The following is a 144179-nucleotide window of genomic DNA, read 5'->3' as shown; positions in this document are numbered from 1 at the left end:
CTTTCACCAAAATAAAACTCATGTCCTTTAATCCTTCCTTATACAGAAAACACATTCTATTCTTTTTTTTTCCTGGTCCCTTTATCTGCTTTTCATATACATTTTCAATTTTTCTATCATAATTTATAATCCTTAATTCCCAATACAAGTTGAAAAGTCATGAGAAAATTCCTAACAGTTTGAATTTTAAAAGACTCCATTTTGATTTTTTCCCCCTTCATTCTCTATGAACACTATTTTGGGTTTTCCCTGGTATTTTTACATTCGAATAACTGAGTAAAGTCAACTTCAAAAAAAAAAAAACCCAGAGGAGAAAAATAATGCAAGCTTTCCTTAGAGTTTTAGGGTATTTTCATTATCAGAAGTTTAATGCAGTTGCTCTTTGAAAATGTTCCTTTTCCCAGGGACTTTATTTCTTTCAAGGCCCCTTTTTCCCTTGGTTTTAATTCATACAAGGCCAGGCAGTGTTACACTAAAAGACCAATTTTTTCTTTGTCATGGTCTCATAGCTATAAAGGTTCAATTTGTTAGAACATGCCCAAGTGGTCTATTTAGTTGAATGAAACTGGAGTCCTGCAGGGTAAGGAAAAATGTCAGGCTTTCCTGCCCTCCTACCATCAGGATAGATGATGGATCCTTGTGGTCCTGAATGCATGCCTGATGGCGGACACCTGGAGTAGGGTATGGGCATAGGTCAATGAGATTCACCTGGGCAGAGACTGGGCTATTAAGGGCGGCGTCACGGGGACGCCAGCAGAAGCCAAAAGAGAAGCCGAGAGAGAAGCAAAGCAGCAGAAGCAGAGATCACCGAAGAGCCCAGATAGAGTGAGGACTTGCTGGGGACTGGGAGGCCTGTCAGCCTCCTGGCCCCCCAGTACCCTTGCCTGCTGTATACCCGGTAAATCCCAATGAAAGTCCTGCAAAAACCACTGAGGACTCTGACTCCTCCTTTACCCCATCTGAGGCATCAGAAAACCTGCACTGTGTCCATTCCTGCCTCTACAAGTCCATATGACTTGTTTTTAGTATAATATTCAAAATAGAAACAGATTACAGAAGTGCATACACAGACACAGACACCCAAGGCTGAATTGTTTACCTTGTACCCTTCTAGTTAGTACTGAAATGCACATAAGACACAAAACAGACCCAGATGGCTGCCAAAGCAATCCAGATTGTTCCTGAACAGTCAGTTGTTACCAGTAACTAGATGACAGATGACAAAGGACCTGGAGTGAACTTCTGGGAATACTTACCCAGGAGTTGGAATCCATCAGTTCCCTGCCAGAAAATATTGCCTTCCATCAACAGTGTTTGTAGGCAGCTAATATGATGTCAGCTGGGCAGAAAAAAGGGTATGAACAGGAGAAAGGGAGTCCCTAAAAAATGGTTTCTTGGGAGCTGCAGGGAAGTTTCAAAACTCCCAGTTGTGAGGGTAGTTTGCCACAAGCAGCTGGCTCTCACAAGCAACAACTGCTCTTCCCAGTACTATGAATGTATCAACCCTGGTGTGCCAATTGCTCCATCAATTGTAAAACAAGAGAACTGCATAACTTAGAGTGAATAAGCCCCATGTTAGTTACCAGTTTGTTAGCAGAGTTTGGGTCTGGCTACTAACCACTCATAGTCCCAAACCTTGAGAGATGAGAGTTAATGAGAGTAAATCAGCTTCCTTTGCCTTTGAGTTAATGATTTATCAGGTTGTTAGCACCTGATGAAACCTGACTTCCTTCCACCAACTCTCTTCTCTCAAATTTTGGCTTATGAGTAGAGAAAAGCCAGACCCAATTCCAGTAACAATTTTAGCAATGTTTCTTCTTCCAATCCATTAACACAGGATATCCTCCATTTCTTTGTTTCTTTTGTTTACTTTAACCTTCTTTTAGTTTTCAGTGTGTAGATCCTTCATCTCATTTGCAAATAGTGATAGGTTCATATGTCATTTGCAAATAATGATAGCTTTACTACTTTCTAATTTGGATTCCACTTATGCCTCCTCCCCCTCCCCGATTGCTCTGGCTTGGACTTCCAATACTATGTTCAACAATAGTAATACTTTCCTAGTTAATCTTGCAGGAAACACTTTCAGATTTTCACCACTGGGTAGGATGCTAGTTGTGGGTTTATCATAAATGATCTTTATTATGTTGAGATTATTTTACATTTATTCCCATTTAATTGAGTTTTTATCATAGAAATGTGTTGAATGTTATCAAATGTTTTTTTCAGCATCTATTGTTATGACCATATGATTTTTGTCTTTCTTTTGGTACATGTGGTGCATGGACACTGATTGACTTGCATATGTTGAACCATTCCTGCATTCCTAGAATGAATCCCACTTGGTCATGCTGGATGATTCTCTTAAGATTTACCATAATTTTGTTGAGGCTTTCTGCATCTATATTCATCAGAGATACTGTTTTCTAATCACCATTTTTGTGTGCTATTCTCATCTAGTTTGGGGATCAGGGTGATACTGACCTCATCAATTATGTTTGGGAGCTTTCCCCCTCTTCAATTTTTTGGAAGAGCTTAAGAAGCATAGATATTAGATCATCTCTGAAAGTTTAGCAGAATTTACTCTGAGGCCATCTAGTCATAGGCCTTCACTTTTAGGGAGAATGTTTTACTGTTCTTTTGATTTCAGTGCTTGTGGTTGGTCTTTTCAAATTGTCTATTTCATTGTAGTTCTATCTTGAAAGTTATGATTCTCAAAAGTTGTCCTTTCTTCTAGATTTTCTAATTTGTTTGTATATGATTATTCATAGTAGTCTCTTATAATCCTTTGTATTATAATCCTTTGCATCTGTTGTAAGTTTGCATCTTTCATTTATGACTCCTTTTATGAGGGTTTTCTTTTTATTTCCTTAGTGAGCCTGTTAGCAGGAAAGGATGTCTTGAGCAAACTCCATACAGGCTTTGTGGATGCCACCCCCACTCCATCAAGACACTGGGAACTACAAATCCCATGACCCCAAAGGGAAGTTGCAAGGACCTAAGGGCAGAGTTACGCAGCCATTTTCTCTGTTTGTAAATAAAAACCAGCCATATTAGTGGGGTCTGGGACACTTGGCTTATGCTCTTGGCCAGGCAGGTTTGGTCTCCATGGGTGTAAAGCAACCAACCCATTCTGAGCAGGTTTATGAATGGTTCTAGCAGCCACATGCTCTTCGCCGTGGTTTGCAGTCGCTCCAACACTCCTCCGTACACTCCACTCCTCCACCGTTAACACCGCACGACCACCACACCGCACTCTGCTGCATCACCCTTATAAATCAGTCTCTTAGCTCAGGTGGACCCACTTCAGGTGCCCGCCATCAGGCATGCACCCAGGATCACAGGGCTCCCTCATCTATCCTGATGGCGGAAGGGCAGAAAAGCCTGATACCTTGTACCTTACCCTACAGTCCACCCCCTCAGGGTTTTCTGCCATATAGTCCACGTATATACAATTTTTTAAGCAAACATAAACAGTGCAGCCATGGACCACAAAAGCAAATACATCACAAAATGACTAAACTTAATTTTCCTAGGGGTGGAAAGACAGAGAAGTTACCGGTACCAGCAATGGGAGATCCCTCCCATCGGGCAATATACATGCCAATTTGGCATCCAAAGACAATATTGTCGCTGGCATCAGTGGCCTTCCAGGGCGTGAATACCACACTCGCTTTGCCAGTGAAGAGGCATCAGTGGGTTCTACATGCAGCAGGAGTGGAGAGCTCATAATGGGTCATAGAGTTATTACAAATGTCCCCTTGAGGATTGCCCGCTGATCTGCCACTCCAGGGTGGGTAACACGCACCCGTGGCGGCCACTGAGCACTCACCCATGGTTTTATCTGTAAATCGGCCTCCAGGCCACGACCCCAAGGGGCTATCAGAGCCACCCACAGCATGTGGGGAGCCTTCACTGTCCAGGGCCATTCCCAGTCCACAGTCTGCCCTGGGTCCACTCCAGTTGGGGCTGGCAATAGGATGTTGCCCTGCTGTCCAAGTCCCGGTTTTAATAAGACATCTGACGTCTTTATTTGTAATTGGATGGGAGCAGCGGCACGATGTAGCAATGCCTCCACTGGAGCCAGGCCGCCTCTCCTGCTCCTCTCATTCAATGTCTGCAACACCTCCCATAGACATCGGCTCCACCCGGCCAGCGTCTTAGTGGGGGCAGTGGCTCTTAGTCCTTGCTTCAGTAGGCCATTATACCTCTCTATAATCCCTGCAGCTTTGGGATTATAGGGAGTGTGAAACTTCCATTCAACACCCATGTTCTTGGCCCACTGCTGCACCTGGGCTCCTGTAAAATGAGTCCCTTGATCGCTCTCCACTACCAGCGGACGTCCATATGCAGCACATAGGCGTGCCAGTGCTGCCAAAACTGCCTTTTGGTCCGCATGTGGAGCAGGGTAAGCTGCCAATAACCCGGTAGCAGTGTCCACACAGGTGACAGCATATTGTTGTCCATCGGAGCGAGGTAGTGGTCCAATGATGTCAATCTGCCAGCGTGTCAGGGGTACCTGCCCCCGCAACACCTGGCCTGTAGATGCAAAAGGTCTCCGGGGGTAAGTTCTAGAACATACTACACATGTTTCACATGCAGTCTGGATTTCCTTTAAAGTTACAGGTAGACCCCAGGCACGCACAGTCGCCCACATTGTCTTCTGCCCTGCGTGGAGCAAGCGTCTGTATAGCCACTGCACAACATCCCGCCCTGGAGCAGTTTCAAGCCATCGAACCCGGGCTAGGGTATCTGCCTCATCGTTGCCTGGTGAGGCTAATGGAGCATGTCCTGTGACATGATAAACAGTCACCTGCTTCTGATGCCCCAGATCCCATAGATCTTTCCATAGGGCCTGGCCCCACAATGACCGATGCATAACTGTCCAGTCATTTAAATTCCATGTGGAAATCCACAGTGTCAGACCCCTGTTCACAGCCCAACTGTCAGTACAGATTACTAGAGGGGAAGGCTCACGGGCCACCACCATCCATACTGCTCACAGTTCAGCCCATTGGCTGCTCTGTCCCGTCCCGGTTTCGAACCAGATAGTGTCTGTTTCTGGGTGTACAGCCACCGCTGTCCAAGAGGCTGGCTGGCCCCGGCTGGAGCCATCTGTATACCAGGCCTCTGCTGGAATCGGTGCTCGACCCTCCTTGTAGGGACTAGCTTCAGGTTCGGCTTCTATACAGGTTTCTGAATTTGGTTCCATACTAGTATATGTCACAGGACCAAGAACCTCCTGCAACTCCACCCTTAAGGGGCTAGTTGACAGGGTGCAGCGCTGTTCTAAGTATGCCCCCCACTTCGCCAAAGTGGGCATTTGAGCAGTGCCACTATGGGGCTTTGTTGTCCAGTCCCATACCCATCCAGCTATTGGGTAAGTGGTTCTCACTGAGACAGGGGCTGTGGCAGTTATACTTTCTGTGGCTAGTAAGGCTGCATATACCGCAGCTAACTGTTTCTCAATTAAAGAATACCTAACCTCAGCCCCCTTCCAGAGTTGGGACCAGAACCCAATAGGCTGTCGTAGCCTCTCTGATTTCTGCCAGAGTCCCCACCCGAACCCTTCCTGAGTAACATGTACATCGAGCTCACAGGGTCGGGCTGGGTCAAAAACCTGCAAGGCCTGAGCAGTCTTTATAGTTCGTTTGGCCGTGGCAAATGCTGTGTCTGCCTCAGCTGACCAATCCCACCTGGCTCCCTTACATATTAACATATACAAGGGTCGTAAGAGCTGGGCCATGTGAGGTATAAATGCCCTCCAGTAACCCAGCAGACCCAGAAAGGCTTGCAGCTGCTTCACTGTGGTTGGAGTGGGGTAAGCTTGAACTTTATCTATCACAGCTTCAGGGATAACCTTTGTCTTACCCGACCAAACAACTCCCAGGAACTTAACTGACAGTCCAGGCCCCTGCAGTTTGCTTTCGTTGATTGCCCAGCCGCATGTTTTCAGGTGTGTTAATAAGAGAGGTACTGCCTTTTCCAGATCTGTAAGAGAGTCACTTGTCAATAAAATATCATCAATATAATGGTATAAACGCACTGAAGATGGCCTTTCCCACCGGGCCAAATCTGCTGCCACCAGCCCGTGACACAGAGTCGGGCTGTGCAGGTATCCCTGTGGCAGCACAGTGAATGTCCACTGCCGGCCTTCCCAGGTGAAGACGAATTGGCCTTGACTTCCTGGGGCTATATCTATCGAAAAAAAAGCATTTGCCAGATCGGCTACAAAATGGTACATTCCCAGCTCGTGGCTCAGACGATCCATCAAATCTGCCACTGAAGGCACTGCAGCATGCAAGGGGGGAACTACCTTATTCAATTCACGATAATCTACTGTCATGCGCCAAGAGCCATCAGGCTTCTTCACCGGCCACACTGGCAAATTGTAGGGGCTGCGGGCAGTACGCACAATGCCCACTTTCTCCAGCTCTGATATTGTGCCTGTAATTTCTTTGTAGCCTCCGGGCAACCGATATTGCTTGGTATTAGCCACTCGCCTAGGGACTGGCAGTTGTAGGGGCGGATGCTTAGCGTGTCCTCTCACCACTGCCTTTACCACACGCACTCTAAGGCGAAACTCTCCGACTGTGTTTTCTAGCCATAAGCCACGTAGCACATCCACCCCCAGGATGTACTCCAGGATGGGCGATACATACACTTTATACTCTTTCGGGGGTAATCGCCCAATCCCCAGAGATAGTTTTACTGCTGTCACCTTGACACTCTGGCCTCCATAGCCATCAATATAACAAGTAGACCCATGAAATCTTTCTGGATTTCCATAGAGCAGAGTACATTCTGCTCCTGTGTCTACTAGCACTAAAACCCTTTGTACGTTAGTCGGGGACCAGTGGATGGCAAGCTCCACATGTGGCCTCCGGTCCCCGCCCATCCCCTGTGAATGGGTTCCTTGGCCCTCACCCTATTCAAAGGATATCAGGCCATCACCCGAGGACGGGGCTGGCAGCAAGTGGTCTTCCAGCCGCAGGGCGCGCGCCTGAGGCCTGGGGCTTCCAGGCTCCCCCTGAGCAGCAGTCCTTCTCATGGGTGTGAACCTCTGGTCTTCTCGCAGCTGCTGCCATAATTCCAATAAATATGCATTGGGCTGCGCGTCTATTTTAGTGCCATCTACCCCTGCTCTTATTTAATCCGTCCACATTTGTTTACGGGTGACTTTTATAGGTTCTGTGATGCCAAGAAGCCTCCTTGCCCTCCTTGTGTCTCCAGCACGTCTCCCGCATCTGCCCATACTGTCCGTATGGCAGCCATTATCCACTCCAGGAGGGTGTGGTCGCCCTGGCCATACCGCCAGCTGTTCTGCAGCCTCTGTCGCAAGGATGGGTGTGAAGTCACGGAGGCCAGTCTCCCCATCACTTGAGCCGTGCAAATAATCCCATCCACCCCCAGGTCCCATAAACGTAGCAGCCAGGCTGCCAAGGGTTCCCCTGGTTTCTGGCAGAACTGTTTGCCCAAGTCCACCAGTTCCGCCTGGGTGTAAGGTCGGTAGGTAGTAAATTCCGTCATCTGTGGTGGTCCCGCAGCCAGACCCCCTGGGGCCATGGGTCGCTGCCGCTTCATTTTCTGAGTCACCACCAGGCGGGCCCTGAGCATGGGCCCAGCCTCCTCCTCCTCTCCAGAGGAGTCCGGCATCTCCGGGGTGGCGGGTTGGTTTACCACCGCCGGTTGGGACTCAGGCAAAGGTTTAGCCTCCCTCTCCTCCTCTCCTGAGCAGGGGTCTGGCATCCCTGGAGTCGCAGGCTGGTTTGCCACCACCAGCTGCGATTCGGGCAAAGGGCCAGCCTCCCTCTCCTTCCTTCCTGAGACGGAGTCTGGCATCTCCGGAGGGGTGGGTCGGTTTCTCCGAACTTCTTCCTCCAGAATCCTCAAATGTTGTTGCTGTATCCGCACCTCTTCTCGCATCTCTTCTCGCATCTCATCCAGTACTTGCTGGATCCTAGATTGCTCTTTCTGCCTGGACTCTCGCAGAGCCGTGAGAAACACCCATCCCACGGCTCCTGCCGCCTCGCGGGCACTGCATCCACTCAGGGTTTCTTCTATTTCATACAGGGCCTGTTCCAACTGCTCCGGGGATCCATCTACCTCTGGCCATTCCTGGGGAGGTGCCCACTGGGCGAGGAGGTCGGCCACTGGGTACCATCTGCTCATGGCCGGCCATCCAGGTATCCCTCTCCAGATTTCAAAGGGTTTCATCTGCGTAGAGCTGTCCTGCCTCGAGCCATCCTGCCGACTACGCCAGTTGTAAAGCAACCAACCCATTCTGAGCAGGTTTATGAACAGTTCTAGCAGCCACATGCTCTTCGCCGTGGTTTGCAGTCGCTTCAACACTCCTCCGTACACTCCACTCCTCCACCATTAACACCGCACTACCACCACACCACACTCTGCTGCACCACCCTTATAAATCAGTCTCTTAGCTCAGGTGGACCCACTTCAGGTGCCCGCCATCAGGCATGCACCCAGGATCACAGGGCTCCCTCATCTATACTGATGGCAGAAGGGCAGAAAAGCCTGATACCTTGTACCTTACCCTACAATGGGTCATTTGGGATTCCCGGTCAATGGAACAGGTAGGACGCATTTAAGAATTTATTTCCCTCTTTTCTCCCTGAGTTGCACATTTCCTCATTTCCCTTTCCCTTGTAAATAAACCTTTGTTAACTTTTAGTGTGTGCCTGCAGTTTAAGTCCCCTTTAAGCACACAGGTGAAGACCCACAGTCATGCAACCCATTTTAGAGCGGGGTTGCCCTGTAACAAGCCTAGCTAAAGTTTATCAATTTTGTGTATTCTTTTAAAGAACCTGGTCTTGGTTTCATTTATCATTTGTATTATCTTTTTAGTTTCTTTTTCACTAAGTTCCACTCTAATTTTTCATTATTTTCATCCTTCTACTGATTTTTTGTTTCTTTGATCTTCTTTTTCTAGTTCCTTTGTTGTAGAAAATCTGACCTTTTACCCAGGCAGAGGAAGAACAAGTGGTACTTCGGAATGGTGCTGTCAGGAGCAATTTTATTACTCATGCATGAGGACCCAGACCTGGGTATCCACTTAAGGTCTGAGCACTGTTTTAAAGACAAAGCGTTCCTTTTATACATAACTGTCTTCATATTTGTTACATGATAGCATTGTTTTTCAGCAGGCACAACTATTTGCTGCAAAGTCCCCAGACAAGAAGGCAGGAGAGGACAGGTAAAAGGGGAAAGAGGCAGACAACCAGGATGGCCTTGGAGCGATAGACCAGCTTTGAATGACTATCCCACCCTTCTAAAATGCAACTTTGTTTAGATAGGAGCTGAGGCCCTGGCCATGAATCTTTAAAAGGAAAGAGGTGTAAGTAAGCAAATTTGTTGATTATGTCTGCATTTGAGTATTCATTGTACCTGGGCTGGAAGTTCTACTGGAATCTTTATTATATTCATTTGCTCAATAATATATTTTCTCATCACCTTCAGATGTAAAGTTTAATTATTTATTTGATACCTGTCTCATTTATTGATGTGGGCTTACTTCATAACACTGCTTTTGCTGGATCCCACAGAATCTGGTAATTTGTCGCTTTATTTTGGCTAGTGTCCGATAATTTTTAATTTCTCCTTTGATTTATTCATTGACCTAGTATTGCCCTAAAGAATTTTGTTTAGTTTCCACATTTTGGATTTTGTCCAGGTTTCTTTAATGTGGTTGACTTCTGGTTTCATACCATTGTGATCAGAAAACATGCTTGATATAATTTCAATCTGAGGGCCTCCCCGGTGGCGCAGCAGTTGAGCGCTGGGTTGCGAAGCTGCCCGCGGCCTCTGCGGCGCTGGTTCGATCCCCGGCTGCTCCCCGGCCACCAGAGGAGGGTCCCACATGGCGCGCAGACCTCTCCTGCTGCCCTCTGCTCCCCTCAGTGGTGTACTTCGGTCCTTCTGCCTGCTCTGCTCCCCGCTCTGGCTCTGGTGAATTCTCTCACCCTCCCGCACTTCTGACTGTACCCACTGCATGTATAAACAAAACGAACAAACAAACAAATAAATAAATAAAACATGCCTCTATAAAAAAAAAAAGTTAAAAAAAATAATTTCAATCTGAATATAATTATGAGACTTGTTTCATGTACTAGCAAATGATCTATCCTTGAGAATGTTCTATGTGCACTTGAGAAGAATGTGTTTTCATTTATTTTGATATTGACTAATCTATATATAACTATTAAGTCCATCTGACCTATTATTGCATTTAAGTTCAGTATTTCCCTGTTGATTTTGTTTTGATGCATTATCAATTGATATATGTAGTATGTTGATATTCCATTATTATTGTGTTGCCATCAATGTGTTGCTTTAGATCTGTTAATAGTTTTATATATTTAGATGCACCTGTGTTGGGTGCATAAATATTGATGACAGTTATATCTTGCTGATGAATTGTCTCCTTGATCGTTATATATTGCCAATCTATCACTAATTAGCCTTCTTGACTGAAAGTCAAATTCAACAGATTTGAGAATAGCAGTTCCTGCTTTTCCCTCCATGTTTTTAGCATGAAATCCCTTACCTTTCACTCAAGTCTTTGGTTGTTTTTAGATGTGATGTGAGGCTCCCACATACAATATAGATGGATCATGCTTTTTTTTATATTTTTATATTCCCCATACAATTGCAACCCCATGATTTTGTCCCCAATCCCTCCTTTCCCTGCCCCCCCATGTGTGTCTCTGGTTCATAGTTTTTTTTTTATTTTGATTTTTTTTCTTTCTTATAGTTATTCTTTTTCCTGGTCCCTTATTCAGGTTTTCTAGATTCCTGTTATGAGTGAGACCATCCAGTATTTTTCTTTTTCTTTCTGGCTTATTTCACTGAGCATGACCCCTTCCAGCTCCATCCATATTGCTGCAAATTGCATGTGTTTATCTTTTTTGAATGCTGAGTAATATTCCATGGTGTATATGTACCACATCTTCTTGATCCAGTCATCTATTTTTGGGCATTTGGGTTGTTTCCAAAGCTTAGCTATTGTAAATAGTGCTGCTATAAACATAGGGGTGCAGGTGCTCTTTGTAATTAATGTTTCTGTGTCCTTTGGGTAAATACCTAGGAGTGGAATTGCTGGATCATAAGGAAGCTCTATGTTTAGTAGGTTGAGGAATCTCCACACAGCTCTCCATAGTGGTTGGACCATTTTGCACTCCCACCAGCTGTGCAGGAGAGTTCCTTTTTCTCCACAGCCCGGCCAACATTTGTTGTCGCTAGTTTTTTTAATATGTGCCATTCTCACTGGTGTGAGATGGTATCTCATTATAGTTTTGATTTGCATTTCTCTGATTACAAGTGATGTTGAACATTTGTTTATATGCCTGTTGGCCATTTGTATTTCCTCTTCGGAGAAGTTTCTTTTTAGCTCTTCTGCCCATTTTTTGACTGGATTATTTACTTTGTTTTTGTTGAGTCTCATCAGCTCTTTGTAGATTTTTGTCATCAGTCCTTTATCATTAGTGTTGGGTGCAAAAATTTTCTCCCAGTCGGTGGGGTTCCTCTTTGTTTTTGTTATTGTCTCTTTTGCTATGCAGCTCTTTAATTTGATGTAGTCCCACCTGTTTATCTTTGCCTTCACTATCACTGCTTTGGGTGATACATCTGTAAAGATGTCTTTGAGGTGCATGGATCATGCTTTTTTAATCTAAGCTGGTACTCTGTGTCTTTTGATTGGTGAGCTCAAATCATATATTGATAGATAGTGTTTATTTGCTGCTACTCTGTATTTTGTTGGTTGATTGTTTTATTTTTGTGTTGCTTCTTTTTTTAATTCTTTCTATTTGGTTTATTCCATGGTGTTTCTAACAGCTTCATCATTTCTCCTGCGTGTCTCTTTTTCCATTTTTGTTTAGTGGTTACCACGAGGATTGTATTGAAATGTCTACATCCAGAATAGTCTTGTTTTGGTGTGCTGCGATCAATTCATCATCATTTGACTATACAGGTTGTATCCTTTTCTTCCTCACCTTTCATGTTTTGTTGTTGTCTCATTTATGTTTCTTATTCTGTTTCTATTCATCACCTCGCTTAAGGTTTTGTTTTGCTTCATGTTTTCTTTTCATGTAGGAGAGTGTCTTTTAGAATTTCTTGTTGGGCTGGGCTGGTGGCAGTAAACTCCATTAACTTTTATTTTTCTGGGAAAGTATTTTCCCATCACATTTGAGTAATCTTTTTGTAGCATATAGTATCATTGGCTGTCAATTGGCTGTCAGTTTTTATTTTTCAGAATTGTGAAAATGTCATTCTGCTCTCTTCTAGCCTTCAGAGTTTCCACTGAGAGGTCTGATGAAAGCCTGATTAGGGTGCTTTTGTATGTTACCTGCTTTTTTATTCTTTGCAAACTTTAAAAATTTTTCTTCATATCTGGCTTTTGATAATTTAACAATGATACTTCATGGTGTAGGTCATTTCATATTTAGAAATTGGGGTGTTCTGTCTGCTTCCTGGACATCTACATGTAGTTCTATTCTTTGGTTTAGGAAGACCTCCGCTATTACTTCTTTGAATAAGAGCTCTGTTTCCTTCTCTATTTCTTCACCTTCCAGGATATTATGTTTCCTCTTCTTGTGCAGTTTGATAGTTTGCATAGTTTCTTCATATTTCTTAAATATTAGTTCTTACTCTCCTCTTACAGTGACTTGTATATTTTTGTCTTCTAATTCCAAAGTGTGCTATTTTGCAAGATTAAACGAATTTACTGCTTTCTATGACTATATTCAGTTCTTTCATCTTATTCCTTACATCTCTCATTCTGCTTGGGTGTTTTTTTGTTTGTTATTTATGTTTAATAAAGAATTCCTTTTGATCCTGGCTATCTTTTCTGATATCCTGGACCGGCTTTTCTGTGCTTAAGCGAGTCTAGAATTTTATTGTTTCATTAAGATTGTTCTTCTAAGCTCTTTGTCTATTCCTTCAATACAATGTCATAATACTTGACATTTGTTGCTTTGTCTTTCTCATTCAACATTTCTATCCCTTGTTTCCTTCACATGAGCAGTTGCCTTTTTCCCCAGTAGGTGGCACTGTGGCTCTAGTTTTGGGCTCTTGTTTTCTAGGCATTAGGAGAAGTATGGGGAAGAGGAAGACTACACTAAGTGCTCAGAGTCTTGGATTGGAGGGGGAATGCTCTGAGGTTAGGAAGCCTATGCTACTACTTCACTCTCTGAAACCAGTCTAAACTCCACTCCCAAAGACAATTTCCCATGTCTCTATTTCAGTATCATAGGCTTCTTAGTTCCCAGCTGATTTCTCTCCAGTCTCACAAGAATTAACTTCCCAAGAAGTAATGGAATGGTACTCTGCAAACTGTCATGACATAGATTCAGGAGAAGCAGCTACCCTCAAGGGGACTTAGGTGACCTGCACAAACAAAAGTCTCAGAAGCTTGCAAATTGATATGCAAATGTGTCAATCTTTAAATACTCAAGTAGGGAAAGTCAGAGTGGAAGGGTTGGGGGAGGGAGGACAAGCAGAAGTGTTCAGATAGAGAATTCAGCATGTACCAGATCTGTATGTGGTCAGCGCCACAGGAAGTTCAGCATGGAGCCGGAAGTTCAAGTCCCTCCATTTACTCAAGTATCAACACAAACAAAATCAACCTTGAGGCTGGTGTGAGTACTGTTCAATAGAGAGGAGCAATATTTGCACTTCATAAACAGAAAAATATATTTATATAATTTCATTTCTGAAGCCAACCTAACTCCAGGGTGCCCACCACTGAAGAACCAGCTTTGGTCTGTGCCTCATTCTACACTTATTATTGCCTTTGAGGAGATACTTTTTATTTTAAACAGCTTTATTAAGATTTAATTAACATATATATCTAATTGACCCATTTAAAATGTACAATTTAATGGTTTTTAATATATTCACAGATATGTGTAGCTATCATTTCACCTCCAAATGAAACCCTGAACCACTTGGTTATCACTTCACTATTGCTGATCCATCCTACTCTTCTCTAAGCAAATACTCTTCCACTTTCTAGACAATTTCTGTCACTGTAGATGTCTCTGTTCTGAACATTTCATATGAATGAAATCATAATATAGTCTTTTGTGACTGACTTATTTCATTTAGTGTCATAGTTTCAAAATTTATCCAGGTTGAAGTGTGTTTCAGTACTGTGTTACTTTTTGTTCTATTAGTGTCCTGTCTTATTCTTGAAATTGATGTAACATGGGTTTATAACATTACATAATTTTCAGATGCAGAACTTATACTTCAATATATATCTTAGATACTACATTATGACTGCTACCCAAAAATCCCATTTCCATCCACTATCATAGGCTGACTCCATTGTACCCAACTCCCCAACCCTTTTCCCTTTGGTAATCACCGTTCTGTTGTCAGGATCCAAAAGTTGGCTTTTGTTTTGTTTTTGTTCATTTGCTCTATTTCTGTATTTTCCACATGAGAGAAATCATGTGATATTGGTCTTTCTCCAGCTGACTTATTTTACTTGGCATCATGCCCACTAGGTCCATCTATGTTGCCACAAAGGCAAGATTTCATCTCTTTTTGTAACTGAGTAGTATTCAGTTGTGTAGCAATACCATACCTTCTTTGACTTATTCTTTGACTAGATACCTAGAAGTGGAACAACTAGATCACGTAGTATTTCTGTTCTTAATTTTTAAGGAGTCCCCGCACTGTTTTCTGTAGTGGTTGCATTAGTTTACATTGCCACCAAACAGTGTATGAATATTCCTTTTCTTCACATCCTCATCAACAGTTGTTTCTTATCTCTTGGATAATAGCCATTCTCATAGGTTTAAGGTGATATTTCACTGTGGTTTTGATTTGTATTTCCCTAATGATAGAAGATGAAGAACATTTTTTCAATTGTTGGCCAGCTATATTTTTTTTCTTTTGATAAAATACCCATTTAGTTTCTCTGTCCATTTTTTAATTGGGTTGTTTGTTTTTTGTCATTAAATTGTATAAATTGTTTATGAATTTTGGATATTAATCCCTTGTTGAATATATAATTTACAATTACTTTCTCCCATTTAGTAGGTTACCTTTTCATTTCACTTGATACAGTCCATTTGCTTTGCCTTCTGAGGGGATTCTTAACTTTCCATATTCTGTTTCTCTTCCCTGCTTCCCAAGGAATGACTATATTTTCTGAACGTCTTTATATATGTATCACTTGGTCTTTCACACAGTGGGTGGAAGCGTTTCTGAAGCCACTGTTGATACTGGACACAATGTCAAAGTACAGGGCACACAAATGGCACCAGGAGCCATAACCTGTTCATAAACCCTATGCTCACTTTATTCATAGGTTGTTGGCACAGAGCAGGACAGCCCTAGTTTCATCCAAATTCTTTAGGTTCAGGAGGTCCCATCTCACTCTGGCAACCAATTTTCTCACACACACACACACACACACACACACATACAACCTCTGAACTCCAAGCAATGAATAATATAGCTATGGCAGGAAGCCCATCTAGGTACCAACTGATAATCATGGGGAATGAAGTAATTTTTTCAGGACAAAAAGTTACATTATTGCCTGGTATTTTGTGAGGTTAAACATGTCTTATCTGTGGTTCATGGGTATTGGAAAGTAAGTTCCAGCCTTTTTGTTTGGTTTTCCCTGTCCAGGTTTAGCATGGTGCTTAGTGTATGATAGATATTTATTTATATTTAGCAGTTATTTGGTAGGAAAAAATTAAGCAAATATTTAGGAGAAATTTCTAACTTTCAAATTTCAAATGTACCAATAAAAGCTTAATTATAACTTCATCATTTTGTTATGTAGCATCACTCAAACCACTTCCTCTCAGTACTATTTGTATTAAAATGCAAATGAAATTTGTAAATGGAAATTTTAAATATAAATATCCTAAGACTATGACTTTGAAGGACTGTTTCTTATAATCAAGCAGTCTTATCTGAGTACCTATAGGGCTGATGGAAGGAGACCAAGCTCCAACCCCATGCTCCCTGCCATCCTTTTCTGTGCCCACAGAGGCACAAGACAAATATTTAAGAATGATTTCCAGAGCAGGGAAGAGAAGGGTATATTTTGAAGGAAATCCACCAAAGTAGTGCCTATAGCAACCATTATTTGTCCCCTTTTTCATCTAAAGTATTAAGAGCCAAACCCAATGAAACATCTTAATGTTTATGGATTATTCTTCTAGCTTGAAATGGAACATTGAGTTCCTCCCCAAAAAAGCAGAAGAATGGATTTCCTTCAGTGTAAGTGCAGTAGAAGCCAGGTCACCTCTGGGTAGGGTACAGGAATGTGACGTACCCACTTAGAGGCTAAGGCCCCTCTAATGGGTTGAGTGGGAGAGAGAGACTTCCTGAAGAGAGAGGGCTGCAAGTCACTGTAACAGTGTGTTCAATGAGGCAAGGTAGACAAGGACTCACTGGGTGAAAGCCTTGTATTCAGGGGAGTTAAGGCAGAAATCCCACCTTCTCATGAACCTGAGGAGAACAGAGACCAACACATTTTTATCTTCACAGCCACTGTGGTTTCTGAAGCACTTCAGTCTCAGTAGCAATAAATGGAGCCTCCATAAGGCGATGCACATGGTAGTGAGTAGGCAGATGAGCACGTAAACAGAAGATGGATTGGTAAGTGAATAAACTTCTCTTGATGTCAAGGGAGAGTTTAGAACTTTCTACTGTGATCCTACAAATTTCTCTCTCCTTCAAAGCCATCCTGACTGTTTCATTTGCAAGTGTCAAAAATATGATTTCCCCAGACAAGCAAGCGTGTCCTATCTTTCATCATGGAAGCCTGTCTGCAGCAGCTCTGGTCTACTTGCCATGTGTCTTCCTGTGTGTTCTGGATGCTTTCCAGGGGAACACTCAGGCTGAGAGGATCAATGGGGACAGGGAAGGATATCCTGACAAGGAGGGCAAACAGGAGACAGCCTCCAGATAAGTAACATTGGGAAAGGCGTCCCAGAGCAGCCCCAGAGACTCTGAGGTAGCTATACTGGCCCTCAGCAATGCCAGGCCAACTCCTTGATCTCCTTGCTGTTCCCACTCATCTGTCATGCCAGCTCACCCATCCTCTCTCTTATCATCTCCACCTCGTGGATGTCTGACTAGGGTTTTTACTGCCTCTTTATGTCTCTGGGTATTTCTTCCATTTATATCATCTCATTGCCAATTATTTTCACTTAAGTTTCAGATGCCAAGGTCTCGAAAGCAAGAACTTGGGTTCCCGCTGCTCCCTTCAGCAGTGTATTTCGTCAGTCTGCCTGTTCTGTTCCCCGCTCTGTCTCTGGTGAATACTCTCACCCTCCCACGCTTCTGACTGTACCCCGGTTCTTGTATAAATAAATAAATAAAAATCTTTAAAAAAAATGCAGGAATGCCCAGACCTGGCTTTAAAAAAAAAAAAAAGAAAAGAAAAGAAAAAAAGAAAATGTCTTGTTTTAAAATGATTTGTGACATCCCATCCAAATTAAAACTTCAGGTTTAGAATAATTTCTCCAGACAATTCCAATGGATGTCAAGGCTGCTTGGGAAGGAGATCATGGCCACATCAACTGATTAACACATCACAGGACATATACCTCCCTTCAATTTTCTATGTCAAAATGTGATCTAAACTGTTTAGCATTCAAATAGAAGCATTTTGAGTGATAACAATTAAGATTTTTTCTTTAAAAATAAACCGTTTAAAAGAAAGTAGACTGTTAAGACTTATTTAGTGATATTCTGAAGATCAAATTTGGCCCTAATTACTGGAAACTATTACTGGCTCAATGCAAAAAAAAAAAACAAACAAACAAAAAAAAACATTCTAACTAGAGCTATTTGCAATAAAACAGGTTGCAAGTCACTGCTATAAATCAGAAAGAGACAGGATATTCATCATGCTATCTAACAATCACATATAATAGTTTGATCTGATTTTTACCCCTTACACATACTAATTTCAATTCTCTAAACTCCAAATGTTAAGCAGTTAGAATAGACAGCATCTAAAATCCTTCCAATTTTGAGTCTAGTTCTCTGGCACATCTTGCCTCCTTACTCCCAAACTTAATCTAGGTTTATTCTAATATGAAACTTAAATATCATCTTTGCTTAAAAACACACCTTTGGGGTTTTAAGTGAATTAAACATACACATTTACTCTGCCTCCTCCCTAACCCCACTCCAAAGGCTACAGAGGAGAGGGAAGGAAGGAGGGAGGGAGGGAGGGAGGGAAGGAGGGAAGGAAGGACCCCACAGGACAAATAACAAAAGAAGTGATGGCAAATGACATCCAGGAAATTTTGGAATCTGCAGAGTTGATGAACAAATGGTAACTAATTTTAGGTTTCTATTTTTCCACTTTTTTAACAGCCTATATGAGGCAGATGAGGAACAATGATGAAATCGAACCTCAGCATTTCTATTTGGGAACTGGAAGCAATGGGTTTTCCAGAGGTGGTGGCACTGAGCCATTAAAATTCTAGATGTACGATCTGAAGAGAAACCAGAAAGCACAAAAAGTAGCCACTGCACAGAGAATTGGAGCCAAGCATAGTCCTGCCACTGGCTCAGGCTTCTTTATTCCAACAACTTGTTAAAACATGGTGGAGTATGAAGTTCTAATGCCTCAGCCAAGGCTATTAAAATGGCACCCAGATAAAAATTCTGAGACTAAAGAAGCAAAAAATTCATACAACTTACTGAGGCTTGTGAGATGCTATCAGATGCTAAAAATTGGTGCATCTATGACAAAAATAAAAACATAGGATTAAATGGCAGACTTGGAAGCTATTTTGACAGTGCACTTGAGTTTGAGTCTATAACCCAGATGATGTATTCAACATTGAAGACTCATTTGAGTATATTTTGGGTTGTCTGCAGAGGAGCTGCCAATTTGCCATTGGTGGCTTTGACTTGGACCAAGGTTTCTGCTCAGTGGACACCACCTAGGCTAGAACAGGATATCTAGTGAGGTGGCAGGCTGTAAATATTTCCTTTCTTAGTGCTCGCTTTTCTTAATCCCTGTGTATTACCCCATTGTTGTTTTCCCATGCACCTGCTTTTGGCTCATATCCTGTGTTCTTAAGCATGTGGTGAGGACCCAGCAAATAAGTCATCCCCGGTTTCCCAAAATGTTTATTCCATTACAAGACCATATTTTTTTGCCTTTAACATTTTTTTGCAAATCTCTGCATGAACTTTGCTTTTTAATCAAACATAATCCAAAGTGACCATGACTTTCGTACACTAACACCAGAACAGACCTGGCTTTTCATTGTTTGAAATGTGAGCCAAGTGGTGTCAGCCTGCTGCAAACATTGCCAGGATGAATCTTCCACAAAAGTAATTTTTCTTCAACATTTAATAAATATATTATTAACACGTTAATGGCAATAAGTTTCTGGTTTAATACAAATTGAGGATGCTTTCTGGTTGTGTAGTAATGCTGGCAACTTAGCTATTTTTGACAATTATTTAATTATGTAATGTTGACATTAGGTTTAAAAACTTGGTAAACTGGGCTTTTTGTTATTTGCTTCAAAAATGTGAATGTTTGGAGCATTCTTTCTTGTGTGAGAAACAAGAAATTCTGGAAGCATAATAGTGGGAATTCCAGGCCCCTCCCATAAATGTAATTATTGTTAAGTCTGTTTCTTGCTATTTATATGTATACATTCATTTGTTCCTTTTCTTTTGACCCCTTTTGGATTAATCAAGTATTCTGAGCATTCCATTTTACATTTACTAATGGCTCTTTGGCTGTAGCAGGTTTAGTAATTGTTCTAGGAGAATAAATATGCATTCCCAATTTATCAGTCCACTTAATATTAATGTTATACCACTCCATGTATAATGTAAGAAACTTAAAAAATGTGATTCTTTGTTCTCCTCCTTTAACTTTTGTGCTACTGTTGCAAATATTTTATTTTTTACCTGTTACATTCTTCAAAAATTTATATATATATATCAATTTATACAACCAAATTCCCTCTTTTTTTCCTTTGAGGGTAGGGTAAAACAAAGCATAGATAGTTACTGGAGGAGAAAGCATCTAGAACCAGTATTCCTTCAATAGAAGTGTTCTTTTACTTTTATTTTTGGAAAATAATCCACTCTTTCTGTTTTAAGAACTAAAAGAGAATGTGAACTCAGTGTCAGATTTGCATAAATGTTAAAATAACATAACATTATTATTCTCAGCTCACTTTTCTTTCCAGGTGACTTTTCTACTGGAAACGAGAAAGTTACAAGAGCCCCATCTCTTAGCTAGAACAGAACATTTTGTACAGAAGAAAAAAAAAAAATTCAAGCTAAAACAATTTTATCACAGGGTTCAGATATAGAAAGTAACATTAACACCTACTAACTTTAAACTTGAAAAATTTAGTCTCTAATATTCTCATTTTCAGAAGCAAAGATTGAGATCTGGAAACTTCTTAAGCAATTACTAAATAATCCCAAAGCATCAAAACCTAGTTATGTGCTTTCCAAGATCTGACAGCTAGAAGCTATAAAATTACTTAAATTTTAATTATGTGAAAATTAAGCTCAACTACTGTGATGTAGATAAATAAAATGGAGGGGTTTTAAAATTGTATTTGCTCTATAAAACAGCTATTTGTGACTGGTCAGATACAGTGTGTGGGAATAAGCTTCACCTGCCAATGAGAGGTCCATTTCATACATCTTTTAGAACACAATCATTAGCAAGACCACAAAAAGCTTTCTAAAAACAGCAAGATATGATTTCATTCTCTCTTTAATGTGAATGTCTCTGTATTTCTCAAGATTAAAAGCTGGAAGTTCAAGACTAATTAATACAAAGTAAAAATCAAAATCAACAAGCAACCAGAGACACACCATGGGGGGCAGAGAGGAAGGGGAGAAGAAGGACTAGGGTCAAAATAAGGGGGGGGGTGCAATTGTATGGGGAATACAACCAAAATGACAATGCATACATTGTGCAAAAATGAAAAATGATGTAAGAATTATATAAAATAAAATATTTATTAAAAAATAAAATCATTTATATTCTTTGGGGAAAAAAATTACCATGTAAACCTATTCAGGTTATTCTACCAAAGATGATTAATGTGTGTATGTGTGTGTGTGTGTGTGTGTTACATCATTGCTCATTTTTGTGCAGTGTTTGAATTCTGCTCTCAGGTGTAGTATTAAATCACCCATGAACTATCATCATAGTCTCCTGTGCTCTTTCCATCCATTTTGGTCTCTCTCCCTGCCCCTGTCCTGCTGAATGTCTCCAATTTATAGTTTGCCCACCGTTTTTGCTTTTTTCTTTACCAATGCCTTGTTTGGTTCCCCTGTATTCCTCTATAAGTGAAACCATCCAGTATTTTTGTTTTCTTTCTGATATATTTCACTGAGCATAATCCCTTCCAGTTCCATCTATATTGCTGCAAATAACAAGAGTTTGTATTTTTGATTGCTGACTAATATTCTATTGCGTATATATACCACATCTTTTGATCCAGTCATCTGGATGCATTTAGGTTGTTTCCATATCATACCTATTGTAACTAGTGCTGCAATAAACATAGGAGCATAGGTTTCCTTTCAGATTAGTGTTTTTGTGTCTTTTGGGTAGATTTGTAGGAGTGGAATTGCTGGGTCATATGGTAGCTCCATTTTTAGTAGTTTGAGGTCCCTCCACATAGATTTCCATAGTGGTTGGGCCAGTGTGCATTCCCACCAGCAGTGTGAGAGGGTTCCTTTTTCTCCACATCCTCCCCAGAATTTGCTGTTGCCAGTCTTTTTAATATGGGCCATTTTCACCTGTGTAAGGTGGTATATATCATTGTGGTTTTCATCTGCATTTCCCTGATTACAAGTGATGTTGAGCATTTTTTCATATACCTGGATTAATGAATATTTTAGAAATTAGTTTTTGTACTTGGATTTCCTGTCAAATTTTGTAGAACCTATTGTGCCTTAAATAAGAAATCCAATAAAACATATCTAAATTCTATACCAAGTTTCTCTAATGTATTTCAGCTTTTAGTGAAATTGCCTTTGACAAGTTGAGAATAGATTGATATGGAATGAGAAACAAAAGTATTTTAAAGGAGAAATGTGTAAGAACAGAGAAAATAAAGAAATTATTTAATTCTGTAACATTTTGTGTAAACTGGATTTATACAGTTATAGTAACACATTTTGTAATCATTGTATTCTTTGTTTAGGCTTTTTAAAGATGCTTAAAAATGTATATCAATTTGTTCTACTAAATGCATGTCTGATAATGTTTATAAGCATTAATTGCTTGGATTTTATAAGCCAACTGTTAGAGATGTTGTAGACTAGAACATGTAAGTGGGGCTGAATTTTCAGGAGGATTTAATCATTAATTGTTATTCAAAAACAGTAAGGAAAAATTGAAAGTGATTATTTTTGTAATTGTTAAGAGTAGCTCTGTAAGTTGAGTTTTTTATGGGATAATAATGAAAACTGGAGGGCATGGGAGGATTGCCTCTCCTGTACAAAAGCACTTCATGGAACCAAAGTTCTAATGACATCCACCAGAATGATTGTCACTGATATCTAAACCACAACATGTGATCTCAAAGAATGGGTTTTTTTTTTTTTTTTTTTTTTTTTTTTTTTGGTGGGACCCTTGCTGGCAGCCCAGGAACGAACCAGTGCTGCAGAGGCTGTGGGCAGCCTTGCAGCCCAGCGCTCAACCGCTGTGCCACCTGGGGAGGCCCTCAGAGAATGTGTTTTTAGGAGATTCAGAAGACCACAGGGTCTCAGGTTACCAGAACTTCTAGACTAAAAATCTATTAACTGTATACACCATTATGTTAATATAATAACATGAAATGTGACCCTTTGCTAATGCTTACTCTGTAATTACCACTGAGAAAAATTCTGCCTAGTATTTTTCCATGTTTTAGGGAAAAACAACCCTAGGTCTAATCAATTTTTAAAGATTTTAAACTTTCTGTCTATAAAAAAAAAATGATGAGACTATTTTTCTTAGCAAACATGAAGTCAACTCTTTAAGAAAAAAATCATTGATTTACATGAACTCACTGACCAAGAAAAATATCCATCACTTTTGGTTCCACTTTTATTTTTTTAAAGATTTATTTATTTTTGTATGTATTTATACAAGCACTGGGTACAGTCAGAAGCGCGGGAGGTTGAGAGAATTCACCAGAGCCAGAGTAGGGAACAGAACAGGCAAACTGACCAAGTACACTGCTGAGGGGCGCAGAGGGCGGCAGGAGAGGTCTGCCCGCCATGTGGCACCCTCCCGGTGGCCAGGGATCCAACCGGCACTGCAGAGGCTGCGGGGTTTCGCAACCCAGCGCTCAACCGCTGCGCCACCCAGGAGGCCCTGGTTTCACTTTTAGGAGGAATGTAGAGGATCCAAATAAGGGATGGGGGGAGTAATTATAATAAAGTAAATATCAAAATCAACAGGCAACTATAAACCAGAGACATTCTGCATCAGGTGAGGAGGGATAGGATCAAAAAAGGGGTGGGAAGAGTACAAGGGACTATGGTGATGGTACATGGGTGAATTGGTGGTGGGAATTTCACAGGGACTACAACAGAGATGAGAAAGCATACAGTGTACAAAAATGAAGAATGATGTAAAAAAAATATAAAATTTAAATCCATCATTTTAACTACCTTTTCTCACAAGATCTGTTGAAAATGAAACAATGTTTGATCATTAAACAGGAGATGGATACAATGTCATTCTATAAAAAAAAAAAAACCTTAACAAAATGGTTTATTAGCCTTACCATATTGATCAACAACTTGACATTTAGATAAATACTAGAAATGAAAAGCAAAAATAAAATGAAAGGATGAAAAATGAGACTTGGAGATTAGCTGGTGAGGCTAAAAAACAAGAGGCTCAGATTTGGAAGAAACCTTTACATCCTGTTGAAAGTTTGCTATTCCTCCATAAAAAGGTTGGCAGGGAGTAGAGAAATAAAATATCTATCGGCAATATTTAAACCAAGAAATTTTTTTTTCTGAATTAAAAAATGGACTTCATTTCTTTAAATATTGAAAATTAAAATATAGCTATATATGCTGTCACATGAGAAGCAGAGCTCCTTGGGAGATGTATTTATTTATTTGTTTGTGTTTGTTTATTTACTTATTTATTTTTACATCAGTCTTTATTTTTATACAATGCATGCCTTATTAATAATTTAGGGTATAGCCCCCATGGAATTCCCACCACCAATTCACCCATGTACCATCACCATAGTCTCTTGTGCTCTTCCCACCCATGTTTTGCGCCAACTCCCTTCTTCCCCCCTGCAGAATGTCTCTATAAACCAAGAAATATTGAAAGACAACAAACTTGAGCTATTAAAGTCCAAGAAAAAAAGTACAGAAAAGCAAATCTCTTATGGTGTGAAGTTACAAATGAATTTAAAATGTTAAAAAAGTTTTCTAAATATTAGCAGAGGAGTGCTGCAATGTGTATGTGTGGATAGAGGGACAGCTGATATAGATATATACATGATTTCAAAATATTTATTTGGGATTCTCTATTCTGCAACAATTCTCCTAATTTGGCTGGGACAATAGGTGAACTTGTTCAAATCCAAGTAAGGAATGAGTAAAAAGAGAAAGAGAATGGGAGTATGAATCCTTTAATAACTATATTAATTTTGAAAGAACAATAAATACAGAATTATAAGCAGAATATGTAACAGTTATATTTTCCTTAGATACAGAAAGCAATTACTTTTATACAACTTAACAGGCAAACACCTTTATCAGAAATAAGCACTGGGAAAAGCTACACAACATATGCAAATTATTAAGCAAAATAAAAAATTATTTGTTCATGACATTAACTACTGAGATTCACACTCCAGGTGTTCCATCAGAGGTAAAGTGGAAAGGTGGGAGATTCCTGGGCTGGAGGGCACAGCTTAGCTTCGGGCAGCAGCAGTCTGGGGTTGCTCAGATTGGAGCTGTTTACCAAGATATTCCCTAAAAATAAAATAAAATAACAAGGCAAGTCAGAATTTAAACAACAAAAACCTCTTTTCAAAATCAAAATACAACAAACCCTGTCAGATATATTTACTTCAGTATCTAGAAATAAAATAGCCCTAGAAAACCAACTTTGTTCCAAACTCCAAGAAACCTGTACTATATGAATTTAAAATACTCTACTTACCATATGTGAACAAGTCATTACACACAGAAACAAGTAATTCTGCACATGATTACCCAGCAATGTAATTACTTCTCAGGAAAAGTCTACTAGTTAGGTAAGTCTTGCTTATCCTTAATCTACAACCTAAGCAGCTCAGAAATCAACTTTATGAGTAAGTGGACTAACACATGAAAGCAAACGTGCTGAAGTTGAAGAATACAAGATATCTACACCTAGAGCAGATGAAAACAAATCACTGAATATAACGTCAGGATCACGACACTTCCAAAATACCAAAAATAATGTAAGCCAATGCTACCGCAACTAAAAAAATTAAAATTTTTTTAAAAAGATCACTACATTATAGGAGTTATGAGTTATACATTTATTTTGCACTAACACAATTTAAACCTTCCATAAAGATGTTTATATGGAAACCACAGACCAACCACAAGAACTGAGAAGTAGTCTCATTTTCTGGATGAGGCAACTGTGACTTAGAGTAGCAATTGCCAAGCTCTTTAAATCACATTCTCCTTCAGAAAATAAATTTGAGTGTGCATCTATAATATGTTTATACTTAGTTCTAATTACACATATGTATCATTGTTAATTCCAGGACAGAAAACAATCTTTTTCCTATTTACTTGAAGGAGCTGTCTAAACTTCTATCTTTGAACTACCTAATTAGGATAAGAAAAAGATATTCTTCAAAGATGACTTAAAAGGTTCCCTCCTATAAAATAAGAGGAATAGAGACCTGGTTGTTCATTCCAGCTCCACATTTCATGGCTGGTCCCCAGAGGTTGCACGCAGGAAGAAGACCCCTCACTCCCTCACAGTGTTAATGGAGGGTTACAAGTATGAAGGTGCCCTTCTTGGAAGGAGCACACAGGTCAACATCATCCTTCCCCCCACTCATCAACTAGCCATTAAACCTTTCCTTATCTGAGCCCCTCCAGATCACATCCTTTGGATACCTACGGTGGCCACTGACGAATGTGATCCTCTGGCCTTTCTCCACAAAGGTACAGAATAAGGGGTGTAGTGACCTAGTGTTTTACTTCCTGCTCTTTCCTCTGCTGGCACAACCCTAGGCCTTAGTTCAACACTATCAATGATATAAAACAAGACTGCGAAAAAAGCATTCAGAATAGGAAAGAGGATTCTGTGAACTAGTGGAGGGGTCAAGGACTCCCTGGAAAGCTTATGAAGGTGAATTATAATTAAAAGTAGTATGAGAATGACTGACACTCTCTATGACATGAGTGTGGTTTATGGCTTTTTTTTGTTCTCCATATAGGAAAGTTCTTATCACTGTCTATTTAGTTATCTTAGTTAAGCCTATAATCTTCTTGTACTAATACTACCTGACATAAATTAAACAATTGGTGATCTTATTTTCAACTAATAGTAAGTAAGCAGTTTGTGTCTATGCAAAGGCTTATCAAAATCACTGACTTCCAAGAGTCAGTTTATTGGCTTCACTCCTTTATCTCCATTGATATCCTGTTGTCAATTTCTTTGATTTTGTATTACTTCTCCTACTTACTTCAGATTTAACTGGCTCTTCTTTCCCCAATTGCATAAACTGGAAACAGATTATTGATTTTTAAACATTCTTCATTTCTAAACTATGCATCCAATGCTATAAATTTCCTGTAAGCAGTGTTTTCACTATATCCCACAAATTTTGATGTTATATTTTCATTTAGTTCAGAATACTTTATTTCTCTTGAGGTTTTTTTTTTTTCTTTTGTCCCAAGTGCTATTTACAAATCTGTTGTCTATTCTCCACATTTTGGGGTATTCTATTATCTTTCTGTTACTGATTTCGAGTTTAATTCCATGTGGTTTGGGAGAAGACTGCAGAATTTCTTTTCAATTTCAAAGGATGGGCCTCCCAGGTGGCGCAGCAGATTGAGCGCCATACTCTGAAGCTGTCCGCAGCCTCTGCAGCATGGGTTCGATTCCCAGCCAGCCAAGGAGAAACCCACATGGCATGGCAGACCTCTCCTGCCTCGCCCGCTGCTCCCCTCAGCAGTGTCTTTGGTCTGTCAGCTGGTTCTGCTCCCCACTCTGTCTCTGGTGAATTCTCTCAACCTCCCGCACCTCTGACCTGTACCCCGGTTCTTGTATAAATAAATAAATCTTTAAAAAAAATAAATTTCAAATGCTGGTTGTTGATCAGCAAGTACTCACAACCAAAAGTAATCTATACATTGCAGACTTTGCCCTAAACAACCAAATTACATAAAAACTAGTTAGACAAGGTGCAGTGTGGGAGAAATTTTAGTCTATTACCAACATTTTAAAGAATAAAATCTATTTTCTATCAGTTACTAAGATGGCATGCAAAGTTCATATGTAAGCAAAATTCACATTCAAGGTTTATTATAGGCTCCTTTTTTGAAATATATTTAGAATGTAAGACTTTGAAGTGCACAAGTGGTGAGTGTGTCTGACTTACCTTCTTTCAGTATTTAGATCAGTGCCTAGCACTATGAGCTTAACAACTACTGAATGAAGTCAGTGAAGAATTCCATAGAAAAGTTAGAACTTGAACAAGGATGCATTTGTCTTTATAAAAAAATGTACTGAAAGACCAGACACCAGCAGTTAAATCTATCAACTACTTCATAACCTACACCAGTCTATTATTAGTGACTGCTCAACAAAGTTTAAAATCTTTCTAAATTAGTCTGCTTGTAGCATACTCTAATGAGCTTAAAGCTCTCTTAAATCCACAGTAAAGGAACAACAATTTACGGTAAGTTCAATGTTTTAATGCTGTACAGGGAAAAATGAATTAAATCACTTTATAACTAAGTTAAAGTATCTCCTAGATAACAAAATTATTCTTTAGAGAATCATTTCACCAAAATACATGAGGCACTTATTTTTGCAATGTGAATTTATAATCACCTGAAAAAAGTCTCAAATCTATTTAAAGAATAATTATGCAAATTTGGAACACATCATTCAAAGAGATAAGAGGTTTTGGCTTGCTCATCTGATTTCATTTGGTAATTAAGAATGGACATTAATTATAAACCATGATAATCACTAGCTGCCTCTTTCTTTTTTGGCCACATCCAGCTTATCTCCAGTTTTCTGTATTACATCCTCGTCAACTTCTGATTCTGCCTATCTAAGTGGACATTCTCATAATCCATGGCCTGGGTTAAATCTGTGCTTTCCTCAGTGGCATTTTTTTCCTCCAGTCTTACCCTACAATTTACTAGCTCTCACTGTCTCTAAATTAGTGTTTCTAAAGTAATAATTTTTATTTCTACTGTCCCTCTGTAGTATCCCATAGTGTTCAGGAAAGAGTTCAAACTTTTCAGCACAGTAAAGATTGTTTTTATGATATTGCCAGTACTTATGCCTCCAACTTTATATTTAGCTTCATAACCAGAAACCAGCTGTCTGGATCTACAGGTTATTCCTCAGGTGCATCAGGACCTCTCTGGCTTCCATATATTTAAACTCACCCTTCAACTCTTTCCCTCTCCCTTTACTGGGTACTTCCTCATGATCTTTTAACAGCTCCTAGAATGCCCCCTTCCCAGAACCTTCCTGGGCTTAGACTAGGTCCACTGTATAACTGGGCACATAGTACTTTCCTAGAGTTACAATTATGAATGTGCTTCTATTTATAACAGGTAAAACCTGGAAAAAGCCCAAAAATAGATGACTGGATTAAGAAGATGTGGCATATATACACAATGGAATACTATTCAGCAATCAAAAAAGAGAAACTCATGCCATTCGCAGCAACATGGATGGAGCTAGAAGGAATTATGCTCAGTGAAATAAGTCAGAAGGAAAAAGAAAAATATCGGATGGTTTCACTTATAGGAGGAATATAGGGAAATCAAATAAGACATTAGGGAAAAAATAATAACAATACAAAACACATCAAAACAAAACAAAAACAGACAATTATAAACCAGAGACATCCTGCAGGGGAGGAGGAGGGAGAAGGATTGGAGGGAGGGAGGAAGGGAGGAGCACAGGGGACTGTGGTGATGGTATACAGGTGCATTGGTGAAGGAAATTTTATGGGGACTACACCTGAGGAGGGTGGCAAAGCAAACACTGTTTAAAAATGAATGATGAAACACTATGGGGGGGTGCGGGGAAAGGAGAGATTGGGGTCAAAATAAGGGGGATGCAATTGTATGGGGAATATAAAAATTTTTAAAAAAATTAAAAATTAATTTAAAAAAATAAAAATAAACCTTTTTTGATGTCCTGAAAAGTGAATGATGATGTAAAAAATATATTAAAAAAATAAAAAACACAAAATGAAAAAAAAAAGTATGCATGTACTTGTTGCACTCCATCCCAGGATGGCAACATGCTTTATATAACACAGGGCTGGCACTGAACACTCATTATTTAAAAATGATTCAACATCCCTTATAATCAGGGAAATGCAAATCAAAACCACAAAGAGACACCACCTTACACCAGTAAGAATGGCACATACCAAAAAAACAGTAACAACAAATGTTGGTGAGGATGTGGTGTGAAATACGAACTCTCCTACATTGCTGGTGGGAGTGCAAACTGGTCCAACCACTATGGAAAACTGTCTGGAGATTCCTCAGTCTACTAAAAAGAGCTACCATATGACCCAGAATTCCACTCCTAGGGATCTACCCAAAGGACACTGATTCAAAATAAAAAGGTGGATAAAAGGAAAAAAAAAAAGAAAGACCACTTGTACCCCCTATGTTTATTGCAGCACTATTTACAATAGGTAAAACCTGGAAACAACCCAAATGTCCAAAAATAGATGACTGGATCAAGAAGATGTGGTATATATATACAATGGAATACTATTCAGCAATCAAAAAAAATAAACTCATGCCATTCGCAGCAACATGGATGGAGCTAGAAGGAATTATGCTCAGTAAAATAAGCCAGAAGGAAAAAGAAAAATATCAGACGGTTTCACTTATCGGAGGAATATAGGGGAAACATGTAAGACATCAGGGGGATAAATAAAAAAACAGAAAACACAACAAAACAAAACAAAAAACAAACCATATAAGACATGGGGGGGGGAGTAAAAAAAATACAAAACAACAAAACAAAACAAAGACAGACAATTTTAAACCAGAGACATCCTGCAGGGGAAGAGGAGGGAGGGGGATCAGATGAATGGAGGGAGGAGCTTAGGGTGCTGTGGTGATGGTGCATGGGTGCATTGATGAAGGAAATTCTATGGGGACTACACCTGGGGGTGGAGGGCAGGCAAACATTGTTTAAAAATGAACAATGACGTAAAAATATATAAATAATAAAAAAGGAATGGTGTTTAAAAGACCATGAACCCTAAACATAATCAAAGCTTCCTCAATCATCTATGCCATTAACATCATCTATGCCAGTTGAGAGATCAGCACATAATTTAAGATTAAGCAAAAAAACAGGAGTGGAAAATTTTTTTAAAGCTGGAAAAAATAAGACTGAAATTAGTGGCTTGCCCTTTTATTATTCTTTGGAAAGAATTCTCTATTTCAAATTAAAAGTTAATGATGTTTACATGCAATTTGCAGCAACATGGATGGCGCTGGAAGGGATCATGCTCAGCGAAATAAGCCAGAAAGAAAAAGAAAAGATGGTCTCACTCATAGCAGGAATCTAGAAAACTTAAATAAGGGACCAGGAAAAAAGAATAACTATAAGAAAGAAAATATCAAAATCAACAAACAACTACGAACAAGAGACATTCTATGGGGGGTGGGGCTGGGGAGGGGAGGGATTAGGGTCAAAATAAGGGGAATGCAATTGTATGGGGAATATAAAAATAAAATTTATTTTTAAAAAAAAGTTAATGATGTTTCTAAAAGCATAATATATGAACAACTAGGCCTGAAGAGCACTGACTACTGACAAGAAATCAATTTAGTGGAGGAAAAAAGTCAAAGCGAAACTTAAAATGTAGAGTAAATCAAAATTTACTATATTAAATATTTTAGATGACAAGTAATACTTAAAACCATATCTAATGCCATTAAAGTAAAGGAATTAATAGCAGTTATTCTAAATGTGATCCTACCCATTTCCATGACATCAACCTCCCCTCTAGTGATTACATCTATCAATACTGCTTATATCTTGCTTCTGAACACCAGCCCTATCTTTTTAGATATGTTTAAATCATACTGTTCATTATCTAGACAACTTGAAGCAATTTTTAAGTATTTCCTCTCAAGAAATAGAAGTTATTTTACATAAAAACATATATTCTGATTTATTAACATTTTTTGGTAAAGTTGAAGTGGTGGTAAAATTTACCCTTAAATAATAATATATAACTGGATATATCACACAGAAAGCAAATTCATTGTGTCCAAAAAAATCAACTCCTCGCTGCAATTGAAATCTGTTCCTCCATCAGGTAAAGGAAAGATAAGTGACCAACGGATAGAAGAGGCAGGAAGCAAGGGAATATCCCAAGCCAAGGGATTTGGAATGTCACACCCAAACAGACCCAGCTAAGTGTGGAAAGCTCAACTAGGAAATCATGAAGACACTGAGGTTCAGCCTGCTGTTGTGGAGGCAATCACAACAGGGTCTTGGGCAGGAAAAGTCTGCAGGAAAGAAGTAGGAGATGCACTATATAAATATGAGAAGCCATGTGGCCAAATGGAAAGGGAGATGGTAAAAGTTGCTGCTACTTCTTGCCAGCTTTCACATTCCCAGTTTTAGCTGCAACTTTGTGACTTGACCTTAGCATTAGAGTCTGTGAGCTGCCCTGACATTTTCATAATATATCTTCTTATATTTAAACTAACTGGAGTCAGATTTTTGTTTTATTCAAACCAACCGTTCCTGGTAAAGATAAAGAACAAGATTTAGACCTTGAGTTTACCAAGGTCTTTGCTCTTTCATCAACTTATTCTTGTTTTGTTCTAGTAGAATCATCTAGTGGCAACTTGAAAATGTTAATAAATCAGAACATATATTTTTACTTAAAATAACATCTATTTCTTGAGAGAAAAAACAGCAAAATTGTTGCAGGTTGTCTAGATGATGACTTGTATGATTTAAACATGCTGGATATACAAAAAAAAAATCTCAGAAAATAGTTATGTGCATGTAATATATGTAAATACACATACATATATACACAATTTTCTTATGGAGCAGAACAAAATGAAAAATGTAGTCTTAAAATTTTGCTAAATATTTTACTAACATTACTAACACACTAACCATGACAGATGCTCACCTAACCAAATAAGACATTTCATTCAATTAAATGCCTAATAACTGAAGAAAACTAATGTCTTATGATTAAATTTCTTAAAATTGTGTTAAAATTGTTGAACAATCATTCTTGGTATGCCAAATAAAACCTCAGGTATTAACTTCTGGTGAAAACCATGGTTAAAAGACTATTAACATCTATCATAAGAACACACTAACAAGATCAAAGACATAATATCATTTTCAGAAACTTATAACTGAGATGGGGAGTTGATATTGAGCCACATTTCTCTCAAAAAATCACTACATTAAATAATACTTAGGTGCTAGAAGGAAAGAGAAATGAAAGTAAGATACAATTCTTGCTGGCTCAGAAGAGCTGAGCCTGGAATGCAAAGTGTGTGACCATTCTTTCCTTCTCTAGCCTCTCCCCAAGCCGGACGAGATTTTACACTGACTATTATTTAGCTCTTAACATTCAGTTTCATACGCAGTCATGAATCTATCTATCAATAGACCATAGACTCAAAAGGCACACACATATATAAAAAGACAAAATTTCAAAAGGCATTTGACAAATTATAATAATTGACTCAGGTAAGAAACACCAATGGATGCTAAAAAAAATAAAATAAAATGAGCAAATGTTTGCTCGGAAAAAAAGTATTTACAATCTCAAAGCACCTCACCTCACCACAAACTATTTATTACAACCAGGAGGATGAAATCTAGATCCTAAGGACAGGGGAGCAGGAAGGTTTATGATTCTTGGTTCCTTTGTGATCTTGTTGAGCTGCTGTACCAGATTTGCCAAAACATACAGTTCACATTACATCAGAAATATTAGTTTCTTATTTATTAAAAAAAGAAAATTCCTAAAGAAATAAAATTAGCATTCAGGTTACTATAATTTTATTATCTCCCTGAAATACTAAGCTAGTGTGCATGACACAGGTGGACTTTTAGCTTTTGTGAGCTCCTGGACTTAACTATTTAACATCTGGTGACACTGCTGTGGCTTCCCACTTACAGCATATCCACAATGAACCTTTGCCTAGAAGTTCTCTCTATACTCTACCACATCTTCACCAACTAACCCCTTGTAGAGTATTAAGATTTACCCAAGCATTGTCTCCTTAAGGCTCACGGTGGTTGAGGCACAGTTCCCAGGTTCTTATGACACTTACCCATGTTTCAATCCTAGCCCCCACAACACTGTGTTGAACCGGTGTGCTCTACCTCTGTTTTATACTTCATATCTTTTTAGCGCATACTGAATTACCTAATAAGTATCCCATGCTTAACTTAGAGACAGAAGGGCAGAGATAAAAGTAACCACTCTATCACATAGGAAACTACACACAAATAGAACCAGTACAGTTTTTGAGGCAAACACAAAAATGTTCTCTCATATGGTATTTCTGAGCCATTTAGGAAAAGCCTGGGGTTTTCAGGCACCAGGTTGCTGTTGTTTGTTTTTGTATTTTTTTTTGGGGGGGGGGCATCTGCAAATACACAACTTTTAGGCACTTGAGGAAAAGAAAGGCAGAAGCTCTGGTGTAAGTAACGGAAAAATTTTAGAGCCTTAATATTGTGTAGGTATAAGAAATTTTATCTTTAAGGAAAACTGGCCCTGATACTGCCACTTTTGTATTTTTTTTTAAAGATTTATTTATTTTTATACAAGAGCTGGGGTATAGGCCAGAGGCGTGGGAGGGTGAGAGGATTCACCAGAGAAAGAGTGGGGAGCAGAACAGGCAGATCTACTGAAATACACTACTGAGGAGAGCAGCGGGCGCGACAGGAGAGGTCTGCCGCACCATGTGGGACCCTTGCCAGGCGGCTGGGAATCAAACCTGTGCTGCAGAGGTTGCGGATAGCTTCACGGGCTGCGCTCAACCTGCTGTGCCACCAGGGAGGTCCACTTTTGTATATTTTTTAAATTATTTTTTTACATTACTTTCTTACATCATTGTTAATTTTTGGACATTTTATTTCTCCCATCAAGTGTATTTCCCATACTTCTCTTGCCACCATAGCTCCCATGACCCATCACCACAAGTCCTTGTGCTCTTCCCCCCCTTGTTTTGACCCCTATCCTCTCCTCTGCTATAACTCTCATCTGTGGTGATCTTGCAAGTTTTGTCTTTCTTCCTGATCCTTTGTTTGGTTTCTCTAGTATTCTTTTACTGAACTAATTTTTAAAATTGTAAGAACTGAAAATAAGCTGCACGTTAATTAAATTTAGGATAGGTTACCTACTGAATGTCTGCATAATTCTATAAATTTAATGAAAATTCAACTACAGAATATTTACATCAAAAGGTATCTCTCTAAAATGACAGCCTTATCATTTTTTAAATTAATTCTTCAAATTTCCAATGGTGTCAAAAATTTAACAAGTCAGTTCAGTTCCCAAAGAAAATGTAACATCTGGATATGGTACACACACAAAAAGGAAACTAATAATTCAAAAACTTAATTCTTTTAAATAAATAACTATAAAATCTGCTTGATCCTATTGAATTATTTTTATCCTATATTTATATTTATTCAATTATTTCAAGGACACACACACACAGAATGAAGTCCATGAAATGAAATATTTATGCCACTACAAATGTTAGTGTCCCACCCATTGAAAGAGATAGAAGAGAAACTATTCCAAAGCAAAGCAAGTTAGTTCATTATTCTCTTCCTATCTTTCTGGACCAGATTTTTCCTTTGTGTTTAATCAGTCCTTTAAAACTCAATTTCAGTATCTATTTGTCTAAGAAGTCAACCCTAATCAAACAAAACCACAACATGAACTTGATCCACAGATACTTACACCTTAATCACAGATAATTTATGTGTGAAATTTGCATTTGACTTTATATTTAGTTATAAAATACAGAGATTCCATTATCCACTAGTAGTTTTATTTTCTTCACTTCCTATCAAAATACTCAGTATCTATCTACCTCTTCCAAATGTTTATGTAGGCTGATATGTTGCATGGAAGCTACTTTAGACTGGGGCCTGTGAGTTGCTCAACTGATATTGAGACAAGAGCAATAAAGAATTCCTGTTTACTGGGATTTGGTTTGCACATTTCAAAAACTCCTGCTATGTTTGTTTTTGAAAAAATACACAATTACATGATAATAAAGACATTCAAAGGATCCTCCACTAAAATTGTCCTGAGAATAATCTAGAAAATTCCAGGCAAAGACAGATAACAATTTTCTAAATTAATTATGGAAAATGTTAAATCTAGAAATGTTTCATGGCAATTAAAAATTGCATTGAATATTTTAGTAACATGATTATCAATGTTAAAAAGATAAAACACATAAAATCTTTTTCTTTCATTCAGTTCATAAGTCACTATTTTAATCACTATATTTATGCCTATGTTATTACAGAATAACAAAAATATCCTAAGCAATTAAAAACATCAGTGAAGAAAGCAGTAACACCCATACCATTATTTGGTGAATTCTGCTATATAACTTATCTACAAACAAAAGCTCTATATGAGGGTAACACTCTTATAACTTACTATTCTGCTTGAAAAAGAAAAAGTTGAAAAAGAATCTAGAAACAAATAGAAAATTCTACATAATATCCTCTACCTACAAAATTCAGTGTTTCTTTCCTGAAGTCCTGAGCTGTCCATATGCACATATTGTTGCTCCTTAATTAGAGGCTGATTACATTTTAAAATCATTCTGTAGGAGAAAAATGATGACATTTTATGATGTTAAATTGTAAAATATAAACTGAAGTTATATACATAAGTTCTCTTGAGTAGGTTGTCATTGTATTTATATTTTGACAAGTTTATGAGTATAAAAATGCAGCACTTCTCAAGACACACCAGGAAGGTTGAGGGGTGGGGGTGGAGACAGGAAAAGCTCCTGTGTCATTTACAGGGAAATGTGAGAGTGACTCTGAATGGGGGGTGAGGGGGTAGGAGTAAGACAGAAGGGGAATCACCAGTGCATGCCAGTTGTCCCCTCCATCCCAACTCTATTTCATCCCACTCCACCCCCACTCCTAATGCACATCAGTTAGGGTTATTTGTAATCCTGTATTCCACATTAAAAGAGATGGCAATGGGATAGGAGAAAAAATGACTATTTGAATGAACAACTGCAATTCATGAAAATAATTTTGAAATCAATCATAAAATCTTGAAAGAGAATTAAATATTTTCACAGGATTTATAACTCTATGCTCCATGTTATCAATATGTAAATGAGATCTATCTCCACATTATCAGAAATTTAGTATTTAACTCCTTAAAACAGAATAAAAATCAAGATAGACAATCCAGTCCTATGGCTTTGTAAGTATCCAATTTATACTAAAAATATACTTTTGAACTAATACTTAAAAAAAAGTACAGTCCCCCAAAATTAAATGTTAATGATACTAGAACCATAGCTATGATTTAGTGTAATCAACAGAAACTTTAGGAATAATGCAATATCAAAAAATCTAAAAATTATTTAAGGTATAAAATCAAAAGTGTGTTTGAAATCTGTGCATGTGACCTAGAGCAAAACAACGACCACAGATAACATGCAAAAATGAAATGAAAAGCTGCACAAAGATGATTTGCTTTCCAGATGGTATTCTATTTGGTCTCATATTACCATACTGAAAAATTGCTATTAATTAAGCAGTTTTTGTTTTCTGGTACAGTCATAGAAATGTGTATGTCATCACAAAATATATAGGTCACATGTGAATTCTAGTCTTTCTTCAAATTTAAATGTTTTATCTTCAATGCACTATCCTTTGAACAATAATCTTCCATCAAAAAATTTTCTCCATGGGCAAAGGTAAAAGGTTCACTACCTATTTTATACCCATCTTTACTATTTTCATATTCAGAAATACACATAAAAAAGGCAAAATGCCACAACAAATTCTTCAAGAGAAAAAACTATTAAAATGAAACTATTTTTATTAATAAAATAAGAGATATTGAGCAACTCTAATTTCAACAAGTAGAGAAAATAAAACTTGATAGAAACTTTAGAAAAATATCTGGCTTACTGGTTGCAAAAGTCTTGAACTTTACTTAAATGCCAATATTCTTTAAATTAATATCACTAAAGAGACATAAACCAAGAGAGATGAAATTAGTAAATAGTTCATTTATGTTAGAAAAGTGAAACAAGGAAAGAAATCCAGGGGACTACTCCATATTTTACTGACAGACTTGAAAATTTCTTCTTCCTGCTACAGAGACAAAAAGCATTTTTCAGCTCACCTCTGATTTGATCTCATTCTTTCTGCACTGAAGATATGAAGAAAGCAAAAATGTGTGTAGTACATTGAGTGTCACCAGCATTGCACTGAAGTCCATCCCAGGTCCATTTTGTCTCAATTGTATGGTGTTAGTTCAGGTGACCTACCATCTCTACTCCACATTACGTGAGAACCTACTAAAATGATATTGCTCACATACCCCAGTACAATCTATTCTTCAGAGAGTAACTCAAGTGATCTTTTTAAACATAAACCAAATCTTGTCATTTCCCTATTTAAAAATCTTACAATGGCTTTCAACTTATCTTATAAAAGTAAGAAACAAATGACAACTTACCAGACACTATGAGTCCGGACCCCACTAATCTCACCTCATCCATCTTTTTCCATGCTAGCCCTCACACTGCCCTTCAAATTAAGAGTATCTCAACCTTAGCACTACTGACACATTGGACAGCACAATTCTTTGTTGAGGAGAATGGCGTGTGCAGTGTTGGGCATTTGGATATAATGGAATCCCTGCCCTCCACTCACTAGGTGACATCAGCACTAGCTCATTACTGCTCTTGGTATTCTCCCCTTTTATGAGTATAAAAATGTTTTTTAATCCCCTCTATGTGCAATGCTAACTCCCAATAACTGAGCTGTAAGCTAGTTCATAATCATTATTACATCAGCTTAGCCAAGGTGGCCTACTCAGAGAAGATTTCTCTTACTATCCTTTGTAAAGTTGCACTCACTTCCACTATATCTATATCCCAACACTAAACACAAGGATATAAAATACTCAAAAAGTAGTTGTTGAAAGCATAAAGACATGTCAGTATTTACGAGAAAAGTGTTAAGATACTAATATTCAACACATGATGCCACAGTAGCACTCCTAGATATTCTCCTAAACCCTATAATCTCAAACATATGCATTCTAAAACATTATTAATTCTTTCCTTTATAAAAGCACTGGTAAGCTTTAAAAGCAAAAGGCTACATGAATGAAATGTGAGAACTGAATCTTAGCTTAGCGTATTCAAGTGAATTGGGGAAGTACACTCAGATTAACATATGCTGAATAGTAAACCATGCAAAATGAGAGTCTCTAATCAGAAGTCCAACTGTCAGTGAGAATGTAGGTTGGTCCAGCTTACAGAAAAAGAGTATGAACGTTTCTAAATTTTTTTAACTGTATCTACCTTACATTCCAGCAATCCCACTTCTAGGTATCTACCCAAAAGATGCCAAAACACTAAGACAGAGGGATATGTGCACTCCTATGTACACTGCAGTACTATTTACAATAGTTATGGAAACAACCTGAGTGTCCCATGACAGATGAGTGGATAAGAACTAGTATATATACACAATGGCATACTACTCAGCTATCAAAAAATTAAATCTTGCCATTTCCAACATCGATGGAATTGGAGGGGATTTATGCTAAGCAAAATAAGTCAGAAGGAGAACGACAAACACTGAATGATTTCACTTGTTTGTGGAATATAGAGAAACCAAAACAAAGGAACAGACAAAACTAAACTGAAACAAACCCGAGAAATCTGACTATGATGCTACAGCTGATGCTACCAGAGAGGTAGGGAGGATAGGAGAGGATCAAGTCAGAAAAGATGCCAACAGAATATGATGAAGGATTATGTTTGGATAAAGGATTATGCTTTGGTGGTGGGCAGGGTGTTGTAACACCCAAAATTATGTACAATGTTATAAACCATTTTACTTCAGTAAAAATAATACAATAAAAAGTAAAGTAACATTTCATTGCTCTGATTACTAAAATATATTTCTAGATATATATTAAATCACTAATTTACAAAACTACCATTCATCAGAGCATTTACATAAAGAGATACTGGAATGGCAAGTGAGGTCTTGCAGAAAGTGTGAGCAGGAGGAAAAAGCAACACATACCAATTGTGCACCATGAGCTTCTGCACAGCCAGAAGAGCATTGTAGCGAACCTGCTGGTCTTCATGGTGCATGTGGTTCATCACCAGTTGCTTCCCACCAAGCTGTTCAATAACCCTGCGGAATAAAAGTCACTTTGTGAAGATGCTGTGATTACTTTCAAGCTTGTTTTGTTAGTCAGCAAAAGGTCAAATGCCAGGGAGCCTAAGGTCTTTAAAAATGTAATTAAAATATAGATAAGTAAATCAACACATGCCTTTTATATCCTTCCTTGTATGCCAGGTGCTGTACTTTAAAAAAAAAATTATTTAGGTAACATTGGTTTATAACATTGTTTGGATGCTAGAAGATTTCAAACATTTTCTCTTTTGACTTCCTAATGATAAATTCAATTGTTATTCTCACTTCTTAATAGAGACAAATACCTCACAGATAACTGCAATATTCTAGATTATAGTTTTCTAGGTAGTTGAGTATAAATTCCATTATTACCAGTATTTCTGGCATGCTTAAAATCAGAATCTTGAAGAGCCTCCCCTGGTGGCACAGCGGTTGAGCGCTGGGTTGTGAGGCTGCCCACAGCCTCTGCAGCACCAGTTCGATCCCTGGCCACCAGCGAGGGTCCAACAAAAAAAAAAAAAAATAAATAAAAATTAAAAAAAAAAATTCAGTATCTTGAACACAGCCTAATATCCATAATAATATCAGATTGATATTAAGTTTACTAGTTGCCATACTGTAAAATAGATAGGGGCTGAGATGTAGATAGTAGGAATATAGAATTAAAAAGGACTCAGGAGAGGACATGTTAATTTCCTGAAAATGACTACTAATTTTTAAGATACCTGCCCTTTCTTTTAATCACGGAATATGCTACTGACCTCCTGGGCACCGAAACAAAAGAGAAAATTGCTATTGTCAATAACATCAAGATGACTGACAACTGATATTGCTTTCTATCACTGAAGCCCCTAACACTCTGAGACATCCAGTACTACAAATGAAAAAGTAAAGTAAAAAGAGTTATTTGTTTCATAAATGGATGTTCTCTGTTTCTTTGCAAGGGTGTGTCTGTGAACAGTATCTTAACTCCATCATGACAGTGAGGATTCTCCAGTCTACAATGTCCAGTGGCTGACATCAATACTGAAGTCGGTGAAATATAATAGAATTTTTGTAGCAGTTAAAGGAACCTAAGAGATGAGTAGACGGAAGTGAGAGACTTTATTTTTGTAAGTATCTTCATAAAAAATACATCAAACTGAGTATTTTACAAAGTACAGTATAACTGTAACCAAGCATTGAGATCTTGTCGTGTGCCAGGTACTGTATTTTTTTTTTAATTTTTCTTTTTAGGTAACATTTGTTTATAACATTGTTTGGGTGCTAGAAGTATAGGACTTCCCCTCAAGTGGTGTTAACATATAGCACCCTCAGCTAGCACATCTATTGTACACCAAATTAGTCCGCTGTACACTCTTCCCATCTTGTTTTCACCCCTTTCCCTTTTTCCCCTCTAGTAAGCTCAATTCAAGAGTGAGTTTACTCTCCCCCCACCAATATTTATTATAAGATAATAATTACCTTTTAGAAGTGGCATAGGAATAGACAAATGTAACAACCGAGCAGAATAGAAAGCCTAGAATGTTGCGGGGAAGAATCAGGGTGTATGCCAGAGGCAGAGGGGTGAAAGAACTCAACAGAGACAGAGTGGAGAACAGAAAAGGCGGATTTATTGAGATACACTGCTAAGAGAAGCAGCTGGCAAGACAGGAGAGGTCTGCAGTGCTTAACATTCCATTTTCTAGTGTTAGTTCTTAGTTTGGCTTTATCTGACTTTTTGTTTGGCTTCTCTAAACTCCACATAAAAGTGACACCATCCAGTATTTGTCTTTCTGATTTATCTTCTTTAGCATAATTCCCTCCAGCTCCAACCATGTTCTGGTAAATGGGCAAGAGTTTATCTTTTTTGATCACTGAGTAGAATTCCATGGGCATATAGATACCAAATCTTCATCCACTCATCTGTACTTACCACATTTAGGTTGTTTCCACAGCTCGGCTATTGTAAATAGTACCACAATGAACTAAAGAGAGCATATTTCCCTTCAAATTAGTGTTTTGTATCATTTGAGAAACGTCCATATTGTTTTATTAGGAGTCGAACCTATCTACATTTCCACCAACAATGTAAGAGAGTTCCTTTTTCTTCACATCCTTGCCAGCTCTCATTTTTGATCTTTTTAATGTGGGCTATTCTCACAGGTATGAGGTGGTGTCTCACTGTGGTTTTGATTTGTTTTTCTCTGACAATAAGTGATGATGAACATTTTTTCAGTGCTCACTGGGCATTGGCGTGTCTTCTTTAGAGAAGTGCCTCTTTAGTTCTTCTGTCCATTTTTTCATGGGGTTCTTTGATTTTTTTTTTGGTTGAGTTATACAAGTTCTTTACAGATTTTTACCTCAGCCACTTGTCAGATATATGGTGTGCAAATATTTTTTTCCCATCCAGTAAGTTGTCTTTTCATTTTAAATAGTTTCTTTCTCTGTCAGAAGCCTTTTATTTTGGTATAGTCCCACTCATTTATATGCCTTTCTTTTTTCCTTGTTACTAGAGATGAACCCAAAAAGACATCACTGAACTCTATGTCATGGAATGTTTCACCTATGTTTTCTTACATCTATTTTATGGTGTCAGGTCTTAGAACTAATTCTTTCATCCAGTTAATTTGATTTTTGTGTATGGTTTGAGATAGTGGTCTACCTTCATTCTTTTTCCAATTTCCCAACACTATTTATTGAAGAGATTTTTCTTTCTCCAATGCCATAGATCAACTGTCTTGGTTCCGCTGTCATACATTAACTGTCCACACGGCGTGGGTTTATTTCTTAGCTCTCAACTCTATTTCACTGGTCTGTGTATCTGTTTTTGTTCTAGTACCATGCTGTTTTGACTATTATAGCTTTGTAGTATGGTTCAAAGTCTGGGGGTGTGATTCCACTGTTCTTCCTCTTTTTTTGTCAGGAATACTTTGGTCATTCAGATTCTTTTATGGTAATATTTGTATTATTTCTTTGAAGACCACCACTGGTACTGATAGGGACTGCACTGAAAATGTATATTGCTTTGGATAAGGTGGCAATTGTGCCAATGTTTATTCTTCCAGTCCATGAGTAGAGCATATCTATTTCTTTGTGTCTTCTATTTCTTCAACATTATGTTATAATTTTCTCTGTATAAGCCCTTTACCTCCTTTGTTAAGTTTATTATATTTAATTTTGTTTTGGTGCAATTGTGAATGGGATCATGTTCTTAATATCTTCCTTTTGCAGACAATTATTTGCATGTAAGAAAGAAACTAATTTTTGTGTACTGATTTTGTAACTTGCTACTTTGCTGTTTCAATTAGTTTTTCTGTGGAGTTTTTAAGGTTCTCTGTATATTTTCATGTCATCTGTAATAATAGATTTACTACTTATTTCCTAATTGAGATTTCTTTTATGTCCTTTTCTTGCCCAATTGCTCTAGCTAGGACTTCCAATACTTTGTTGAACAGTAGTGGTCAAAGAGGATATCCTTGTCTTCTACTTAATCTAAATGGAAAAGCTTTCAGCTTTTCACCACTGAAAATGTTAGCTATTGTTTGGCCACATGTGGTATTTATTATTTTGAGATATGTTCCATTTATTCCCATTTTTTCAAGGGTTTTCATCATACACATACTTTGAATCTTATCAAATGCTTTCTTGGCCTCTATTGATAAATTCATATGGTTTTTATCTTTTGTTTTACTGACAGGTGAATATATTGATTGATTTTTGGGCTGCTGAACCAATCTTATGTCCCTGATATAAATCCCACTTGGTCATGGTATATAATCCTTTTAATGTATTTGATGGGTTCAGTTTGCTAAGATTTTGTTGAAGATTTTTGCTTCTGATCATTACAAAAATTGGCCTGAATTTTTCAATGTTTGTGTTTCCTGTGTCTTGTTTTGATATTAGAGTAACACTGCCCTCAAAAAATGTATTTGCAAGTACTCCCTCTTTCTCAAAAATTTTTTGAAAGAAATGAGCGGGACAGGTACTACCTCATCATTAGTCACAGAACTCACTTGTGAAGTCATCTGGTTCTGGGCTAGTGTTTTGGGGGGACAGCTTTGATTACTGTTTCTATTTTCTGCTTGTGATTAATCTATTTAGATTTTCCATTTCTTTCCCATTCAATCTCAGATGGTTGTACAATCTAAGAATTTGTCCATCTCCATTAGGTTATTGAATTTATGAACATACAAATGCTCAAAGTATCTTCTGAATGTGTGCAATATATTGTAACTTCTCTTTCATTTCTGATCCTGTTTGAGTTTTCTTCCTCTTTTTCTTTGTGTGCCTAGTTAGAGGTCTGTACATTTTGTTTATTTCTTCAAATAACCAGTTTCAGTTTCACTGAGATTTTTGCCCATCTTTTTTTTTATTTTTACCTCATTTATTTCAGTTCTAATTTTTACTATTTCCTTTATTCTCCTGGCTTTTGATGTTGTTTGTTCTTCTTTTTCTAGTTCCTTGAAATGAGAATTAAGGTTATTCATTTGACCTCTTTCTTCTTTCTTGATGTGGGCCTGTATTACTTACACTTTCCTCTTAGTAATACATTTGCTATGCATCGTAAGTTCTGGAAGGTGTGTTTGCATTTTCAGTTGTCTCGAGATATTTTCGAATTTTTTATTGATTTCCTCATTAACCCAATAGTCAGTCAGCAGTGCATTATTTAGTATTCATTTACTGGAAGCTTTTTCTGCTTTCTTTTTGTAGTTGATTTCTAGTTTGATACCTTTATGGTCAAAGAAGTTGCATGGTATGGTTTCAATCTTAATGAATTTATTGATACTTGTCTTGTGATTCAATATGTGGTCAATCCTGGAGAATGTTCCATATGTACTTGAGAAGAATGTGTATTCAACTTTTGGGGAGTACAGTGCCCTATAAATGTCTATAAAGCATATGTGGTCCTTAAGGCTATTATATCCTTATTCATTGTCTACTTGACCTGTCCATTGGTGAAAAGGAAGTGTTGAAGTGCCCCTGTCATGAATGTGTTTTTTACAATGGGTTTTCAGAACTGATATTACCTTTATTTTTTTTTAAGATTTATTTATTTATGCATAAAAGAACTGGGGTACAGGCTAGAGGTACGGGGGTGAGAGGATTCACCAGAGACAGAGTGAGGAACAGAACAGGCAGATCTATGGAAAAATACTGCTGGGGGGAGCAGCAGGTGAGTCAGGAGAGGTCTGCTGTACCATGTGTGTAGCTCCCTGGCCACCTGGGGGATGGAACTCGTGCTGCAGAGGCTGTGAATTGCTTCACAGTACTGTGCTTAACCCCTTGAGCCACCAGGGAGGCCCTTTTGCTGCACTTTAATTTTGTAAGAATATGTTATGAGTGTTAAGTCTTCCTGATGAATTCTCCCTTAATCATTATATAGTGTCCATCCCTATCCCATTAGCTTTTTTAACGGTAAAATCTATTTTATGTGATATAAGTATGGCTGTCCAAAAGGCAGCAAAAAGGTGAAATGTTTCCAAATCTAACCACTTTGTGTTTTTAATTGGTGAGATCAATTTATTTATATTTAGAGCAATTGCTGATATATAAGTCTGTTGCTGTCATTTTGACCTTAATTTTTGTGGTTCTTTTCTCTTGTTCTGTTCTTGCATTCAGTTCAGTTCATCTCCAGTTTAGATAAAAGAGTTCCTTTCAACATTTCATGGGGGGAGAGTGTAGTGTTTGAAAACTCCTTCAGTTTCTGTTTGTCTAAGAAGGCCCTGATTTCTCCCTCATATCTGAAGAAGAGCCTTGCAAGATAGATTATTTTGGATGGCAGTTTTTATCATTAAGTATTCTGAACACATTATTCCATTCTCTTATTTGCCCAAAGTATTTATCCAGAGATTCCTGATGTTAGTCTGACTGGGGTTCTTTCATAGATTAGTTGCTTCTTCTTCCTACTCATCTTTAATAGTCTCTCTTTGTCTTTGAACTTTTAGAACACTCACTACTATGTGGCTTAGTGTGGGCCTTTTTTTTTTTTTTTTTTTTTAAGGTGTTCTAGCGTTCTTTTAGTTTCATGGACTTGTATTTTTAGTTCCTTCTTCCAGTTTGGGAAATCTTCCTCTATTTTTTTTTTTTTAAAGATTTATTTATTTATTTATACAAGCACTGGGTACAGTCAGAAGCATGGGAGGGTGAGAGAACCCACCAGAGCCAGAGCGGGGAGCAGAGCAGGCAGACTGACGAAGTACACTGCTGAGGGGAGCAGTGGGAGGCAGGAGAGGTCTGCGTGCCATGTGGGACCCTCTCCCAATGGTCGGGGATTGAAACAGCGCTTCAGAGGCTGTGGGCAGCTTCACAACCCAGCACTCAATTGCTGCAACACCAGGGAGGCCCCCTCTATTATTTCTTTAAATAAGTTCTCTGATCTCTTTTCTCTCCTCCTCCCCCATTGCCTTTCCTCATGCAGTCAGATAATTCTTGAAATGATCCATTTTCTTTATTGCTCTCCTCTTCTACGTTGTTTTTTGGTGCATTCTCATCTTCAAATCACTAATTTAATTTTCCATTTAGTCTATTCTACTTCATAGCTTTCTCCAACATTTTTCATTTCATTTATTAATTTTTTTACATCCTGCATCTCCTTTGTTTTCTTATGTATAGGTTCAATTTTGACTTTGTTAATTTTATTTCTCAGACAATTCACTTGTTTTTATGAATTCTCTGGTATATCTTTCATCAACTTTTCTGTGGCTTGTTTTCTTCCATTTAATTGAACTTCCTTATTATAGAAATTATGAACTCTGTATCCGATAAAATGAATAGCCCTTCCATATCTTTGTGATTGGATTGTAATGATTTGTTCTGTTTCTCCAGTGCAGTATTCCCCTGAGGACTTATGGTGCCATTTGTTGTATTTTCCATCCCATTATTGGCTTCCTGGTCCCCAATGCTGTAGGTGGGGCCCATGCTGGGTGTGGTTCTGATCCTGGTGCTCATCAAGGGTTCTTACTAATGGGCTGTGCTGCTGCTGGTGACTATGTTGATGCTGCAGATACTGTACTTTAAAATATCACATCTGATACATCAGCTCTGCTCTTTATCAAAATCGTAACATGAAGCACATCATTTAATCTAGTAAATTCTTTTTTTTTAATTTTTTTTTAAGATTTATTTATTTATTTACACAAGCACTGGGGTATAGTCAGAAACGCGAGAGGGTGAGAGAATTCACCAGAGCCAGAGCAGGGAACAGAACAGGCAGACTGATGAAGTACACTGCTAAGGAGAGCAGTGAGCGGCAGGAGAGGTCTGCATGCCATGCGGGACCCTCGCCCGGTGGCCGGGGATCGAACCGGTACTGCAGAGGCTGCAGGCAGCTTCGCAACCCAGCGCTCTACCGCTGCACCAGCCGGGAGGCCCCTCTAGTAAATTCTATCATCAAATCCAGGAACAAGAACACCTCCATTATGGTGCTGCTGTAAAGACTAAGGGACACAAAGTCTACATCCCTGCAACATAGTAAGCCCATGTCTGCTGTTATGACAAATGATAGTGCTAATGATACAGGAGCTGCTGCTCTTTATTTCCCTCAATGTAGTGAAAGTGATATTTCTAAGAATCTGAACATCACATTCCCTGCTTAACATAATGAATAACAGGCCTGCTATAATCTGACATGGAGCGGTCTTGAGTGCCACAGAACAGGCATACACTCTGTATCCTCTGCATTCTGACTCTACTCATCTCTTTGAGTTCCTCCAGTCACAGCATATTAGCATATGCTCTCTTTCCCAGAAATTTTCTTACTCTTTTCCATTAGTTAACTTTTACTCATCTATCAGACCTTGACTCAATTGTCACTTCTTCAGGAAAACCTTCTCTCCACCCATATCACATTAATTCCCCTAATTTGCCCCTTCCAAGGCACTATATATCTCTCCTTCATTGTACCTATCTAGTTACAATTTTATACCTGAATGATTATTTTAAAAGTATTAGTCTTTCCCATTATACAAGAAGTTTCATGAGGTACAAAAAAAAAAAAAAAGAAACTATGATCTGTTCTCCATTGTGTTCCTAGGACTCAAGAGAGAAAATACTCATCAAACAAATATCTATTAACTATATTCTTTTATCAGTATGTCCTATATTGTAACTAATATCCACTATATCTCTTTTTGTCAAAAGACATATCATCATTAAAGGACAAGTAAAATTTCAAAGAAGACAAACTCACTACAGTAAAAACCTTTGAAGGACAACCCTCACTCAGCTGCTGAAGCATGAAGCACATTACAGCCTTCTCGTGGTTAGGAACACTAGACGGTGCACTTCAGCACTAGGCTTGGGGGCCTTTTTAAAGAGTACAATCACCAACAAAATATAAACAAAACAAAACATGGGCAATGAAAAGGTCCCAAAAATGGTATTTGTTCAGAGTATAAAAGCTAAAGAGGGAGGCAGAATGTATCTCTGACTGACCTCAGCTAGGAATATGTGCAACCAGCGACACAAACATCCAGTGACTCAAACTTTGCTCTGCACATGTCCACAAATGATCCTGAAAACTAAGTCTTAATTTGAAGGTCACAAGCAAATTTTAACACATAGAGAGATTCAGAAATCTAGAATCCATAAATAAAATCTACTGTATATTGTATAGAATCTACTGTATACTGAATATTATTTCAGAAAACAGCCATATGTATGTAAAATAACAGACCTTAAAAAGAGAGAGCATACACCATTTATAATAAGAGCACTTTTATACAAGTTGGGCACTATGCCAAGCCCTTCATTTATTTTATCTCATGTAGTTCTCACAACAAATGTACTACCTAGTCCTGCGTAGTTCTATATAAGGTGATATGGGTTTTTTTTTTTTAAACCCTTGCCTCTTAAGCTATCTATCTTATGCCCAGGCAAGAAACCTTGAAGAGTTTTTCTTTTAATAATTTATATTAATGTACTTATTTACTAAACATTCACTTTCAAACTATACAAATTAACTGCCCTCTATCCCAGAGAGTCCAACAGATCTCACAAAGGGATAGAGAAAGTCTACTCATTGAAAGTTGGTGCTATGAAATAAACAGATGTTTTTAGTCTTGTAAATTTAAGATACAACTGGAACACCAATTATTTTCAGATTATACAGCTGTCCAAAATCACAGATGCTTGAATCTTTCCAGTTGGAAGATTAAGACAGCATTTAAAAGACAGGGTACTAAGATGATTTAATTTACAAATAGATTTGAGTACTTTGTTTATTATCTATTGCCTAATAGGGAAAACCTTGCTAATTGTATTTCAAAACATGTCAAGTGAACTGTATGTTAAGCTTTCAAGTCTTGGAATACTATACTGCAGGAATAACAATTTCTGTAACGGTAAGAACAGTTCAGGAATGTACCAGCTAGGAAAACAATAAGGTACTTCTAGAATAAAGTTAAGTATCCTAAATAACACAGCACTATTTTTGTTTGTTCTAAAGGTCATGTCCCCTCAAAGTAGTTCCATAACATACAAAAAGTATCCTGATAAGGATTTTATTGTTTAGCATTCTACTCATAGCTAATTATATTGCACTATAACATTACAATTTACAACACATTCCTATAAATGGTTTACATTGCATGTTTGAGTCTACCATTATGAAAGTAGAATATTTCATATCTATGTAGCAATATACTCTGTAGAGTGTATAATATTAGTAATCACTGAAATCATATATATTTTGTTCCCCTTATAATAGAAAAATTATTAACTTTTTTTTTAAAACAAGAAAGTAATTTAGGAGAATAATCATCAGATTTCTAAGTGGGGAAGTTCTTTCTAAACATAAAAAATAATGGAAGAAAACCACAAGGTTTTAACTGGAAAATAAGCTTCACAGAGCAGTACTTAGAAGTACCAGACACTCAATAAAACATGAATAATGAATGAAAGAATATCACTATACAGTAACTGGAAATCATGTATGACAAAAATTTATGAACAGAATAATAATGTAAACAGCAAACTTAAAATGTTTATCTTAAGTAAGGTAGAAAATATTCCTGCAAATCATGTTAAGTAATCAAAATATAAATTAAAATCATCAGATACTATTTTACCCAGTAAAGGTTAAAGGAAATGATAGGGTGGTAATGATGCTGTTCTCACACATTGCTAGTGAATGTCATAGAAGTAATATGTAATCCTACAGATAGGAGATAGTTGTAGTATTTTAATTGTTTTGTGTAGAATGTGTATGTTCATATGTAATAACTGAGGTTGTACTACGCTCAGTTTATTGTATATCATAACAAACACTTTCCCATGTTATCATCAAAAATTTCACATTGTTGTACATGAATGTGCCATAGTGTTTAACAACACAACTAATATTTCATGTTTAGGTTGTTTTCAAAATTTTTCGCTATTATAAAGAATGCTGTAAGAAATAGTATAGAAAATGAAATACTACTCTGCTATTAAAAAAAAAGATGAAATCTTGCCATTCATGACAACGTGGATGGAACTGGAGGATTATGCTTAATGAAATAAGGACAATGCGAAAAAAATATACCAGATAATTTCATTCACATATAGAACATAAAGAAACAAAATAAAGGGGCAAAACTAAGTCAAAACAAATCGCAGAAATCTGCAGAATCTAGACAACTAGAAGGGAAGGGTGCAAGGTGGGTAGGAAAGGGGGGAGGAGACCCACCGGACTATAGTGGAGGGTTACTGGTGCTCTTGTGGTTGGTGTGGTGTGGTGATATACATTTGAAGAGAGTGTGAACCTATCCCACAAAAATATACAAACTATTATAAACCAATGTTATCTCACAGAAATAAAATTTTAAAAAAGAAATAGTGTAGAATCTTGATGCTTTTTTTTATTATGGAGTGAGGCATAAATCTAATTTTTTAGTTATTTTCCTACAAAATAAGCATTTCACAATATTTTGCATTTGTTTTAGGAAGTTTTCTATAATGTACTAAACTCTTACACACATGGAGATTTATGTATCTGTCTATATCTATGCCTATCTTCCTTTTGAAGTACACCTAAAATATGAAAGACTGGTAACAAGGTTTTCTGGGTCAGAATGAAAATATCTTGCACTTCAAACACTAAGACATTCCATAGCTATATTAAATACTTTTCTACTTTGCCTGAAGTAGGTACTACTGAGTAGTCTTCCATATGTCACCCGCTTAATGTTTCTTCTCTCATGTATTTTCAAAAAGAGCTCTAACTATAGTACAGATCCATCTCGCCACTCTTACTGGTCACCATGCTGCACTTACACATTAACCCATCACATAGACTTCGGAGATAGTCATTATTCCAACCCAGAATAAGAGAAACATTTGCCTTAACTCAAAAAAGGACCTAAATTACAATCTCCCTTTCCCATATCTGAACCCAAAAGTGTGCTTACCTACTCCAAGTCTACTATTTGTAATAAGGAAAACATTGATATGCCTTTCTTATGTACAACTTTCTTGGGTATAAAACATTAACATTAAAAATAGTAGCTAAAACCTATCGAGTACTTACTATGCACCTGCTAGCATTGTTCTAAATGCTGTATTTGCCTTAACTCATTTAATCCTCACTTCAACCTCATAAGAAATATGATTATCATCCCAATTTTACACATTTAGGAAATCAATCAAGTGGGAACAGTAACAATTCAAACCAAGGTACATCCCTGCTTTTCCAAGTAATATAAAAGAGCTCCTTCATCCCATTTAATGTTTTCATCCCTCAATAAATTTTGGCACTTTGATTTCTTATTTTTTGAGAAAAAGCCTGTCCTTTTTTCATTGTTAATATATCTAAGTGATTTTAAATTATATGTTCAATATCACCTCCTCTGAAAGTCTTACTTTCTCTGCCCACACAGAATTCCTCTCTTTAATACCATGAAATATACAATTCCATCATTTTAACATCTACTATTAACTTTTTTATAGTTATTATATTTTCTCTTACACTTTGAACCTGTGGTGTTCAATAACAATGTCAAATTCATCTATATGATTACATATATTAGCCAAAAAATAATCATTGCTCACAAAATGACTACTGAATCAAATTGTACAAACCACAAAATTTCTCAACATGAAATTACTAATGTGACCTCTGTTGGTTATTATACAGTAGTATTATTGATATATAGGTGTACTTACATTTTTGTACTGCACATATTTTATAGGTTTAACATAATTTCTAGTATTATAATAATCTTAATATTGCTTCCCTATTAGTTTCTCTGCTAATCTACTTTATTTTAGATAAGAACATTTGTTAGGACCAAATGAAATTAATGGCATTTCTCTTACCGCTTGCCTCGTGGATAATGGCGCACATACTCTCCAACATCATGAGCGGCAACAGCTAACACTTGTGGATCATCTGATACCTCCAGAAGTTTTGTCAAAATTCTGAAATAAATTTGAAGACATTGAATCCTAATTCTTCTATACAGGACAGCAAAGCACAGGTATAATGCAAATATCTTTCTGAAAAAAGTGTTTATATATACAATTGTATTTTCTACAGATCTCAACTATCACACATAATATATTACACATAAGTTAGCAACTTTCAAACCTTTATACATATATAACAGGTTATTTTCAGATTCACAAATTATATCACGCACAGTTCTCAAACTATCAGGGACTCCCTTCATCTCAAGAAAGGAAAACAGAACATGAGTAAATGTTACCTTAGTATACAATTATCTGTGGATCCTTGTAAACTATATTTTGAAAATAAATCATTTTCAAACCTTTGGTTAGTACTGTGAACAAATTACCCTCAGATGTGATCATGGAACGGAGCACTGAGCACACACATATCCCCTTTCTCTAGCTCTGACTCTTACAACAGACTTGAATATACATTTTACAAATTTAACAAAATTCACAACAGCATGAGTTTCTTTTTTTTTTTAAGATTTATTTTTTTATGCATACAAGAAGTAGGGTACAGGCCAGAGGTGTGGGGGTGAGAGGATTCACCAGAGACAGATTGGGGAGCAGAACAGGAAGATTGACAGAAAAACACTGCTGAGGGGAGCAGCAGGCCAAGTCAGGAGAGGTCTGTTGCGCCATGTGGGTCTCCTCCCTGGTCGGGGAGTGAACTCATGCTTCAGTGGCTGTGGATAGCTTCATAGGCTGTGTCTTAACCCCTCGCGCTGTCAGGGAGGCCCCTAACAAGTACTTCTGAGAAGAGGAATCAACCACCACCCACAGAAAAGGACCCCATGCTGGGAGCCTGGAGGCACAACCATAGATTTCCACCTCCTAAAGGCCTCCAGAGAGACGGTTCCTCTTACCTAAAAGATGTATGTTTCTCAGGGAGCAAGGAAAAGGGGGCTACACTGTTCAGAATCCAGTTGAGAAAAGGCTACCTTCTCCTGAGTGTAAATGGAGATCATTCATGGAACAGAAAATCCCTGCTATTAAAACTGCTCAAGGACACAAATCTAAAAACTTTTCAACTCATTCTATAAGCAGAGAATATATATAAGGATGAAACAGAATGCATCTATTTTAATGGATAGGTAGAAGACTTACATATTTTAAAAAACTGCTTTTTAGTATTCCAGCAATAGTCACTCAGATATAGATATATAAAAACCATAAAAAATTAGCTAGTTAACTCAGTAGTCTACCTAGAGAATACCATATTTGGCTCTCTGCTCAAATGTCACCTACCTTGCTTGAGAGCCTCCAGTTATGCTGAGATGGTACCCCACCTCCCTCCATTATTCTCTATTCCTTCTCCCTAATTTTATTTTTCAACACAGAACTAATCACTACCAGCTATTTATGTTATACTTCAGATAACTATTTGCTTGTTTTTTCCTCAAACTATAACACAAGCTTAATGAGAAAAAGAGCTTGGTTTTCCTTGCCATTGTATCTACAACACAAATTACAGTATTGACTATTGAACAGACACTCAATAAATGCTTGTTGAAAAAAATGAATAATTAGATATAAAACAGTGCTGTCAATTGGGAAAAACAACTCTGACAGTGTCTAATAAAATTTAAAATTCACAGACTCTTCACTCCTGTAATTTTGTTTCTAAGAATCTTAAAAAATATTTTCACAGGGCCTCCCTGGTGGCGCAGGGGTTAAAGAGCGCTATAGCTATGGGCACCACTGCAGCAAGAGTTCGATCCTCAGCTGGTCAGAGAGCAACCCATATGGCACAGCAGACCTCTCCTGCCTCGCCCACCACTTCCTCAGCAGTGTATTTTAGTAGATCTGCTCCACACTCTCTCTAGTGAATCCGTTAGGGAGAAAGGATGTCCTAAAGCTAATTCCATACAGGCTTTGTGGACTCCACCCCCACCCCAGACCAAAGCCAAAAGACACTGGGGACTCCAAATCCCATCATCACCAAAGGGAAGGTGGCTGGGACCTGAGGGTGGGGTTAAGCAGCCAGGTTTGGTATAAAGCCAGACATGTGGGCTTTGGAGAGGATTCCCCCATTTTTGGCTCTCTGCCAGCTCGCAGCTCCAGCCAATTCTGAGTGCACCTTTGGGTTTCCAGGTCAGCGGATCGGGTAGGACACATTAAAGACTTTATTTCCCTATTTTCTCCCTGAGTTGTACATTTTACATTTCCTTATTTCCTTTTCCCTTGTAAATAAACCTTTTATTAACACTTTGTGTGTGTGCCTATAGTGGAGTATTATTAAGTCTCTTTTAAGCGCGCAGGTGAGGACCCACAGCCAGGCAACCCATTTTATTTTATATCGGGGTTGCCCTATAACAAATCCTCTCACCCCCACACCTCTGGCCTGTACACCAGGTCTTGTGTGTATAAATAAATAAATCTTAAAAGAAAATCTATTTAAAAAAATTTTTTTTCCCCACAAATACATCTATGTATACTATCTTAACAAATATGACCATGTAGCAGAGTTAGGATTTTTACTCTATAGTAATAGGAACTGGTATACAAAGCAGCTTCATATCCCACATTTTATCTAATTCATACAACCAAGTTTACCAGTTCTTATTTTACATAGAGGTAAAATGAGGCTCAGTGAAATAAAGTAGTCAAATAAAAAAAGGGGGGGGGGGAGGGGAAAGACCAGTCAGGGTCTCCCTAGTGGCATAGGGGTCAGTGTTATCACGCTATGACCTCTGGGTCCTGTGTTCAATTCCCTGCCAGGGAGCTAACTCAAATATGGCACAGTAGACCTCTCCTATCTCGCCTACTGCTCCCCTCAGTAGTGTATTTCAGTATACCTGCTCCCTGACTGTCTCTGATGAATCCTCTCACACCCTGCTCTACTTCTGCCTACATTCCTGTTCTTTTATGCAAATAAATAAATCATTCTTTTAAAAAAAGACTTAGCAATTTTAAAAGATCCCAAATAAATAGTAAGAAAAAAATAAGTAAGTAAAAAGACTAGTCATAAACTAACTCATTTAATATGGTGACAACAAATAAGTACATCAATCTAGGCAAGTCTATGGACAAAAGAACTCAGGAGAGTGTTCAGTACTTGGATCAACATGGTGATACCGGAATTGTCAGGCCTAGTCTCCCAGCCAGGAACAGATCCCAGGCTGCAGGGGCAGCGCTGAGTCCCAGCCACTAGACCCCCATGGGTTGGTGTCTCACAAAGCCGCAGCAGGAACTTCGCAGACTCTCAGGCAAGCAAGCGAGAAGAGGCAGGTTTGTTGAGAGAAAGAAAAGTTTATTGAGGAGAAAAAGAACAGAAATAAAGTGGGACTCCCAGGCCAGGAAACCGGGCCTGGGAAGGGCAAGGAAGCCAAAGTGGAGTTGTGTCTTAGGGAATATATACCTTTTTTCCCTATTCTAAAGCTCCACCAGTCTCTTTGTGATTGGTTAGTTCTCGTCTGTCTCACTTAATTTGCTACTGAGTGGGGGATCTTCACATTCCTTATCTTGTCTTTCCCCAGTTGTTGCATCTTTATCTTTATGGCCCAGTCTTCTGGATGGGCATCCCTGCATTGAAGTTAAACAGCTGCCCTTCTAAGTTGTCCATAAATTAAACCACTCTCCGTTTCTCCAATCTCCGCCTCCCTTTACCACCTGAAGGAAACCAGGACCAGCTTTAACAATGTTGTCCTTGGTCCTGAGATGTTTGTTTTTCCTAGTGGAATTGGTTACATTCCCTTGGTTGTCCTTATCTCTGAAGCCTCCCTAAATTCTTCAGAGGTCCCCTCCTGCACTGTCCCTAAAACTGCATAATTCCTAGCTTGCCCTGTGTCTCAACGGCAGCGAGGAAACGCTGGGAGTAAGATCTCCCATAAAAAAAAAAAGTGAATGGGGAGGAAAAGCTGCAGGTCCCTACGAGAACTGGGACACAGAAGATAAATGGGCGACTCTGGCAAACTGCCCAAGGAAGTTGCCATAAAAGAGGACTAGAAGGGAGGAAAGCTCAGAACCCTGCTACCCTCTCCCACCCACAAGTCAGCACTCTCCGACCAACAGAAAGGAAGAAAAAAAATAACTAAAACAACCATTAAGAACAAACTACGCATCAAGCAGGACTGTGAGTGGAAAGGAAATATTTCAGCCACAGCACCCTTTGAACTGGAGCTGTGGAGAACCCTGAAGGAATCACCCATGGAGGTGAGCAAACAGCTCCAGGCGCCATTAGAGAAAAACAAAGACTCCCAGGAGACTACAAACAGCCCAAGGCCAACCAGTAAGCTTATGTTGAAAAGCAGCACACTTGAAAAGCATATGCAGATGGCTGCTGCCCAGGTCTCTGAGCCTGCGACCTAGGCTTGCTGGGAGATGCTCAGGAGCCCTCATTGAGGTGAATGTCCCTCACTGAGTAATCAGAAACCTGGCGCCTGGACACAGGAACAGGGTGCAAAAGGCGCCATTTCTGTGGACACTGAACTGGGCTACAGTCCACGTTCTGGACCTGAGGGCTTTGGAACTGAGACCCGGGGCACGAAATTCGGGGAGTAGGATCCCTACAACAGTGGGGCACAGGGCAGACACAGCACCCCCACACTATTGAGGCGCTCCACACCACTCCCACTCTGTTCCCCCAGACACATGGGGTAAAAAAACAGATCCTGAAGGACACTATGAAGGATCTCTGGCGCCACCTAGCGGCCACAAAAAAAATCACCAACACCCTATAGTTGGAAACCAGGAATCCCAAAACACCCTAAGACGCTGAGAGAAGGTGGGCCACGCAAATGGGGGTAAGGAGGGAAATAAGGCGTGGAGCAAGACCCCATCCTAGAACTGAGAGCCAAGCACAAGATCTGGGGTGAGGGACGTGTCATAGCAGCGGGGCACTGCACAGGGTGACAGCCAGCATTTTGGATCTGATAGCCCTGGAACTGAGACCTAGAGTGCAGAATTCAGGGTGCGGGATCCATACAGCTGCGGGCACAACACTAGGTGAACATGGGGCAGACACAGCACCCGACTTGAATAAGAGCCCCTGTGTTAAGGGGCTCCACTCCCCACCCCCCACTCAGAGAATGACTGGGGAAAAGCACAGCTCAGCAAGTACGGGTCTCTGGCGCCACCTCGTGACCAGAACTAAATCACCAACTAACTGATTCCCTGTTGGAACTGAGTAAATACAGAGGAAGGGAACTCTAAGGGACTGTGCCCAGCAACACAGCATCAATACCCTGGTGGAGTTTTGGCCTACCAGTGCTGGTCTCAATCTGGTAAACAGTTTCCAACACCCCTAAAGGAGCACTCCAAAGAGATTTCCGCCAACACCAGTGGCACAATGTCCCAAGGCTTAGAACAAATTAGAAAGCAAACAACAGGGAGAAGAAAAAATATAAATAGCCAAGCAAGCCTTCAGGAGGACACACCACAAAAAGAAATACAGTCACCAGAGCTCAACAATGACATGGAGGAACTTCTCAGCCTATCAGATAGAGAATTAATAATCATCCTGATTAAAAAGCAGAAAGAAAACGAAAAGGAAAAAAATGATTTGAGACAAATAATCACTGAAGAATGAAATTGAGACCTTAAGAAAGGAAAGAAAAGAAACACAGGAGATAAAAAGATTACTAAAGGAGATAAAGAACTCTGGGAAAAGCAATGAAAACAGAATTGATGCGATGCAAGAACGGATCAGTACTATCAAAGATACAGAAATAAAAAGAGCCAAAAGAGAAAAGCAAAGAGAAGTGCAAATGAAGCCATATGAGGAGACTCTTAGACAATAATCAGATTCCATGAAGAGAGGAAATGTAATTGTTACAGGCATTCCAGAAGGTAAAGAGAGAGACAAAGGAACTGAGAAATTATTCAAGGAGTTAATAGAAGAAAACTTCCCAAGCATGAAAAAGGAGATGAATATAGACATACAAGAAGCTAGAAGAACTCCCAATTACCATAATGAAAAGAAAACTACAGCAAGACACCTAATAGTAAAGCTTGCAAGAGTCCAAGACAAGGAAAAAGTAATGAAACTGGAAAGGGGAAGAAAAGATAACTTATAAGGGAAAACCAATCAGGCTAACTTCTGATTTCTCTGAAGTAACATTACGGGCAAGAAGAGAATGGAGTAACATATTCAGCAAACTTCAACACAGCAAATGCCAACCGAGAATACTTTACCCTGCAAAGCTCTCCTTCCTCTATGAAGAAAAAATATGGACCTTCTCAGACAAACAGAAACACCAGAAATTCATTACAACTAAACCCCCACTCCAAATAATTCTCCAAGAAGTCCTAAGGTCAAAACCAATAGAGGAATGAACAAGAAGAACAGAATAAAGCAAGGAATAAAATCACAAAAAAGACAAACAAAATGGCAAACACAGATGCCAACATATCAATATTAACTCTAAATGTAAATGGATTAAACTCATCATTAAAAAGACACAGAGTAGCAGGCTGGATTAAAAAACAAAATCCAACCTTCTGCTGTCTCCAGGAAACACATTTAACCACAAAAGATAAACACAGACTGAAAGTAAAATGTTGGAAAACAATCCAACAAGCAAATGGACCAAAAAAGAAGGCAGGAACAGTCATACTTAGATCAGATGAAATAGACTTCAAATTAAAAAAAGTAAAAAGAGACATAGATGGACACTACATTATGACCAATGGGACAATACATCAGGAAGATATAACACTCATCAACATATACTCACCAAATCAAGGGGCACCAAAATATATTAGACAATCATTATCAGCTCTGAAACAGATATTAAAGAAAATACATATATAGTGGGAACTTCAAAACCCCACTCTCACCAATGGACAGATCAACGAGACAAAAAGTAAACAAAGACACTAGAGCCCTAAATAAAGACATAGAACTTAACAGACATCTATAGGACACTGCACCCAAAAAAATCTGAGTACACATTTTTCTCAAGTGCGCATGGATCATTCTCCAAAATCGATCATATTCTGGGCCACAAGACAAACATCAACAGATACATGAAAATCAAAATTATTCCAATTATCTTCTTTGATCATAAAGGCATCAAGCTAGAAATAAATCATGAAAAGAAAACAAGGAACCCTCCCACTTCATGGAGATTGAAATCCACACTACTGGAAGGCCACTGGACTAATTAGGAGATCAAAGAAAAAATCAAAAAAATACTTTGAGTTGAATGACGAGGAAGACACCACTTTCCAGAATGCATGGGATGCAGCAAAAGCAGTAATAAAAGGAAAATATATAGCAATACAGGCTCACATCAACAAACAAGAAAGAACTCAAAGAAACAACCTAATGTCACATCTCAAAGAACTAGAAAAAGAACAACAACAACAACAAAAAAACCCTAAAGCCAGGAGAAGACAGGAAATAATAAAAATCAAAGCAAATAAATGAATTAGAAATTTAAAAAACAATCCAAAAGATCAATGAAACCAAAAGTTGGTTCTTTGAAAAAGCAGACAAACCTCTAGCAAGACTCACAAAGAAAAAAAACGGGAGCAAACACATATAAATAGGATTATAAATGAAAGAGGAGAAATCACAACAACTCAGTAGAAATCAAAAGAATAATCAAAGATTACTATGAACACTTATACGCAAACAAATTCAACAACCTAGAAGAGATGGACAAATTCCTAGAATGATATAATCATCCAAAGCTGGACAAAGAAGAAATAGAACAACTAAACAGACCAATTACAAGCAGCAAAATTGAAGCAGTAATCAAAGCACTCCCCAAAAACAAAAGCCCAGGCCAAGACGGCTTCACAAATGAATTCTACCCAACTTTCAGCAGTGAATTAGTGCCTATCCTACAAAAACTCTTTCAAAAAATTGAAAAAGAAGTAATACTACCAAATACGTTCTACGAACCCAACATTGCACTAATAACAAAACCCAACAAAGCACAAAAAAAAAGAAAATTACAGGCAAATCTCCCTAATGAACACTGATGAAAAATCCTCAACAAAATCCTTGCCAACAGAATCCAACAATGCATCCATAAGATAATTCACCACGACCAAGTAGGATTCATTCCAGGGACACAAGGATGGTTCAACATCCGAAAATCAATCAATGTTATCCAACACATCAACAAAAAGAAATATAAAAACCATATGATAATATCAATAGATGTCGAGAAAGCTTTCGACAAAATGCAACACCCATTCATGATAAAAGCCCTTGAAATTCTTGGGATACAAGGAACATACCTCAACATCATAAAGGCCATATATGACAAGCCAACAGCCAGTATTATTCTCAATGGTGAAAAGCTGAAAGCAATTCCATTAAGATCGGGAACAAGACAAGGATGTCCACTCTCACCACTGCTTTTCAATATAATACTGGAAGTCCTAGCCAGAGCAATATGACAAGAGAAAGACATACAAGGAATCCAAACAGGAAAAGAAGAAGTCAAATTATCACTATTTGCAGATGATATGATAATATACATAGAGAACCCCAAAAACTGCACAGAAAAACTAGTTCAACTCATCAATCAGTTCAGTAAAGTGGCAGGATACAAAATCAACACACAGAAGTCAGTAGCCTTCCTATACGCAATAAATAAAAAAAAAAATCCTTTTTATTATCGAAACAAAAAAAATCAAATACTTGGGAATAAATTTAACAAAAGAGGTAAGGGACCTATACAAAGAAAACTATAAAACACTGTTAAAAGAAATAGAAGAAGACACAAAGAAATGGAAAGACATCCCCTGCTCATGGATTGGAAGAATAAACATTATTAAAATGGCCATCCTACCAAAAGCAATATACAGATTCAATGCTATTCCAATGAAAATTTCAATGTCATTCTTCAAAGAAATAGAACAATTATTGACGAAATTCATATGGAACCACCAAAAACCCCGAATAGCCAAAGCTCTCCTGAAAAAAAAAAGAAGGGAATGGAGGCATCACACTCCCAGACTTCAAACTATACTACAAAGCCATACTAATCAAAACTGCATGGTATTGGAACAAGAACAGACACATGGACCAATGGAACTGAATAGAAAACACAGAAATAAACCCACAGATTTATGGTCAACTAATCTTTGACAAAGGATCAAAGAATATCCACTGGAGCAAAGAAAGTTTGTTCAATAAATGGTGCTGGGAAAACTGAGTCACTACATGCAAAAGAATGAAGCTTGACTACTACCTTACACCATGCACAAAATCCAACTCAAAATGGATTAAAGAACTAGACATAAGACCTGAAACCATAAAATATATAGAAAGAAATATAGGTGAAACACTACATGACATGCACCTCAAAGACATCTTTACAGACACATCACCTAAAGCAGTGATAGTGAAGGAAAAGATAAATAGCTGGGACTACATCAAATTAAAGAGCTTCTGCACAGCAAAAGAGACAATAACCAAAACAAAGAGAAACCCCACCGACTGGGAGAAAATGTTTGCACACAACACTAATGATCAAGGACTGATCACAAAAATCTATAAAGAGCTGATGAGACTCAACAAAAACAAAGAAAATAATCCAGTCAAAAAATGGGCAGAAGAGCTAAAAAGAAACTTCTCCAAAGAGGAAATGCAAATGGCCAACAGGCATATGAAAAAATGTTCAACATCACTTGTAATCAGGGAAATGCAAATCAAAACTACAATGAGATACCATCTCACACCAGTGAGAATGGCTCAAATTAAAAAAATTAGCAACAACAAATGTTGGCAAGGATGTGGAGAAAAAGGAACTCTCCTACACTGCTAGTGGGAGTGCAAACTGCTCCAACCTCTAGGGAAAACTGTGTGGAGATTCCTCAACCTACTAAAGATAGAGCTTCCATATGATCCAGCAATTCCCCTTTTAGGTATTTACCCAAAGGACACAAAAACAGTAATTCCAAAGAGCACCTGCACCCCTATGTTTATAGCAGCACTATTTACAATAGTTAAGCTTTGGAAACAACCCAAATGCCCAAAAATAGATGACTGGATCAAGAAGATATGGTACATATACACAATGGAATATTACTCAGCAATCAAAAAAGATAAACACATGCAGTTTGCAGCAACACGGATGGAGTTGGAAGGGATCATGCTCAGCGAGATAAGCCAGAAAAAAAAAAGAAAAATACCAGATGGTCTCATAGCAGGAATCTAGAAAACTTAAATAAGGGACCAGAAAAAAGAATAACTATAAGAAAGAAAAAATCAAAATCAACAGACAACTATGAAGCAGAGACACACTATGTGGGGGGGAGCAGGGAAGGAGGGCTTGGGGTGAAAATAAGGGGGTTGCAGTTGTATGGGGAATATAAAAATAAAATTAAAAAAAAAAGGTTAACCTAATCTTATCAAGATGCTCAAGATGTTATTATCCCTTACAACAACAAATTTAACATTTAAGTTTAAATTTCAGTTTAAAATATTTGAGGGAAAATTGAAACCACTTAGTTGCATACGTAAAACCATATACAAAAATATACAAAATGCAAAATATAAGTCTTATTTTAAAAGACTTTACTAGAAATGAATTTGAATCACAACTATTTTTGCTCATACCATTTGCACCAAGACACTTCAAGGGATAAATGTTTAAAATCTGAGCCTTCCTGGTGGCGCAGTGGTTGAGCACTGTGCTGAGAAGCTGCCTGCAGCCTCTGCAGTGCCAGCCTGATCCCCAGAGGCCCATGAGGGTCCCACATGGCGCGCAGACCTCTCCTGCCACGCCTGCTGCTCCCCTCAGCAATGTACTTCGGTCCTTCTGCCTGTTCTGCTCCCTGCTCTGGCTCTGGCGAATTCTCTCACCCTCCCGCAGTTCTGACTGTACCCAGGGCTTGTATAAATAAATAAATAAGTCTTTTAAAAAAAATTTAAAAAATGTTTAAAATCTGCATAATTTGTGAAGACCAGTAGGCAAACTGGGAAGCTCTACTTTATTCCTGGAACACATTTATTTGGTCTCTGCCTTTTTCATCATCTTAGGCTGTCAAATAGTTAAACTATATAATGTTTATAAATAACAGGAAGTACTGTTAAAGAACATTGTTTTCAATCAAGTCATAATTTCATTGTGAAGTAATTACAAGTCTCCTATTTTCCGGACTAATCGGAAAATCAGCATTTCCAAATATAAGAAGAGAAAGGAATGAGCTTTTATTATACACATGCATGTTCCAAACAGTGCAAATATATTCCTCACAACAACCCAAAAACAAGGAAATAAAATCCAGAGAAGTTATGTAATCTGCCTAAGGACAAAACAAATATTGAAACTGAGAGTTGAATTATTTCTGCTGAGTCTAGCCCACACAAAGCACAATAGCACCCTGATGCCAGATTATTCAATTTAAGCACACAAAAATCCACTATGAAAAAATAAGACATCGAATCAATTTTTCTATATACTTATACTTTTAAAATTTTAAAGCACATTCTTTATAAAAGGCCAACTTGCAAATTATTCTAAAATTAAGTTCAATTTAATTGCATTGAAAGATTTTAATAATTTCAAAAGATTAAATTATCTGGATGTTATTTTATTATTTTGAAATGTCACTGACACTACTTTTTAAAATAATAAGAATATTAACATAAGTTTCCCTAAAAGCATAACAGAATACTTCTGAATACCTTAAATCAGAAGCCATCAAATTATAGTTGAAGTTCATCTGTTTTAACAGCAATCACCTGTTCATATAGTTTTACTGGAATACAGCCATGCTCATTACTTTTCTTAGTGTCCATGGCTGCTTTAACACTACAAGGACAAAAAAGAGTAGTTGTGAGAGAGATTGTCTCACAAAGCCTTGTTTACTATCTGGGCCCTTATAGAAAATGTTAGCCAATGCCTGCCTTTAAACATATTCAGTGACCTGGGTCATTCTCCATATGACTGAGATGCCTGATACTCATAATACAGTCTGCAAACCAGCATCACAGTCTCACCTGAACACCTATTAGAAATGCTGAATGAGGCTGCAGGTGCCCTTTGGAATTAATGTTTCTGTGTCCTTTGGGTAAATACCTAAGAGTGGAATTGCTGGATCATATGGAAGCTCTATCTTTAGTAGGTCAAAAAATCTCCACACAGCTCTCCATAGTGGGTGGACCAGTTTGCACTCCACCAGCAATGCAGGAGAGTTCCTTTTTCTCCACAACCTCACCAACATTTGTTGTTGCTAGTTTTTTTTAATATGTGCCATTATCGCTGGTGTAAGATGGTATCTCATTGTAGTTTTGACTTGCATTTCCCTGATTACAAGTGATGTTAAACATTTTTTCATATGCCTGTTGGCCATTTGCATTTCCTCTTTGGAGAAGTTTCTTTTTAGCTCTTCTGCTAAAAAGAGACTGGATTCTTTTCTTTGTTTTTGCTGAGTCTCATCAGCTCTTTGTAGATTTTTGTGATCAGTCCTTGATCATTAGTGTTGTGTGCAAACATTTCTCCCAGTCAGTGGGGTTTCTCTTTGTTTTGGTTATTGTCTCTTTTGCTGTGCAGAAGCTCTTTAATTTGATGTAGTCCCAGCTATTTATCTTTGCCTTCACTATCACTGCTTTGGGTGATGTGTCTGTAACGATGTCTTTGAGGTGCATGTCATGTAGTGTCTCACCTATATTTCCTTCTATATATTTTATGGTTTCAGGTCTTAGGTCTAGTTCTTTAATCCATTTCAAGTTGGATTTTGTGTATGGTGTGAGGTAGTAGTCAAGTTTCATTCTTTTGCATGTAGCGACCCAGTTTTCCCAGCACCATTTATTGAACAAACTTTCTTTGCTCCAGTGGATATTCTTTGCTCCTTTGTCAATGACTAGTTGACCATAAATCTGTGGGTTTATTTCTGGATTTTCTATTTGGTTCCATTGTTCCGTGTGTCTATTCTTGTTCCAGTACCATACAGTCTGATGATTATGGCTTTGTAGTATAGTTTGAAGTCTGGGAGTGTGAAGCCTCCATTCCTTTCTTTTTTTTTTCAGGAGAGCTTTGGCTATTCAGGGTTTTTGGTGATTCCATATGAATTTCATCAATAATTGTTCTATAGCAGCACTATTTACAATAGCTAAGCTATGGAAACAACCCAAATGCCCAAAAATAGATGACTGGATCAAGAAGATGTGGTACATATACACAATGGAATATTACTCAGCAATCAAAAAAGATAAACACATGCAGTTTGCAGCAACATGGATAGAGCTAGAAGGGACTGTGCTCAGCAAAATAAGTCAAAAAGAAAAAGAAAAATACCGGATGGTCTCACTCATAGCAGGAATTTAGAAAACTTAAATAATGGACCAGGAAAAAAGACTAATTAATACAAAGTAAAAATCAAAATCAACAAACTGTAAACCAGAGACACACTACAGGGAGGGGGGAGGGGCAGGGAGAGGAAGGATTAGGATCAAAATAAGGGGGATGCAATTGTATGGGGAATATAATCAAAATAAAGATGCACATATTGTGCAAAAATGAAAATGATGTAAGAATTATATAAAATAAAATATTAAAAAAAAAGAAATGCTGAATGACAGACCCAACATAGACCTTTAAGACTTGAATGGCATAGTGTCAGATTCAAAGTAAATTAGAACTAGAAAGAATCATAGGGATTTTCTCCCCAAAGTTAGAAAACAAATGATTTTAATGGTATCCTTTATAGGTTCACTTAGTTCACTGAATATCTTCTTGTGAAGATATAATATACTCTTATATTATTATCTGAAAATCTATTAAGCATGCTTTCTATTTCTATATTCAAATCATCAATAAAAAGAGTTTCAAAAGAATAGTTTCAATAAAGGGAGATTCTGTGGTAAGCAGAGCGTTTCGTCTATCTCTAAATACAATTGTTAAATCAACAATGGATTCATCAACCATAATCCATGTAATTCACTATTGCCGTATTAACCACAATACTCCACACAGATCAAGAAAATAATATATCACAGCTTTGGAGTTAGATCAAAAGTAAATTCTATGTCTGACATTTGCTAGAAATTTAATTTTGGAAAGTGTCTATTCAAATCCAAAATAGAATTTAATTATTATTCTAATAGGTCACTTCACAAATTTGCTCTTGTTCTCTTTCACAATGTTGTTCCTCAGTTTTAGAAACTAGATTGTACCCTTTGCTTTTGCTTTTCTCTTATTTATCATCTGCCCAGTTTCTTATGTTTCACAATTATTTTCTTATTCAAAATACACACCTAATAAAAAATGACAACATACAAGATTACAAAGTATTTTCTGAGTACTATTACATTCAAAAATGAAAAAGTAAAAAATGAACTTAAATCACATACTTGTTAAGTTTGGAAGCAGCTAGAAAATAGGTCAGAGTCTGACATAAGTCCAGTTCACCACAGATAAAAAGGCCAGTAGACACTGTACTTTTTAATAGCAGAATAAAGATTCCATCTGTATCTACTTTATCATGTACTTTCAAGGGCAGCTTTAGAATGCCCCTCCTGTCAATCATCCCCATGCTAATTTATATGAATAAAAACTAAAGAAAAATAATAACTTTGGGGTCATGCCCAGGAAACATGTTAGCCTTGTCAGGAAAACATCTCCCTAGGGATATCCAGAAAAGTTTAGTATCTCATATATCTCATATCAACTTATCGCTGGCGAACACCTGATTACCTAATTATCAGCATTACTGAAGATGGGCTGGAGGCGCTAGCTGAGTCAGCAGTGGGAAGACAGGGCCACAAACACTGTAGTGGCAGAGTACACAGCCACTATAAGCTGCCTCAGCAACCAGCACCACTGGTCATGCTGGAGTCTGGAATAGAGCAAGGGGGTTCAGATTTATGGGACCCAAGTCTCTAGCACTACTACACTAACATGGAGTGAACCAGATGAAGCTGAAGGTGGAGGTCAGACTTTGAATTCTTGAGAATTTTCACTGCCTGGGAATTCCCTCTCTCTACCACTAATAAAAACAGAAGCTTCCTCCTAGCTAACAAGCCTTAATTTCTACCAGTTATAAAACCTATTGTACTAGCTTTAACCCACTTAGTTGGTTGACCGCTGCTTACTCTAAAAATACTAGCAGCTAGGCAGGCATGGATCTGATTTATCTAGAGCTGTTGGCAGTTAGATGGGCATATCAAAAAGGCCTGTACTTCCTGAGACTTCCTTGGGTTCCCTTCTACTATGAAGAACATTAAGTGCTGGGGAGGGATTGAGTAACACACCTCAAGCTGTTGGCAGCTTCCTCTGTAGTCCCAAAAGACACCTGCCTTTCCCTGGCATAGACTCCCAAGACTTTCTGCCCCAGCATACTGCAGACCAGCAAGTACCACCTCTCTGCCTCCCCAAAAGAACAGACTGTTGGGTAGGTCTGGAGTTGACATATGTGGGACAATGAGAGGCCAGCATGGTGGACCCAGAAGGCTCTACTTCACTGCCCAGATTTCTGATACTTACTTAAGCTCCTAACGCACCATAGCCAGGCAAGTGCTAGGCAGGTGCCGAGCTGATGGCACATAAGGCTGCTGGCAGCTAGCCAGATGGCAGCAATTAGTACCTGTTCTTCCTGCCATTTGGCCTTTGCAGGCATTTGAACAGGCTAACAAATATATAATATGCAGTCTTCTCAGCAACTGAACATGGCCTAAGTCCACAGGCTCCTGGATACTCTGCTCACCCCAGAGTTTGAGAGAAAAGACTATGTCAGAAAAACCAACCGAAATGAAAACCAGGCATGAGTTGAAGTTCAGGGCTTCTGAGAGAACACCACTGATGGTCCTCCTTGATGGGTCTTGAGCAGACAGTGACTGAAGATCTATCCGTAGCTCATGTGGCTTCAAAACCAAGAAAGACTTTTGCTCTGGCAATCTACTTTCAGCAATTGCCACATTTCACACATATCTTGTCTACGCCAAGTAGACTGCATTCTTGGACCCACACCCTGCACTAGCTCTTGACCTCCAGTCATGCTGATTGGTCTCAACCAATGCAACAACAGAAAGTACAGTTCTCTGACCAAAACCACTGACCTATAATTCTAATGCAAGATCATCATACCAGGACTAAGAAGGTAAACAGTCTAGGTTAATCAGTAGAAAGAATCAGAGAGGATCAGAGCATTGAACAGAATAAAGAAACAGAAGAATTCACCCCAATCAATGGATCACAATAAACGCTGGGGAAAATCCCTAATGGAAAGGAATTAGCCAAATTATAAGATGAAGATTTCAGAAGTAGTAGTCTTAATGATGTTTACTGAAATTAAGAGAATAAATGAACAAAAGAAGAAATACAAACTGGACACAGAAAGTATTTTAAAAAGCTCTAAAGAGTAATCACATAAAGAATGCAGTAGCTGAAATTAAAAACACAAAAGAGTTGGTAGAGGGAGAGTGGAATATGTGCACATATGGAAGAGCAAAAACATAACCCCAAATTAAAAAAAAAATTAAATAAGTAAAATAAAAATTCAATAGAAAAGCTCATGAATAAAATCTATGAGAAAAAAATCATTAATGAGAAAGAAGAAAAAGTAGTGGAAATCATCCAAAAAGATCAACACAAAGTAAAAAGAAGAAAAATGAAACTATATAAGAGACTTATGCAATAGCATCAAGAGAAACAACATTCATATTGTAAGGGCTTCAGAAGGAAAGGGAGAGAAAAAAGGGGCAGAAATTCTTTTTAAAGAAATACCTGAGAACATCCCTAAACTGTAGAGGAAATAAATACCAGGATCAGGAAGTTCCAAGAGTTCCAAACAAAATAAACCTAAACAGATGCACACTAAGATATCTTATAATTAAATGACAAGAATTAATAATAAAAAATGTCTAAAACAGTCAGAGAAAAGTAGAGTCATGGGCCTCCCTGGTGGCGCAGGTGGTTGGGCGCAGTGCTGTGAGGCTGTCCGCAGCCTCTGCAGTGCCAGTTTGATCCCCGCTGGCCTTGGAGCAACCCACGTGGCGAGCAGACCTCGCCTGTCTTGCCCGCTACTCCCCTCAGCAGTGTGTTTTGATGGTCTGCCTGTTCTGTTCCCCACTGGGTCTCTGGTGAATCCTCTCACCCTCCTGCACATCTGGCCTGTACCCCAGCTCTTGTATAAATAAAAAATAAATCTTAAAAAAAAAAAAAAAGTAGAGTCATACTTAAGAGAACCTATGTAGGAACATCAGTAGATTTCTCAGAAAACCTCATAATACAAAATGGAATGACATGATATTTTCAACATGCTGAAAAGAAAAGATCTCAAACCAGGAACCCTCTAACCAGCTAGGCAAATATTCAGAATTGAATAAGGCATAAAAATCTTTAAAGATAAACAATAGTTGAAGGAATCATTCTCCTCTAAACCAACCAGGCATAAACATTAAACGGATGTTGTTTTTCTTTTTAAGTAGAAGAGCGATAGAAAGATAAGACATAAAATAGCCAATAAGCACATGCAAAGATATCTGATGTCATTAGCCATCAAGAAATACTAATCATGGGCCTCCCTGGTGGCGCAGAGGTTGAGCGCTGGGTTGCGAAGCTCCCCGCGGCCTCTGCGGCGCCGGTTCGATCCCCGGCTGCTCCCCGGCCACCGAGGAGGGTCCCACATGGCGCGCAGACCTCTCCTGCCGCCCGCTGCTCCCCTCAGCAGTGTACTTCGGTCCTTCTGCCTGCTCTGCTCCCCGCTCTGGCTCTGGTGAATTCTCTCACCCTCCCGTGCTTCTGACTGTACCCAGTGCATGTATAAACAAAACAAACAAATAAATAAAAATCATAAATAAATAAAAAAATACATGCCTCTTAAAAAAAAAAAAAAAAAAAAAAGAAATACTAATCAGGTTTGCCCATGCCAGGACCCTTCTGGCCAGCAGTCTGAGCCCACAGGGGGAGCAGCACCCAAGGACCCAAGGCCGGGGCACACCAGGCGCACAGGGGAATGCGTATCCACATTGCCATTTTAGAACACGGACCTTTCTTCAATAAAGACTGCTTGAAACTGGCAGAAGGCTCCCCGCGGAGCCAGAGGGAGAAGGTTCCCTGCGCAGTCAGAGGTGAGCTGAAGGCTCCCACAAGCCCGGTCAAGCCTGGCAGGAAGTTGAAGACCAGAGGGGGAATCCAGTTTTTTTGGAACCCAGAGTGTAATCCAGCTGCCCCACCCCTAGGGAAGTTTGAGGGACTTCAAGACACACCTAGTAATTAAACACAGAAGGAGGATATATTCTGTGACAGCGACCATTAACATATTCAAAGTAAACTACCTCACTAGACATCTGGCATAACAGTATTTGACTCGTTTGGACTACCAGTTTCTAAAACCCCACAAAGAACACAACAAAAAGATGCCGGCCAGTACCAGCAGCACAGTGTCCCAACACATACAGCAATTAGACAGGCAGCAGGGAGAAGAAAAACTACATGCAACCTAAAACTCCTCAGGAGAAAGACATACCACAAAAAGAAAACCATCCACCAGATGGCAGTGACTTGGATGAACTTCTGAGCCTTCCAGAAAGAGAATTTAAAATTGCTGTGATTAAAAAACTGATAGAAGTCATAAAGGAAAACAATGATAAGGGAAAAATAATAAACGATCAGAAGAATGAAATCGAGTCCCTAAAGAGGGAAGTAAAAGAAATGCAGGAGATCAAAGAATTAATGGAGGCGCTAAAGAACTCTGGGAAAAGTAGTGAAAGCAAAATAGGTGAAATGGAAGAACTTCCCAAACATGAAGGAGCTGAAAATAGACATACAAGAAGCAAGAACACCAAACTTACATGACGAAAGGAAAAATACAGCAAGACACATAATAGTAAAGCTCCCAAGAATCCAAGACAAGGGAAAAATAATGAAGCTGACAAGAGGGAAGAAACAGATAACATTCAAAGGAAAACCAATCAGACTGACATCAGACTTCTCTGAAGAAACACTACAGGCAAAGAGAGAGTAGAGGGATATAGTCAACAGACTCCAAGACAACAAATGCCAACCAACAATACTCTATCCCACAAAGCTCTCCTTCCTCTATGAAGAAAGAATAAGGACGTTCCCAGACAAACAGAAACTGCAATTTCATTACGACTAAACCCCCACTCCAAAAAATACAAGGAGTCCTAAAGCCAGAAACAACAGAGGTATGAATAACAACGAAAGAAGGCCAAAAAAAAAAAAAGTTACTAAAAGAATAAATAAATAAAACCATAAAACCAGAGGAAAGACGAACACAATGGCAAATACAGATGTTAACATATCAATATTAACTCTAAATGTAAATGGACTAATAAACTCTTCAATAAAAAGACACAGAGTCGCAGGATGGATTAAGAAACAAAACCCAACCTTTTGCTGTCTCCAGGAAACAAATTTAGCTACAAAAGATAAAAATAGACTCAAAGTTAAAGGATGGAAACAATCCTACAAGCAAATGGACCAAAAAAGAAAGCAGGAACAGCTATACTTATATCAGATAAAACAGATTTCAAACTCAAAAAGGTAAAAAGAGACCCCAACAGTCACTACATAATGACCAACGGGACAATACTTCAAGAAGAAATAACACTCATTAACATATACTCACCAAATGAAGGAGCACCAAAATATATCAGACAACTATTATTATCTTTGAAACAGACATAAGAGAAAACACATATGTAATAGGAGACTTCAACACACCACTATTAACAATGGTTAGATCTACAAGACAAAAAATAAATAAAGACACTAAAGCTCTAAATAAGGATCTAGAGCGCTTGGGCTTAACAGACATCTACAGAACACTAAACCCAAAAAAAACCAGAGTACACATTTTTCTTAAGCACACAGGGATCACTCTCCAGGATCGATCACATACTGGGACACAAGACAAACATCAACAGATACACCAAGACTGAAATCATACCAAGCCTCTTTTCTGACTATGAAGGCATCAAACTAGAAATAAACCATAAAAAAAAAGGCAATGAATTCTTCTACCTCATGGAGATTGAAACCCACACCACTGGAAGACCACTGGACTAATGAGGAGATCAAAGAAGAAATTAAAAAATTCTTTGAGTTGAATGACAAGGAGGAAACCAATTTCCTAAATGTACGGGATGCAGCAAAAACAGTAATAAGAGGAAAATATATAGCAATAGAGGCTCACATCAAGAAACAAGAAAGAACTCAAAGAAACAACCTAATCTCAAAGCTCAAAGAACTAGAAAAAGAACAACAAAAAATCCCTAAAACCAGTAGAAGAAAACAAATAATAAAAACCAAAGCAGAAATAAATGAAATCAAAACTAAAAAAATGCAAAAGATCAATGAAACCAAAAGCTGGTTCTTTGAAATAATAAATAAAATAGACAAACCCCTAGCCAGGCTCACAAAGGAAAAACAGGAGAAAGCACAAATAAACAGGATCACAAATGAAAGAGGAGAAATCACAATGGACACAGCAGAAAGCAAAAGAATAATCAGAAACTACTATGAACAGTTATATGGAAACAAGTTCAACAATCTAGAAGGGATGGACAAATTCCTACAACTTTACAATCACCCAAAGCTAGACACAGAATAAATAGAACACCTAAACAGGCCAATTACATGCAGCGAAATTGAAATGGTAATCAAAAACCTCCCCAAAAACAAAAGCCCAGGACCTGATGGATTTACAAATGAATTCTACCAAACATTCAGAGACGAATTAGTGCCTATCCTTCACAAACTCTTCCAAAAAATTGAGAAGGAAGGGATAATACCAAACACGTTCTATGAAGCCAACATTACACTAATACCAAAACCGAACAAGGACAACACAAAAAAAGAAAACTACAGGCCAATCTCGCTAATGAACACTGATGCAAAAATCCTCAATAAAATTTTAGCTATCAGAATCCAACAATGTATCCATAAGGTAATTCACCACGACCAAGCAGGATTCATTCCAGGGACACAAGGATGGTTCAACATCCAAAAAATCAATCAACATTATCCAACACATCAACAAAAAGAAATATAAAAACCATATGTTAATATCAACAGATGCCGAGAAAGCTTTCGACAAAGTGCAACACCCATTCATGATAAAAGCCCTTGATTCTTGGGATACAAGGAACATACCTCAACATCATAAAGGCCATATATGACAAGCCAACAGCCAGTATCATTCTCAATGGTGAAAAGCTGAAAGCAATTCCATTAAGATCGGGAACAAGACAAGGATGTCCACTCTCACCACTGCTTTTCAATATAATACTGGAAGTCCTAGCCAGAACAATAAGACAAGAGAAAGACATACAAGGAATCCAAATAGGAAAAGAAGAAGTCAAACTATCACTATTTGCAGATGATATGATAATATACATAGAGAACCCCAAAAACTCCACAGAAAAACTAATTCAACTCATCAATCAGTTCAGTAAAGTGGCAGGATACAAAATCAACACGCAAAAATCAGTAGCCTTCCGATACACAAACAATAAATCTGAAGAAGAAGAAATCAAAAAAACCATCCCTTTTATTATCAAAACAAAAAAAATCAAATACTTGGGAATAAATCTAACAAAAGAAGTAAAGGACCTATACAAAGAAAACCTTAAAACACTGTTAAAAGAATAAGACACAAAGAAATGGAAACACATCCCCTGCTCACAGATTGGAAGAATTAACACAATCAAAATGGCCATTCTACCAAAAGCAATATACAGTCAATGCTATTCCAATAAGAATTTCAATGACATTTTTCAATGAAATAGAACAATTATTGATGAAATTCATATGGAATCACCAAAAACCCTGAATAGCCAAAGCTCCCCTGAAAAAAAAAAAGAATGGAATGGAGGCATCACACTCCCAGACTTCAAACTATACTACAAAGCCATAATCATCAAAACTGCATGGTACTGGAACAAGAACAGACACACAGACCAATGGAATCAAATAGAAAATCCAGAAATAAATCCACAGATTTATGGTCAACTAATCTTTGACAAAGGAGCAAAGAATATGCACTGGAGCAAAAACGTTTGTTCAATAAATGGTGCTGGGAAAACTGGGTCACTACATGCAAAAGAATGAAGCTTGACCACTACCTCACACCATGCACAAAAACCAACTCAAAATGGACTAAAGAACTAGACATAAGACCTGAAACCATAAAATACATAGTAGAAAATATAGGCGAAACACTACATGACATGTACCTCAAAGACATCTTTGCAGACACATCACCCAAAGCAGTGATAGTGAAGGCAAAGATAAACAGCTGGGACTACATCAAATTAAAGAGCTTCTGCACAGCAAAAGAGACAATAACCAAAACAAAGAGAAACCCCACCAACTGGGAGAAAATGTTTGCAAACAACACTAATGATAAAGGACTGATCACAAAAATCTACAAAGAGCTGATGAGATTCAACAAAAACAAAGTAAATAATCCAGTCAAAAAATGGGCAGAAGAGCTAAAAAGAAACTTCTCTGAAGAAGAAATGCAAATGGCCAACAGGCATATGAAAAAATGTTCAACATCACTTGTAATCAGGGAAACGCAAATCAAAACTACAATGAGACACCATCTCACACCAGTGAGAATGGCTCATATTAAAAAAACTAGCAACAACAAATGTTGGCGAGGTTGTGGAGAAAAAGGAACTCTCCTGCATTGCTGGTGGGAGTGCAAACTGGTCCAACCACTATGGAAAGCTGTGTGGAGATTTCTTGACCTACTAAACATAGAGCTTCCTTATGATCCAGCAATTCCACTCCTAGGTATTTACCCAAAGGACACAGAAACAGTAATTCCAAACGGCACCTGCACCCCTATGTTTATAGCAGCACTATTTACAATAGCTAAGCTATGGAAACAACCCAAATGCCCAAAAACAGATGACTGGATCAAGAAGATGTGGTACATATACACAATGGAATATTACTCAGCAATCAAAAAAGATAAACTCATGCAGTTTGCAGCAACATGGATGGTGCTGGAAGGGATCATGCTCAGCGAAATAAGTCAGAAAGAAAAAGAAAAATACCAGATGGTCTCACTCATAGCAGGAATTTAGAATACCTAAATAAGAGACCAGGAAAAAGACTAATCAATACAAGGTAAAAATCAAAATCAGCAAGCAACTATAAACCAGAGACACACTATGGCGGGGGTGGGGGGGGGGGAGAGGGGCAGGGAAAGGAAGGACAAGAGTCAAAATAAGGGGGGAGATGCAATTGTATGGGGAATATAACCAAAATGAAAATGCATACATTGTGCAAAGATGAAAAAAAATATAAGAATTATATAAAATAAAATATTTAATAAAAATAAAAATAAAATGCAGAATAGTCATTTAAAAAAAATACTAATCAAAGCCACAATGATATACAACTTTACACACACTAAGATGGCTTGAATCAAAAAGTCTGACATATGGTTGAAAAGGTAGTGGAAAAATCATACACTCCTGGTAGGAATATAAAATTGTGCAGCATCTGTGGAAAACAGTCTAGCAGTTCTTCAAATTGCTGAAGAGAGTTACCATATGATTCAGCATATCTACAACTAAGGAACTATCCAAGCAAAAGAAATGAAATCATATGTCCTCATATAAATCTATACACAAGTATTTAATGCCATTATTTTTTGTAACCCAAATATCAGTCTACTGATGAGTGGATAGATAAAATGTTATATATCCATTTACAGTTGACTCATGAACTATAAGAGCTCAAACTATTAGAGTCCTTCATGCAGAATATTTTGCTATACAGTTGGCTCTCTATAGACATGTGGCATCCATGGGATATGGAGCCCATCAATATGGAGGGTCCACTATAAGGGACTTGAGCATCTGTGGACTGCAGCATAAGAAGGGGTCTCGAAACCAATCTCCCATAGATACTAAAGGACAAGTAAGTGCAGTTAAATTGTTAGGGAGTAAAAAGTTACAATGTGGATCTTCAAGTTTTTTTCAGGGGGTTGGGGGGGTAGGGGAGAAGACAACACCTCTAGCTACCTCAATACCAGCTCCCCCACTAATCAAGATCAACTGTAATGGAATATTATTCAACCATAAAAATGGAATAAACTACTGATAAATGTCTAACATGAATAAGTATTGAAAAAATTATGGTGAATTAAAGAAGCCAGTCACAAAAGGAGAAATATGACTCCATTTATATGTAATTTTCATAATAGGTAAATTCTTAGAGACATAAAGTAGGTTAGTGGTCGTTTAGGCCTGGGTGGAGAGGTGGTTACAGAGGTGAGAGCTAAAGGATATAGGTTTCTTTTATGAAGTGATGAAATGTTCTAAAATTGACTGGTTGATGGTAATACATATTTGTGAATATACTAAAAACCACTGAATTGTACGTTTTAAATGGGAGGATTATGTGGCATGTGACTTATATCTCAGTAAAAAAGAAACTTACACAGATTTGGACAATGCACTGGGGAAAATGTTATTTTCAATAAATGATGATGATTCAATTAAAGAGTCATGTAATGAAAAACAATAATCTTGACCCCTACTTTACCACCAAACTAATTCGAAATGGAATGGAGATCAAAACGTGAGATGTTAAACAAGAAATCTTCCAGCAGATAACATAGAAGTATATTTTTATAACTTTGGGTGGGCAAAAACTTCTTACCTAGGACACAAAAAACAACTGGCCATAAAGGAAAAGATTAATAAATTGCGCTACATTCAAAGTGAACAGTACATGACAGAATAGGAGAAAATACCTGTGATAAACAGAAATGACAACGAACTCATGTTCAGAATACATCAGAATTCCTACAAAATGTGAAAGAGGCACCTCCCTGGAAGAAAGATTCTGAAAATGGCCAAAAAGTCTATGAAAAGGTATTCATTCATATTACTGAGCAAGAAAATACAAATTAAAATATTTTTAAATATTTTTTAAAATACTTAAAAATTTTATAATAGTGATTAAAAACATGTTGGTGAGGATGTGGAACAGCAAGTATTAAGAGTATAAACTAGGGCCTCCCTGGTGGCACAAGGGATTAAGACTCAATCTATGAAGTTAACCGTAGCCACTGCAGCCCGAGTTCGATCCCTGGCCAGGGAGCAACCCACATGGTGCAGCAGACCTCTCCTGCCTCACTTGTTGCTCCCCTCAGTAGTGTATTTCAGTCTGCCTGTTCTGTTCCCCACTCTGTCTCTGGTGAATCCTCTCACACACACCCCAACCCCTTCTGGACTGTACTCCAACTCTTGTATGCATAAAAATAAATAAATCTTTAAAAAAAAAAAAAGAGTATAAGCTAAATTTTAAAACTTACTTCAAAAGCTCATAATTCTTCTCATTTAACCTCACAGCATTTTCTCTCCAAAATTTCTCAGATTTGTGCACAGGACTCCATTCCAATCTTCCAGATTTAAGTTCTGAGCTGTATTCATCAAATGAGCTATTTACAAAAAAATAAATCAAAACTTTATGAGAATCTGAGTTTTTCTAAATTTAACCAAAATAAAATATCTCTATTATGATTTATCTACAAAAACTTACCATCCTTTGTACATTAGCAAATTATCACTAAACAAATTTTAAACAGCTTAAATAACCTTTAAAAAAATGTGAAATTTATTGAAGGTACTGAGGTCCAGTTTTCCTACAAACTTGAATGTTTATCATGAGGTGGTAAAAAGAGCACTTGCTTTTTAAAATCCTTACCCTAATATATTAATGTGTATATATATTAATGTGTAACAGCAGATTATCTCATAATCTAGCAGAAGTTCTACCAGGTGACTTAAAATACTATATTTACCAAAGCACTACATATATTAATGTAAACACATAAAATTATACTATTTTTACATAAATAAAATGGTATATTAGAGTACTATTATACTATCAATATACTGTATTATAAAAACAAAACACAAACAGTTATACAATATTTTACAGTGTAACTACCAACACAGTAGAGGTAATTCATTAATTGAACTAACCCATAATAGGAGTAAGTCCTCTGTACCTATAACAAATAAACTGCAATGTACTTTAACTCAAAAACATTCACTACCAAATAATTCAAAATTTCATTAAAAGTCTTTAATGTCACTAGCTAGTATACAAATACAGGGCATACATGGATTTCTTTCAAGTGAAAATCTTAAAAAGGAGTAGCTATTGAAATACTGATTGATAATTCAGTATAACCAGGACTTACTGGTTAAGTTGATCAGAGTATCCTGTTGAATAAAATAGCACTTTACTATATAACTTATTCATATGAGTATTTTTAATATCTTTTTAAACATTTTTTATATCTTAAACCTATCATAGCAAAACATACACATTTCTTTCAACTGCACCCTTCACCCTATTATCTTTTACGTACAGCAATATTTTTCAAATTTCTACATTCAACATGAAAAAACAGTATGTAATAATTGGTTAACACAGATTAAAGAATTTAAAAAGCTAACTATCAATCTTATTTTAAAAATATTTTACAATACTTTCATTTTCTTTATTTTCTTATTCTATAATTTTAATAGAACTGATGATACATTTTATAAAATAAATACAATAGAATTTACAAAAACTGCAAGCTTTTCTTGCTGCTTATTACATTACAATTAACTTACTTCTGTTTGAATTTATAGAAAGATGAAAATCATGACTATCTTCACAAAACTCCACTATAAACCACTGATATGGATGATATCTCCGACTTATAAAAGCTTCTGGGCCTTTGAATAATGGGTTGCATTGAATTATCTGGTAATTACATTTCTGAACATATACTACCTTGAGACATTTACTGGACACTTAAAACTTCACAACTAAACCTATAAGGTTAGAATTTTTATTGCTATTTTGCCAAAAGGAAAACTAAGCCTAAAAAAAAAGTCAAGAAGTTTGTTCAACGGCACATACAGAGAAAGCAGTCAAGTAATTCAAATAGAAGTCCACCCAGCTCCCAAACCTAATCCACCTGCAAAGAAAGATCTATTTCTAAAGTTTAACTCTCTTCTAAAATGAGCAATAGCTCAAAAGCAAAGACTGTGTGTGTTAATGGGAAAGATCTCAAGATATTATAAAACAACAAAAAATAAGGTTCAGAAGAATATGTAGAACTCCACCTGGATGGGTGTGTGCACGTGTGCCAGGAAGATGGCAGGAATGACATGGAGTCCCATGCAAGTACATTATTTGTATAGGTTTTAATATAAAAAATAAACCAACAGGGCCTTTAAATAAGCAAGAAAAATACTCTTTCTATATATGGGCAAACCTCCTCCATAAATTAAGAACCAGGTTGCTTAAAATGATTCTTAACCAGGGGGAGATTATCCGAGGGTTCCAGGGAGGTGCCAACATCCTGTGTAAGTACTGTCAGTCAGATTTTAGACAATAGAAAATGGTGGGAATCTACCCAAAAGAGAATAAAACACAAGGTCTGGCTAACTGGTGCCAAAATGATGTCTTCCAGTTTATAACAGAAGATACAATGTTTTAATAAAGTCTTTGAGTTTATAGTAGTAATAAATTTAGGTTTTTCTATAAATACTAGGCAACTGAAATGAAGCCTAATACACCCAGCCTGTGAGAATTAGAAAGGATACCATACCTAAGATCCTGGACACTCTCACCAAGTTTTTCCAAAAGAAATTTTATATCTTCACTGATATCCTCATCATCGTACTTTTGCTGTTCCAAATTCTCCAACTGTTTCAGAACTTTGCACTGAATCATAGCCAGAGCATATTCTTGGCGAGTTTCTCTTTCAGTTGATTTTTCTAAAAAGTTCTGAGTTAAACAAAGACATAATAAGCAACTATATCATTAGTTATGTGCTGTTATTAGACCTTTGTATTTCCTCTAACATCCTCTCTTCTATTCACAGGTTAACTATCACCTTTAAATGAACAACTACATTGAAAATCATTTATTTTTTCCTGAGCATCTATCCCACATCCAAAAGTTCTGTGACATTCAGGCAAATTTCCTAGTTTTCTGATGTGATTTTTCTATTTTTATAAGTACTTTGAAAACATCAAAGAAATCAGTCACATACACTCCAAGTAGAGCTGGCCTCTGTGCAAGGGTTATGAGTGGAACTACCTTCCCAAGAAGATGTATATAGGAACATGTCTGTATCTGAAGGTGTACATGAAGATTAAATATGGCAATGCCATTCAATAAATTATAATATCTTATTCTCAGCATTAAAGACAGAGTAATTAGATGGTTAAAAGCATGAGTGTGACTAAACCCCCACTCCAAAAAATACTACAAGGCGTCCTAAAGCCAGAACCTCAGAGGGACAAATAACAACGAAAGAAGGCCAAAAAAAAAGTTGTTAAAAGAATAAATAAATAAAACCAGAGGAAAGACAAACACAATGGCAAATACAGATGCTAACATATCAATATTAACTCTAAATGTAAATGGACTAAACTCTTCAATAAAAAGACACAGAGTCGCAGCATGGATTAAGAAACAAAACCCAACCTTTCGCTGTCTCCAGGAAACACATTTAGCTACAAAGGATAAAAATAGACTCAAAGGATGGAAAACAATCCTACAAGCAAATGGACCAAAAAAGAAAGCAGGAACAGCTATACTTATATCAGATAAAACAGATTTCAAACTCAAAAAAGGTAAAAAGAGACCCTTTATGATCAACACTTCAGCAGAAATAGCACTCATTAACATATACTCACCAAATGAAGGAGCACCAAAATATATTAGACAACTATAATCATCTTTGAAATCAGACATCAGCGAAAACACATACATATAGGAGACTTCAACACACCACTATCAACAAAGGATAGATCAATGAGACAAAAAATGAGTAAAGACACTAATGCTCTAAATAAGGATCTAGAGCACTTGGGCTTAACAGACATCTATAGAACACTAAACCCAAAAAAATCTGAGTACACATTTTCTCAGGCGCACACGGATCATTCTCCAGGATCGATCACATACTGGGACACAAGACAAACATCAACAGATACACCAAGACTGAAATCATACCAAGCATCTTTTCTGACCATGAAGGCATCAAACTAGAAATAAACCATAAAAAGAAGGCAAGGAACTCTCCTACCTCATGGAGATTGAAACCCACACTACTGGAAGACCACTGGACTAATGAGGAGATCGAAGAAGAAATTAAAAAATTCCTTGAATTGGGCCACCCGGTGGTGCAGCGGTTGAGCGCTGGGTTGCGAAGCTGCCCTCAGCCTCTGCAGCACAGGTTCAATCCCCGGCCACCAGGTGAGGGTCCCATATGGCACGCAGACCTCTCCTGCTGCCCGCTGCTCCCCTCAGCAGTGTACTTAATCAGTCTGCCTACTCTGCACCCCACTCTAGCTGTGGTGAATTCTCTCACCCTCCGGCGCTTCTGACTGTACCCAGTGCTTGTATAAATAAATTAATTAATTAAAAAAAAAAAAACAACAAGGACATCTTAAAAAAAAAATTCCTTGATTTCAATTATTAGGAGGACACCAATTTCCTAAATGTATGGGATGCAGCAAAAACAGTAATAAGAGGAAAATATATAGCAATAGAGGCTCACATCAAGAAACAAGAAAGAACTCAAACAACCATATCTCAAAGCTCAAAGAACTAGAAAAAGAACAACAAAAAATCCCTAAAACCAGTAGAAGAAAACAAATAATAAAAACCAAAGCAGAAATAAATGAAATCAAAACTAAAAAAACAATGCAAAAGATCAATGAAACCAAAAGCTGGTTCTTTGAAATAATAAATAAAATAGACAAACCCCTAGCCAGGCTCACAAAGGAAAAACAGGAGAAAGCACAAATAAACAGGATCACAAATGAAAGAGGAGAAATCACAACGGACACAGCAGAAAGCAAAAGAATAATCAGAAACTACTATGAAACAATTATATGGAAACAAGTTCAATAATCTAGAAGGGATGGACAAATTCCTACAACTTTACAATCACCCAAAGCTAGACACAGAATAAATAGAACACCTGAACAGGCCAATTACATGCAGCGAAATTGAAATGGTAATCAAAAACCTCCCCAAAAACAAAAGCCCAGGACCTGATGGATTTACAAACGAATTCTACCAAACATTCAGAGACGAATTAGTGCCTATCCTTCACAAACTCTTCCAAAAAATTGAGAAGGAAGGGATAATACCAAACACGTTCTATGAAGCCAACATTACACTAATACCAAAACCGAACAAGGACAACACAAAAAAAGAAAACTACAGGCCAATCTCGCTAATGAACACTGATGCAAAAATCCTCAATAAAATTTTAGCTATCAGAATCCAACAATGTATCCATAAGGTAATTCACCACGACCAAGCAGGATTCATTCCAGTGACACAAGGATGGTTCAACATCCAAAAATCAATCAACATTATCCAACACATCAACAAAAAGAAATATAAAAACCATATGTTAATATCAACAGATGCCGAGAAAGCTTTCGACAAAGTGCAACACCCATTCATGATAAAAGCCCTTGATTCTTGGGATACAAGGAACATACCTCAACATCATAAAGGCCATATATGACAAGCCAACAGCCAGTATCATTCTCAATGGTGAAAAGCTGAAAGCAATTCCATTAAGATCGGGAACAAGACAAGGATGTCCACTCTCACCACTGCTTTTCAATATAATACTGGAAGCCCTAGCCAGAGCAATAAGACAAAAGAAAGACATACAAGGAATCCAAATAGGAAAAGAAGAAGTCAAACTATCACTATTTGCAGATGATATGATAATATACATAGAGAACCCCAAAAACTCCACAGAAAAACTAATTCAACTCATCAATCAGTTCAGTAAAGTGGCAGGATACAAAATCAACACGCAAAAATCAGTAGCCTTCTGATACACAAACAATAAATCTGAAGAAGAAGAAATCAAAAAAACCATCCCTTTTATTATCAAAACAAAAAAAATCAAATACTTGGGAATAAATCTAACAAAAGAAGTAAAGGACCTATACAAAGAAAACCTTAAAACACTGTTAAAAGAATAAGACACAAAGAAATGGAAACACATCCCCTGCTCATGGATTGGAAGAATTAACATAATCAAAATGGCCATCCTACCAAAAGCAATATACAGATTCAATGCTATTCCAATAAAAATTTCAATGTCATTCTTCAAAGAAATAGAATAATTATTGATGAAAATCATATGGAATCACCAAAAACCCTGAATAGCCAAAGCTCCCCTGAAAAAAAAAGAAGGAAATGGAGGCATCACATTCCCAGACTTCAAACTATACTACAAAGCCATAATCATCAAAATTGCATGGTATTAGAACAAGAACAGACACACAGACTAATGGAATGGAATAGAAAATCCAGAAATAAACCCACAGATTTATGGTCAACTAATCTTTGACAAAGGAGTAAAGAATATGCATTGGAGCAAAGAATATTTGTTCAATAAATGCTGCTGGGAAAACTGGGTCACTACATGCATAAGAATGAAGCTTGACTACTACCTAACACCATGCACAAAAACCCACTGAAAATGGATTAAAGAACTAGACATAAGACCCGAAACCATAAAATACATAGAAGGAAATATAGGGGAAACACTACATGATATGCACCTCAAAGACATCTTTACAGACACATCACCTAAAGCAGTGATAGTGAAGGCAAAGATAAACAGCTGGGACTACATCAAATTAAAGAGCTTCTGCACAGCAAAAGAGATAATAACAAAAACAAAGAGAAACCCCACCAACTAGGGGAACATTTTTGCACATAACTCTAATGATAAAGGACTGATGACAAAAATCTACAAAGTGCTGATGAGACTCAACAAAAACAAAGTAAATAATCCAGTCAAAAAATGGGCAGAAGAGCTAAAAAGAAACTTCTCCAAAGAGGAAATGCAAATGGCCAACAGGCATATGAAAAAATGTTCAACATCACTTGTAATCAGGGAAATGCAAATCAAAACTACAATGAGATACCATCTCACACCAGTGAGAATGGCACATATTAAAAAAACTAGCAACAACAAATGTTGGCGAGGTTGGGGAGAAAAAGGAACTCTCCTGCATTGCTAGTGGGAGTGCAAAATGGTCCAACCACTATGGAAAGCTATGTGGAGATTTCTTGACCTACTAAAGATAGAGCTTCCATATGATCCAGCCATTCCACTCTGAGGTATTTACCCAAAGGACACAGAAACATCAATTCCAAAGAGCACCTGCACCCCTATGTTTATAGCAGCACTATTTACAATAGCTAAGCTTTGGAAACAACCCAAATGCTCAAAAACAGATGACTGGATCAAGATGATGTGATACATATACACCATGGACTATTACTCAGCATTCAAAAAAGATAAACACATGCAATTTGGAGCAACATGGATGGCGCTGGAAGGGATCATGCTCAGCAAAATAAGCCAGAAAGAAAAAGAAAAATACCAGATGGATCACTCATAGCAGGAATCTAGAAAACTTAAATAAGGGACCAGGAAAAAGAATAACTATAAGAAAGAAAATATCATAATCAACAAACAACTATGAACCAGAGACACTCTATGGGGGTTGGGGGGCAGGGAAAGGAGGGCTTGGTGTCAAAATAAGGGGGTTGTAATTGTATGGTGAATATAAAAATAAAATTTAAATAAAATTTTTTTAAAAAGTTAAAAAAAAAAAAGCATGAGTCTGAATTCCTTTGCCACTTTCTAAGTATTTTGGCAAATTACTTCTGGTGGCCTAGTGCCCTAAATTGCATCAAGTTCTTGGGAAATTAAATGCGTAACATTTAAAATTAGAACAATGTGTAACACAAAATAAGCTCTCAATAAACATTAGCTATTATTGTTGTTGTCATTATTAACTATAAACATTCAGAAAAGAGATCCTACATATCAATTTTTAAGTTTAAAAGGTGACTAGCATCTTCCCTGGTGGTGCAGCGGTTGAGCACCACCTCTGCAGAACCTGTAGCCTCTGCAGAACCAGTTCGTTCCCAGGCCGCCAGCGAGGGTCTCCCCCCAAAAAAAATAAATAAATAAATTTAAAAATATAAAAATTAAAGGTGACTAAGCTATGAATAAGGAATTTATCAGAGGAATAAAAATGGCTGATGAAATTATTAAAAGATGCTGTTTCATTCATTAACAGAATAAAATTTTGAAAGGACCACTTTTAACTAACTTAATATTCTAAAAGATTACTTAAATGTATGTGACAAAAAACTGCAGTTTCTATCTCAAGCCACCAAGTGAGAGGAGCCACTACCACATCTGCACATCTGCACTGGATGACGGTTGTAACTGCTCCTGCTTCCTTACCTAAAGGAATAAGCAGATGTACAGCACCAAACCCAATCTCAAGCCCCACAACTCCTTCTGCTACAACTGGCTGATTACCACCAGACGTGGGTGTGCAGCTGATGGTAGAGGTGTGGTGGTCATGGATCTCATTGGCACCAAAAGCCCAACACATCCTACTTGCAGACCACCATTAATAAGAACAATATTGAAGCCACCCTCAGCAGCATTCACAAAAACTAGGACTGCCCTAGGCACAAAGCTGCCATGTGCAGGGCCAGTGCCATCCTGCACAGCCATAAGCCAGTAACAGTGAAGAGGTCCCAGGCCACCAAGAGCTCCTGAGTGTACCCCTGTACTTCCTATCCATTCAGTAAAGGCATCAGCTGTCTCTAATCAATTGATAAAAATAATAAATGCATGTGAAAAAACTGAAAACGTGCACACCCAGAATACAGATGTTAGATACGTAAATCAGCACATTTTTGAAAGGTGATTTGCTAGTATGTGAGGGCGCAGGTTCAAAAAAAGGGGGGTGGGAATTGTATGGGGATTATAACCAAGATGAAAATGCATACATTGTTCAAAAATGAAAAATGATATAAAATATATATAAAATTTAAAAATGAGGAAAAAAACTATAGAAAAGGCTATTATTTGACTCAGCAATTTCATTTCTAGAATTATAGGAAGCAAAAATTTTCATCACAGTGGGAAAATATATTAAAAAAACTAGAAATACCCCATTAATAGGATATTGGTTAAAATAAACCATTTTATATTAACACTGTGGAATACAGCCATTTAAAAGAATACTGAAGATCAACACATGTGAAAATGAAAACATTTTCACTGCATATTGTTTAATAAAATTATAGAATAGTATTAATATGGTGCCACTTTAATTCTTAAATACAAAACAAATGACACATCTATTTATACATTTTTGTCTATGTGCTTCAAAAAATCCAAACGATGTTAGTGACTATATTTGACAAATGTGATGTCTAAGCTATTTAAATTTTGCAATACAGCTGTACTATTTTTTTCATTGTTGTTTATTTAAAGAAAGCATAAGAACAACATAGGCATAAAAGCACATATTCTGAAGCCAATAACTTGGATTTCCATGTCTGTCACCTGATAACAATGTGCTCTCTCTGTCTCAGTATGCCCATTTGTAAAAAAGGAGATGAACCACTACTAATGATACCAATATACTAACAAAACAACTGTAATATCTTCCAGCTGTGGTGAGCATTAAATAAGTTATCAAATGGAAAGCTTGAGAAGGGTGCATAGCACAGAGCAAGCACTAAAAGAGGTATGGCCACCATTACTACTCTTGAGCAACATCCTTAGTACACACTAGGTCAGCCAGCCTCAGAAGCCTCCTCAAATCTAAGGCAATCAACAAAATTACCAACAGACAATTACAACAGCAAATACACTAACTCTGTGAAACAAATTGACAATACTATATTTCTGTGTCACAAAGCCCAGCAGCCAGAAGTCTTTGGATTTATATTCTAGTTTGGTTCCTCCACTCTTCTTGTCTTCCACTTCCTCATCTGTTCAATGGAGGAAGCTGACTTTGATAACCACCAAAATGCTAGTATCCTAGTAGGATAGCTTCACTGTTCAAAATAACAACACCTCTTTTATAGTTGTCTCAGAAATATAATGCTAGTCAGTAGATACAAATTCTGGAAAACAACTCCATACTAAAATAAAGACCCATTACAGAAAAACTTCATTAACAGTCTCTTGGAATACACTGTAAAAAAAAGGAATTTCCTCTAGTTGAGCACAATATATTTGTTTACAAGCATTGTATAACTCTAAACATTTCACCCATTTAAATTATTTCCTCACACCTGTCCCACCCGCTCGCATGTCATTAACACAGATTAATGATATTTTACATCATGTTCACCAAGAGTCTAACAGTTTCATAACTATATGGTAACATTAAAAAACTATAAAATACTTACACGGAATGCTGCAAGAATGATCCTTGTCACTTTCTCCTTGACAGATTCTTGAAGGATATCGGACAGAACAGGAATGATATTATAGCGTCGCAGGTGTTCACACATTTGAGGACTGAATGCCAGGAGCCATATTGAAAAAATCATTTGGTACTGGAGTTGAAAGCCACACTTGTTACTCAAAACTCCCATTATGCTGAAAAGGAACACAGATTAAGAAAACATTTAATATGACAGCACAACAAGAAAGAAAAAATGGATGATTCTCTTTTTGCACTAGGGAAACAAAATCTATCTGAATTATGTCCTCAGTTTCTTTTCCAGCAGCAATAACAAGCTAGCTAAATCCCTAACACAGAGGACCATTTCCAACACAGCTACACTTAGCCCTTTTTCCTACTAACACAGGACTTTAGCAAGCAAGAGGGCTTGATGTAGCTTAAAACAATGAGAAAGGGAACATAGATTTGGAATACAGCAGAGGAAATAAGAGGAAACCTGACAAACATCAGAGAAGCTATAATCAAAAAATCCTACCGACAAAATGGATATGTATCTTGGTGAAGTCAGATGTATCAACATTTTTAGTCTGGACCACCAAGAGAATCATTTATAGCTTTAAAAATATTTAGGAAACTTATTTTAGGAACAGTGATGAGTCTGGAGGAAACTACATAGAATGACAGAGGTTACAACAAGGAAAAAACACTAAAAAAATTTCCCAGGAGAATGTTTATATCCAAAAAATGAAAGACAGAAATCAATCAATTAGACCATTAAAAAAAATGATCAAGGGACTCAAGGGAACTCAAAACCTACAGAATGTACATGACAAAGCGTGAGCCCTAATGTAAATGGTGGGATTTTAGCATACCCATTAATGCAAAATATTAACAACAGGATACTATGGGAGGAAAGGGGTACAGGTATATGTGGAAATTCTCTATACTTTGCTTTTTTAAATATATAAACCTAAAACTGCTCTAAAATATTAAAGTCTATGATCAAAAATATATTAAATATAGTAAATATATATTAAATATATTTAAATATATATAAAAATACATATGTTTCTATATATTAAAATATATTATATATTAAAACTATATATTAAATTATATTATATATTATAGAAAATATATATTATAAATACATTATAATAATAATTATATATTATAGAAAGTATATTATATATTATATATTATAGAAAATATATTATATATTATAGAAACATATAAAATTAAAATATATTATATATAGATATAGTATAAATATACAAATATATATTAAATTTTAAATCTAATTTTACCATCCACAATTATTAACCTAGTGAAAGGCTATACTTGCACCATTTCTCCATATTTGTAATTTGTATACAGTTATAAACATGCTGAATTGCCTTTAGTTTTCTCATGCATGATTTCTCCCTCGAGTATTCCTGCTTTTCAACTGTCACATAAGATTTGCTTTTATTTAATATTGAAGTCAGCATTTCAAAAGCTATAAAAATCATGCAATTTTACCCTATTGATACTCTATACCTAGTACTGATTTCCTTTGCTCTCTGATTATTGCAGTTATTAAGGTAGTAAGTCTTCTATACTTTGCTTTGTGATGCTGTGACTAAGAGTATAGACTGCATTTCTGCTTTGCCAGCTGTTTCTGCCAACAGGAGGTGCTAAAGGTTAACAGCAAAGATGGGGGAAAGGAACTTTCTCCTATTGGCTTCCTGTTCCTGAAGTATCACTTCAGGAAAACTGTCTTCACCCCAACAGCAACCACGCTTTCCTAGGACAGCACCTGAATTCATTTTGCGACAGTTATGGTAGAAGAAATCTCACTGCATACCCAGAGACACTAGCCAGAAGAACCCAAATTATGAGGTTCGTCACTGAGCTCATGGACACAAGCATCAAATGAGCAGTAATCTACTCTCTAAGGCCTAAATTTCAACTTCACATGGTCCCTCCTTGAAGTGGGTAATTTTAGTAATTCTAATTCTCTTACCTTTCCTACCCAACTTAGGGATTATATCTACTCTTGTTACCTAACACTTGAGAATCCTTTTGTTTTCAGAAACCTAGTAAACAAATGTATACCTAGTCAATAGTTCATAGCAAATTATCTCTATTACAATAAAAACTTTTAAATGACCAGAGGGGCTACCATGCACCCACAAGCAGAACACCATTGCTGAAATCAAGACAGAAAAGTTTCAAAGGAAGGCATGGTGTGCAATGATGAACACAGCAAAGATGTTCAAGAGAAATTAAAATTTATAATATAAATGATTCTACTGAAAGTATGTTTTCTATAGCCAAAATATTAATCATAAGAAATACCCCAATGAAACAAAATGAAGCTCCTGCTCACAAGAATAAGAATGGGTTTCCTTAGAGGCAAAAACCCTAACTCTGAGTATACTGGAGCATGAAGAACATGTTAAGGGGATAAAGAAGACATAGACCACAGGTAAAATGTAAATAGAATAATTTGACAAATATTTGTTAAGGATCTGTGTAGTAGGTACAATGTTATGGGAAGCAATGGTGGGCAGAGACCACCGTGTTCTCAGGGAAGTCAGTGGGAAGATGTGGCCCTTGAGTTGAGACCTGAAGAATAAGTGGGCCCCGATGACCACATAAATCGTTGCTATCCCTCTCAAATTGGTGAGTTTAGTGTTTTCTTAAGGTCACTGAAAAAGTTACTAAATGATTCTGTAGAATCCTAAATGCTACCTTTGTTAGGAATTGAATACATTCCAATTAGATTGTAAATTTCATAAAGGAAAGGACATGTATGGTTCTATGTCGTCCCCTAATGTATAGGACAATATTGTGTAGACAGCTGAAAAAAATACAAGCAATTGTCAAACCCAAGAGCAGAAAGAAGGCTAGGCCTATATGGCCAAAATGTCCTGTTTTGACACTGTTTCATTCTGTTCTAAGAGGTAATTTTAATAATTCAGGCCTTACCTAGCACAAATTTCCTTTTCTTGTTTTGTTTGTAAATAAAGTTTCTACTTTTCAATCACAAGCAAGGAAATTGAAACAGCAATCAAAACTCTCCCAAAAAATAAAAAATCAGGACCAGATGGATTCACAAGTGAATTCTACCAAACTTTCAAAGATAAACTAATACCTATCCTGCTCAAACTCTTCCCAAAAATGGAGAAAGAAGAAATTCTTCAAAACATTTTCTGAGGTCAACATTATGCTAATCCCCCCTGCAAAAAAGGTAACACAAAAAAGAAATTTCAGACCAATTTCCCTAATGAATACAGATATAAAAATCCTCAATAAGGAGCCTCCCAGGTGGCGTAAGGAATTAAGTCTCAGCACTATGAAGCAATCCGCAGCCAATGCAGCAGGAGTTTGATCCCAGCCAAAGAGCTAACCCACATGCAGCAGCAAATCTCTCCTGTCTCACCCACTGCTCCCCTCAGCAGTGTATTTCAGTAGATCCACCTGTTCTGCTCCCTGCTCTGTCTCTGGTGAATGCTCTGGAGAAAGAAGAAATTATATTTTTTCAGCAGTCTACACATCCCCACATGTCTGGCCTACACGCCAGCTTTTGTATGCATAAATAAATAAATCTTAAAAAAAAAAAAAACCTCAATAAAATCTTAGCAAACTGAATCTCACAATGCATTGAAAGGATTATATATCCTAACCAAGCAGTGTTTACACCAAGAATATAAGGACAGTTCAAAACACAAAATCAACCAACATAATTCACCACATCAACAAAAAGGAAAATTAAAACCATATGACCTTATCAATAGATATCAAGAAAGCATTTGATAAGACTCAGCATCAATTCATGTTGAAAAACTGGGGACAAGCAGAACATATCTCAACATAACAAAAGCCATATTGACAAATTCATAACTAGAATCATAGTGGGAACAAATTGAAAGTCTTTCCACTAAGATACAGTACAAGACAAGGATGTTCACTCTGACCATTACTATTCAACACAGTATTAGAAGTCCCAGCTAGAGCAATCAGCAAGAGAAAGCTACAAAAAGAATCTGAATTGTGAAAGCAGTAGCAAAGTTATCATTACTTGCCAATGATCTATTATACACAGAAAACCCCAAAGACCCCATAGAAAAATTAAAACAATAAACCAGTTCAGCAAAGCAGCAAGATACAAAAACACCACCAAAAATCAGTTGCCTTCTTATATGCAAACAACTAGCTAGAAGAAATTAAGAAAGCCATCCCATTTATAATCTAACCAAAAAAAATTAAATACCTTGGAATAAATCTAACAAAGGATGTGAAGGACCTATACAAGCAAAACTATAAAACATTGTTGCAAGAAGTAAAACACAAAGAAAGGGAAAGATATTCCCTGTTTATGGATAGGAAAAACCAACATTGTCAAAACGGCAATCCTATACAAAGCAATTTACACATTCTATGCAATCCCAACAAAAATCTCAATGGCTTTCCTCAAAGAAATGCAATCAGTATTACTGAAATTCATATGGAACCACAAAGTACACTGAATAGGCAAAGTTCTCCTGACTAAAAAGGGGGAGAATGGTGGTATTATACTTCCAGACTTCAAACTATACTATAAGCCATAATAATTACAGCAATAAGGTACTGGAACAAAAACACACACAGACCAATGGAATAGAGTTCAGAACTCAGAAATAAAATACATATGTATGGACAACTAATCTATGATAGAGTGACAAATATATACTGGAATAAGGAAAGCCTCTTCAATAAATGGTATTGGAAAAATTGGATTACCACATGCAAAAGAATGAAACTTTTGTAGAGGTTCCTCAAAACGCTAAAAATGGATCTGCCATATAAGCTACCCAAAAACACAAGAACATTAATTCAAAAGAAAACCTCTACTCCTGTGTTTAAAGCAGCACTATTTACAATAGCTAAGAATTGGAAACAACCTAAATGTCCCAAGACGGATGAAAGGCTCAAGAAGGTGTAGAAGAACAAGATGGAATACTACACAGTGATCAAAAAAGATAAATTCATGACATTTGAGGTAACATGGATGGAGCTGAAAGGGATTATGCTAAGCATAATAAGCCAGAAGAAGAAAGATAAATGTTGGATGGTTATCTCTTACATATATAATATAGAAAAGAAAAAATAAGGGGCAGACAAAGACAAACTTTAAAATCAAGCCTTGAAAGCTGACCATAGAGCTGAGGCACCCAGAAGAGGAAGGGAGAAGGAAAGGGGTAGGAGAGAAAACTGGTAGGGGGGTGAGAGAAAAGCACAATCAATGAACTATGGATGTTTTGGTGGTAGGAGAACTATGGAGACCACACCTTAGGCAAGAAATACTATACTGTAAAAAATTAACAAGGATATAAAATAATGGTACTTCATTAAAAATAATTAGTTAATTAAATAAAGTTTTTTTAAGTGAAGCCAAAGCAGGAAGTAGGATGTCAAACAACTAATTTATAGCTGAACTTCTACATTTTCAGTTACCTGCTGTTCTTGAAACCCACATGCAACAAGCACCTAATCATATAATATTACCCAATAATGCAATTTTTAATGTTTAAAAATAAATCTTTTCATTTATATAATACTCTATATGAAAGTACTTATACATTCAAAGTACTTCAAATGTAGAGCATATAAATGTTCATTAATGCCAGCTGAATGTATGGAGCAATAACACCCAGCAAAATCCTCCTTTTGACTTCACTATTTTACAGCAATCAAGGTTGACCTTCAGACTTTTTAGTGAGGTCAACAATAAGCAAAACAATGCAAAGAATATATTTGATCATATATATATATATATATATATAAACAATCAGAAACACTGTTTTGTCATTCCTATAGCAGATTTTTTTAATGAAAAAAGAAAGGAAACTATATATATAAAAAATACTGGAATTTTTAAAACATCAGTTCTATCCTACTCTCTTCAAACAGGTTATGCTTGAAAACAAACAAACAAACAAACAAAAAAAAAAAACAGGTTATGCTTGAAAATTTTCTTTCCTCACTTGATTTCAGCTCATGTTTTTGATATGAGGAGTACCAAAGGAGAAAGAAAACTTTCAATACTAAACAAAAGAAATGAAAAAAATAGAAATCATGTTCTATTTCTTAAAAAAATGAAAAGATTAAATGACTTCTCTAAATTGCTACCCTTAATTGCAAGTTAACATATTATCTCTTTACTACTGTCTGTTCTCAACCTAAAAGTCTATTTGTTTGATTACTGCTAATTTTGCCAGTGGTCATTAGGCTATCAAATGTACTAGACAAACATGGAATATTCTATTTATCCTATTATTATCATTAAACTGAATAATCCTCTAAAAAATTAAGTGTCAAGCCCCCCCACCCCCCACCCCCCCAGTGGCGCAGCGGGTTGAGCGCAGTGCTGTGAAGCCATCTGCAGCCTCTGCAGCGCAGGTTCGATTCCCGGCTGGCTGGGGAGTTACCCACATGGCGCAGCAGATCTCTCCTGTCTAGTCTGCTGCTCCCCTCAGCAGTGCCTTTGGTCAGTCTTCCTGTTCTGCTCCCGGCTCTGTGTCTGGTGAATCCTCACACCCTCCCGTGCCTCTGACCTGTACCCCAGTTCTTATATAAAAATAAATATATCTTTTAAAAAAAAAAAAAACCTTCCATTTAAAAAAAAATTAAGTGTCAATACTTAGAATACCATCATTTGGGTAACACTGGTATATATATCAGGGACCACTGGACCATATTTTAGAATTTGGGATTATTTTTTGAGTAATTATAACTATTTGTGGAAATTACTGTTTCATGACCTTTATTCTTTCTTATATGTCTCCAAAGAACAAAAAATATTTATTCATTATTCCCAACTCAGCTAAAAAATTAAAAACTACAATTAAAAGAAAATTGGCAAATGATGGAATTTCCAAGTAAGAGTGAAATAATACTATATTGTATTTTTGACATTGTTAAGAGAACAGATTTTAAAATTTCTCTTCACAAGGAAAAATGTTGTAACTGGTTACATATTAAATAGATCTGTTGTGGTGATCATCTCCAAATGTATGTGTATATTGAATCATACATTTGATTCTCACATTATATGTCAATTTTATCAATAAAAATGTCATTTATTAGAAAGATAAAATTAAAATGAGTTAAATCATTATACTTCCTTATTATATTGCCTAAAATACTGAATTATCTTTCAAGAAGGTAAAAAGACAGAATGCCATCTTTGCAGTTTATCTTTAGGCTTCTGTGTTAAAGAAAATTAACATCACAGTCCTATGACTGCTATCCTTAGATAGCTCTGCTTGAAAGCTGGTCCCTGGTTGGTTTTGGGACCTTAACTAGTAACAATTCTCTACACTAATACAAAACTTTTCCTAAATGTAAGGGTGAGTCACAATCTACCAGAAGAATATTCTTAACATTTTTGCTGAATATTTACTTTCCTTCTAGAGTCTGAAATTCTGCTGTACAGCAGGCAGAGGGTGCCTGACTAACCACCAATAAAACACATGGCATTGAGTGTCTAGTGGGATTCCACACCAAACCCACACAAATGTTGCTGTATTTTCATTACTGAGTAAAGGATGTGCTATTGACTCCATGATGGGAAGGAGAGAGCATAAAAAAGCCTCATATGACTCCCTGACCTAGCCTGTCTGAATATCCCTTATGATCAGGTGTATATCCCTATTCTGTTTCTGTAATAGAGCTCAGCATGAGAACAGCTATATGCTGAATCAGAGGATTTAGAACATTTTATTTTCTCCCTGCAATGGCAATTACTTGGAGAAAGTCTTTGCAAATAATTAGATGAATCAGAAGACGGTAATGTATATAAGTGAAGTCTCAAACTCTGAGTCTTCAAATGACTATTGTGCATTTCCTCAAACTCTAGAATCAGTAAGTGAACAATATATTCCTAAAGGCAAAAAGGAAATATGGTATGCTCACCTAATTAGCCATTCAATGTGAAAGACAATATTTCAAAAAAGAATCAGAACCATTATATTTTGCTGAAAGGAGATGTGATGGTTCTCTTTCAACATTTATGGTATTTGTGCACCAAAACCCATTTACTACAAAAAGGTTTGCTGTATATAAATTCTTATCAAAATTTCTTATGCTGTTTTTCTCTAACTCTTTATTTTTAATTCTATTAACTATTCATAATAGATGGTAAATCATGGTAAAATAGTTAAATAATCTTATATTAACAAACTAAGTTTAAATCTAAATATATAAAATATGATTTATATATAATAATTTTATATAATGTATTTTAATAAAATCTTTATTTAAACTTTGCATATTAATATAAGATTACTAATTTATGAAGTCAGTGATTATTGAATAATTCATGACAATCAAAACCAAGTCTTTGTAGGAAAAACCCACCCTAAGAAATTACATACAATCAAAAATCTAGGTTGTTTGTATAAGTTTGTTAAACCTACAAACTTTCTACACCTGCAAATGAAAGCACAACAAAAAATGGATTAACTATATAGCATTACAAATAATTTATATTCACTTCATAATTGATTTTTGCCTGTATTCACCATAAGATACTTTAATAATTACTTTTCCATTCTGAATATCTAGAATTTATTCTGTCAAGCATTAGACTGTTAGGAGTTCTTAACCTTTTATAATAATAGACGAAGCAAGAGAAAGAGGAAATACTCCGTTTGGTAGTTGATTCACTTCTGTGAAGGTTAGCGTAATCCATATCTAAGCAGACATGAAAAAAAAAATCTTGCTTTAGACAATGACATGTATTAATTTCCTTGAAATGTCAAGGAGAGGTGCTCTTAGATGTTAATCTACATTAAACGTAAAAGGGGACTCACCAGTTTACCCCATCTGCTTCTACCCAGGCAAAGCGGTACTCATTGACCCGAAGCATCAGCTGTAGACACCCAGCAACACACTGTACATACTGAGAGCTCTATGCAAGAAAGAGGACAAGGTTTAAAATTGGAAAGCACTGAAAGTCAGGAGATGATACATATTCAAAAAGTCTGTTTTTTCTTTTACTGATGTTTCTTATCAGAACATCAAAATTTCCTAGTATCTTATTAAAAGTCAAAACTTATTGTTTTCCTCGCTATCTCTCAGAAATGAAGCTGATTTTTCAGCCAAACTAAGCCTACACAATTCAAGGCAACTTGACATACACAGTTAGGGAGATAAAAGGAACAAATTAGTTCTTTGATATTGTTTAATAAATAACATAATACTTTTCAATGCTTCATTTACCTCTGAATAAAGGTACAATATAGAGAATAGAACTCTTCACAATTATAGAAATGCCAAAGAACAATAAAATAAAAGAGGGAAAAGTGTATACTTTGAGGCAGGCCTATATTTGAATGGTCTTAGGTGAGTTACTGAACCTTTCTAGTACTTAATATCTTCGTTCTTAATGAGAATAACATCCCAAGCACACACAAGGATGTTAGGATTAAATGAAGGTATTCATTTAAGATATATATACTAGTCATTTCATAGAAATAGAAAGTTTTTGGTTTTTTTTTAAAGGGCATACAGCTTATAAAAAGCCTAATTAAACATTAGAAAAAGACTGATTTTTTTAAAAAAAACTGTCAGTCCAATAGCACTGTCTTAGAGAAATTGTGGTTAAATTTAAAACTTGAAATAAGTAAGAATATCCCCCAGGAAGTTGCAGGCTCCTCCATTTTACCAAAGCTAGGTCTTTTTGAAATATTCACAATGAGCCTACATCCACCAGAAATGACAAGACAAGAGGAAATTTCAGATTACCCTTAAGAACATGCTAATTGAAAAAAGAAAAAGGAGAGAACCATTGATGTTACATAAATTTACCAATACTAATATACATGATGCTATTAAGTTCCTTGTTTTAATTTTAAAAAAAGTTGTTGAAACTTACAAAAACACGATGATAAAAGTACAACTGGCATAATAATCAGAAGTTATCAAGAAAAGGTTATCTTAGATTTTATTTAAAAAGTAGTAAACATAGTTGCCGTGAAGCACAATGAATCCAGTAGCAGAAATTAATGACCAAAAATAAGTGCATTTTTCAGCTCTAAGACAATCTTCCCTATGGAAAAAAATAGTTTTTTTCCAGTTAAGACAGCAGGTAGAAACTTTTATGGCGAAGAATTCCATCTTTCTTATTTAGAGAAAGAGACAAAGCAGAGAATTTCCATATGCAATGAATAAAAAGGGCACATGCTCCTCTTACATTTATCATCAATTTCCTCTCAACATTAAAAAATTTCGTGGTTAACTATTAATCTTTCTTTTCTGCATATATTTACCATGCTATACTGACAGAAAACTGTATGTTGAAATACAATATATTTGCAGGTATAGATTCTTTGCTGTTATTTATAGCTTTAGGATTGACATCATAAATGAGCATACAAAATATGGTGGTTCTAAAACTGTAGTTTCTCATACTAAGATAGTCTAAATGGTATTCCAGAAATTACTTTCAAAGTGTATAATGAAGGCAACACACTGATAAAGGATTAAATTATTGCCATTCTTTAAACAAAGTAAATTATATGGTTTCCCTGTTCTTCACTTGCTTTGATCTATTACCTTCATGTATAAGATTATTCAATGATGTTTTTAAGAAAATAATCAGCCTTTGGTAAATCCGACCAGTTACCATCTCTAATCCTACCCAAAAGATTGTAGAAAATTTCACTATCACACAAAATCATCAAGCAATTCCAGTTTGTTCTGTCATTCCCCAGAGTCACTGTCACATTTACCATGATCCTCCTATTCTATTCTATTCCTTCACTCTCAGCAAAAGAAAAAAAGTGATCATTAGTTAAAGGTCAGTACCAGCATATCACACCTCCTTTAAATTAATTTCAAAGCCATTCTTACCTTTCACCTAGCAGAGATGGTTGGCTCTCTTCCTAGCCAGGAGCCACAGCTCCAGCAGGGTCTGTATCCCATTCCTCACACATTATGCCTACCAGTCAGACCCCTCTTCTACATCTTCAGTTTCTTTTTTTGATGATGATCCTCTCCTCAGCCCCTAAATATACTCAATTCTTTCCCATCTTAAATCTATTCCAAATTCTTCATCTGTCTCTATCCCAATACTTATCACCAAATATTTACCTCTCTTCTATCTTACCATGCCATAAGATGGAGAGTGACAGGATCACCAGTGATGTTAATTGCCAGTTCCAACAGTTATTTCCACCTGAGAAGCAAACAGTTCTCTCCAACTACTTACGACACTCTCCTTTCATGTACTCTCCATCTAAGTTGACTCACATACTATAAGTTTTACTCCAAGGTTTATCTACTCACCATGAAAGAAACATAGTGGCATAGCATAATGGTTGAGAACAAAGGTCCTAGAAACCAATCTACAACACTCAGCCACTTACAATTTATATAAATTTAAATGACTTAAATGAATGTCCTACCTACAAAATGGGTTAATAGGACAAATCCTATAGTGTGAGGCAATAATTTCATTAATGTGTGAAAGTTTTCAATATTACCTGTCACATAATATTCCAAAAAGTGTTCACTGTTGCATCTATTATTGTATTTTGATTTCTCCAGATGGAACTAATAACTTCCATAGTACTACAAATAAGTCTCTATTCATTCCCTCTGTGTGTGTGTGTGTGTGCACGAACACGCACATATATTTATCAAGCATCTCCATCAGTAGAGTGGAAACATACATCTGATGAGGTGTGAATCTATTACCCCAATCTATTGTTGTAAATTAATATTACCTGAATAAAGGGGGAAAGAATCATTTCCATTTTACCGGAGGGCAAAAAGGAGTCTTTTTTTTATAGCAGCACTTTAAAAGTCTTTATTGCTAAATAAATAAATATTCCTCCATTTGACCTTATTTTTTCTAATTTGCTATTTGGCTTTAGATGGAAAAAAGGAGAACAGAAAGTATTAAGATGTATTTGGGCCAAGTAAAGTCATTTTTGTTTTATGCCATCAAGATTTTTAAGAAAAGGACAAAATATAGATGGCCCAAAATTTTATATTATCATTTCCCTTAAGTTTATTTCCATTATGACATAGGAATGTACCACTATCCTCCAAACAATTCAATGCAAACATCAACCTTGATCTTTGTTTGCTGTGTATTTTTCCTTTTGTTAGGATTTCCTATTCTATTATCAGACATTATGACATTTGAAAAACATTCCTGAAATAGCTATAATTGCTGATAGAAAATCCTTAAATTACGTAAGATTTCAAACAAAGGCAAAGTAAACAAGAAATGAAAGGCAAAGAAACAGTCTATCTTACAGGACAATATTGAGAATCGCCAAACTGATGAAGCAGTATTTGAGTTGATCAAATATTGCTCCTCCCAAATAGGAATGTCACATCAAAGAAACAAGTAAGGAAGAGACTGTGCCTTCTCTCTGAGCTGTAGCAGAATATCGCCTTTTCCCAGATAACCTCTCTATGAGTCCCCTTAACTTCTATGCTCAGAACTCCCAAAGAGGATGTCTCTATGATCAGGTATTATTAAATATAGTTATGAACTGGAGGTATGACTTTACAAGTAGTATGGAGCTATGCTGCTATTTGTGTACATAATTTTTACTGACCTGAATTTTACAGGAGATGTTCTGCACATCCAATCAGTAGAGAGAAGGTTAAATAAGAAGTTACTCACCCTTCAGTACCATTCATAAGACAAAAGCATTATTAGAATTTCTGTGTTAACAGTGTAAAAATTCTGTGTGATATTAGTTCTTTTTAAAACAGCACAAGTGGGGCCTCCCCGGTGGCGCAGCGGTTGAGCGCTGGGTTGCGAAGCTGCCCGCAGCCTCTGCAGCGCCGGTTCAATCCCCGGCTGCTCCCCGGACACCAGAGGAGGGTCCCACATGGCGCGCAGACCTCTCCTGGCGCCCGCTGCTCCCCTCAGCAGTGTACTTCGGTCCTTCTGCCTGCTCTGCTCCCCGCTCTGGCTCTGGTGAATTCTCTCACCCTCCCGCACTTCTGACTGTACCCATGTACCCAGTGCTTGTATAAACAAAACAAACAAACAAACAAATAGAAAGAAAGAAAGAAAGAAAGAAAGAAAGAAAGAAAGGAAGAAAGGAAGAAAGAAAGAAAGAAAACATGCCTCTATATAAAAAAAAAAAAAAAAAAAAACACAAGTAAGGGCCTCCCCAGTGGCGCAGACGTTGAGCACTGGGTTGCGAAGCTGCCCGCAGTCTCTGCAGCGCCGTTCGATCCCTGGCTGCCAGGTGAGGGTCCCACATGGCGCTCAGACCTCTTCTGCCGCCTGCTGCTCCCCTCAGCAGTGTACCCCTCAGCAGTTCTACTCAGCAGTAGAACACTCTGCCTGTTAGACTCTCCGCTCTGGCTCTGGTGAATTCTCTCACTCTCCCGTGCCTCTGACTGTTTCCAGTGCTTGTATAAATAAATAAATAAATCTTTAAAAAATAAAAATAAATAAAACAACACAAATAAATGATACTGCAGTGTGTCCTTCAGCTCCTCAGAAGTTTCAGTATCCTTCACACAAAGAGTATAGTCCAAATACCAGACTAAGTTCAGTGTGCAGAAACAGTGCAATACCTAAGCCAAGGCCCAAAGGACCCACTGGAAACCAAAGACCCTCAATTATTCTGCCAGTAAGAACCCAGGGCCCAGGTCCAGCATGGTGGGTAAGAACCATGACCAGCAGAAGGTCCACCCACAGAAGAATGGCCATGAAAGCAAGTAATGGGTAGACCGAAAAACTCAACAAAAGGCCTTATGAGTCCTCAGGACATTATTATACCACAGGAAGAGATAAATTCCCAGAACCTAATCACAAAAAAACTGAAGACCAATTTTTCCTAACACAGAATTCAAAAATTCCATGATAAAGAAATTTGAAGAGCACAGAAAATTGGATACAAGAAGTTTAAGAAAATTCAGAATAATAAATTAATGCTCTCAGAAACAAAATGAACCATCAGAAGATCAGAATTGATAGTCTAAATAAGAAATAACAGAAATGCAGGTTGTAAAAGAGATGAAAACACTGCAGAAAGCTATGAAAGTAGACTAAACCAAATGGAAGAGAAAACCAGAGAATCTGAAAACCCAAATAAACAAAGAGGCAAGGTTGAAGGGGAAAAAAGAGAAATAAAGAAAAATTTTGAAGAAACACTTCAAGAACTATATTCAATACCATGAATAAAGGTAATATAAGAATGTGTATTACAGAAGGGGAAGAGAGAGTGAGAAAAGAATAGAGAATTTATATGAAACTGGAGAAGGAACTAAATATATAAATCTATGAAGCTAAAGAACAGCTGGCTACCTAAAAAATGAGATCTAAACCAAGACATATACTAGTGAAACTTCTAAAAGCTCAAAACAAAGAAAAAATATTGTAGCTGGTGAGGGGGGAAAAGTAGATAACCTATAAGGCAATCCAGTCAGACGAACATCAGACTTCTCTGAAGAAACACTGTGGGCAAGGAAAGAATGGAATGTTATCCAAAAAAGATAAAGCCAGACAATAATACTCTGCTTTGCAAGACCCTCCTTTAGATATGAGGGAGAAATAAAGGCCTTCTCAGACAAACAGAAACTGAAGGAGTTTGCAAATACTAGACCCCCACCTGCCAAGAAATACTGAAAGCAAGTTTAGGATCTAAGCCAAATTGTAAAATATACACCAAGAACTGAAAAAAGAAACAGATACAACCAAAAAATAAAGGACAAACTGACAGCAACAGACTTTCAAGTATCATTAATCACTGTAAATATAAGCAGACTGAATTCACCAATTCAAAGACACAGAGTATATGGTTGGATCAGGAAACAAAATTCAACTTCCTGCTATCTCTAGGAGAAACATCTGAGCTCAAAAATAAACACAGACTCAAGGAACAATGTTGGGAAATAATCCTATAAGTGAATGGGAAACAAAGTAGGTAGGGACAGGCATGTTTATATCTGACAAAATAGATTTCCAGTTATAAAAGTTAACAAAAGACAGGGCTAGACATTACATAATCATTAGGGGAATAATACATCAGGAAGATATAATACTCATCAATATATATTCACCAAACAAAGGAACACCAAAATATAATAGGGAACTACTTTCAACGCTGGAAAAAATACATTTGTGGTAGGAGATTTCAACAACCCACTCTCACCAACAGACATATCAATGACACAGAAAATGAATAGGGACACATTAGCCTTAAGCAAAGAATTAGACAGCAAGGCCCTAATAGACATATATAGGGCACTGCACCCCCAAAAAAGAAGAAAACCCATTTCTTTCAATTGTACAAGGGACATTCTCCAGGACTAACCACATATTGAGTTACAAAACAAGTATTAACAAACTGGATTTCATATACTCTCTTGACAAATACATAAAATGGTTTAGAAAACTGATGGGAAAGAGTTACTAAAACTAAATGTACATATGCTCTATATCACAGCCCTTGCATTCTAGCATTAAGTGCTCCAAACATAAGTGATCACATTGACAAAAAAAATTGACAGAATGTTCACAGCAAGATTATTCACAATGGCCAAAAACTAGAAGCAACACAAATACCCATCACAAAGTAAAATACTTTACCCATCACAAAGAGACTGGATAATATTTATTTAATAGACTGCACAGCAAAAAAAGGAATGAATTACTTCTAAGTGTAACATGAATGAATATCATTAACACAATATTGCACAAGAGAATTCAGGCATGTGAGAATTCATACTGTTTGATTCCACACACATGGAGCTCAAGATCAGACAAAACTAATTTAGGGTATTAGATGTCACAGTAAGAATAACCTTTATAGGAGTTTGAGGTGAAAGTTTTGAGTAGAAGGCTATATAATATAAATTCGCTGAGCTAGATATTTAAAATATGTGCATTTTACTTTATATAAAGTGTGGTATGATGAAAAAAACAACCAAAGAAAAGAAGGGAGGAAAGAAAGAGCGGTTTTACCAATCACAGAAGTTTGGCCAAATTATCTTTGGCAAATCACTTAAACTTTTAAACTTGTTTTCTTATCAGTGAAGGAAAATAATACTGATTTCAGTTGCAGATTTTTAAAAAACCTGGAAGAAACTAAATATCAGTTTCTACAAAGCACTAAAACATTCTCAGTTATATGATAATTATCACCTCTTATTAAGGAATAAAATACATGTAGGCCAAAAATTCTCTTTAAGAAGATATGCAAATGGCCAACAGGCATATGAAAAAATGTTCAACATTTCTTGTAATCAGGGAAATGCAAATCAAAACTACAATGAGATACCATCTTACACCAGTGAGAATGGCACATATTAAAAAAACTAGCAACAAAAAACATTGGCAAGGATGTGGAGAAAAAGGAACTCTCCTGTACTGCTGGTGGGAGTGCAAAATGGTCCAACCACTATGGAAAGCTCTGTGGAGATTTCTTTTTTATTATTATTTATATATTTTATTTTATATAATTCTTACATTTTTTTTCATCTTTGCACAATGTATGCATTTTCATTTTGGTTATAGTCCCCATACGATTACACCCCCCCACCTTATTTTGACTCTAGTCCTTCCTTTCCCCACCCCGCCCCTCCCCTCCAGTGTGTTTCTGGTTTATAAGTGCTTGTTGATTTTGATTTTTACTTTGTATTGATTAGTCTTTTTCCTGGTCTCTTATTCAGGTTTTCTAAATTCCTGCTATGAGTGAGACCATGTGGTATTTTTTTCTTTCTGATTTATTTCGCTGAGCATGATCCCTTCTAGCTCCATCCATGTTACTGCAAACTGCATGTGTTTATCTTTTCTGATTGCTGAGTAATATTCCACTGTGTGTATGTACCACATCTTCTTGATCCAGTCAAATATTTTTGGGCATTTGGGTTGCTTCCATAGCTTACCTATTGTAAATAGTGCTGCTATAAACACAGGGGTGCAGGTGCCCTTTGGAATTACTGTTTATGTCCTTTGGGTAAATACCTAGGAGTGGGATTGCTGGATCATATGGAAGCTCTATGTTAAGTAGTTCAAGAAATCTCCACACAGCTCTCCATAGTGGTTGGACCAGTTTGCACTCCCACCAGCAATGCAGGAGAGTTTCTTTTTCTCCCCAACCTCGCCAACATTTGTTGTTGTTAGTTTTTTTAATATGTGCAATTCTCACTGGTATGAGATGGTAGCTCATTGTAGTTTTGATTTGCATTTCCCTGATTACAAGTGATGTTGAACATTTTTTCATATGCCTGTTGGCCATTTGCATTTCTTCTCCAGAGAAGTTTCTTTTTAGCTCTTCTACCCATTTTTTGACTGGATTATTTTCTTTGTTTTTGTTGAGTTTCATCAGCTCTTTGTAGATTTTTGTGATCAGTCCTTTATCATTAGTTTTGTGTGCAAACATTTTCTCCCAGTTGGTGGGGTTTCTCTTTGTTTTGGTTATTATCTCTTTTGCTGTGCAGAAGCTCTTTAACTTGATGTAGTCTGTGGAGATTTCTTAACCTGCTAAAGATAGAACTTCCATATGATCCAGCAACTCCACTCCTAGGTATTTACCCAAAGGACACAGAAACATTAATTCAAAAGGGCACCTGCACCTCTATGTTTATAGCAGCACTATTTACACTAGCTAAGCTATGGAAACCACCCAAATGCCCAAAAATAGATGACTGGATCAAGAAGATGTGGTATATATACACAATGGAATATTACTCAGCAAACAAAAAAGATAAACTCACACAATTTGCAGCAATATGGATGAAGTTGGAAGGGATCATGCTCAGCAAAATAAGCCAGAAAGAAAAAGAAAAATACCAGATGGTGTCACTAATAGCAGGAATTTAGAAACCCTAAATAAAGGACCAGGAAAAAGACTAATTGCAATAAAGGAAAAATCAAAATCAACAAGAACTACAGACCAGAGACACACTATGGTGGGGGGTGAGGGGAAAAGTGGGATTAGGGTCAGAATAAGGGGGATGGGAATTGTATGGGGAATATAACCAAAATGAAAATGCATACATTGTGCAAAAATGAAAAATTATGTAAGAATTATATGAAATAAAATAATTTTTAAAAAAAGATGCAAAGCACACAAAAAAAATTCTCTTTAAGTGGGCATGTTAAAAGGGATTCTCTAATCAATATTTATCAAATACCTAGATTAAATTGATATCTAACTGAAGATACAATCTCACAAAAAAATTAATTTCATTATTAACTTACAAATTCATGAATCTTCTTCAAGTATTACTTTCAATTGAATTTGCTTAGTCATATAACTCAATTATATGACTACTGGAATTCTTTATTAGAGGAAAAAGAATATGGACTTAAAGTATGATTTACTTTATAAATTACTGCTTTGAATACAACTTCTAAGAATGCATCTAATGTATAATATTAGTTACCTTGTTATTGTTATCAGCACTATACTTTGAGAATGACTATAAAAAAAGTCTTGTAGTAAAATACTTTACCATTTAATTTTCTTTTGCATTGCCAAATCTAACCAGAAAATCAAACTCTCAGGTTCTTCTACTTCCTCCTTTTAACATTTATTCTGTGCATATATTTTACTCATCCTCAATATTTTAAGTGTATTAAAGATTTTAGTAAGGTATAAAGTAATTGAACAATGAAAATCATCCAAGAATTGTTTAGGTAAATAGCAATGCTCTTAAAACTTAAAAAATGTAACTGTGAATTACTTTGGATCCTCACAGACTTTACAAATCACCATACTGATAAAACTACAGTTAAATAACAGGCCTGAACTGTATGAATCACTGCCAGAGTTCACTTACTTCTGCTATTTGGGCAGCACTTTTGATGCACTTAGCAACAAAGTAGTAAAGAACTAAATCACTTCTTCAGAAAGAGTCCACCTCTTCTAAAAGACTGAAAAGTATTACACAGTTTAGGATGATACTTTGTTGGTCATTTTAGATGGTAAGAACTACTGGCTCATACTTATTTCTCACTTTGCAGCATAAAACTTTGTTTATACTGACATCAAGTGGCAATATTATATAATGCAGTTTGCCAAATGGCTCTGAACACCTAAAGGAAATTTAAGAAAAAGTATGAGTATTTCTTTAAGCCTGAATAGGCTTTGTGACTTGGGGAATACCTAAAGATCCAATACTTCAGTTTAGCTCCCTCAAAAGTTAATTCTCTCAGTAAGCAATTAAATTCTTTGGGGGTTTTGCCACTCATTAGCTGCAACACCTGTAGCAAGCTAGAATACCTTTCTGTATAACCAATCCATAAAACATGAGTAAGACCTATGTCAAAGTGCAAGTGTGAATTTCGAAGAGATGTAAACATAAAATGAGTCAAACGGTACTATATACATAGTAAATATTCAGTAAGTATTAACTACCCATTTGATTATTCTACTGAAATACAACTATCAAAGGAAGGGCTAACAGCCTAATCTCAGTTTATGAAGAAGTCTACTTTTCAAGTTGACAGCCATTTGAAAAAAGGAAGAACCTTCAAGAAAGAGACTGAGAGTATGTTCAGATTTCAAGGTCACCAATGGAAAGAAGGTGGGAAATCAAAGAGCACCTTGTTGCCATGCATCTGAAGTCAGACTATTGTTTTGATTCTAAAGTGGCAAAACTATACTTTCAGGGATCACTTCTATAGTTCATTACTAAAGGGGCCTGAAAAAAAGAGCAGGAAAAACCAAGTGTCATGTCTACCAACAGAAAAAGTGATAGCCACAGGCCATAAATATTTACGTAGTTTTTATAATATCATTAACCTAACTGGAGATGACATCAAATTCATGGATTTACACTTTCAAAACTGTAAATGTCCACAACTCAAAATAATGTATATTCAGGATGTTAGGAGGTCAGTGAATTAAGAAGGAATATACTTACATCACTTGAAGAGACTGTTCCTGTTTCAACAGCAACACCGCTACCACGCAGTTTCTATTATGAAATAAATAACTTATTACTTAGTTTTGTTTTTAATTTTATCCTAATTTATCAGCTTATGTATGGGAGCTAAGTATATTTTATATTTTTTCCCTAATTCTATTCACCAGAGCATCACCAAATAATAGAAAGCATAGGGATGATATAAAATATTCTAAATATCATTATGTTCTTCCAAATAATACTTTAATCAATAAATTATTAAAATGAAACAAAAATAAATTGAATGCTAGGATCAAGTTAAATTTCATAAGTGAAGCTGGTATAAATTTCCAAGACTCAGGAGTTAATGAGTTGTTTCTCCAATAAGACACTGCCTTAAAACTGAACCATCTATGCTATATTCTGTGGCAAAGTTTTCAAAACAGGTGCCTGATGATGGGAAGATACTACACAGAACCTAAAATTAGGTTATTCACAGGAATATGAATAAGTTACAATATCAAAGTCTCACATACTGTAAAGAAATGATCAAAGAAAAGTTTAGGGTGAATGTCAGAGGCTGAATGTGCAAGAGAAAAGTGAAAATGAGTATCTCAAAGAAAATTTTGATTTTTTCAATAACTAAATACTAAGTGCCAGCCATGTGTTCCCATAAGCCAAGAACACTATCTTAGACTACCAAAAGACTCCTAAATTTCACTATGAAGTCAAAGAATAAAATATCCAAAATTACTGCTAATTTGGACTTTTGATAGTTTATTTTCATTTGAATCATGCAAATGTGGTCCCTTTTAATGAGGGAGAAAATACTTAAGAAAGAGTAAGAAGCCAGCCAGATAGAGAACTATCATACGATACTTAAGCTAAGCAGCAAATAAAATCCCCAGTGATCCTGTACTTCATTCTTTAAACAAGAATTCTGTAATTTAATTCTGATAAAACACTCTAAAGGACATGTCTCCCCACAATAAGAGAGATAGTATGATCCAGAACCCAGCAGACACAGTGAACAGACTCTGAGAAGCAAAGCCACAATAGACCCAGACAGCCTGAAGTCACCTGAAGCAGAAGGACTTGCAAAGCAGAACTGCCACACCATAACCAAAGTTAAAGATGGTGCGATAAAAAGAATGCGCTAGGAAAATATAGAAAATATTTTGAGCACTTATCTAATACCAAGAAGCTCAATTGTAATATAAATTGTCCTAGACATTGAAATATTTCCTTCTACTAGTGACAAGAGATATATTTTCCCCATTTGGTGGTCACTGCAACGATCACAGTTAATGGTTCCAAAAGAGAAAAATTATCTGTGAGACACAAATAAATGTTACTCCTATGAGGAAAAGTCTACGATGAAAACACAACCTACAACGTTAGTGTTGGTGGGAAAATACAATATACTTTCCAAGCAAAATTCATTTTATGAATCCAGCTACAAGAAGAGCCTCATTACCACTAAGCACTAAAGCAGAATGTAATTTGTTCAAAGGAAAAATTCAAAACAGAAAAAAAAAGTAGTGAGGGGAAGAAGAGTTACCTGCTTAATAAGCGTTCTGAATCCAAATGATACTGAGAAAGTTTAAATATCATCCTCATACCCATTTTTCATGTTCTAAATATCTTATGTTGAAATACCTCAAAAATTCAGTAAAATCTGCAAATGTGTGGCTCCTGTAAAATATTTTTAAAACTTACACCAAAACAAGTGCTAAAATTCATACTGTTGACATAAGAAAAATAATTCTGTTCAAGAATATCCCAATCCAAATTAAAAAAAAAAAAAAAATCAGTGAGGCTCCATCAAAAAAATGCAACGCAGAGACAAGATTAAAAAAAAATCTTAGCAAAATGTCATCTTGGGTCATTTTTGCCTCAGTTTAAAAATCTATTAAAACATTGGTGATTTGAAATCTAAATTACAAAACTTTATTTCCAATAGACATTTATTTGTTACCTAACACTGACAATGTAACTACCAACATTACCTCTGGTCCCATTCTGCCATGTCACCTATCCCATACCAAATTTCATAGTCTTTTCTTTCCCAGTATACTCTTACTCAGTCCAAAGCTTGCCTTTTCTCTCCTGCTGCACTGTTTCTCTTCCTTTCTTACAAGCCTTGCATAAGTATGCTCTTTGGAGTTGTTCGAGTCCTTTTAATTCTCCGACCTGTGCAATCTCAGCAGCCACCTAGAAAAGAGATGCTCCCTACCCACCCAAAAGCAGGAATAGGAAATCCCAAATGGCAGAAAAGACAGAAATGAGTTGAAGACAGCTAAAGAAAAAGTGAGCATACAGCATACTAGGACACCTAAAAATAGTCTGACTTAGTTATCAAGTTCAAAATGGCATTATTTTAATGTGACTTTTTTTATGTCAAATAATTACCATAAATAGCTTAAGAAAATATGGATGCTATATTCCTTCCAAAGATTCTAAAAGGAATGTCTTTTACCTGTGAGCTCAGCTGAGTTTTTATCCAATTAAAATAGTAATTTAAGTCACTGCCTTCCATCAATTCTTTCCCCCAAGCTGCTAACTTGGCAATAATTCTTGCTGCCTGAAAAATAAGGAATGCATTAAAATACTATGAAAAAAATCACATCACATACCTAAAAATTCAAGACTCATAACTATTTTGCCAAATGATTTTTAGCAATTCCTATAAAATTGCTAATTTTTCATTTTTAAAATGTATTTTGAAATAGCGACAATGTATTTTTAAATTATTTCCATCAGAGTGAGACAAAATTAGTTGTGTTCTAAAAATTTCATGACACTCCTGTATTATTTTGAGATTTGAAAGTAGTAAGAGGGCTTCCCCGGTGGAGCAGCTGGTTGAGCAACAGCACTGTGAAGCCTCTGCAGCGCGGTTTCGATCCCCAGCCAGGAAGATATCCACCTGGCGCAGCAGACCTCTCCTGTCTCGCCTGCTGCGCCCTTTAGCAGTGTCTTTGCTCCATCTGCCTGTTCTGCTCCCCGCTCTGTCTCTGGTGAATTCTCTCACCCTCCCGCCCCTCTGGCCTGTACTCCAGTATAAAAATAAATCTTTTTTTTAAAAAAAGTAAGAATTCAAAGCAAAAATTCAAGGAACACAAAAAGCTTTCTTAAGAGGCAGACTTTCATCAATTCACTTGCCAGAGAAACAATCTTTTCCACGCACTACACCTCCTCATTCTAAGCTGCTTGTGAGTGGCCATACTTAAAAATCTTTATGCTTGTTTAAAATATATACTAGGGCCTCCCCGGTGGCGCAGCCGTTGAGTGCTGGGTTGCGAAGCTGGGTTGCAAAGCTGGGTTATGAAGCTGCCCGAAGCCTCCGCCTCACTGGTTCCATCCCCGGCTGCTCCCCGGCCACCAGAGGAGGGTCTCGCATGGCGCGCAGACCTCTCCTGCCACCCGCTGCTCCCCTCAGCAGTGTCTTCGGTCCTTCTGCCTGCTCTGCTCCCCGCTCTGGCTCTGGTGAATTCTCTCACCCTCCCACGCTTCTGACTCTACCCAGTGCTTGTATAAATAAATAAATAAATAAATAAAATATATACTAGGTATTGAATAGTCATCACTCATGATGACACAAATACCCCTTCTGCACATTCAGAGATTTTTTTTTTCAATTTTCTTTCAACCTGTAAAACTAATCATAATTTTAAAAAAAATAAGCAGTATAAGTCTATATTTACCAATTCATATATAATCTTAATCCTATAATTTTATTTGTAATTACATATATATGTACACACACAAATATATAGAAAAAATAAGCAGCAGAAAATACCACTATTCCATATACAAACCAATTTAATAAATATTCTTTCTGAAAGCAAGTCAGTGTTTCAAAACTCCTATTACTCAGCAATAATTCATCCTCATAGAGAATGGAAGGCTGAGGATATGCTAACCAAACTCCCTACCCAAGTATGGTCCAAGTATGTTCTTATACTTGGATACAGCTAAGGCAAGTAATAGAGGCACACTTTCAAGGTCAATATGTCAAATATTTAAATCTTATAGAATATTTGGAATTCTACACCATGGAGGGTTAACAATAGCACCTGGATTCTTTCACTCAGTCATGACATAAAAACATTTTCATGTGCCTAGCTAAGTAAATGTATAGATATGTTTTCTAGTTTAAATTGATCTTTCATGAAATGGATAGACTTATCAAGGTTTATCTAGAAAGAATTACTGTAAGAAAACCAGGAATTTAAAATATTATCAGCAACGTAAGCACAAGAAAAACAGAAGACAAAGAAACAATTTCATTCTTAGCATAAGTTCTTCATGAGTACATAGTGAACCAATGACAACCTGACCCTCAAAGTTTGAGACTAGTCAAAAGTAATTGAAATGAAAAAAAATTAAAATGTGGATTTGACCACACAATTAATGATGACCAACCTTGCCCCAAATGTTTATTTGGTCTTTAATATATTTGGCAATTTTATTATAAAGCCATCAAAATTAGGAAGATATTTAAACTAGATATATTCACAACTTTCTCAACAATGTAAAGAAAATATATAATTGATCTTTAAAAATATATAATTGGTCTTTAAAATGTTTCATGGGCAGTGGTTCCTGATTTGAAAAATTTAAAGCATCCACTGAAATGAGCAGCCTCAGGAACTCCCCCACTATAGCCCACTCCACACTTGGAAAAGAAAAGGCTTGTATAAAACTTCAGTTTCTCAACCCTCCTCTCATAATTTCTCCATACTCCATGAAGATTTTCAGTGCTAAAGGTTCCAAAAAACAGCCCCCCAGGCTAAGTTTAAAACAGGAGTGTTTAATATTAAAAAGCAATTAAGTATTACTTAATTAAAATAAAAAATTAAACACAGCAGTTTCAAAGCAAAATTTAATTTTCTGCAGTAAAATTCAGTTAATCCTATCACTGACAATCAAAAGCTGTTTAAGCATGTGAATTTACCAAAGGTTTTTATGCCAATGAACTCATTTCAAACTAACCATATCTTCTTTGACTTCCCAATATTCCCACATTACTAAACATCAATTTACGAACATTACAAAGAAAAATTGCTGTGAAAAGTCAGCATCACAGCAGTTATTCTTCTGGAAACTGGGAGGTTACCAAGATGTAAATGGTCCTGTTTTGTTTCTTTCCTAAATCAGAAATTTGATCAATGTAAAATTTACCATATGAACAGTAAAGAGATCCTGGCGATTCAACATTGGCAGAAAGTAGGACCAGGCAGTGCTCTTGCTACGTTTAGCATACTCGAAGAAAATACTAACTCGCTGGTGATTTTCCTAAAAATAGAAAAAAGAAAAATGATATCACCAATTAGAATGCATTTTACAAAAGATTGTTAACAACTGTGCACTGCTTCTCAACCTTCCATTTTATATCCTATCAGTGTGTTTTCTTTTCCCAGTATGTAGGAAATGTTATTATGGATTGAGGCTAGCAATGGGAATGGGCATAGATATTTTAAAAATAAAAACACCATTAAAAAATGTTGTAAGTTTGGGCCTCCCCTGGTGGTGCAGCGGTTGAGCGCTGGGCTGCGAGGCTGCCCACACGCAGCCTCTGCAGCGCTGGTTCGATCCCTGGCCACCAGCGAGGGTCCCACATGGCGCGACAGACCTCTCCTGCTGCGCCCACTGCTCCCCTCAACAGTATATTTTGTCAGTCTGCCTGTTCTGTTCCCTGCTCTGGCTCTGGTGAATTCTCTCACCCTCCCACACTTCTGACTGTACTCAGTGCTTGTATAAATAAATAAATAAATAAATCTTAAAAAAAAAAGTTCCAAGTTTAAATCAAGTGCGCCAAGATAACAGGTCCCAGTTCTGCAAGATGTAGCAACTTAAGTTACACTTCTTCTCAACCTGCACCTCTGACCTACCATTGCCTATGCCATACAAATAGAAAAATCAGAAGGAAAAAAAAGACAGTAAAAACAACATATCATACTAGCAGATGGATACAGGATTTAGGGAACAATTCATTCTGAATTCAAGTCATGCAAATGCTACCTCTTACCTAAATTTCCTTTGTGTACCACTGACTAAATGTACTTTAGTAAATTTTCTGGTTCACTAAGTGAATATGGTTCCTAAGTAGCAATACATATGGAGGATATGTTCCACAAACTCCATGGATGCCTGAAACCAGGCATAGTACTGAACTGTAGATATATACTGTTTTCTCCTATGCATCTATAACTATATTAAAGTTTAACTTATAAATTATGCACAGCAAGCGATTAATAATAACTAGTAGCAAAAGAACTGTAACAATATAGCGTAATAAAAGTAATGAACATGGCCTCTCTATCCCCCTCCCCCACCAATATCTTATGAACATGTAATATTTTCAAACTGAGATTGATCACGAGTAACTTAAACCACAGAAAATGAAACCATGGATAAGGGGGCTACTGTATTTTCTGAGCTCCATAAACAAAAACTCAAATTTTCAGACCAACATTTAATTCTTTTTAAATATACTGGTTTTAATTTTGGTCTGTGCCAAAAAGTACCTATTTAGGGAACAAACTACCATCTCCTCAAGTAATAAAACATTATTTAGAATGTTTAGAATAAACAATTAGAATAACTATGATAATGACTTTATCAAAGGATCAAAGTTCAGGGTGGTCATCATCACTCCACTGGTGGATTATTTACAAAGTTGTAATATGTAAGTCTCATTATACACGTAAATAAACAAAGTACCCTGCATATGCAAAGAGCAGAAACTATTTTAAGCCATATTCCTCTTCAATTCCTGCTTTAAGACCTAAGTCCAAAGATGGTGGCAGAGTAAAGGCCCTGGGTTGCTCCTCCTACATCCACAACTAGATTGCAGAAGAACAAAGCCAAAAGCCCTTGAAGGATAAAACAGACCACAGCACACACTAGGGGCTATGGTCCAAAAGGAATACAAAAAAGTGAACAGATTTTACTGTGATACTGGGGCAGTACAACCCACAAGAGGGAAGGGCAGCTGCTATGAAGGGCCCCCACTGTGGTTAGCTGAGGGGCATAAACCAACACTGAGGAGTTTGGAGACCCCACACTGCACTAGGTAAGGGACTCTCAGAGCTGGTACCCAGGACAGATGGTACACTGTTGGAGAACTATAGCAGCAGGAGGGCAGAGTAAGGATTACTGGCTTGAGCCTGAGGCTCACAATATAGAACACTGGAGCCTGAATCAGTGGGGAGAAACAAGTCAGATGGCCAGTGTCTCCTCAGGGAAGAGGCTACTACTCATAGGTTGGCATATTCAAAACACACACCACTCCACTCAAGGACAAAAAACAAGAAAATAAATGCAATTTGCATAAACCAGTGTTTCAGTACCTGCTAACAATAGGAGCAAATAACCAAGGATGAGGATCTATGCTAGAAAAGAGAACAACTTCTGGCCTGTGACCCCTGTATCAACTACAATCTGAGCACAGATTGTATCGAGTGCTCAAAAAAAGCCTATAGGTGGAAGCTGACATGAGCCCAGTTGAGACACTTAGACTGAGTGTTGGCCTAACGGAGGGGATCCCTGTGAATCCCCACCACACAACTCCAGTATCCACAGCACAGCAGAAAGCTTCAATCCCTGATACTTACTAGAGGTGATCCTTTGGTGCCCTACTGTCCTGGTCCTTTTCACCTACTACCCCTCACCAGTACTAGTTTTCTAATTACTTCAATAGGTGCAAAGACAATGGTCTTAAAGTCTATCCCTATTACAACCCTTAATGACAGAAAATGAAGAGACAGAAGAACATAACACAAATACCAAAGTGAAAATAAAAACCCTGAGGAGTCTCAATCCAGCAGAATATCCAGTATATAAATATCCAGTATATAAAATCCAGTATATCATGACTGAAGGGAGTTCAAGGTAACTGTTATAACATTACCCACAGAATTCAAAAGAATAGTGGAGGATACAATAAAAGAGCAATAGAATAAAGACCAAGTAAATATAAGGTAGTTACAATTAGAAGTAATGAACGAACACTATAACCAAATTAAAAGATACCACAGAGGGCCTCAAAAGCAGACAAATGGAATGAAGATAATTAATGAAGTCAAAGCACAATGTCAGAGAACACACAAATAGAGTAACATAGATTAAAAAACAATTTAAGAGAGTAAGAGCCCTTAGGGACAACCTAAAGAGAAGTAACATGTATCATAGGGGTCCCAGAAGAGAAAGAGAAAGGCACAGAAAATTTATTCAAAGAAATATTTGCTGAAAACCATCTCAATATGGGAGACCAACCAGAGGTTGTGATCCAAGATGCCCAAGTAGTTCCAAACAAAGTGATACATACATACCAAGATAAGTTATAATCCAAACATGTGAGGAAGAACAAGCAATTCTTTCAAAGAGTATTCTACTCAAAAGTGTCACAAATTAAATGAATTAAAAATAGGGGTAAATTGTAACTATAATTTTTTCACATAATACAAGGAATCAAATAGTCAAAGTTGTACAAATTTTTCAATGTAACTAAAATTCACCTAATAAAATCAGATGCTAAAATGCATTGAATTGGTAGCAAAGGATGTCAGCTACTTAAATCAGAATCTTTCAATAGATCCTTCAGAAAGACAAGAACAAAACTGTACTATGAAGATGTTCAACTTACAATACCATCTTGATTGGTAAAAGTACCTTCCATGGACAAGGTCGTAGGGGAATAGGCACCCTCCTATGTTGTTGGCACTGCAAGATGGAGTATTTCGCAGTATCTTGACAAAACTAAACATGTAGTTCTTTTTTTTTTACTGTTTGTCAGTTACTCCAGGTTTTTTTCATTTATTTACCTTTATTGTTCGATATTTAATAATTTATATTTATATATATATTACATGATTGTTCATTTTTTTTTAGAATGTTTGCTTTCTTTTCTAAGGTGTAGTCCCCATAGAATTTCCACCACCAATTCACCCATTACCAGAGTCCCTTGTGCTCTTCCCACCCTCATTTTGACCCCTCTACCTCCTCCTCCCCTACAAAAAATCTCTGATTTATAGTTATTTATTTTTGTTTTGCATTGTTGTGTTTTTTATTGTTATTATTTCTCCCTGATCCCTTATTTGGTTTCCCTATATTCCTCCTATAAGTGAAACCATCTGATACTTTTCTTTTTCCTTCTGAATTAATTCACTGAGAATAATCCCTTCTATTTTTATAGCTCCTTTTACCTAGAAATCTCAATTCTCAGAATCTGTCAAGAAGTATCCTCCTAACAATATAAAATTACATTCACACAAGGTCACATTATTTCTAATTATAAAGGATTAGAGCCACTTTTTGTTTTACATCTTACATCTTTGGTTTTACATCTTACATCTTACACTGCAGTGCTAGCAGTTGCTCTCTGAGCTATGCCATGCCATCCACGGAAAGAAAGAAGCCAGGAAGTCTAACAAGACAAAGACCCAGTGAATAAATCTGAGGACCGAGTCAAAAAAGAAGTGGTACAAAGGCAAAGTTTGGATCAAGTTCAATAACAAAACCACATGCAATAAGCTTATAGGCTTATAGGCTCAGCTGCTATTGTCTCTGAGCTATTGAAGATCAGAGTTTCCCTGGCCAAGGCAGTCCTTAAGGAGCTCCTCAGTAAAGAAATCATTCACGGGCTTCAAAGCACACAGCTCAAGTAATTTATACCAGAAACATGAAGGCTGGAGATGCCCCAGTTACCGGTGAAAATACATTAGTGAACAGGTCCCTCCCACTTGTATAGTTTGAAAAACAGAACTTTATATTAAACAAAAAAAAAAATGCATGTATGCATGAGTTTGCACTGTACCAAAACACTTATACTCAGATATTTTTTCTATCCGTTAAGTTCTGCATTCACAAATTCAACTGATGCCAGATACTATTCAGTTGATCAAATCCAAGAATACAAAATCCAGATATGGAAGACCGACTATAAGGGACTTGAGCATTCTGCTGGACTTTGGTATTGAGGGGATGAGGTGGTGGGGTGGGATCCTGAAACCAATTCCCTATGGACACCATGGATGAATGTAGTTAAGTTTGGGGGGAGTCAAAAATTATACAGAGATTTTTAGCACAGAGGTCAGTGCTATGTCAGAACAATGTTGACCCATTGTTCAAGGGTCAACAGTACATTTGTATGTATGTGTGTATACATAGTTATACACATTTTTGTATAAATTTGTGTGTATATTTATTTATATATATACAAACACACACACAAAAATACAAATACATATATGGGAATCAACCTCAATGAGCATTACATTAGAAGTTGATTAAGTAAACTATGGTATATTTACTAATGGCAATGTGCATGTTTTGTAGTTGTCAAAATATATGAGGGGATTTCTATAAACTAACATGGAATGATTTCTGGCATATTTTATTTTATTTTTTTACTTTTATTTATTTACTTATTTTTCTTTTCTTACATTGTTTTTATTTTTGTACAGTAATTGGTTTCTCCCCTCAGGTGTAGTCCCCATAGTACTCCCACAACCATAGGACCCATTATCTATCATCATATTCCCTTGTGCTCTTTTTTCCCCTGTTTTCACTCCTCTCCTTCCCCCTCCCTTGCTGTATGTTCTGGTACATTTTAGTAAGTAAAACTAGTGAAATACAAGAGATTATAATATGTATTTTTATATGAAAGAGGATGAAGATAAGAAAACACACATTTACCGATCTATTTTTGCAAAAAGGAGAAGAAGAATAAACCTGAAATCTACAATATTGGTTATCCACAAGAGGTACATAAGAATGGAATGAGGATTGGTGACATTTCTCTGAGTGTACCTTTTTTGTACAGTTTTGACTTCTGGAAACATTAATGTTTTACATAATCAAAAATAATAAGATCAACATACATAAGCAAAATATAAAGAACGCAAAAACAAAACAATGTAACTGCATTTCAAGAAATATAACAACTCTTAAATAAACTTGAATACAGTGCTCTGACAACATACCCTCCATTTAAAGATAAAATACTCCATTTAAAGATAAAATACAAATATTGACTCTATAAAGAACTTGTTTTTCACAGTTGTATGGGCCAGCAACTCTGAAACCCTGTTTTTGGTATTACAGGTAAAACAAACAAGTAAATACACAAAGTGTAAGAGGAGCTCAACATTTCACAGAAAAGAGTTACATTACAGAAAGGGGAGACTACAATAAACTCTGTGGTGTTAGCTGAAATGAAATGGGATATAGCATAAACTCATGATTTTTACTTTATAGTATATAGCATAGTATAGTATAAGTGTGTATAAAATTTCAGTATATTTATGTGCACGTGTGTGTGTGTGTGTGTGTGTGTGTGTGTGTAAGAAACCAAGGTATGCATAGAACCTTACAGCTTCCTTATTCTCAGTGCAGTCTTATATAATAACCAGGATAACCAATGTTTGCCATCTCCATTTTTCTTAACTCTTTAAAAGAAAAATTTTTCAGAGATGAAGGACACTTTCAGACAGGTCTGCATCAGTCCAGGCTGAATACTGATACTGACTCACATTATAAATCATCATATTCCTGTAACATATGGCCTCTAGATAGATAACACCATTTTTGCTGACCTTTGCAGCCTAAATATACCATAGTACTTGGCATACAGCAGGCCAACAATAAATGTTTTTCCTAGTACACTAACAAAACAATTCCCTGTAAGAAGTCAGACTGATACTTTTCTTCAAGACTGAGACATAGATAGGCATTGATTTTAGCAGCCAGATGACTTGTCTCAAAAAAAATTGCTCTATATACCACCAATCCAAACCTAGATTATGTTCTGATATAAAATAAAAGACTGTGGATAAATAAGGCCCCTCATGTTCAGGAACAGTAAAGTAATAAATAGCAATTTAATGCAACTGGAAAAGTCTCATATGCTTTTGAGAGGAAGCATCCTGCCTTATATTCCTCACTGAACTCCAGTGCCTGGCACTTATCTGGAACACAGGAGCATTGAAATCTGTTGATTATACAGAGAATGCACTACATATCATCTGTAAGTAACAAGAGCATCCAGAAAGCCTGGAGTGATTCACCAAACATTGCTGGTGTGAGTTACTGAGGTAAAATATGTATAGTGATTACGTGACAATCTGAAAAATAATAAAAATAGCCTGTGTGGGGCCATACCCATCTTTATCACTGTCAGTAAATTACAACTACATAATGAAGAAAAAATATTTTATTTACACTCTAGAAAAGAACCAATGCTGTAAATAAAATCTTACAAAAACATTGTTACAGCACAGTACACGAAAAGATGAAGTCACCACATGTATTAAGAATACCTACCTGCAACATATCATCAACCATAGTTAGTATGTACTGAACGGTCTGTTCTTTGGAGATATGAGTCATCAGGTTTATAAATGTTTTAGCACACTAGAAAAAATAAAATTAACGGTAATTACTGTTTTCAACTGCAAACATTTTAATATGGGATTTCAGTAAAATATTATTTTACTTACATAAATCATAAAAAATATTTTTTAATGAATTGACTAATTAAAACCTAGACAGGCATGTATATGTTACTTAATCTACCTGAGCACCTAACAGATTTCTATTATGGAAAATGTACACCTTTTACCAATTTTGTTAAGTATGTCTCAGATTTTTTGTAGTTTCTAGTGATAAATTTCAAAATGCTTACCATTTTAAACACACCTAATCATATCAACTCCTGATTACCCACAAGAGCATAAAGATTAAATTATACAGACAACTGAAATTTATCTCTAGTTTTGGGGTTTAGTTTTGCTTTTTGCATTTACAAGAAAGCAAAACACTAGAGTAACAGAGTATTGGGGACTGAAATTGTCTTCATTCCAAAACTTCTCAACTATGTAACTATGTAGTCTCTCTGGAATACAATAAAAACTGCAGTCAACATTATGTTTCCTCCCCAATTTCCAGGACTGTTGTGAAAATCAAACTGAGTTGAATATGGCTTTCTTCAGCCAAGCAGAGCCTGGCTGAAAATCTGAAGGGCAGTAGAATTGCATTTTATTCTAGTAAGAACACAAAGTGGAAAGAATTTCCTAAGGGGAAAAAAAAGTTAAGCAACTCTGAAAACATCACATACTTTGAAATTTCCCTTCTAGGAATCAATTCTAAGATTTTCAGAAATAAAAAAGGATGAAAGAATAAACATTTAAAATATAACATTTTTTCCAATATTAACCAAAAAAACTGAAATTCACTCATATGTCTCCCAGTGAAAAATGATTTTCAGTTAAATATGACACATGCCAACAATGGAATATTACATGGTGATTTTAAAAAGTTTTCTAGAATTTTTAATGAGGTAGAAGAGCATTCATGACACAGTGTTTGTATCAGTCACCTGACTGCCTTCATTTTGAAGCATCTCTTGCTTCTCTTCAGAAGTTCTTTTCATTTCAAATCTCTGAATGAATTCACAATCTTCAGCAGAAATCATCTGGCCCCTAGGAAGTAAGAATAAGTTGTTTTTGTTCATAAAAGCTGAAGGACCGCAGTAAGCAAATGATACAGGAATTCCCAGTCTTTCTCCCCTCTTCTCTGTAGCAAACCTACGGGACGATGCAATGTCATCTGAAAGATCTGAGTTTAAAGCTTAGCTTACTTACTGATAGTATGACCTCTGGAAATGAGTCAACTTTCCTGTAAAATGGGAACAATAACCAATGTGCCTTTAAGGGGATATATTGAGGATGTTAATTAAATATTAAGATAATAAGCACAAAGCCTGGCCACAATAGATACTCAATAAAATGTCATTATCCAAAATCTCAGCTTTAGCTCCCCTCTCCAAGCTAGACAATCTATTTGACCTTAAATTCATCAAGACAAAAGTCACTTTACATGAACATCTATAGTTATTTTCTCCAGCGTATTCTTTAAAAATAATGTGATCCTTCTCATCAGAGAAAATACACTCTCCATCCTGATCCCATCTTACCCTCCCAGCAGAACCCCCACACTATCCAGAATTCCTCCTACTTCTTCCAGGGCTCCCTTCTTTAATGGCTCTTTGCTCTGCACAGCTTCTCCCCATGACTGAATCCTTGGAATCTTGCTTTTCTTTTCCAAATAATTTCATTCAATGAGATTCAAATCAAGAGTTCTGTCTTCTTTCTCTCCCAAACCATATCCAACTCCAACTGTCTTTTATATCATGCCCCTTTCACAAATTCAGCATCATCACCACTGAACCTTTCACATTGTTTTCCAATCCAAACCATTTATGTCCATTAAGGCCTCAAACACACTACAGCAAACTTGGTCCCACCCTTTCTTACTAAAAGAAATATCAAAACAGCCTTGCTGGTTCGCTCAGGATATATGTCAACTCTTTTGGATCATGAGACTAGTAGGAGAAGCACAGAATTTCAGTCAATCAGAGAAAGATTTCCAACTCCAATTTGAAACTTTGACAGGTAAATTATATTTTTATTTTTATTAATTTTATTTGACAGGTTTAACCACTATTTTTCTACACTAGTCAAATGGAAATTGCAATACTATCTGCAATTATATGGTTGTGAAAAAATATGAGAGGAAGCACTTGGTGTATACAACATGGAGTATATTCAAGTTTAATTTTTTTAAACTTCTTATAATACACAATCATCCAAAGAGCATCAATATTTTTAACACAGTAATTTAAAAAGCTGCCACTCCCTGCCCCCCATTATGTTAAGGGAGAAGTCACTGAATTTCAACTAGTTTTCCAATATGCATAGCTACACAAGTATGGTCCTTTTTCGGAGCTACCTTGTGTTGGGTTGCCAATGGCAGGCATTGAGATGAGGTTTCATATGCAGTTGTTTATAAGGAAGTGCTCCCAGGAGAGATGAGGGTTTGAGAAAGAAACACAGGATACAGAAAGAAGAAAGCACAGCCCTTTAAAGGACAGCTTTCCCTGAGCACACAGGAGGTAAGAAACTCAGAGCTGTGCCCTCCCTAAGACAAGGGTGCTAAATTCTCATACTTCCTGCCACGTTTATCCCAACTCCACCTTCTCCCAAAGATCTTGACTTTTACATATTCAGAATCCCTGTGTTTCACTTTATCCCTTCTAGGTTGTATATAATTACTACACACTAAATTACTTTATAGTTTTAATTTGCTTCTGAATTTGCTTCTAATTACTTTATAGTTTTAATTTGCTTCCCACTGTTATATTTCCTGTATCAGTGCTACAGTTTTAAGCACTGTAAATTTGTTTTCATATATGCTTCCATTTGTTAAATAATTTTTAAACTACTCACATCTATTTTTTTCCAATGATCCCTTCATTGCCAATCCAAAGGATAATTTTCAGTCTTTGTCTTTCTAGAGTTCTCTGAGTCAGGTAACAATGTGGTCACTACTTCTTAGTTTCTGGATTCTTCTCTCCTCCTCAGGCCAGTCCTCTTCATGGTCTTCTAGACTCCTACCATGTGCCTCAGGTTCTGTGGAGGGTCTCTTCACTAGCACTCCATAGGTTCCCAGAGTGCTCCCCTTTAACCTCCAAGCTAGTAACTCACAGTATGAACTCTGGGTTGACCCCTATAGACGTTACTCATGTGTAGGTACTGGACCTCTCCCTCCACAGATCAGAGGCACTGCAGATCCTACCGGGGCAGAACTACAATCACTAACTGATATACATCCCCACATATGCTCCATCCTTAGCCTGGTCCATGGGATGAGAGAAGCAAAAAAGAACACAGAGTCCTGTTTCGATTGTGGCTGAGCTCTTCACATACCAAGTAGGAAAAACTGCACTCTGCTCTCTGGACAGAACAAGATAGAAATGTCATTCTATCTGGGTCTGTGAAAATAAGTAAAATAAGTGAAATCTTTTCTGAAACCTCAACCTTCCAGCTAAAACAATTTTACCCCCAAATTCTGCTGTGCTGATGTGTCATGACCTTTGTAAATAAGATAATCATATGGAAAAGTTGTAGTTTTCCTACCATAAAGAAGGTGTACAATTAAGGCTGCACTTGCTAACTTTAAAATTTTGCAGCTTTCATTTCCATTTAAATAATTGTGTTTATTTGACAAACCATTCCTTCTAAAATCTGACTTCCTTGTGTTTGTTGCCAGTAGCCTTTGCCATTATTGTTTAAATTCTTTTGTTTCTGAGTCTTCCTTTTCTAGTTCCAAAATCTAACAGGTTTGGGACTCTGGTCTTATCCTAATCACCACTATCAATTCCAGCACCTAATTTTACCCTCCCCTTGACTTCCCTGCCTCTATAGTAACTCAGCCCTGAGGTAACAGTCCAAAGGATTTCACACTTCCAATCTAATTCTCCTCCACATTCTTTCCACTTACTTTCTCCAGCACACAGCTGGTCCTATTACTCCATACCAGTCAGACTTTGAATGATAGTTCTACCTAGCACCTAGGCTGTTCAATAAAAACATTTTTAGTGAATTGACTAAATAAAACCTTGATGAGCATGTATGTTACTTGCCCTATTTGAATACCTATCAACTCATCTTTAAAGGGCAGAAAACTTGGGCCTCCCCGGTGGTGCAACGGTTGAATGCTGGGCTGCAAAGCTGTCCGCAGCCTCTGCAGCCTAAGTCGATCCCTGGCCATCAGGCAAGGGTCCCACATGGAGCGCAGACCTCTCCTGCTGCGCCCGCTGCTCCCCTCAGCAGTGTGTTTCATCAGTCTTCCTGTTCTGGTCCTGACTGGTAAATTCTTTTACACTCCCACGCTTCTGACTGTACCCAGCGCTTGTATAAATAATTTTTTTTAAAAAAATAAAATTAAAAAATAAAGGGCAGAAAACTTATGTCACACTTAAGAAAATAATGCTGGAGGGTAAGTGAAGTATATGCAAGTATATGCACATATGGGTGTGTGAAGTTGTATTCCCAAAATGTAAACCATTGGCAAGTCAATAAAAAGGGATTGGAGGAGAAGAGATAATGTGAAACCACAAGTTACAAAGAATCCTTTTGCAAACACTTGTCTACCACTTCCCAAAAAGTATGCTACTTAATGGTGACTTAGTCAATATCAGCCAAGATCAGACAGATTCAGGGGGCATGTTCAGAATGGTACGGCCATAGACTAATCAACTAATATTAATTGGCAGTCTACTAAGTGCCAGGAAGATACTTCTAAGAACAGGCAACACAGCAACAAATTAGATATCCCTCTTTGGGCTTGCAATTCATTGGGAAAATAAAAAATACACAAACAAAAAAAATACTTAAAAAAATATATATATGGGTCCTCCCCTGGTGGCGCAGGCAGTTGAGCGCCACTCTGCGAAGCTGTCCGCAGCCTCTGCAGCGCAGGTTCAATGGGGGCCAGCTGGGGAGAATCCCACATGGTGTGACAGATCTCTCCTGTCTCACCCACTGCTCCCCTCAGCAGTGTATTTCGTCAGTTTGCCTATTCTGTTCCATGCTCTGTCTCTGGTGAATCCTCTCACCCTCCTGCACATCTGGCCTGTACCCCGGTTCTTGTAAAATAAATAAATAAATCTTTAAAAATACATATACACATACCATCATAATGCCAGGGCTGTATATGCTATGAAAATAACTGAAGCTGCATAAAGAGCAAGAAAGTGACATCAGAGAAAAGGACCAATTTTAATTGGATTATAGAAAGGCCTCTCTAAGGTCGCCTGCTTAGACACCTCAATGTAGTGAGCTAATGAGTCAAGTGATCTGAGGAAGTTCCAGAGAGACACAGTGCAAGTGGAAGGACCCAGGTGGGCAATACCTGCTATGTTAGAAAGAGCAAAAAGGGCAGAATAGCCAAAGGTTTGTGAGCAGAGTGACATGATCTCATTTCTACTTTTTGAAATAACTTTTACAACTATGTAAGGAATTGCTCCCACAACACTGCGAGCAGAGACATTAGTCTGAGGCTGTAAGAAGAGGGTATATGAGAGATGACCACAGCCTGCACTAGAGCAGGAGCAGTAGAACTCGAGGGAAGTGATCTGCAAGGAACAGGTGTTGAACAGGGCTAACTGAATTTCCTAATAGATATGGATTGTAAGAGAAAGAGAAGAGTGGACATGACTCCCAGCTCCCAGCTTTTCACCCTATAAAACTGGTGAAGGAAAGTGCCATAAACTGGCCTCTCACAGCTCAAAGGAGTCACCCAGACTACCTGCACATTCTTCCAAGTCTTATTCCCCAACCCTCCACAGGGTGAGAGAGAGCTTCCTGCACAACAGTCCCAACTTCTGAGCTTAGACAGCTCCTGAGTATTGTTATGTTTTCTGTGAAATTCCAGAGGAGCCAAGTAATTATTTGAGAAAACCTTGCAATCTGTCTTCATTTTAACACTCATATTATTTAAATTTTTACTTAAAGGTTCATTTAAAAATTAAACTATAAATTCAAGAGGAAGAATGTCATTTTAGATTCTTATATCCTCAAGACATAGTTTCAGGGATTCCATTCTGACTGAAATTCTACCATTTAAATTCCTTTATGTTCTGTCTAGTTATTTAGAAAAACATAATCATATATAAATAGATATTTTAAATACTGCATTTTCATGATAACATTTTAATTTGTGAAGGATAAAGCATATTGCCTTTATGACACTGGGGAACTCTTCCATGGGTTTTGTTTTATTAGCATATGATGTGACAGAAGATTCACTAATAATTCATCTATCATATCCAGTCCCCAACAACCTATAAGCTCTTTTAGGGGAGGTACAGTGCACACCCACTAATGTCCCCATAATAAGCACATGAACTGCAGGTACACACTTAACATTTGGTGAATATTTCTGCATAAACATACAAAGAGGGGATTTATAAGAAAAAATTCATATGATGGACAATAGAATAAAGGATATAAAAAGAAAAAGGGAGAATAAAACTTATGTAGTACAGAGGCATAGGACAGGATGAACAGAAGAGAAAGCAATGAAAGGCTCCATGTAACTACAAATGTTCCAAATGCCAATGCTAGAGAACCTCTGCCAGTCAGCCAGTGCTTTATGATTAATAACAACACTATTCTATTTAGGTTATAAACAGATTCAGACTTTATAAATACCACACTCCTTGTTCCCTGTTCTAAACTCATTCTGGATTAAAATTAGGAAACAGATTCAAATCCTAATTTCACAGGGGATTTAAACAATTATACAGATAGCAATGAACAGGGAAAACAGCAGAAAGTCCCTCTTCTTCGAGCCCTAGGCTTGTTATCCACAAACTCAGGCAGACAGAGTGATCCAACCAAATGTCAATCATCTAACACCCAATTACAAATACTGGTGATTGCCTACACCTTCAACAGTGCCTTTAAAACTGTGCTTCTTGGTCTCAGAAGTAAACCCCCATGTATATATGGTCAACTGATCTCAGACAAGGGTGTCAAGAATATACAACTGTTACTTCAATAAATGATGTTGGGAAGCCGGACAGTCACATGGGGATGAATGAAATTGGACCCTATCTTACACAACTCACAGAAATCATCACAAAATGGATTAGACTTAAATTCATTTCTAGAGTGACACCAAAAGTACAGGCAACAGCAGCAAAAATAGACAACGGGGATTACATTAAACTAAAATGCTTCTGCTTCCCAAAGGAAATAAAATCAATATAATGACCTGTGGAGTGGGAGAAAATATCTGCAAATTCTATCTGAGTAAGGGTTAATATCCAAAATAAATAAAGAACTCAATAGCAAAAAAAAAAAAAAAAACAACAAACCAATAACTCAATTAAAATTGAGTAAAAGACCTGAACAGACAATCTCCAAAGACACACAAATGGCAAACAGGTATATGAAATGGTGATCAACAACACAAATCATCAGGGAAATACAAGTCAAAACCATAAGAAGGTATCACCTCATACCTGTTACAATGGCTATTAAAAAAAACAAAAGTGTTGGTGAGGATGTGGAGAAAAGGAACCCTTGTGCACTGTTGGTGGAAATATAAACTGGTACAGTCACTACAGAATACCGCAAGGAGGTTCCTCCAAAAATAAAAATATACCTGATGGGGAGGAACATAATATTACACCAATTAAAAAAAAAAAAAACACAGGTACCAATCAAGCAAAACTGAAAATATATATATATAGAATGACCATATGATCAAGAAATACTGCTTCTGGGTATATGATTCGAAATCAGAATCTAAAAGAGATATTCACATTTCCACGTTCACAGCACCAATATTCACAAGAGTCAAGATATGGAAACAGTTTGTCAATGGATGGATGAATAAAGAAAATGTGTTATTTATGTACCATGAAATATTATTCATGCTTAACAAAGAAGGAAATCCTGCTATTTGCAAAAAAACATGGATGAACTTGCAGGACATTGTGCTAAAAGAAATAAAGCATGCACACAAGAAGAAACACTATTTGATCCCACTTACATGAGAAATCTGAAACAGTAAAACTCATAGAAGCAAAGAGTATCATGGGGTTACCAGGGACTGAAGGTAAATATTAGTCAAAGGCCCCAAAGTTTCAGCTATACAAAATGAATAAGTGCTGGAGAGGTACTGTATGTCAAAATGCCTGTAGTTAACAATACCATATTGTATAATCAAAAAATGTGCTAACATTAAGTGTCCTTATCACAAAATAAGGTAAAGCAAAATGAAATAGGAGAGTGGGAAAAACTTTTGGAGGTATATTTATGGCATAAATTGTGGTGATGATTTCATGAGTGTATACTTCTCAGCACACTTAATTTGTACATGAAATATGTACAGCTTTGTTCGTGTCAATTATACCTCAATAAAGTGGTTTAAAAAACAAAACTGTGTTCCTTGAAACCCTAATTAGGGTGATGAACAGCCTCAAAAGAAGGTGCTAAGACAGAAATCTCCTACCTCCATTGAACTACCATTTTCATTTGTTTTACATGCTGAGCTTCATTAGGCTTCACATCAAAGATGGGTTTAATATCTTAAGAATCATCTTGAGAACCACTGACCAAGTCCAAACATCTCCTGACAGCACACGGTGCCTTCACTATTGGTTTCTGGCCACCTTTCCAGCCTCCACTCTCCCCACTGCCTGCTCCAAAACATGTATTATTTCCGACCGAGCGTGCCGTTTTTAATTCTGTGCTTTTCCTTATGTTGGCTTTTCTTCTTGCAAAGGTTGCTTCTTTTTGCGAAATGGCTAAGAACTTTAAAACTCAGCTCAGGGAACACGGAAAACTTCCGGAGACAGAATCAGCTGTCCTTTTTCTATGCACCCGTCATTCCCTTGCATCTTTCTAGTATCACAATTAACATACTAAATTAAAAAAAAAGGGGGCCTCCCCGGTGGCGCAGCGGTTGAGCGCTGGATTGCGAAGCTGCCCGCAGCCTCTGCAGCGCCGGTTCGATTCCCGGCTGCTCCCCGGCCACCAGAGGAGGGTCCCACATGGCACGCAGACCTCTCCTGCCGCCCACTGCTCCCCTCAGCAGTGTACTTCGGTCCTTCTGCCTGCTCTGCTCCCAGCTCTGGCTCTGGTGAATTCTCTCACCCTCCCGCGCTTCTGACTGTACCCAGTGCATGTATAAACAAAACAAACAAACAAACAAATAAATAAATAAAACATGCCTCTATTTAAAATAAATAAATAAATAAATAAATAAATTAAAAAAAATATATCTGACTTTCCTACCAGATTGTGAGTTTATTATTTTGTAGCCCTAAAGCCTGGAAAATGTCTCAAACTTGGCAGGTGATTAAGAAATGTTTGACAAGCAAAGAAGTTAACGAAAACAAAAGGCTCATTTTTGTACAGTGCATATCCCTCTTATAACAAAACTGCAAAAATATAAAACTAAAATTTCTCAATTTTGTTCAAAATGTATATGAAAATATGAATTCAATTTCTTAATAACTCACCAAAATAAAAAGAGGAAATAAAGTCAATATAACAAAATATGGTCAAGAAACTTACTTTACAGATAAATACAGGACACCAGCATGCTAAATCTTAATACCCACAAAAAGGAAGAGTTAAATTTTTTGAATGCATTCAACAAACTAATGCCTGATTTCAACAATACTAATACTTTAAACACATTATTTCAGCAACAACCCTATAAGATATCTACCCACATTTCATATTTACTTCATTGACTCTCAGAGAGGTTAAGGGGTTTTCCTAAGATCACCAAATGGGAAGACAAAAGAATCAGATTTCAAACCCAGATCTTTAACTAGTTGCCTGAGACATTCTGCAACACCATCTGTACCCACTATTATATTTAGGAATACTGGGCCAACCTGGAAGGCTCTTTATCTTCTTCCTCCCTCCTCTTATGTTTTTCACTCATTCAAACGGTACAGCTTTCCAGACAGAGAAGGCCAAAAGTCCTTTAAGCAGCTCTGCCTCCCCAGAGCTCTAGACCGTTCCACCACACTACTCTCTAGTATACACTAACGTCTCTCTATGACAGCTAATTCTTCTAAGAAGGAAGTGTTTTCTTCCACATTCATAAGTATTTTCCAGTATTTCTCTCACAGAAGCATGACCATGAAAAAGGCTGATGAAAAAGCACATGATTATCCATGACTCACAGCAAATCAGTACTTACTGAAGATAAGACTGCCAGTTCACTTTGTTTGCACGAACTTCTGCAGCCTTGGCAGCAATAATGTTGGTTGGAACAGCAGCATCCACGGCACCTCGAATATCCATTTTGGTCATCTAAATTTTTTGATCGTGAACCTTTTTCAAGAGATCTTCAATTTAGATGCAAGGTAAAACCAGATTACCAAGCGTTATTAATATAATCCTCATCACTTCACTCTCCCCAGCATCCTACCGAAATATTAAATAGTCTAAATAATAAGCATATTAAAATACTTCTAATCTTGTCCATAGAAGTGTTCTCTAAAGGTTCTTGGTTTTCCAGGAACAGTTTTTTATAGTTACTGAAACTAATACTGTGGTAAAAAATTTTTAATTATTTAAATTATTAACATCAAAAATCGTGCTTACGTAAATTAAGAATACAAGCTAGAAAAATATATTAAATGTACACAATTAAGATCAACTATCCTTTTCTGCTAGAGGAAAAAATAAGAGACTGTGGATTAAAGACAGGGTTAATTATTTTACTTACGTTTACTAAGCATCATTTTTAAATGCATATGAAAAATCTACAAGCGCTTTCTAAAATTATTTATTCAAATTAAAATTTCCCAAAGTGAAACTAATTTCTTAAACAATAGAGCCCTTATTTTTCAACCAAAGTTCACAGTATTTTCAAAATCAATCTTGGGAGAAACTTTTGGGACAAATACCAGCTACAATTTAACAACGGTAGCCTGATCTGATGACAATCTACAGTGATGACCTTTCCATTATCATTCCTAAACTTACAGATAAAAGCTTAAGCCTGATTTTATCACACAGATTATAGGTTCACAAAATATACGCTAACAGCCATAGCCACTAAGAAGCTCAAACCATATGCTAAATTCGATTGCGGGGTCCCAATGACCTTAGTTAGTTTGAAACTGAAATCTCTATATCTGAGATTTGTTGCCTAAACAAGCAAAAGCATTTGAAATGGCAGGGTGCTGGTAGAAACAGGCTCTATCCGGGCCAGGCTGGTACCAAGCAAGTTCCGCCCAAGGGATCTCCTGGAAGGTGTTTCAGGACGGTCATCGAGGTCCCTGAACAACTCGAACCTCCAGCAGATCCGGGTCGTCACCCAATCCCAGTAAGAAAAAGTGTAGTTTTTGCTCGTCCTCATTCTCTAGCCACCCTTATTACCCTCATATTCCTCGCCCCTGAGGGGAAGGCTCCGTAGTTTTGAAAATCTATTAGTTCAGGCCCGGAAGAAATCTAGGAACCTGGGGGCGAAGGGTAGGAGGGGCCAGAGCAGGGGAAAACAAGCACGCACCACGGACGGTGGAGAATCAGAAGGGGTCGCTTCATTTGGACTGGTACCCGAGGCAAACGACCCAAAAGCGGCCTAACTTAGCTAACCCTGGGGACCCTACAACGCACCCAAAGGCGGCAGGGAGGATGCGGCGGTCCGGGCCACGGCCGGCTTGGGAGGACAAGTCGGAGCCAAGTCGGTGTCTCCTGCCCGGCCCGGAAGTCTCAACGGCTGCGGGAGACTTGATGGAGACTTGGAGTATGAAGAAGACCCGCACCAAGCCGACGCTCAGGACCGCACAGGCAGAAGGAAGCCGGAGCGGCTGCAGTAGAATGACAGGAGCGCCGATCACGTGATCAGAGGCACGTGACGAGCCTGGAGCCGGAAGCCGGGAAGGTTCAAAAATGCCCGCAGGAGGGCGGTGCTCTTAGGAAGCGCTTTCGCCGAGCCGGAAGCTGGGATGCGGAAGAAAGGCGACCAGACCCGGAGAAAGGGAGTCGGAGACAGCGCTGGGTTGGTGCTTCGGCAGTTGGCCAATGTGGGGCGAGCACCTGAGGGCCCCCCCGAAACCCTGTGCCCAGACCTGGGGCCCCGAGGACCCCCTACGCAGTCAGCCAGGACGACCTAATCTCATTTACCTTAGCCGTCATTCTTTCGAGTAGCGAAATTTAGTGCGATTAAATGGGCTGACTTGCACTTGGATTTAACAACGCAATGAAGCAGACATTTTCTTACCGATTTTGAAAAAGCGACTGATGCTGAGCCATGGGTTACAAAAGTTATCCTGCCTTAGGGTTGCAGATTTAGCAAAGTGTATGTGCCAGGCAGTGTTTGCAATTATACTAGGGAAAAAAAAAGTTTTTCTAAAATTCAAATTTAACAAGCCCCCTGATTTTTTACAGATAAACGTGACTTAAGCCTAAGTTTTCCTTAATGCCGGCCTCATCTACGTTGCTGGTCTTAAGATAATGAATAAAAGTACGCTGCGAATAGTGGTTAGGTATATTTAATCGCATATTTTTGTTAATCAGCACAGAAAGACATTAATAAAACCAATAAATTTCTGGTAAAAATTACAAATGTAGATCAAGTTTAAAAACAGCCAATATTATACATTATGAATAAACACATAGTGATTATATAATGCTGCATTATTTTTCTATACCTGCTGTAATAAATTAACTGACTTTACCCAACACAAATTATCTTAGAGTTCTGTAGGTCGGCACTCCCACAAGGGTCTTACTAGGTGGTGTTTGGCAGGAGAGTTCCTCCTAGGGACACTCGGGGAGAATCCATTTCCTTGCCTTCTCTAGTGCCCAGTGATTGTTTGCATTTCCTAGTTCATGACACTGTCCTCCCCTTTCAAAGTCAGCAACATCACATCTCTATGACCACAGCTGAGAATGTTGGGATTTTATGGACTCGGGTGCTTAGATTGGGCCCATGTGGCCCATCCCAACGACTATCCCCACCTTAATCACATCTGCAACCTTAGTTCTCCTTGCCATGTAAGTAAGTAAACATATTCACAGGTTCTGGCAGAGTATGGACATCTATTGGATACCATTATTCTGCCTTTCACAAATGCAACTTAATGTAAGTGGTTGAGTAAAGAATAAAAGGGGGCCCTACGTGACATCTATAATATAGTTCTAAAATAAAAATTTTTAAAGGACTACCTAAAGTTGTGAGATGTTATTCTTTTTAAATGCATAATTTCTTTTTTTAATATTTTATTTTATATAATTCTTACATTGTTTTTCATTTTTGCACAATGTATGCATTTTCATTTTGGTTATTTTCCCCATACAATTGCACCCCCCCTTATTTTGACCCTAATCCTTCCTCTCCCTGGCCCTCTCCCCACCCCCAGTGTGTCTCTGGTCATAGTTGCTTGTTGATTTTGATTTTTACTCTGTAATAATTAGTCTTTTTCCTGGTCCCTTATTTAGGTTTTCTAAATTCCTGCTATGAGTGAGACCATCCAGTAATTTTCTTTTTCTTTCTGACTATTTTGCTGAGCATGATCCCTTCTAGCTCCATCCATGTTGCTGCAAACTGCATGTGTTTATCTTTTTTGATTGCTGAGTAATATTCTAAATGGATAATTTCTTATAGTTTGATTCTGTTCATTTGAAATTTTCCTTTTAATAAAGTTGATGCTGTGCATTGAGTCCATTTATGTGTTAAAATCTATCCTAAATTAATGCTCATCAATAGATGGAATTAGAATCTTTAAAAAGATTACCAACACTAACCTCAGTAACAACTTAGTAGAATAATTACAATAACTGGTAGCAAACCTAGGGGTCACAAAACTGTGCCCTTTATAATATTTTAAATGTGTTATACATGTTTTGGAGGTCTAGGAATGGGAAAAGTATTTGTTCAGTGATTTGAAGCTCTGTAGGACTTTGGGGTTATTGCAATGACCAGAGATGGACTGCTGTTGGCTTTGGTGCCCAGAGAATAGGTATGATAAATGTTGGGTAAAGGCATCACCACATACCTCATGCAAGTTATTTTCTGGCAGAAAATGTGAGTAGTCCTCTCATGGAGAAAGTGTTAGATAACTGTATCTGATAATCTGTTGTTCCAAATATGAAGACAGAATTTATGCTGTGGTGGGAATGTGATCTTACTGTTATAGAATGACATACTTGTGTAGCATCTGAGCACAAAGCTAGGCACTGCCAATAAAGAAGAAAATAGCATAAGTGTCTATCCAAGTGTTAAATGTGCGTGGTCCATAACAGCAATCAAACTTCAAAACTATCAGCATGAGTGTACAAAGATAATTGCATAAGGATTTCAATACAATATTTTCTGTAATAATAGCAATAACAACAAAACCTGCTTGTCAATCAGGCAACCATAACAAAATGCCACAATCTAAGTGGCATATTTCCAACAGTTCTGGAGGCTGGAAATCTGAAATCAAGATATTGGCCATGTCAGCACATGGTGAACACTCGCTTCCTTAATTGCAGATGGTCACTTTCTCACTGTGACCTGACACGATGGACAAAGGGCATCTCTCCTGTCCTTATAAGGACACTAATCCTATTGGACTAGAGCTTTAGACTTGTAACTTCATTACCCTTGGTTATCCCCATGAAAGTTTTATCTCCAAATATAGTCAATGGGGGTTGTGGCTTCAAATCAAAACTCAGTTATGAATTTTGAGGGAATACAGACACTCAGTTTATAGCCCAATTCAAATTTAATCAATCTACAGGAGGAATGGAAAAAACAATATAATTTGTAATGATATAAAGTGTTTCAAAAATGGGTAACTGTGGGATTGAGATGCTGATTTTTTGCTTTAAAATTTTCTGTATAGGGCCTCCCCGGTGGCACAGCGGTTGAGCGCTGGGTTGCGAAGCTGCCCGCAGCCTCTGCAGCACTGGTTCGATCCCCGGCTGCTGCCCGGCCACCGGAGGAGGGTCCCGCATGGCGCGCAGACCTCTCCTGCCGCCCGCTGCTCCCCTCATCAGTGTACTTCGGTCCTTCTGCCTGCTCTGCTCCCAGCTCTGGCTCTGGTGAATTCTCTCACCCTCCCGCGCTTCTGACTGTACCCAGTGCATGCATAAACAAAAAAAACAAGCAAATAAATAAATAAATAAATAAATAAATAAATAAATAAGCATGCCTCTATAAAATTAAAAAATAAATAAATAAATAAAATTTTCTGTATAATTGCATGTGTTTTACTTAGCATGATTTACTTTGAACTGTTAAAAATTGAAGACAGATTTTACCAGTAAAGTCACTGGGACTGAAGTTTACTTTGTGGGATGGTTTTTTTTACTAGAGTTTCTATTTCTTTAATATATCAGTTTATTAGTGACTTCATTTCTTCTTAAGTGAACTTTGGTTTTTGTCTTTCAAGGAATTTGTTCATTTCATCTAGGTTGTCTAATATATTAGCATAAAATTATTCATAATGGTCCCTATTATCCTTTTGATACCTATAGAATTAGTACTGAGATTACCCATCTCATCCCTGATACTGTTTTCTTTTTTCTCTCTGATCCCTCTGGCTAGAGGTTTATTAATTTTGTTCATCTGATGGAACCAGCTGTTGATTTAATTGGTTTTGTCCATATTTTGATTGTTTTCTATGTCATCAATTTTCACCCTAATCTTTATTATTTCCCTTGTAACATTTTATATAAACACTAAAGTGCATTGTTATTATTTTTGCTTGAAACAGTTTTTTTTTCCTTTTGGCTGAACTATGTAAATTTATTCTCAATAAGAGCATATACTTGATGACCAAGTGGAATTCATTCTAGAAGTGCAAGTCTAGTTTAGTATTTGTAATTTCTCTATTACAGGATTGTTCCTTTATACCATTATTGGCAAATAGTCTGTGTCAAAGTCTTTAAATGAGAATGAAATAATTTGTAAAGTAAACATGTATTGTTCATAATTTGTAAAGTTCGTAGTTATCATTTTTAGCACTCATTTTTAACATATAGTTCCTCATAGTTATCCTTTTTAGCGTTCTTCATTTCTTTGGGGATTTATAATCATTTCTCTTTTACATGAAGGAATTCAGCTACCATTTTTTATAGTTTAGATCTACTGGTGATTAGTTTGTGCAGCTTTTACATGACTGAAAATATCTTTTTTTGCCTTCATTTTTGAGTACTGTCTTGAATGCATGAATTATTTTATTGTCAAGTTTTTCTTTCAGCAGTTGGGTTCTAGATTGATAATATTTTTTCTTTTATTTCTCCAGTATATTATTATTGCCTTGTTCCTGATGAGAATTCTCTGTTCTCTTTAGCTTTAATCTTCTGCTACTTTAGAGATTTTCTTTTTAACACTAATTTGAACAATTTGATTGTGCTCTATCTTGCTGTCACTTTCTTCATGTTTTTTGCACTTTGGGTTGATTGAGTTTCTTGCATCTGAAAATTTATAATTTTCATCATGTGGAAAAGCTTGATCATTATTTCTTGAAATGATTATTTTTGTCTTTTCCCACCATCAGGGACTCTGATCTCATGTACATTCATCTGCCTGAAGTTGTTAAGCAACTCATTGACCCTCTCATTTTTTTCCAATATTTTATTTTGGATAATTTCTCTTGTTATCCAGGTTTTTATTTTGCAATGTCTAATCTGCCAATATACACATCAAGTAAATTTTTCCTCTCCTGAAGTTCAATTTCAGTCTTTCTTGTATATCCTACATGTCAACTTAATAGGTTCCATCATTCCTTTAGTCCCTTGAATTCATAGAATACAATTACAATAACTCTGATGTCCTTGTCTACTAATTCAGACAACAGTATCATATGGGGGTCAGTTTTGATTGATTGGTTTATCCCCCTCATTATTAGTCATATAGTCTTCTTTCTTTGCACATCTGATAATGTTTTATTAAATACTAGAAATGGTGAATATTGCCATTGGGTATTGGGGTATTTTTTAACTCCTAAAAATAATCTTGAGTTTTATTCTGGGGTACACTTACATTACCCATAGTTTGATTCTTTTGGGTCTTATTTGTAAGCTCTGTTAGCCAACACCAGAGCTATATGTGTGGTCTAGGGATAATTTTCTACAATGCTGAGGCAAAACCCTTCTGAGTTCTGTATACTCAATGTCTTCTGAATTCTAAGTGTTCCAGTTATGGGAAACCAGCTGCCTTAATAGTGGAAGCCGGCAAGAGCAGTGATATTCTTTCCACCTGCTGCTCCACCACAGGTCAGTTGTGACAGTTGCTCCTCAGAGCTCAGTGGCTCCCTTTTTTTCAGTTGTGGCAGTTGCTCCTCAGAGAACTTTTATGTAACAGTGTACGTCTTGAATCGTGAAATAGACCAATCAGGTGTGAGCTATGAGCTGATTGGTTCTAAATGGTCCAATCAGACTTGTTACCAGGACCAAGCATCTCACCACAAGTCAATGTGGCAGTTGCTCCTCAGAGCCCTTTTATGTAAATTGCATTTATTGGGTTGTGGAATAGACCAATCGGGTGCTATGGGTTGATTGGTAAATTACCCAATCAGCCACAAGATTGAAAAATGGTCCAATCAGACTTGTGAGTGTGGCACCCTGAAAGAGTATATAAGCCAAGGTCAGAAGGAGCAAAGGGGAGACATCACAAGCCCCCAAAGAAGGGGAGAGAAAACCCCAGCCCCTGCAGAAGAGGAGAGACGACATCAGCCCCTGAAGAAAATAAGATGGTTCCAGTCTCTGAAGAAAGAAGAAAAGAAGCATCCAGCAGCCAACCTCCAAGGAGGGAAGAGAAGCCAAAGGACTCTGTCACAGACTGGGCCTCTAGTCCTGTCTCTGACATTGCCTGAAAGGAATACCATAGGCCCTCGGCCTGGTGTCTCAAAGAGCTGTTTGCTGTTGGTGTAACCCAACAACTCCCAAAGAGCTGTTAACACTGGGTGTCTCTGACAACGCCTCTATGGGACTAGTTGTAGCCATCATTACTGGCCATTGCTATCCAGCACTCCTGGTGACCTGTGACGACCATCACTGATGCTACCTAGGTGAGAAATCCAGCCACTTGGGGATACAGTAAGCTCTTTGTTTCCCTTATTTGTAAAATAAACCCCATGGTTGTTGTTCCTGGAGTCCACAGTCTCTTTCAATTGTGCATGCGGGTAAGAACCCACAGAGAGTGACCCATCTGCCTATTGGGCAATGTCCTTTGTTAGGCTATAGCCCAATAGTCCACTATTGTGTGGGTGTTGGTTTTTGGCCTTTTGGGGCTTTTTGGTGGCATTCTGGTCTCAGTGCCTGGGCAGGTGAGTGGCCCTTCCATCCTATCATCTGGCCTCCTGCCCTGTTGCCCTTTTGTAGCCTCTCTACCTTCTCCACACTTGTTTCATTACCACGCTGACCTTTGAGAACAATTGCCCATCATTTTGTCTGATTTTTTTTGTAATTTTAATTTTTTTTAACTTTTTTATTTTCTGAAAATGCTGTTCACTTTTCTATATACAATATTTTATATCTCCACTCAGGTGTAGTCCCCATAAAACTACCACACATCACCCATGAAATATCATCATAGTCCCTGTGCTCTCCTTCCCCCATTTTGACCCTCTCCTCTCCCCTCCCATAATGTATGCCTTAGATCTATAGTTTGACTACAAGTTTTGTCTCTTTTTTTCCAGCTCTTTGTAAGCTCCAAGGATTATTTCCTCTTATTCTTTGACTGGTTCTTTCCACAGACTCAATGAGTTCCCTTACATGAGTAACTTGAACAATCAAGGGGGACCATGTGGAAATCTCCAAGATCTTCAAGTTCTCTTTCTGTGCAGACCTTCATCTCTGGTACCCTGCCTGGAATACTTGCTATACCTTGTTTTCTCTAGACTCCCTCCTTCATCTCCTTACCCCAGGAAGGTCACCTGGGTTTCCCTTGCCTATGCCAGAGCCTGAAAACTATCTCAAACCATTCAGTGAGACTGTCCATAGGGCTCAGTTCATTTGTTTCCTGTTACTTGGTGAACATTGCCCTTCCTTGCTGATATCCAATGTCTCAAATGCTGTATTTAGTCAAGTTTTTTTTTGGTTGTTTCAGCTGGAAGTATAAATATAAACTGTAATTATATTTTTGCCAGAAGCAGAATCCAGGTTTCCCTTTGAGAGAATATCTAACAGAAAAATCTTTCATAGAAAGAGAAGCAGAAACTGACCATGTAACAATAAGCATTCAAAAGCTATAAGAAAGTTTATAAAATCAGCTCAAGTGGTAAATGAAAAGTACACTATTGTGGGTCCCCCAGACCCCTTGTTCTTGGGATTTTGTTTAGCACCCAAAATTGCTGCTGATTAAACTAAATGTAGGGAGCCTCCCAACAGGACAAAAGTCTTGGTATGAGGGTATCTGCTGAAAACAGCAGGCAGACATTATGGCCAGATTAGCATAGCCAGCTAGTCCACCTTGACAGGAAGTTAAGTGTTAACAGGGACTAGAGATAGGATGTTTTGATCAACAGCTACAATGAAGCTCCCAAGCAATAGCCCCTATTCACTTTCCCCTAGCTTGTGCCAGACTATTGTGCATCCCCAATCGATATCCCCACCAGCACATTCCTCTACACATTCCTCCATGGACTTGTCCACCTTCCCTGAATCTGCCTGGAAATTGGTGCTGTATCCCCAGAGATATGGTCCCTCTAGGACTCTCTTTCACTATTTGATCTGAGTTATTTTTCCTCCATTCTGCACCACTCCAATGGTTGTTGCCCACTAGGCAACAGCTTTGATCAAATTTTTTCAGTTTCTTTCTTCTTAAAATGGCCCACCTTTAGTCCTTCTCCAGAGGAGTATATGTATGTATATATATGTATATGTGTGTATGTATATATGCTATATATATATAGTAATGATATATATATATGTTGGAAGAAATCCTCATGTAATTCATGTCATGGTGGGTGCCTTGAAGACAAACAATGGATGCAAAATTTTGAGATTTCAGCAACATAATCATGAGATGTCAAGAATTTCTGAAAGAAGGTGAGGATTTGAACCAGACACTTGAAAAACCAAATTTCAAAATCTTCCCTATCATTTTTGCTATTTACTTAGTTATGGTATATGAGTTGCTATGTGAATGAAACTGAGGCAAGGTGAAATTGGAATATATACTGTAATATACCCAGAGGTTCATCCTTAATATCCATGTGAAGTTTCTGTAAGCCAGTTTGAAAGCAAGAAGTACTTAGTTCTTTCTTGATTCCTACTAGCATTGGGATATTAGAAAATATAGTTGAACAAAACTGACCTTTATTTTTTGGAGGCTTCTCTGGAAGTCTAGATAAAATGGATCTGTTGGTTCCAATAATTTAGATATATTGAGCTTGAAATTCAGGTGGAACAACCAGGTGGAAATAGCAAGGAATCCAATAAACCAATCTTTTAAGAGCTCAGGATGGATATCTGCACTGCAGACAATGCTTTCAGGATTGTCATTGGGGAAGATCAAGTTCAAATTTTTAGCACAAGTATAGTCAGACAAAAGAGTAGGACTAGAAGGAGGATGAAGAAAAAATCCTGAGAGCATACCACTTGTAGATAAGGAAGAGAAGAAAAATAATGAAGTTTTCAGGTGGGTAACAGGAAAATATGGAGAAATGACAGCATTAAAGGGAGAAAAAGTTCAAAACATAGGGGTTGACTTACCATGTCATATGCTACAGCCAGGTCAAATGACAGGAAGACAGAAAAGGGCCCAAAGAGTAACTAGGAAACTTCCCTTGGGGAAAGAAGTTTCAAGGCAGCATTGAAGGATAATTCATTTTATAGACCTTTTAAAGGTTCAAGTTAACAATGATCTTTATGCATAATTAAAGAACCATTTATTTAACTTGCTTGGTGTGGCTATCTCCATAAATGAATTTTATATTTCAAGAAGCATATCTGGCCTATTATTTCCCTAAAATTTTAGGGAGGTGACTTGTCATTACCATCAATTAAATGTTTTTATTCACAGACCACTTTTCAAATTAAAAATGGGAAAATTCAAGATTTTTTTTTTACTTTATTCATGCAGAAGTTTTTTCTGAGGCATTCAGATAAACAGGACTTCTACACTCTCACCACCAACATACTTCCTCCAATTATACTATGAAAAGGACCTAGTGTGCAGACCACTAATGTGTGTTTTCATCTTTCTTTTTTAATAAATTTTTAATGACTTTGTCTTCAAAGTACTTTTTAAACACCACACTTTAAAATATTATAAAATGAATTTTTTATGCCACTTTTCAGATAGGAGTCAAATGTTATTGGTAGATCTAGGAACTATTTGAACTGCAGCATATTATATATGTATATTTTGGGTCAGCAGAAAGAAAATAATAAACCATAACAGTATCATGAGCAATTTTCACATATTGAAGAACTGAAGAAAAACTAAAATTGATAAAAACCAAGGAATTCTATTTAAAGTTTTTTTATTATAATAAAATGTCATTGAGTTTCACGTAAAAACAATATAATAAGTCATCATTTGGGTCTCATTTGACCATCACATTATTTTCCAACCATTTTCTTTGAGTATATGTTTATCTTTGGAGCTCAAAGGGGTCTCCTGGAGACAGCAGAAAGTTGGGTTTTGTTTTCTGATCTATGCCTTTTGATTAATGATTTCAGTCCATATATATTTAAGGTCATTATTGATATATGAGGATTTGCCATTGTCTTCAGTTTTCTGGTTCTATTTAAATCTGTTCAGTTTTTTTGTGGATTTTCTTCTCTTCAAATTAGATAGGAGTGATCCTTCCAACATTTCTTGTAGGGGAAGTCTAGTATTTACAAACTCCTTCAGTTTGCATTTGTCTCCCTCATATCTGAAGGGGAGTATTTCAGGATATAGTATTCTTGGGTAAAAACTTTTGTATTTTGAATATTATTCCATTTTCTCCTTATTTTAGGAATTCCTTAGAGAAATCTGATATAAGCCTGATGAGAGTACCTTTCTAGGTTACCTTTTTTTTCACCCTCTCCGCTTTCAATATTCCATCTTTTTCTTGAAATGCTGGTAGTTTCACAACTGTATGTCTTGATATAAGTCTTACTACATTTAGATGACCAGGTGTCCTTTAGTTTCATGGACTTATATATTTATTTATTTTTTATAAATAATAAATTTATTTTTATATTCCCCATACAATTGCAGCCCCCCCCATTCTGACCCCAATCCCTCCCCTCCTGCCCCCGCCCCCCTAAAAGTGTCTCTGGTTCATAGTTTTTTGTTGATTTTGATTTTCACTTTCTTATAGTTAATCATTTTCCTGGTCCCTTATTTAAGTTTTCTAGATTCCTGCTATGAGTGAGACCATCCAGTATTTTTCTTTTTCTTTCTGGCTTATTTCGCTGAGCATGATCCCTTCCAGCGCCATCCATGTTGCAGCAAATTGCATGTGTTTATCTTTTTTGAATGCTGAGTAATATTCCATGGTATATATGTACCACATCTTCTTGATCCAGTCATCTATTTTTGGGCATTTGGGTTGTTTCCAAAGCTTAGCTATTGTAAACAGTGCTGCTATAAACATAGGGGTGCAGGTGTTCTTTGGAATTGATGTTTCTGTGTCCTTTGGGTAAATACCTAGGAGTGGAATTGCTGGATCATATGGAAGCTCTATGTTTAGTAGGTCCAGAAATCTCCACACAGCTCTCCACAGTGGTTGGACCAGTTTGCACTCCCACCAACAGTGCAGAAGAGTTCCTTTTTCTCCACACCCTCGCCAACATTTGTTGTTGCTAGTTTTTTTAATATGTGCCATTCTCACTGTTGTAAGATGGTATCTCATGGTAGTTTTGATTTGCATTTCCCTGATTACAAGTGATGTTGAACATTTTTTCATATGTCTGTTGACCATTTGCATTTCCTCTTCAGAGAAGTTTCTTTTTAGCTCTTCTGTCCATTTTTTGACTGGATAATTTTCTTTGCTGTTGTTGAGTCTCATCAGCTCTTTGCAGATTTTTGTGATCAGTCCTTTATCATTAGCGTTGGGTGCAAAAATGTTCTCCCAGTTGGTGGGGTTTCTCTTTGTTTTTGTTATTGTCTCTTTTGCTGTGCAGAAGCTCTTTAATTTGATGTAGTCCCAGCTGTTTATCTTTGCCTTCACTATCACTGCTTTGGGTGATGTGTCTGTAAAGATGTCTTTGATGTGCAAATCATGTAGTGTTTCGCCTATATTTCCTTCTATATATTTTATGGTTTCAGGTCTTATGTCAAGTTCTTTAATCCATTTTGAGTTGATTTTTGTGTATGGTGTGAGGTAGTGGTCAAGCTTCATTCTTTTGCATGTAGCGACCCAGTTTTCCCAGCACCATTTATTGAACAAACTTTCTTTGCTCCAATGCATAGTCTTTGCTCCTTTGTCAAAGATTAGTTGACCATAAATCTGTGGGTTTATTTCTGGATTTTCTATTCGATTCCATTGGTCTGTATGTCTGTTCTTGTTCCAATGCCATGCAGTTTTGATGATTATGGCTTTGTAGTATAGTTTGAAGTCTGGGAGTGTGATGCCTCCATTTCCTTCTTTTTTTTTTCAGTAGAGCTTTGGCTATTCGGGGTTTTTGGTGATTCCATATGAATTTCATCAATAATTGTTCTATTTCTTTGAAGAATGACATTGAAATTTTGATTGGAATAGCATTGAATCGGTATATTGCTTTTGGTAGGATGGCCATTTTAATAATGTTTATTCTTCCAATCCATGAGCAGGGGATGTCTTTCCATTTCTTTGTGTCTTCTTCTATTTCTTTTAACAGTGTTTTGTAATTTTCTTTGTATAGAGTTTCATGGACTTATATATTTAGTTCCTTCCCAGGATTGAGAAATTTTCCTCTGTTTTTTCTTTGAAAAAGATCTCTGTTTCTGGGCCTCCCTGGTGGCACAGTCGGTTGAGCACCGCACTGTGAAGCTGTGCGCAGCCTCTGCAGCACCGGTTCGATCCCAGCCAGCAGGAGAGAATCCCACATGGCTATCAGACCTCTCTTGTCTGGCCCACTGCTCCCCTCAGCAGTGTATTTCATCAGTCTGCCTGTTCTGTTCCCTGCTCTGTCTCTGGTGAATCTTCTCACCCTCCTGCACATCTGGCCTGTACCCCAGTTCTTGTATAAAAATAAATAAATCTTTAAAAAAAAATCTCTGTTCCTTCTCTCTCTTCCCCTCTGGGGATGTAATCTTACTTTACCCAGTAAGGGTAAAGTAATAGGATTATATAGTTCTTAAGGTGTTCCTTCATTTTTTTCCCTCTCTTTCTTTTTCCACCTGGGTCCTTGGTGTATTATTATTTTCAAGGTCACTGATTCAGTACTCCACTTGCTTTAGTCTGCTTCCATAGCTTTCTGCAGAATCTTTTATCTCTATCTTTTTACATTGAGCAATTCCTTACTTTCTTATTTAAATCCTCATTTTTATTTATGTTCATTAATTCTATTTCTCATTGATAGAGGTTTAAAGTAGAAAATTTGTGATAGAGGCTTCACAAGGACAGAAACTAGAGGTGGGTGTAGAAATGAGTAACTTAGTTATTAAACCAGGTATGGAAATCTTTAGGCACAGGAAATCTTTAGGTATGGACTCCTTTAGAAATAGAAATAGTTATGAAGCCACTGCGTGTTACTAATTTAGCCCTTGAACCACCAT

At 37.1% G+C, this 144179-nt stretch overlaps 1 protein-coding gene across 2 annotated transcripts; it reads right to left on the bottom strand.

Moving 5' to 3' along the window:
• Positions 1-24785: 24785 nt before the first annotated feature.
• Positions 24786-129850, bottom strand: ATP6V1H (ATPase H+ transporting V1 subunit H; the record flags this gene model as incomplete). Of its 2 annotated transcripts, XM_084229556.1 has the most annotated exons (13): positions 24786-24993; positions 39578-39691; positions 51971-52072; positions 77318-77443; positions 79619-79797; positions 87301-87493; positions 96140-96237; positions 107181-107234; positions 109642-109746; positions 112347-112460; positions 119490-119579; positions 120544-120646; positions 129738-129850. In XM_084229556.1, 13 exons carry the CDS (start codon positions 129848-129850, stop codon positions 24933-24935), a joined length of 1452 nt encoding a protein of 483 aa, XP_084085682.1. In that variant the 3' UTR covers positions 24786-24932. The 2 variants fall into 2 exon arrangements, with proteins under 2 accessions (XP_084085682.1, XP_084085683.1); XM_084229557.1 differs by lacking the exon at positions 107181-107234.
• Positions 129851-144179: the final 14329 nt, after the last annotated feature.

The sequence above is a fragment of the Talpa europaea genome (genome assembly GCF_964194135.1).
Source record: "Talpa europaea genome assembly, chromosome: 3".
Lineage (NCBI taxonomy): Eukaryota > Metazoa > Chordata > Mammalia > Eulipotyphla > Talpidae > Talpa > Talpa europaea.
This window is presented reverse-complemented; position numbering and strand designations above follow the sequence as displayed.